This window comes from Sorex araneus, chromosome X, assembly GCF_027595985.1.
Source record: "Sorex araneus isolate mSorAra2 chromosome X, mSorAra2.pri, whole genome shotgun sequence".
In the NCBI taxonomy this organism is placed as follows: Eukaryota; Metazoa; Chordata; class Mammalia; order Eulipotyphla; family Soricidae; genus Sorex; species Sorex araneus.
Window position 1 is genome coordinate 93,994,137 of NC_073313.1, and position 144,179 is coordinate 94,138,315.

The 144,179-nt window shown below is 41.3% G+C and overlaps 1 protein-coding gene and 1 pseudogene across 6 annotated transcripts; both read right to left on the bottom strand.

Moving 5' to 3' along the window:
- Positions 1-18,283: 18,283 nt before the first annotated feature.
- Positions 18,284-67,234, bottom strand: XIAP (X-linked inhibitor of apoptosis). Of its 6 annotated transcripts, none has more exons than XM_055121815.1 (8): positions 67,109-67,202; positions 66,740-66,859; positions 42,725-43,629; positions 41,384-41,483; positions 37,751-37,829; positions 36,843-36,885; positions 29,014-29,214; positions 18,284-22,900 (listed from the first exon to the last, which is right to left on the bottom strand). In XM_055121815.1, the coding sequence occupies exons 3-8, from the start codon at positions 43,599-43,601 to the stop codon at positions 22,707-22,709; spliced, it is 1,494 nt and encodes a 497-aa protein (XP_054977790.1). In that variant the 5' UTR covers positions 43,602-43,629; positions 66,740-66,859; positions 67,109-67,202; the 3' UTR covers positions 18,284-22,706. The 6 variants fall into 6 exon arrangements, with proteins under 6 accessions (XP_054977790.1, XP_054977785.1, XP_054977788.1 ...); XM_055121810.1 differs by having other exon boundaries at positions 42,725-43,634; positions 67,109-67,127; XM_055121813.1 differs by lacking the exon at positions 67,109-67,202 and adding an exon at positions 52,090-52,188 and having other exon boundaries at positions 42,725-43,634; positions 66,740-66,858.
- Positions 67,235-131,810: 64,576 nt separating this feature from the next.
- Positions 131,811-132,160, bottom strand: LOC101553512 (60S ribosomal protein L34-like; annotated as a pseudogene).
- Positions 132,161-144,179: the final 12,019 nt, after the last annotated feature.

Genomic DNA, 144,179 nt, shown 5'->3' on the forward strand with positions numbered 1-144,179 from the left:
CCTGAGTGCAGAGCCAGGAGTAACCCCTGAGTATCCCCCTGAGTATCGCCTAATGTGGTCCACACTCTCCCCTCCAAAAAAACCCAAAGCAATATTAGGACCAATATTATATTAGGACCAATATCTATATCTTATACATTTTTTCTGATTATGTATTTTTCAGACAGTTTAAAACCAATTGCTAATACTGTGCTAATACTTGTAGTATTGGGATCTGGATCTCTTCTTAAGTTTTTTCTCTGCAATGCTGGGGGTTGGGTTCAAACCCATGCTAGGCATGAGGTTTACTGCTTCTATTCCCTAATGGCTTCTGACCCGGCCCCACACCCTGCTATGCTCGGGATTTACTATGGGCTCTGAACTGAGAGATCATTCTTGATGGTGTTCACGGAGCTATAGGCAGTGCTGGGGGTCAGGGTTGGCCCATGAAAAGCAAGTACCTTAACCCCTGTACTATCTCTCTGTTCTCTCTTTTCACATTTTTAGTGAAAAAAAATTATTTAATTCTGTTATATGATTTATTTAAAAAATAAGCAAGAAATTGGCAGACACTACATTGCCATACCTCGACCCTAAAGTTAGCTTCATGTCAATAGAGAAATCCTAGTGCTTTGTTCTATAGTCAAGACTAAGGTGTAAATGCTCACATGATACAATCATTACTTAATATCCAACTGGCTAAAAAACTTTGGTACATCTACACAATGGAATACTATGCAGCTCTTAGAAAGCAGGAAGTCATGAAATTTGCATATAAGTGGACAACATGGAAAGTATCATGTTGAGTGAAATGAGTCAGAAAGAAAGAAAAAGACACAGAAAGATTGCTCTCTTTTCACATTTTTGCTTTCAATAAAATTACTTTTTTCAGGGACCAGAATGATAGTACAGGATTAAGACACTTGCCTTGCATGGACCTAACACTGGTTCAATCTTTTGCACCACAAATGGTCCCCCAGCACCATCAGGGGTCACTTCTGGGTACAGAACCTGGAACAGTCCTTGAACACTGCAGGGTGTGGCCCTAACAGGCCAACCCTAAAAGTTTTCTTTAATTCCCTCTACTCAATATTGCCCTACTAATACTTGTTCTCAGGATCTAGATCCTAAGAGTGTTTACAAAAATACAAAAAGAAGGTAGATTTTGGTGTATGTGTGTGGGGAAGCACTGAGTGATTTATGTTGTTGTTATTTTGGGGCCACACCCAGCAGTACTCAGAAGTTACTGCTGATTCTACACGCAGGAAATCTTTCCTGGTAGTACTTGGGGGACCATATGGGATGCCAGGGAATGAACCCAGATAGACATGAAAGGTATGCTCCTGACCCACTGTATTCTGGCCCCAACTAGTGTTTTTTTTTTACAGTAAAGGAGGAGATACGCAGATAAATTCGGGAAACTTTGATAGTTCTACTTTGTCCACATGTCTGTGAAAACCTTTAGGAAACCAGTCCTCTTTTTTCTCACATGTTTTGCCCAATGTGGTTCTCTTGATCTCTTGTTAAATTATGGCTCTCTGCTAGTCCCTGCTGGTGCTGAGACCTCTAACACTGCCTCCAGAAAATTATTTTCCTTCTTGCCTAGATCATACCCTTCAAGTATTTATAGAGGTGAAAAATATTCCATTGAGCCTGCAGTATAGTGATTTTTTTTGTTTGTTTGTTTTGGTTTGTCTTGGGGTCACACCCAGCGATGCTCAGGGCCTATTCCTGGTTCTGCTCTCGGGGATCACTTTTTTTTTTTTGCTTTTTGAGTCACACCTGGCGTTGTACAGGGGTTACTCATGGCTCATGCACTCAGGAATTACTCCTGGCGGTGCTCAGGGGACCATATGGGATGCTGGGAATCAAACCCAGGTCGGCCGCGTGCAAGGCAAACGTGCTACCCACTGTGCTATCGCTCCAGTCGCACAGGGATCACTTTTAGTGGGGCTCAAGAGGACCATATAGGGTTCTGGGGAATGAACTCTGGTAATCTACATGCAAGCCCTACCCACTGACTATCTCTCCAGCCCCCAGGATGTTGTTTGAAATAGTTCTGTTATTTGCCCGGAAGACATGCATAGTAGTTGGACTTTAGGCATCTGCATTAATCACTATTGTTTAATCACGCCCATTCTTGTATATTATCCTAATCAGACACTAGAGATTTGACTTTGACCCGGAACTTATTTCACTTCTAAATCAAGGTGGTTGTTGGTTTGATTCTATCTGAATTACCTCATTATTGACTCACACAGAATACTTTAATTGGAGAAGGTTTTAATGCTTAATCAGATGTGAAGAACTGGTTCTTCCACTTCTATTCTCTTAGAGTAGTAGACATCTAACAGGGATTATCAATAACTGTAACTAAACTCTGTTTCATCTCACTTTGGTTCTATACTTCTACTTTTTTGTGCAAATCTATAGTCAGGGCCTAGACTACGAATTCATTTCCACAAAAAGTCTTATCTACAGCATTTGCTATCTGTGTAAGGATTTAATAGTCTGATGTTTCTTTTTATTGGGGGGTAACTCCCAACAATGCTCAGGGTGCCATATGTGGTTCTGGGAGTGAACTGCTGTTGGTCACATGGAAGACAGGCATCTTAACCTCTCTACTATTTCTCTAATCCAAAATTTATCTTTTATTATTAAATATGAATGGGGCTATAATGATAGGACAGCAAACAGGTTGCTTGCCTTTACAACGACCGATTTGGGGTTGATACTGACATCCAATATAGTCCCCTGAGCCTTACCAGGACTGATTCAGGAATAAATCCTGAGCACTGCTAGGTGTGGCCCAACACAAAACAAAAAGAAATAAATATGAGCAAATATGAACCAGACATTTTGCAGTAATGGTACCTTGGATTAGGCAAATTTCTGTCCAAATATCACAATTTCCCCACTCATCTTCATTAAAATGCATCTCTATAATAAACAGTTACATAGGCATTAGGGAGGAGTTAGTCCTGACAGTGCTCAGGAATTGCTTCTTCAGGGTGTTCAGGGAGGACTATGCACTGACAGGGATCAAACTCAGGCCTCCCGTATGCAAAGCATGGCTCCAACCTGTTAAGCTTCTAGCCCTTATTGATTGATTGGTTTGGGAGCCACACTGAGCAGTGCTTAGGGTTTACTCCTGACTTTGCACTCAGGAATCATAGGGCTTAGGGGGTCATCTGTGATGACTACGTGCTAGGATTGAACATGGATGAGCAGTATGCAAGACAAATGCCTTACACACTGTATTGACACTTCAGTCCCTCAGTTATTTATTTTTGAAGTTACTATCTTAGGACAAATTTTTAAATAAATTTTTCACACTTTATCATTTTTTCTTATTTGGTTTTTGGGTCATATCTGGCTTGCTCAGGGCTTACTCCTGGCACTATAATGTTATGCAATACTCAGGAATTACTCCTGGTGAGTTTGCAGGGCCTATATTGGGGGGGGGGGTTTCCAGGAACGGAATCTCAGTAGACTGTGTGCTTGGCAAGTACCCTACCTGCTGTATTTAGGCCACCTCATACTTCAGCATTTAAAAAAACAATTTTATAAACCTAAATACTTCACATGGAAGGTTTAAATCAAGACTTTTATTTCTTTTCTAATTTTAAGTTATCAAGTTGGGTTTTTCTTTCTTTTTTTTTGTTGTGCGGGCACACCCAATGATGCTCAGGGGTTACTTACTCCTGGCTCTGCACTCAGGAATTACTCCTGGCTGTGCTTGGGGGACCATATAGGATGCCAGGATCAAATCCATGTTGTGCGAGACAGGTGACCTACCTGCTGTACTAACACTTTGGCTGTAATTTCTCAAATTTTTATTCTAGGTCACTCAGTTCTCAGATACCAGCTCATCTGTCAGGGTGCAGCTTTTTGTTCTTTTGTCTGCCACGGACAGTCTATATCTTCTAGGAAAATCCGGTTAACTTATTTTTATTGATATTACTATTGATTTTTTTTTTTTTGCTTTTTGGGTCACACCTGGCTCTGCACAGGGGTTACTCCTGGCTCTGCACTCAGGAATTATCCCTGGCGGTGCTCAGGGGACCATATGGGATGCTGGGAATCGAACCCGGGTCGGTCGCGTGCAAGGCAAACGCCCTACCCGCTGTGCTATCGCTCCAGCCCCTGATATTACTATTGAAATAATTATATACTTGTGTACAGTTGTAAGAAATATATGATACAGACATGCCTGGTACATTTTGTCTAGTCTCTGCCAATAGTAACATTCTGCATCTAAGTATAATTTTATATCACAATCAGATTATTGACTTATAATTCATTAGTATTTGTGGGGGAAGGGAGTTTGACCACACATGGTAGTCCTCCGCTGTTACTCCTGTCTCTGGGCTGACGGGTCATTCCTGGTGGTATTTAAGAGACAGTATATGTGGTCAGTGCTGGGGATTTGAGCCAGGGTTGGCTGCATAGCAAGTCAGGTGTCTTACTTCCTGTAATATTGCTCCAGCCACAATCCATTGGTCTTATTTAGAGTTCCCCAGTTTTTTTTGTTTTTGATTTTTGGATCACATCAGATGGTGTGTCAAGAATCGCTCCTGGCAGTGTTCAGGAGACCATAATAGTGATTGAACCAAGGTTGGCCACGTGGAAATTAAATGGCTTAATCTCCATATTATCTCTTGTGCTTCAGAGTCCCACAGTTATAATTATACTAATTCTCGAGTATGTGTGCATGTGTTAATTTGTATAATATTTAATCATCTGGGTTGAATTATATATCCATCACCACAGTAAAGGTACAGAGGAGTTGTCACACCCCCAAAGAGTCTGGAATTGCCCTTTTATGGTTCTCCCTCTGCCCTTCCAATGCTTGTTAACCACTAATCTATCCTCCATTTCTTATAGTGTCATTTCTAAAGTGTTATATAAATAGACACTATTCAAAAGTTTTCTGCACTTAGAGTGAGAAATATATGCAGTGCTACCGTATTTCAAGAAGGATAAAGCCCTCTTTTCTTTATTCCAATTGATGGTAAATATTTCACAGTATAAAAGAACAAAATGAACCTATGCTCTAGATATTCCCCTAAAGTTCAGCTTTGAGATGGTAACTGAATTCCTTCTGCAATGGACACTACTTCAAAGCATGATTTCTATGAGGGAAAATCATAGATGCTGGGGGAGATGACTCAGTGACTCAATTGGCTTGCCTTACAAGCATATGATTGTCAGTTTGATCCCCAGCACTGCTCTATGCACAGTGTGAGATCGGGGCAGCCCTGATGTTTGTGTCTGCTCTGAGATTTCCAGCAGCAGTCAAGCTCCAGAGAACATTGTGTGTGAGTATTTCAATGAGCCCTGTGGAGAACTAGAACCAGGATGTGGTCAAACTCTACAACCAAAAGGGCAACTCTCCTGTGAGCATTAGTGCAAGCACTGTAACTTGCTGTGCAACCCCCAGCAAGCACCACAGCCAAGAAAGAATGTGGGATCTCCAGTCACCATAACAATGCCAACAGAAGGAAGTGAAGAAAGAGGGATAAAAAGACACCCTCCTGCATCACCCAGGTAGTACTCTGGAGTTGGGGTAGAGAGTGTAAAAGAGCTTTTGATCAAGATTAATATACTTTGGGGCTGGAGCAATAGTACAGCAGGTAGGGCATTTGCCTTGCATGTGGATGATCTGGGTTCGGTGTACCGCATCCCATATGGTCCCCTGAGCACTGCCAGAGTGATTCTTGAGTGAAGAGCCACATGTAACCCCTGAGCATGTTCAGATTTGACCTCAAAAGCCAACAAACTAACAAACAAGATTCACATATTACATTTGTCACACACATAGAAAAATGACAGATTTTTGGTTTGTTTGGGGGCCACACCTGGCAGTGCTCAGGACTTATTCTTGGCTCTGCACACAGGGATCACTCCTGGTGAGCCTGGGAGACTGTCTGGGGCACCAAGAATTAAACCTAGGTGAGCTAGTGAAAGGCAAGCACTCTACCTGTTGTACTATCACTCCAGCCCCAGTAAGTAGCAGCTTTAAAACATAGTTCTAAACAAGTTTTATTGAGCTGGAGAGATTGTACAGAGGTTAAGGTACTTGACTTGCATGTGATCAACCCTGGCCAGGTCCATTGAGTAGTGCCAGGAGTGATCTCTGAGCACAGAACCAAGAGTAAGCACACAGCCAGGAGTAATCCCTGTGCACTCCCAGGTGTGACTCACTGCCCCAGAAAAAATAAAGTGGTTTTTTTTTAATACTCATATTCCATTTCATAGTCCATCATGGACTCACATGTTCAGAAAAGATGCACTTTTCTTTGAACATAAAGATATCACTATGGAGTCAAGGTGTAACAATTGTGTAATCTCGACAATGTTTTTTTTTTTCAGTGACGAGAAAGACAATGACACTCTCTTGCTTCTCTCAAATGGCCAAATGGCAAAAGAAGTTTGTGGTAAGACTTGTGGTTTAGGGGATCATCCTATTCTTGTTTTCTCTATTGGTTTTGTTGCCCTAAATTTCCTCATAGTACTTAGATTTGGATGTTGTTATAACATCTTGCTGACCTCTCCCCTCTTGTTTTCTGCTTGGCCAATCCCAGCTCCCTTTACAAGTGGTGATGGAGTTGGGGTGGGGGTTCCATCAACTCAACATTTGTTCTTTCCTCTCTTTTCCTGCCATGTAATCATTTTAAAAAATTAGATACTGTGTGTTTTCAACTGACCAATAAAAATGAGGGGTGTTTTCCCCTTGGATCTCCCACTCCCTGCAGTTGTGGGACTGTCTTTTCTACCTTCTTCTACCTTATATTAAAAAAACTGAAATTTTTTGCCAGCTAGGTGCTAGCTTCGTTTGCTCACCTCTTCCATCTCTTAAATAGATGATTGTTTTAAATATAAAAATTACTAAATATGGACTGGAACAATAGTATAGCCAATGGGTCGGGTGTTCACCTTGTACATGACTGACCTGGGTTCAATTCAGGCACCCCTTTTGTTTCCTGAACCATGCCAGAATGATCCCTAAGTGAAAAGTCATGAGGAAGCCCAAAACATCACCGGTTATGGCCCTCCAAAGAAAACATATAAATACATAAATACATAAATAACCAAATAAATGAAAATAAAATGATTGAAGAAAGAAGCAGGTAAGAAGTGTAACTACAGCAAAGAAGAAATTACCAAGTATTGGGCAAAGCAGGACCTCCTGTTAGATTTCAGTGAAATCATTTAGATGAACTTTTTACAATATTTTGAGAATCTTATATAAAAAAGGACTCAGCTGAAGAAGAATCATTGAGAAATAGAAGTAAATTGCTCTGGAAAACTAAGCTCTCCCAAAGGAAAGACTTGAAGAATCCTAAAGCCAAAAGATTAGTGGTCTTTACTACCACTGTGGGCTGCATATTATTTCAAAGGCAACTGGTATCCGTGGCTAAATAATGTAGTAGTAACTCGAGAACAAGGAAAAACTATTTGAGCTGTCATTTTGAATACCTATTAAAGAGGGAGTAAGGGAAGCCAGTCTGAGAGACTCGCTGCAGTATGTAATTACACACTTTGAAAGCATGGTTCATCCATGAATCTCAAAGCATATTACCAACTTTAATTATTTTTCATGACACTTTGGTGAGACCATTATTCCCTGCAGATAGATGAAGAAACTGAGACAGAAAGATTACTATGAGTCACCAGCAGAGTTGCTGCTTTTGCAGATTTGTCATTTGAACTCAATGGCCATTTTCAATGAAGAGTGAACACTTGAGTAGTACTTTGAAATTTGGTTTCTATTTTTTATTTGTTTGGAAGCATGAGTATCTGGATTCCTTTTAAGATGGAATGCTGTCCTGAGAGTTATAACTCAATGGAATGTGTATGGATATATATTAAAATATTATTCAAGACACATGCCAGAATATACTTCACAATATACAGCACAAAACACAGCACAATAGCCCAAATAGATCTATTTGTCTTCCATCATTAACTTTGGATAGAAAATAAAACAATTGCCCCATAGCTGGAAGTCTGCTTCATGAGCGAAGGGGAGAAGGCTGATGGAATAGAGAAGAGATCACTAAGAAAATGATGGCTGGAGAAATCAGTCGGGATGGGAGATGCGTGCCGAAAGTAAATAATGGACCAAACATGATGACCTCTCAGTGTCTGTGTTGCAAGCCATAATTCCCAAAATGAGAGAGAGAGAGTATAGGGTATATTGTCTGCCATGCAGACAGGGGGAGGGTGGGAAAGGGGGGGTATACCTGGGATATTGGTGGTGAGGAATGTGCACTGGTGGAGGGATGGGTGATTGTAACACAAACATGAAAGCTATTAACTATCTCACAATGATTCAATAAGTTTTTTTAAAAAAGAAAAGAAAACAAAACAATAGCAAATGTGTACGATCATAAAGACTAAATCTTTAATCTCTGGAATGGCCTTCAACAATTTCAGATCCTCTGGTCACAGAACTTTCAGGAAACCTACTGCAGTTATTGTTTACACCCTCATTTGTCCTTCTCTGTTCCTATAATAATGACAGTTGATACCATAAATCTAGCACCGTATCACATTATATTTATACTCTTTAGTTCTTTTGAATTTTGAGTTAACACAGTGACCCTTATATTATGTTTGGAATGGGGAGTACTTTGTGAATGATGAATGTAAAGCTTTTTCTGCTAAAAAGGCACTACAGGAGGGCCCAGCCTGAGTCTTATTATATCACTACTTCCCTGAATTTCTGAGTACACTGCAAGCACTGAATACACACTGTTGGTTTGAATTAATAGGATTAAGAGACATTGATGGAGGCCAACAATGAAGTGAAACAAGGGTTCATTAAGTTCACTAAACAAGGTGGCATAATATGAATATATATTTCAAATAAAAAGGAACCTTTGTGAGATTTGTATATTCCACTCAGCCATGGCAGAAACTTAGAACAGGTGATTGTTGCCTAGTGAATTAACATCCTTTCCTTACTCCCAACATATTTCACAAAACCTACTTTAAAATAATCACTCACTAGTTACTGCTCAGAAATTCAGACATAGTGTATAAGCTTAACTTTTCTAATCTGTAGGAGGAATGACCAAATTTATCCTATGTACCAAAAGGAGAAGAGTATACATAAAGAGCCCTTGAGGAGTCTCAAAAACATCTTTTCACCTCTCATTCAAGACCTTGGTTTTTATTTATTTATTTATTTTATTAACTTTTTTATTGAATCACTGTGAGATAGACCCTTACAAAGCTGTTCATGATTGCGTTTCAGTCATATAGTATTCCAACACCCATCCCTCCACCAGTGTACATTTCTCGGCACCAGTGTCCCCAGGTTCCCTCCCATCACGCCCCTGCCTGCCCCCAACACCCCCCTCCCGCCTGCCTGCCTTTACGGCAGGCACTTTTCTTCTTCTCTCTGTCTCTGTCTGTCTTTCTCTGTCTTTCACGACCTAGTTTTTGTTTTTCAGATGTGCCTTACTTTCTTGAGTTTGATTAAGAAATCAAACTCAAATATACATGATTTCCTAGCCAGAACTCCCTTCTACTTCTTTGACTACTTCAAGGGCTTCCATTTTAATAAAACGTTCTCTAAGGGTTATAGTACAGCATAAGGTCATAGTACAGCACGTAGGACACCTGCCTTGCTTGTGGCCCACCAGGTTTGACTCCTCAATTCCATCTGGTCCCCCAAGGCCCTCCAGGACTGATCCCTGTGTGCAGAGACAGTATTTCCTAAGCATTGCCGGGTGTGGTACCAAAACCAAACAAAAATCAACCAAACAAAAATCCCTCCCCTAAACAGATCAAATACATCTAGTTCCTGTTACTCTTCAGCATTGTGATGATAGTATTCCCTAACATATAGCACAGAGCAAGGCACATAGTAGGTATTTAATGGTCATTCATAAGAACATTAATGAGGTTTGCTCCTTTAAGCCTGTCTTCTCCCTTTAGCACATCTTTCCGTGTCTCTCTTTGCTTGCTTACTTTCTTGTTTGTTCTTCATGCCATGTTCTCTCTTGACCACACATTTCTTCTCTTTCTCTCCCCCTCACATCTTTCTAAGTAAGTTTTTATTTAATAAAGACTATCTTGATTGATTTTTTATTTTATTTTATTTTTTGCTTTTTGGGTCACACCCAGCGATGCTCAGGGGTTACTCCTGGCTTTGCACTCAGGAATTACTCCTGGCGGTGCTTGGGGGACCATATGGGATGCCGGGGATTGAACCCCGGTCGGCCGCATGCAAGGCAAATGCCCTACCCGCTGTGCTATCACTCCGGCCCCTTGATTGATTTTTTAAAAAGAATGAAATTTGTAGCATCCATACTACCACTGGGTATAGCACTGATGGCCCTGAGCACTGCCTGGGGATGCTTCTACAAAAAGTAAAAAACAAGAGCCTGAGAGATAAATCAATAGTCTGAACACATGCTTTGTTTGCATTGAGGAGCCTGGGTTCTATCCCCAGTTCTGCATGGTTTCCTGAGCACTTCCAGGAGCTATCCCGGAGCACAGAGCACTGCTCAGTAGGGCCTAAAAGAATCAAACCAAAGTAAAACCAAAGCAAACCAAAACAAAATGATGAAACTTGTAGCAGATCAGTATCTTTTTCCAAATCATATTTGTTAATTAACAACTTTTTGGGGTGGAGAGTAATAACACCAGGTGGTGCTCAGCAAGCCATTCTCTGCCGTGCTCAGGGGGCCGTGGATCTCCCTAGCCCTCAATACATAACTTTTTGGATGATATTTTTCTATCTTGTTAATTAATTAGTGCCTGCCTGCCTGTCTTTCTTTCTTCCTTCACTTACACATCCAAAATGTAACTCAGTGCTTATTAATGGACAAGATAGCTGGTGAATCCCTGGGAATACAATGATTAGGGTTCTTATTCTTCCAAGGTGTGGGCTGGAAATATAGGATTTGCATTCCTGGATTGGTTTTTATTTTGCTTTGGGACCACAGTTGGCAGTGTTTGGGGACTACTTCCAGCACTGGGCTCCAGAACTGTGTTGATGCCAGCTGTGTTCTGGGGCCCGATGCAGTGCTGCACCTTCCGCATGCCAAGCATGCACTCAGCTCATTGAGCTCCCTCTCTGACCACTCTAGTTTCAAAATTCTTGAGATTAGAAACATGGCTTGGCGCTTCAGTTTGTCAGACTTACTGTTTCAATTCTAGTTTAGTAGACATGCTAAGGACCATATATGCCTATTACTTCTGTATGGTTTTGTAGTTTAGTATCATTTGGCTAGCCAGGTCTTGTCATCTGAAGAGCGAGCCTGGATTTTGACATACATACACTTAAGTTCAGACAGTGAGGCAGCCAATTTAGCTAATTCATGACAAAAATTAGCTAGAAACATTTTCATTGCCTATAAGAATAGCTTTAGTGGTGATTCACCACGTGATATAGGTGAGTCACATAACCTCTACGTCTGGGGTTCCTCAGCTGTAAATTACAGAGATGTTAGGACTATAATGAATGAGAAACATAAAGGCATACTGAAAGCGTTTCATACCAATTATTTTATTGTGCTTAAATTGATCTGTTTAATATATTCTTATTTTCACTTGTCAGAAAATAGAGCTGACCTAACTGCCCAAGAAAATCTATTTGATAGCAACTTGAATGACAGGGTTTATGAACACAATTTTCACAACTGTGTATAGCAAAGATTTTGCCAATTATCTCGCACCATTGTCCTTTTTTTGATCCCTTTTTATACTTCCAATTTAAACACAATGAGTAATCTTGCTGATAGTGGAAGGCAGATAGACAATATGTGTAAACCTTTTTGTTTGTTTTGGGGCCAAAACCTGTGGTGTTCAAGGGCTATTCCTGGCTCTGTGGTATGAGGTATTCAAACTGGCGTGAGGAAGGATGCAAGGCAAGCACTTAAACCCCGGTACTAATTCTCTGGCCCCCTAGGTAATGGTTTTTAGTAATCCTGGAAATGCAGAGAAACTGTATAAACGAGTTTCATCATTTGCATCACTCATTAATCAGATACTCATCCACAATTGCTTTGTTTTGAATGAAAATAACCCTTAATTTGACTAGTAAACTCAAATTAGAGAAATATTTTTTTTGGTTTTATATTGGGTTTATCCTTTTTGAAGCTCTACTACTTATTCATATGATTCTTATAACAATCCTCTGTAGTAGATTCCTCCGTCCCTCTCGGAGAGCCCGGCAAGTTACCGAGGGTATCCCACCCGCACGGCAGAGCCTGGCAAGCTACCCGTGGCATATTCGATATGCCAAAAACAGTAACAACGAGTCTCACAATGGAGACGTTACTGGTGCGCGCTCGAGCAAATAGATGAACAACGGGATGACAGTGATACAGTGACAGTGATACATCTAAAAATAGAACATAATTGAAGTTTGCAGTAGAAAATCAAGAGGGCCAGAGTGATAGTACAGGAGATAGGGCATGTGCCTACCATAAGGTTAACCCCGGGATCAGTTCCCGGCATCCCATATAATCCCCTGAGCACCACCAGTGATAATTCCTAAGTCCAGAGCCAGGAGTAATCCCTGAGCATTGCAGGGTGTGACCCCTCCAAAAAATAGAAAACCAAGAAAGGTTTAAGTGCAGCAGAGTACATTCTTTATAATCAAATAACAAACAAAAATGTAGTTGAAAGAAAAACAGGTTTTTCCAGATGAGTTAGGTCATTCTCTTATTTATTAACACCAGCTTTTGTTAAACTTTTACTAAGAAATTCTCATACAATGTTTGTTTAATGAAAAACATATTTTTGGTACAAGGATTGAAACAGGCCTTTATTGGTGGGGGAGACTCAGAGGGGTTGGGTCACATGTACCAGTTATCAGGGTTTAATCCTTGCTCTGTGCTCAGAGATCACTCTTGGTTGTGCTTGGGCAACCATATGCTGTATTGGGGATCCAATTGGTGTCAGCTGTGGGCAAGGCAAGTGCCCTAACCCCTGTACTAACTCTCTGACATATGAACCCAGCTCTTCTATGCTTTTACTACTGAGCTAGATCCATAGACCCTTGAAAAAATAAGGTTTTTGTTTTGTTTTGTTTTGTTTTGGGGCCACACTCAGCATTGCTTAGGGGTTACTACTAGCTCTGCACACCAAAACTATTCCTAGAGGTGTTCAGGGGACCAATTGGGATGCCAGATTTCAAGACTGGGTCGGGTGTGTGCAAGGCAAGTGCTCTACCCACTGTACTATCTCTCCAGACCCCCAAAAATAGATTTTTAAGTTTTGTATGACTTCAGTTTAATTTTATGGGGGAGAGAATTAAGGTTCCTCTGAAACAGCAGTAAGGACCCTTGAACATGCTCATGTACTCTCTCTTTCCTCTCTTTCCTCAATACTATTGCCAGCAATCTGGCAAAAGCAGAGCTTAATACTGCCAAAGAAAATTCCAGTATTTAATGAGAAAATACATTTTATGCCATAGCCAAAAATTAAAGCCCTTTATAAATTAATGGAATTGAAAAGACCTCCTTAATACCTAGTAACAGAATAAAGGTAAAGAAACAACACATACTTAATGAAAAAATAGCCCTTAAAACTAGTTTATGTAACAAACATATATAATTCTGCATGTAAATTCTATTTTTGAATAGCAAAATTTATTGCAACAAGAATTAAGTTTCTAAACAAGATCAGTACTTAAATATTATTGCCTTAATTATATAATATTGTTATTACTTGATCTGGGGGGTTACACCCAGCAGTGTATAGAGCTTACTCCTCGTCCTGTGCTCAGAGATCACTTTTGGGTGTGCTCAGGAGACCTTATGCATTTTTTTGGGCGACCATACATGGTACTAGGGACTAAACTTGGTTGGCTGCACACATGCTTGCATGGTAAGCACCTTAACCCTTATGCAATCTCTCTAGTCCCAGTTGTTGTTGTTACTATGTAGTGCTGGGAATTGAAACCAGGCTTTCATATATGCAAAGCAAATGCTCTATCACAATTACATCTCTGAGTCTCATAGTCCTTTCATTGTTGTTGTTGCAAATTTATTTTGTTTGGCTCTTTGTTATTTGGGTGGGCCATACATGTCAGTGCTCAGAAGCTGCTTCTGGCTCCACATCGGGAGGTTACTCCTGGTAGTGCTTGGGGGAACCATGCAGTGCCAAGAATCTAACCTGGGCCTCCGACATGCAAAACTTGTACATTGGCTCTTCATCTCCCTGGCTCTTTGGTTGAAAATTTAAATCTGGGAGTTTTCAAAGAGGGAAATGACAACGTTTAGTTACTTGTGGATTATTTTTTCTTGTTCATTTCAACGACTATTTTTCTAGTATTCATAAACCTAAAGGTAACCAGTAGAGACCCATGTTAAATATGTCTCAAGTTGTTGCCATTAATTCTGGTGCACATATAAGCTTGGAAAGCTCAAATTAAATGGAATAAAATTGGAATAAATCAGCGCAGAATAAATCTATATAACTGAAAATGCTAAGTTATTTGAGTTTCACAAACAAATTAGTGGTTTAGGTAAAATAAAACTATATCCAGTGACATTCATCTAGCTTTAACTTTCTCAAGATTCTTTTTATTTGGGGTAGGAGACCAATACACACCTGTTAGTGTAGACTTACAGAAAGCTGAGGGTCTTCAGATACATCCATTTTTTTTGCCCACGTCTGGCTGTGATCAGGGATCACTCCTAATGTGCTAGGTGAAACATATGCAGTGCTGGAGATCAAACCCGGGTTGACCGAGTGCAAGGCAAGTGTCCTACCCACTATATTCTATAGCATTATACAATTCCATTTCTGAGCACCAGAGGAGACCCTCTCAGCCCCTAGCACTGCTGGGCCTGATCAATGGTGAACCAAGTTACGCCAAGTCGCCCTTAAGGCATCCTGAGTATGATATGAGATTAAAAAATAATTTAGAACTGCTAGAGATGCTGTCCCCTTGCAACTCAAATTTTTATCAATGTAGAGTAACTACTTACATTTCGCTGAAGCTTAAGCTCTTTCTTGCAGGTCTGTCCTATGCAATTTCAACTAGTTGCTATTGGCACTAGGACTTAGTGCCAAGCGTCTCCAAACACTTAACTCTTTGATTTCTTGATTGTGAATGGCAATGAGCAATGTAATGCTAAAGGGAACTTAGAAGTGAAAGGACTGAAAATTGAGCCTTACACATAGTTCATAGTGCTATATGCAAAAAAGTTTGTTGAAAGCAGAATCAGGAAAGGATAAAAGTGTGGGGTTGGCCTTTCGGCAGCATGGCGACTGCCACTGTTTAGAGCCAATTGAACAGGAGCTTGCAGTGATGGGTTGCATGGGGAATCTCGAGATGGGGCTGGGGGGCAGAACCGGCCCTCCTTCCTACCCAGAGACCCAAGCGGCCGCCCACGAACAGCTCCCCCGCTCCTGAACAGTCATGATCCCAGCGCCACACAAATCAGTCTCGGAATGCAGCGGCTGTTGGCAGAAATACCTCTGGACTTAATACCAGAATCCCAAAACTGGGAGGCCGCCTTCACAACCGTGCAACATCATATGCTCTTTGTTATCAACAATAGAAAACATATGATCTAATGATGCCATTCCGACAGGTCTGACTGCTGGGGGGAAAACTCCAAATAATGATAGTGAGTTTTCTGTCAAAAACTGAATGATATCAAAGTAATGAGAGAGAAAAGTGAAAATCATCTGCCACACAGGCAGAGGGGGAGAGGGAGGGGGGGTCTGCTGTTGTTCTTGGTGGTGGATCATGTGCACTAGTGAAGGGATGGGTGTTTGATCATTGTATGACTGAGACTTGACCCTGAAAGCCCTGTAACTGTTCTCACGGTGACTCAATTAAAAAGCATAAAATAAAATAATAATAATGAAAAAAATAAAATTAAAAAATTAAAAAAAAATTTTAAACATTTATAAAAAATCCCCACAAACCCTTCAAAGAGCAATAGTCTAAGGGGGACAGAGAGGTCCTAAGCGCCGTGCCTGCAATTTGCTTCCACCACTGATAGAGCACGTCCTGCATGCGTGAGGAACTGAGTTAAATCCCAATACCACCAAACTACAAACCACAAATAAAGGAAAAGCACTGTTAAAAAATGGGGTTGGAGCGATAGTATAGCAGGTAGGGCATTTGCCTTGCATGCAGTTGACCCTGGTTCAATCCCTAGCATCCTTATGTTCCCCTGAGCACCCTGAGTGTAGAGCCAGGTGTAAACCCTGAGCACTTCTGGGTGTGACCCGAAGGGAATTATAAAAATGGGCAAGTTTACTGAAACTGTGATTGTAGGTAATATAGAATTACTATCATACTCCTAAAAAGACAAAACAGGGCTGAGGAGCTGGAGAGAGAACAAAGTGGTAGAGTGTTTGTCATGCACAAAGCTGACCCAAGTTCCATCCTCTGCACCCCATATATAGTTCCCTGAGCCCCAACAGCAGTGATCCCTGAGAGCGGAGCCAGGAGTAAGCTCTGAGCACTGCTGGGTGTGGCCCCAACTAAAATAGAAACAAAATAATGTTGCATGTTCTACTTTGTACAGATTTTGTACTTTGTAGCAGAAAATGCAAAACACAGCTTTTGCACAAAGCTACATTAAATCAATTTACAGGTTTTAGTCATTTAGATTTTTGGTGTTTTTTTGTTTTGCTCCATACCCAGCAGCGCCCAGGGCTTACTTCTTGTTCTGTACAATGCAAGACAAGACACTTTATCCTTAGAAATATTGCTCCATCCATTAAAAAATGCAATTTAGGAAATATGTTTACAGTAGTGTTAGATTTTAAAGTACTGATGTACAAAGTTACTTAACACCATTATCACCACCACCACCAAAGTACATATAACCCTCCACCACTGTTTAGTTTGGTTTCGGTTTCCATCACACCTGTTGATGCTCAGAACCCAAGTCTCCTCCATGCAAAGCATGTGGTCCCGTGCACTGAGCTGTCTCCCTAGCCCCAGTCATTTAGTTTTCTGAATTTAGAGCCCATTACCATTTTCTAGAGATTTTCAATTTTCTACCCGTGTCAGAACCACCTCGAGGGTCTTGTTGAAACACAGATCTTGGGGTCTGTTATACATATTCCTTATTCAGTAGGCTTGAGGTCAGCTCGCTGACTTTTCATTTCTACCAAGTTCCCAGGGGATACAGATGCTAATGTTCTGGGACATTGTTTTGAAATCCTCTGGGTATTCATATCCCATGCAGTTATTACCGCATTTATTCTAAAATCTACAAGCAAATTGCAAACAAAATCGTGAGGATAATTTAAAGGTTTCATTGTGGGGCCACTACCAGTGGTGCTCAGGCAGGGGCAACTCTGAGAGTTGCAGGGCGGATCACTCTTAAGAGGTACTTGGGGGGACCATGTGGTGTCAGGAACAAAATAAACAGTTCTGAATGGAAACATGTGCTCCAGCCATTTGACCCATCTCTTCAGCCTACAGGTACTTTTAAATGATAAAATCAGTTTTGAGAGTGTTTTTTGTTATAATCTTCAGATAAGGAGAAATAATGATTTTATTATTCAAATTTGGGTTTTAGGTTTACTCGGTGGTGCTCAGGGGTTACTCATGGCTCTGCGCTCAGGAATCAGTCCTGGTGGAGATCAGAGAACTATATATGGTACCATGCATCAAAACTGGTCAGCCATATCTAAGGCAAGCTGTACTACGGCTCTGGTCCTTGGAAAAATTGGTAATTCTTTACCTTCCCTTTGAAAATCAGTAACAGTGGTGCATTACAAGGAGGAAGTGATGGGGCCGGGTAAAAGGACAGAGTGTAGGGTGCTTGCCTTGCACTGAGGCCAGCTATGCAGGTTCTATACCCAGTGCGATATGGTCCTATAAACCTGCAGGAGTGATTCATGAGTGCAGAACTAGGAGTAAGCCCTGAGTACCACCAGGAGAGGGCCCCCAAACACCTGATATTTTTAAGAGGTATGGAAGAGAGCTATATTTAGGAAACTATATACCAGAGGAGGGAGGTTTGGGGCCACACCTGGTAGTGCCCAGGGGACCATGTGGTGCTGAGGATTCTATCTGGGCCACCTGCATTTAAAGCATGTGCCCACCCTGTCTCTCTGCAGCTCCCCAGAGTTTAGTAATTTTAAGAAGACAGTATATATTTTTTGGCTTTTTTTGGGTAACACTCAGTGTTCTGCACTCAGGAATTACTCTTGGTGGTGCTCAGGGGACCATATGGGATGCTGAGTATCGAACCCAGGTTGGCTGTGTGCAAAGCAAACACTTTACCCGCTGCACTATTGCTCCTGCCCCAACAGTATTAAATTTTTGAGAAAGTAAAATAAATACAAACCAATAATATCATTTTAAAGAATAGTACTTTATTGAATATGCTTTATTCACAGAAAAATAAGTTTTAATCTATGAGAGCCAGATTATACAATGAAAGCAATTTCTTAGTTTTCCATACTGATAGGCGGTTTCTATTAAATGAAATGCTGTAAAGTTGTATTCATAAATACAGTACACTACCTCAAAACATTTCACATGATAATTCACAACACTAAATACAATGACACAAAAATGTCATTCTGTCAGGTTAGATAAAAAATAATGAAAAATGAACAATCTAACAGAAATCACAAGCTTTTGTTAGAGTAAATAAAAATGCAAATTTGTTACCAAGTATAGACAAAATATACTGACAGTAACTTTAAATGTTATAATATACAAGAATGTAGTAAATGCCAAAAATCTATATGCATTATCTGTAAATTCTAGACTTCAAAATAGAATCTTACCACCCAAACATTGTCATATTGTATAATTCGAAGATATATATGTTTAAGATTGTCCTACTGTATTATTAGCTATAAAGTGTCATTTACTATGTGAAAGTTATGATATAGAACAGCTGACAAAATTAACACTGGAGGCTTCCTTGGAGAGGTAGCTTCAAGTTTTTCATCTTCAAACTATATCACAAATTAGCTAAACAGCTTTCAACAAATCACCTTCTGAGCCTCCACTGCTCTGTAAAATGAGGGGGAGAAATTAGATACTCTCTAAGGTCACTTCCAGGTCTCATATTCTATTATGTTGCAAATGAAACCCACATTGTGCTAATATAATAAGCAGATGAATTGAAATGACACTGATTATGAAGGTGAAAATAAGCCACCTTCTATTAGGAAAAGTTCAACTAAAATTTTTAAGAATAGGTTTTTCAACTTAAAAAGAATTTCAGGTGCTTATCATGTGACTCAATGGTAGTGCACATGCCTCCTAATGTATGATTCCCATTCAGTTCAATTCCCAGCACCACAAACACAAGAAGGATTTACACATTTTAAGGATTTGACCTATTTATCATCATTAACATCACAATTATGAAAAATACCCAAAAAATGAGTAACAGTCACTGAAAGAACTCTTATCTAAATTTTAGTCCAAATCCCTAGGGTAAAGACAACCCTATTGAGAATATGTTTGTCAGGAAGAGAATTAACATTTATAGTAGGTATTTTACATACATGGTCTCCCTGAACTCTCACACCTTTGTAAAATAACTATAAAACCAAATTTCACAAAGAAATGGCTACCTCCTTCTTTAAAACACATGGCTAGGAAGAACTATACCTGTTAAAAATTCCTTTTATTCCTCTCCCTCCTTTTCTTATTTCTCTAACAGAAAGGATACATGATATATACCATGTCTACCACCCCTCGAGTCCTCTCCCATTCAACACACTCAAGAAATGATTTGGAGCTAGAGTATAGTATATCCAACTAATCCTGTACTTGTAGTCTCTACTCAGAGCGTTCAAAAGTAAAAAAAAAATTATCCACTAGAATAAGAGTAGAAGAATAAACTACCATAATTTAAATAATGTAACAACAAAAGGTTATAAACAGTACCAAATCACATTATATACATTCCCACCCCACTCTACCACAGCCCTTAATTGGGTGAGGAAAATCTAGCAGGAAAGGTAATTCAAGCTATTAAAAGACTGAAATTCATAAACACTATAGTCACTTCTCAAAAATTAAGACAGATTTTTACAAACACTATCAATAAAGGTAAATACATACGTATTACAAAACAACTGTATTATTAACATGACTAGCAAAACAGGTGGTAACTTCCAAATCTTAAGAGAGAATTTTATACAGAAAAAGAATATCTACATGTAGATACTGAGAACGATTTTGGAAAGGGGGAGGAGGCATAGGTTTGGATCTGGTTTTATTTTTGATCTAAGTGATTGGTTTTTGCACAATTACATGGGAAGGATCCAGTGATTTTTATAGTGAACAAAACATTGGTAAGTCTTTAAAATTTTGATTGGTAGAATTTGGAATGCTGAGTGATTTAAGAACCCAAAAGCAACAACGTTTTAAAACATTCTTAAAATAAACTTGTTAGCCACATCAGCTTTATGCATTAAATTTCACAACTTACAAGGGAGATAAAAAAGGTCTTGCTTAACTCAAAATCTTTGAGTTTTAAAAGTTTTTCAAAATAATTTTTTCTAGGGGCTACATCTGGTGGTGCTTAGGGGACTATGTGGTGTCTAGGGATCAAACCTAGGCCTACTGCATGCAGTTAGCTCGATGAGCTCTCTCTGCTACCTTAAAAGTTTTAATGAACTGAGACTCCCAAAATAGGAGAAGCTTTATGTTAAAACAGTTAAGTCTTTTGCCACCAACTACAGTGAACTATCTATCTGCTTTGGATCTGAGGTGTCCTGGAAAACACATGTTCAACTTTAGCACTTCTTCCCCTTGCATTTTTAAGGTTAGTCTATACACATAAAGTTTAACTTAATGAATATATAATTAAACCTAAGTGGGATAGAGTGCAAAGGTAAAGAACTGGGAATTTACTAGTGAAACAAAAACAGGGTGGTCAGTAATTATTTTTTAAAAAAGCATTTAAATACACAATGCTTTAAACAAACATCACGTAGTGATCAACAACAGTTAGGAAAACATGCTCTAAGAACCAGTATTCTTTTTCATAGAAACTTTCTGCAATAAAATGCCTCACTCACCTCTACAACAGGTATTGTGAGAATCTTGCGAGGTTCTATGAAGCAGTCTTAATTTCTAATTTTTATCTATATCAAGTCTTATTCGTTTTGTTTTCTTTATAATATCTATAAAATTCTTATCACTATTTTATAATTTCCATGAGGTTTTTCTTTTGTTTGGGGAGAACCACACCTGGTGGTGCAAGGGCCCAGATGGTGCTAGGAATTGAACCAGAAGTGCAAGCACTGTACTCTAGCCTGCTGAGTTCTCTCAGGCCCAATTTCTATGAGATTTGAGAACATTATTTCGGAAGTACCTACTCTCACTAGTCAAAAATCAAAAGAACTTAGGTAGAGAATCGATAGTTTGCCCTATATACATCTTAATCATCTAATTACAATAAACTAAGACAAAAGGATAGGAGAATCTCAACATGGAACGCTGTCACTATAACTACAAGCAGTATACAAACATGCTTCTATTTTTACCTACATAAGCTGACAGATGTTTAAAATACTGGGTTAACAAAGATCTTTTAGTAAAGTGACTTAGGCAGGCTTAAACTAGCAAGGATTAAAGATGAATCCTCACTAATTAATTGGAAGATCTGAGACATATTTTATATTTCATTTTACAAAATCAGGAATATTTATTTTGAAACAAGAGAAGAAGACATGGTCTACCTGTCAGAAAACTACCACTCAGAAATGTTTTTCATCCACAAAACAGGAAAAACATAAAAATACTTAAATTTCACATTGGCACCAAAAAGGTTAACTGCCCTGTCTTCCTGGACTAGAAAAACTAAAGCTGAGCAATAAGTAGTTTTGCAGGCGTCTGAACATGCCTAAGCCTTGAAATCAGTAAAACACTTTCTAAAAATTCGGATTACAAAATACATACTTATATAAAAATTAAACAGCAAAATTTAAAAAGTAGAAAGTGAAAGGTCCCTTGAGTCCCTCTCTGGGACCCATTGCCCCACCCCTGCCCCCAAGAAAAACCATATTTAACCATTTATTGCATTTTTTCTAAATATTTTGCTTTACACATTTACAAAACACACACATACCTCCTCACGTGGCTCATACTACACAAATTTTTGCCACTTGCATTTCCTACTTAATATATCCTTGATTTCACTCCATATCAGTACATATAGACTAGATGGCATTCTATCATTTAAAAATCCTTTAAACAGCAAAATCATATTAAAAATCACCCATATAAGTATATATGTATAATTATAAAAGAAAATGTAGAGACTCATGAAACGAAAGAACATCTAAAAATAATTTCTCTTTCCACCAGTGTGGAACAGTTCATTCTTCTTTTATACAAAGCAAATTATGTGATTGGGGAGATTAACTCTAATCTCCACATTTATATAGAATGGTCCATTTGTTAACTCTATCTAAAAAGAATGAAAAATTCAGTTGATTAATTCAGTTACACTAAGAAGCTATGTTAAGTCAGTGTACTACAAATACACATTGTGATCAGCTACAATATACTTCTTAGTTTAGTATTTCAATTAAATGACAGTAAAAAAAGATAATACAGCTGCTATTCTGAAAAATCCAGAAATTAAAAATTTAAATTATCAACTCTTAACACTGAAGTTTACATTTTTCCTACTTGCTACCAAATGCTAATGGAATTCAATGCTGATTACTTTAAGTGGGTTCCCATTACACATTCAAACAGTGTAATAAGAACATTAACACGCCTACTGTAAAGTTACATTTTAAGACATAAAAATTTTCTGCTTGAAAGTAATGACTGTGTAGCACATAGGACATTTGTCAACTGCTTCAGCACATTGTTTACAAGTGACCAGATGTCCACAAGGAATAAAAGCTATAGAAATATTTCTATCCATACATATTTTACAAAGTTTCTCTTCTTGCAGGAGTCTTAGCTGCTCTTCAGTACTAATATCTGCACAAAGAAGATAAAAGAAACAGGTTACTTTTAGACCCATTTGAACTTGTTTATATTCACTGAAACATTTGAACTCTATGTCCCAGCATCAAGTCAACTGCTGCTGATAGGATGACTCACATATGCTTATAGTTGGAGCTGACAATATGGAGGTGAGCATAAAGAACAAAGGGAAAAACGCCATATTAAAGTCATGTACAATGTGCTCTGAAATAAGATTTGAGAGAACTAGTTCTGTTCAGAGAGGCTAAGAAGACTTCACAGCTTGGTGACAGCAAGGTGCAGGGATAGGAGAGAAATGAAAGAGTGACATTTAAACATGGCCAACAATTTGTAGGCCAAAAAGCAAGGGTAAGGTCATGGCTTCTTCTAGAAATAGAGGGTTGAGCGTGAGGGACACTTCTGAAGTGGGACAAGTAGAAACTGGATGGGAGAGATGAGGAAATAAAACTGATTTTAAGATTTCTAGTGTCACTGCTGACAAGATGACAGGAGGCAACATAAAAAAGGTGCTGGTTTGAGATTTTTCAAGATATTCTTGAGGTGTTTTAGTGGATCTATACAAAATATGTTCATGAGACAACTGGAGAGTCAAGTCTTGAGGCTAGAGGGTTTGAATGACACCAGCACCTAGGTGGTACTGGAGTGCCTGCCTAAACCAGCCTTCCCCAAGTAGGAAGATTTAGTGAATGTTAATGTTTATGTCACAAAAAACAACAACGGTAACAGTGGTTAAGAGTACATTAATGCTTATTATAATGTGTAATTCTGTATTGTGGTGCCTGGGATGGAACGCAAGGACTCACATATGCAAGGTAATTGCTCTACCTCTGAGCTCATCCCAGAATTATAATACACATAGCACTGAGCTATGTATTACTTTTGCTTCAGTGAATAAAAAAGAACACTGCACCAGATAACTAAAGTGGTCACATTTATAGAAACAGCAGAATAGTGGCTGGCAAAGGCTAATGGAAGGATGGAAAGGAATCAGTTATTTAAAGGGTACAAGTGTCAGTTTTGTGAATGTTCTGTGATTGGATGCAAAATAGCATAACACTATGGAACCATACAATTAAAATGTTTAAGGCAGGGCTGGAAAGTGGCTCCAAGAGAGAGAGCACGCTTTTCATGAAAGAGGCACAGCATGGCATGTTTACCAAGTAACATCAGGAACAACCTGAAACAACTCTCCTAAATACTTAATTCTACGTCCTTCCCTATATGCTGTTTCCCCCTTTACTTCCTATACAGCCCTCCCCTAGATTACAATGTTCCTGGTACATGAGGAATGAAGATAAATAACATTTTTTGTGGTTTTGGGGACACACCTGGTGGTACTGAGGGTTGACTCTTGGTTCTTGTGCTCAGAGGTCACTCTGGGTGGCCTTAAGGAACCATAAGGGATGCTGGGGATCATACCACGTCAGCTGTGTGGGAAGGCACACTTATCCACTGTACTATCGCTCTGTCCAGCAATAGAGAACTTTTGATGTCATTTATTTACATTAGCTTAAACCAATTCTAAAATAAACCACTGTTATTTAGTTTTGGGCTTGGGGCCACACCCAGGGTGCACAGCAGTCACTCCTGGTAGGCTTGGGGTACCATATGGGGTGCCGGAGATCGAACCTGGGTCAGCCACGTGCAAGGCAAATGCCCTTCCCACTGTACTATTGCTCCAGCCCCTGATTAATTACTTTATTAGAGATGATTCATGTAGAAAGATAGACTGATAAGGAATATATATGTTGAGTCAGAGAGATAGCTCAAAGACTAGTGTGCATGCTTTACATGTGGGAGGATGGTCCAGCTTCTATCCCCAGCACCACATGGTATACTGAGGAATGATGGAAGCTAATTACCCAGCACCCAGCTGTGAGCAGTCCCTAAATACAGCAAGGTATGGTCCAACAACCAAAGTCCCAAAATGAAATATATTTTAAAAGGTGTTTTTTTCCTGTTTTTTTTTTTGGACTACATCTGCCAGTGCTTACGGCTACTCTTGGTGCTGTGCTCAGGGATCTCCTGGTGGGGCTTCAGGGGACCATATATGGTGCCAGATTACCAAACCTGCGTAAGGCAAGAATCTTATCCACTGTACTCTTGCTCTGGCCCCTAGATAAATGAATTATACATATATACACATAAACACACACATATACACAAATTATTTAGTTTTCAGTGTATTATATATGTGAATATGCACAAAGGTATTAAAATACTTTAATCATATATACAAGAAATAAGGCGTTTTATATTACAATGTCAAATTATAATCTTATTTCTTGGTGCTGGGGATCAAACCCCAGGCCTTATATATGCAAGGCATGAGCTCTACTGCTAAACCATATTCTCAGCACACACTATATAATTTTTACAAAAGAAAGAAGCACTGATTTGGCACTATTTTTAGAAGAACAATTACTGAGGCATGCTTTGTCAAATAGCCAGTTGGAGAAAAAGCTAGCATTGAATCTAAGAATCAGTAAACAACAATAACGTGCTTTTCCTAATAACTTCTACCTACTTTACTTCAATTAGGCCTATCCTCTATCTTATGTAGATTGTAAAAACTCAGTGTTTAGGAGGAGAAACATAAAGAAGTTCTAATAGGCAAAAACAGTCTATATCAATCTGTGCATCAATTTACTGAGACGATGGAGAGGTGGACTGATGGAATTCCACTTCTGCTCCTGAATGCTGCCACTTGAGTAAGCCCTCATTCCTATAGCATCTTAGCTTGTAGCTAAGCAGTTCTTTTTTTTTTTTTTTTTTTTTTTTTGCTTTTTGGGTCACACCTGGCGATGCACAGGGGTTACTCCTGGCTTTGCACTCAGGAATTACCCCTGGCCGTGCTCAGGGGACCATATGGGATGCTGGGATTTGAACCCGGGTCGGCCGCGTGCAAGGCAAACGCCCTACCCGCTGTGCTATCTCTCCAGCCCCAGCAGTTCTTAATAATAAGAACCCCATGGACATCTGCTGGGTGAAGAACAGAAATTCCACATGTGTTCCCCTCGTCTCTTCCAACAGCAACCTAAGAAATCCTTCCATTGTAGAGAGCAGCATTAGGTATAAAAGCTAGCACCTTTTTGTCAAATAAGCTTGAGTTATAATTAGTATACAGGGAAAAGTTCTACCATAGTAGAAAGATGACCAAGACAAATGGTTAACATTAGTATCACCAACAAAAACAGAGATATTATAGGTTTGAAATAAATATATCATTAAGAAAAGTCATCTGTGAATCTTTTATAACAAATGATATCATTTTGAAAGTTATTAACCATGTCCAGGTAGCAAAAACTGCATGTAGTTTGAAATCTTTTAATTTAAACATCAGTGTTGCTGACAAGAACCAGAATACATGTAATCCCGTTTTTTGTCTTGGTGCCACACAAGAGGTGTTTAGGGGCTACTCTTGGCTCTGTGCTCAGGGATCACTCCTGGTGGTGCTCAGGATACCTTGTGTGGTACCAGGCACTGAACTGGGATTGGCTGCATGCAAGGCAAGCACTTTACACTCTACTATCTCTCTGGTCATAACATCCATAAAGAAGGAAGTTGCTTTACTTACTTACTTATTTACTTATTGGTACTAGGGATTGAACCCAAGTCTCAGGCCTGCAAGGCATGCATTTTTCCACTGAGCCATATCCCAGCCAAGGGGATCATATTTTTACATATTTATTTTTCCTTATGAATTTACAGGCTTATTCTCTGGATTATAACCTATTCCTATAAATGAATTATAGTATTATGCTGCTACTCAAGATTTAACTTACTAATATGACCTTTTTATATGTTCACATCATATGAAAAATCATGTAAACCCTACATCTGAACTAATTTAGCTACAAAACTGGTTTTTGTTTTGTAGTTTTACCTGGCAGTGATCAGGAATCACTCCTGGCTCAGGACTCAGTGAGCACTCCTGGCAGGCTCAAGGGACCACATGAAGTGCTGGGGAGTGAACCTAGGTTGGTCACGTGCAAGGCAAAAGTCTTACCGCTGCATTATCACTCCGGTCCCACTAATTACAAAACTTAAGGAGTCTACAAATATGATAGAAGGTAGTTCTGATGTCCTTTTTTTGTCTGGGGGGTGGTGGTGGTTTGGGGTCAAACCTTGGGCAATTCCCAGTAAGTTGCTGGGTGGAGAGCATGAGTTCCAGTGCTGCTCAGGGCAACGTGCAGTACCAGAGATTGAACCCAGGCTTTCCACATGCAAAGCATGTAAACTAGCCTTTTGATCTCTCTCCCTGGCTTACTTTTGTTGTTGTTCTTATTTTGTTGCTCTTTATCTAAAATAGAGCATAAGTTCACACTTTTAATATTAATGCATGAGTGGACCGTATTATATCATGATTAGAATACATCAACTGTAAAAAAAATACTTTTTAGAGGCTGGAGTGACACCCAGTGGTGCTCAGGGCTTACTCCTGATTTTGAGCCCAGGGATCACTCCTGGTGGTGCACGGGGCCTGACAGTTTTGAACCCTGAGCAGTGCCCGCCCTACTCTATCTGCTCCCTCAACCCCCCAACTTTTTACTCTGTTCTACTCAAACATTTGAAAATCACAGGGTAAATTCAAATCAACTGACCTTTGGGGGGATCCACACTTGCTGATGCTCAGGGTTCATTCCTAGCTCTGCACTCTGCAACTGCTGCTAGTAGTGCTTAAAGGACCATATGGGCTGCCAGGAATTGAACCCAGATTGGCTGCATGCAAGGCAAAAGAAGTACCTGCTATACACTCTCCAGCCCCTCAACTGAATTTTAAATACTATGACAAATGGTTCCTCTGGTTTTGGGCCACAACTGGCAATACTCAGAGGCTAATCCTTGTTCTCCACCAAGGAATTACTCCTGGTGATACTTGTGGGTCCATTTGGGATGCCAGGGATTGAACCTGGGGGGGGTCAGCCACAGGCAGGGTAAATGCCCTATCTGCTATACTATCACTCTGACGCTACAATGGTTACTTTGTTAAGTGTAATATGCTGTGTATTAAATGTCCACACCTCCCCAAGGTTCTTATGTTGAAACCCTCACACATAAGGAGATGGAGCCTTTGAGAGGTAATTAGGTTTAAATGGGGTCATGGAGATAAAAGCCCAAGGATGGGTCACTGTCCTTATAAGAAGATGAAAGTTGGGAGTGGAAAGACAGATAAATTGCTTAGTGCATGCTTTATACATGGAGAGCCCTGCGTTCAATCCTGATCCACCATATGGTGCCCAATCACGGTCAGAAATGACCCCTAAGAAGTGCTTGAAGTAGCCTCCCAAACCCACTACCCCAAGAAAGAGGAAGAGAAACCTGTGAGTATGTGTGTGCGCGCGTGCATGTGCACTGCATTTTCTCTTGGTCATATGAAGTCAGTAATGTCTATAAGCCTACAAAAGAGTCCTTATCAGGAACGAAATCAGCTTGCATCTTGATCTTAATACTTCCCAGTCCCCCAAATTGCAATAAATAAATGGCTGTTCTTTACTTAGCGCAGTATACTGTGTTATAGCTGTCCTAGAAGCCTGACATAAGGTTATAACTAAGGCTATTTTTAAAGTATTGTCAAACATGGGTTTTCAAATTTAAAAAAAATAAAGGAAAAAATGAGGAGAATATGAAAGACTAGAAAATATATTGATTATTGAAGATGACTGACAGACATGGGATAATTCCTTATACCATTCCAACTAGATTTAAATATTTTTTTAGTTTTTCATAATACAAGTAAAAAAATAAGCAGTATACAAGGGGGCTATAAAAGGGAAATGAAAAGTGCTAGTAGGTATTTACTGTGTTTTTTGGCTTTTGCTTTCGTGCCACATGGTGATGCCACAGCATACTCCTGGCTCTGTGCTCAGGGATCACTCCTGGTGGGGCCTGCCTTGCTGTACCATCTCTGTGGTCTCAGTTTCTTGCTTATTAAAAATAGACAAATGTGGGCCGAGAATGATAGTATAGCAGGTAGGGCTCTTGCCTAGTATCTGGCTGATCCAGACTTCATCTCCAGCGCCACATGTGGTCCCCAGAGCCCACCATGAATGATGCCTGACCACTGCTGATATGTTCCAGAAACTTAAAAAAATATCCATCTATACCTTTTTGCAAGGAAGTCTGACTTGATTCCTCCTGGACACATTCTTTCTGAGCACTCACGAGATCTGCAACCAATACTGCAAGTGATTTATAGTTGTTCCCAGATGTTTGAATTTTTTTCTCCATTATTTTCTTAATGTCACTGAAATGGAATCCCATTCGTATGGCTTCCTGTACCATAGGATTTTGGAAGATGGTATCATCTGAAATGAAAATTGGTAATGCAAAAGAATACAGAACTTAGACAAGTATTTTTGGTAACATCTCAACAGCAACCTATTTAAACAGTAAACAAAACCAAACAAACAAAAAAAACAGGCCAGAGCTAACCTGGGAAGATTTTTTGAAATATTTAGGCATTAAGAGATAATTTTGAGGGAAATATATATGCAAATATATACATGCTACATATTTTTTCAGATATATATAAGAAAGCTCACGTCACTCAACTCTTAACAACATGTTAGTGATATCCTAAAGAAGATCATAATGGCCCCTGCCAAAATAGAATAATCTTCACACTGTATTCTCTATGGATATTTTTTGTATCATTTTCAGCAGTTTTTCGTAACAAACAATACTGTCACTGTCACTGTCACCCCGTTGCTCATTGATTTGCTCAATTGGGCACCAGTAACGTCTCCATTGTGAGACTTGTTGTTACAATACAAAATATATTATTTCGGTTGTGCTTTGGAACTGGGCTTGGGGCTTGGGATGGGAACATCCCAAATATCATGGTGGGAAGGTGTAATGGTGGTGGGATGGGTGTTTGAATATTAAATGTAATCAAATATGTGAAATACCTTATAAAATTAAAAAAAATTTAAAAAGGTAACTTTGAAAAGCTTACAATTAATTGAAAATACAACATGTACTTTATAGCACTATGAATTATGTTTAGCACTTAAAAATGACCTAGAGGGGCTGGAGCGATAGCACAGTGAGTAGGGCCTTCCACATGGCCAACCCGGGTTCGATTCCCAGCATCCCATATGATCCCCTGAGCAGTGCCAGGAGTAATTCCTGAGTGCATGAGCCAGGAGTGACCCCTGTGCACTGCCGGGTGTGACCCAAAAAGAAAAAAAATAGAAAAATACCCATATTTATAAAAAAAAAATCAACCTTTTACTAAAAGTTGGATTCATTAGCAATCAATTCAAGGTACTTAAAGAGTGAATAGCTTTACTAACTCAGTAGCAGTAATTCTGAAAAAACCCTGGGAAATATGGAGAGTTTCCACTCTGTAACTTTGAATGTAATAACTTCATATTTCTTGGACTCAGAGGGCAGAATTAGATCAGGCAAGAAAGCAACTAAGAGGACCTGAAGATAGCTCATTGGACTAGTCTGTGACACTGCACTGCCACCCACAGAGATCCCTGAGCATCAACACGTCACCCCCAAATTGAAAAAAAGAAAGCAAATGGAAAATCATATTTAACGATAAATCAAGAATATGTGTTATATAAGAAGCACTGAAGCACTGTCGTCCCGTTGTTCATCGATTTGCTTGCACAGGCACCAGTGACATCTCCTTTGTAGACTTGTCACTGTTCTTGGCATATTGAATATGCCACGGGGAGCTTGCCAGGCTCTGCCGTGCGGGCGGGATACTCCCAGTAGCTTGCCAGGCTCTCCAACAGGGATGGAGGAATCAAACCTGGGTCGGCTGCATGAGAGGCAAACACCCTACCCATTGTGCTATCACTCCAGTCCATGTTATGAGGAAGTGTAAAAAGAAAGACTTAAACTTTTTCCTTTTTGGGGGTGGGACCACATCATTGGTGATCAGGCTTACATCTGGGTCTGTACTAAGAGTTCATTTCTGGCAAGGCTCAAGGAACAAAACGCAGTGCTGGGGATAAAACCTGGGTCAGTCATGTGCAAGGCAAGTGCCCCACCCACTGTATTACCACTTTGGTTCCCAGATTTAAACTTTCTTACTCATCCATTTAACTCCTGTTAATTAAAAATTTATGCATAAATTCAAGTACAAAATAAAAATTTAATACATAGGGGTTGGAATGATAGCACAGCGGGCAGGGCGTTTGCCTTGTATGAGGCCTACCCGGGTTTGATTCCCAGCATCCCATATGGTTCCCCAAGCACTGTCAGGAGTAATTCCTGAGTGCATGAGCCAGGAGTAACCTCTGTGCATTGCTGGGTGTGACCCAAAAAAAGCAAAAAAAAAAAAAGAAAAAAAATTGAATACATATACTTTAGATACCAGAATTGAAAACTTAGTTATGTAAATGAGAATAGGCACTGTATTGTATGGAAATAAACTTGTTATATGACTGCCAAAGGGGCAGGCTTGGAGTTGGCAGGGAACCTGGGGACACTGGTAATGGGACTGGTGTTGAACACTGTATGCCTCAAACAACTCCTTTATAAAAAACTTTGTAAATCATAGTGTCATAATAAATTTTTAAATTCATGCATAAGGGATAGAGAGATAGCTCAATAGGCTGAACATATATGTTGGATGCGAGAATCCCAGGTTTGCATCTCTGGTACCACATAGTCCCCTGTGCACCACTAAAAGCACCCAGAGCACTAATCCCAGAATAGTTCCCAATACTAGTGTGTGGCCCCTCAAAAAGCACTGAATGTAATAAAATAGGAATAGTCACAACATTATTTATGAGTCCCAAGCTGAAAAAAACTTACATTCATCAGATGAGTAAGTAAATGATATTGACTAAAACATACAGCAAGGGAAAAAAGACTGCCACAATCAAAAGAAAATTCTCATAGCTATGATAATCAAAAATGTCAAGGTAATGGGGAAGATGTACATATCTAATTTATGGTAATAGAGTCAATATAACTTGAGATGGATATTAGGAAGGGGTTGATCAACACTTGGATGGTGGAACTGTTCGCTTTTTATGTGGTGCCAGGGATCAAATCTGGGGTTTCACAAATACCAGGCATGGGCTCTACTGCTCTACTGCTGAGCCACATCCCTTGCCCTGGGGATGTTCTATACTGTGATATGGGCGATAGCTACACCTCTGACAGCACTGTTTCATTCAAAATTGTTTTATTATAACACTGATGATCCAGCCAGAACTGTGTACGGAGAGTTTGCGTGTTCTCATGACTGAGGGTTTTTTCTGTTTGTTTTTGGACTACACCCATTGGTGTTCAGGGCTTACTCCTGAGTCTGTGTTCAAGGATAACTCCTAGCAGGCTCGGGAGACCAGATGGAGCCAAAGATTGAAACTAGATCAGCTACCTGCAAGGCAAGCACCCTACCCACTGTGTGCTTTTATTAGGGCACTCCAGTTTCTTCCCATATCAAAAAGATAAGCACAAGAAGCTTGTAAGCATGTCTATATTGTCCCACTTTCAGAAAGAGCAAGACAGAAATGGGGAGAGGAAAAGGAGAGAAAAAGGAGGTCAGGAGTCACAAGAGAAAGAGTGGGGTGAGAAGGAGGGGGAAGAAAGGGAAAGGGGAAGAGAGAAGATGGAAAGAGAGAATGGAACGAATGGAGAAGGGAGGAGAGGGGAGCTCTTGCATATGTCCTGAGAAGCTCTGACCACCCAGATATCTGAATTAGAATACAGCTGGAAAACAGGTGAATGAATACAATGTTCAATATTAGAAGTGCTTTGGGTCTTTAGAAAGATGGTAATGTGGGCCCAGAGAGATAGCACAACAGGTAGGGCACTTGCCATGCATGCAGCAAGCACCAACAGATGCAATTCTTTAGTGAAGAACCAGTCACCCCTGAGCATTGCCGACTGTGGACCAAAAACATACATACAAAAAATGTGGTGATGTGTTTGTGATCAGAAATATGCCATAGGAACTTAACTTCTGTTTGTCTAATTAACCTTTTGTAATACTGGTTTTGTAATATTTGCTTAAAGTCACAGTTCTCAAGAACCTGTAAAAGTTTTTTTTTTGCTTTTTGGGTCACACCTAGTGATGCACAGGGGTTACTCCTGGCTCTGCACTCAGGAATTTCTCCTGGTGGCGCTCAGGGGACCATATGGGATGCTGGGAATCAAACCCGGGTCGGCACCGTGAAAGGCAAACGCCCTACCCGCTGTGCTATCACTCCAGCCCAAAAACCTGTAAAAGTTTAATGAGAATATAATGTGTGAAAAGAATACATATATTTAATATACTTTATTGTATGTGCATTACACCTTAAAAAGTTATTTTCTTTATTATAGTTTAAGTCATTTATTTACAATAGTAGTAAATGGTCATGGGTTATTTGGTCACAATCAGTGATGCTCAGAGCATATTCTCTGCTCACGGATTACTCCTGGTGGGCTTGGGGGATCAGAGGGGATGCAGGGATTGAACCTGGGCCAGCTGCGTGGAAATCAAGTGCCTTACCCACTGTACTATCACTCTGGCCCGGATTTATGGTTTTGATGTACAGTTACCTTGTGTCTCACCAGCACCAAAGTGCCCAAGATCCTCCAATCCATTACACCATCCTATAAAAGTTTTGGGGATTAGATAAGGGCCTGTAAATGTTTGGGATCACACCTGCTGGTGCTTAGGGCTTACTCATGGCTTTGTGCTCAGGGATCACTGCTGGAGGTATTTGGGAAACTGTATGTGGTACAAGGGAGCAAACCCAGGTCGGCCGCATGCAAGGCTTTATCCCCTGTACTCTCTCATACCCTATAAATGATTTTTAAGAGATTGGCAGAGGTAGGTACAGATCCACAAAGAGAAAGGAAGGTGAGGAGAGTGAAAAATAAGGGCCTGAGAGATAGCACAATGGATTGGAGCACATGCTTTACATGCAGAAGGCTCGGTTTGTTTCCTGGCATGTGGTTCCCTGAGCACTGCCAGCAATGACCCTTGAGCACTGAGCTGAGAGTAGATCCTGAGCACTGCTAGGTAGCCCACCTAAAAACTAAAGTAAAAGCTAAGTAAAACAGGATGTTGAAAAGTATAATGTAGGAATTTTACTATAAGAAACAAAATGCAGGAAAGTACATAAAATATACATAAGAATTATGTCGGTATTAATATTTATGTCTTACATAGCTTATAAGTATGTAAGATATAGGTAAGTAATGAGACATGATCTAAATAGAAAGTATACTAAAACTTGTATTTGGCAAAAAACACAAAGATTTGGGGCTGGAGCGATAGCACAGCGGGTAGGGTGTTTGCCTTGCACGTGGCCGACCTGGGTTCGATCTCCAGCATCCCATATGGTCCCCTGAGCACTACCAGGAGTAACTCCTGAGTGCAAAGCCAGGAGTAACCCCTGTGCATCACCAGGTGAGACCAAAAAAGCAAAAAAAAAACCAACACCACAAAGATTTGTATTTGAGGGCCAGAGAGTTCAATGGGATAGAGTTCTACATGTGCTAGGCTGGGTTTGTTCTTTGGAACCACATGGTCCCCCAAAGCAAATTAGAACAAAACAACAAAAAAGAAAGAAATATTTGCGTTTGACTGGATTGAGAATATAGCTTAGTAGGAAAGCACTTGCCTTACATATATTTATGAAGCCCTAAACTTAATCCCCAGCACCGAAAGGAAAAAAAATAAATTTGTTTGGTGAAAAAAAATCTGGGGGCTTGAAAGATAGTACAGTGGGTAGGGTGTTTGCCTTGCACATGGCTGACCCAGATTCTATCCTTAGCACCCCATATGGTTACTTGAGCCTATTAGTAGTGATCCCTGAGCTCAGAGCCAGGAGTGAACTCTCAGTACCAGCAGGTATGGCCCAAAAACAAATGAAAAAAAAAGAGAAGGCGGGAAGAAGGTAAGCAGCAGCTGCCGCTGTCAAAAGACCAGTTACGAAACTACTACAATAGTTCAAATGAGAAATAAGAGTCTAATCAGTATATTTCAGACAGTATTTTAAAAGGTGGAATTAGGGTCAGAGAGTGCTGTGGGTAGGGTCCTTGCATTCTGTGTAGCCGACCTGGGTTCAACCTGCTACACATTTGGCCGACTAAGCACTACCACGAATGATTCCTGTGCAGAGCTAGGAGTTAAGTCTTAAGTACTATGGGTGTGCTCAACTTCACTAAAAATACTTAAAAGGAGGAACTGATCACCAAATCTGACAACAAATTACATGTACTGGGATTACGGAGTGCAAAAAGTTTAGCATGACTCAAAATTACCAGGTGATCTGACAGTATGACTGGATGAAGTATAAGTAGTCTGTTCTTATTTATTTGCTTATTGGGCCACATCTGGAGATGCGCAGGGGTTTCTTCAGGCTCTGCACTCAGGAATTACTCCTGGTAGTGCTTGGAGAACCATACAGGATGCCAGGGATCAAACCCAGGTTGGCTACATGTAAGGCATGTGCCTTACCTGCTGTAATATCTCCCTGGCCTAAATCTGAGTGGGTTTTGAGCTGTTTGTGAGATTTGTAGGTGAAAATGTCTAGGGAGTAACTTTTTCCTTGTTCTACTGGAGATTTTTTTTTTGTAGTTTTTATGGCTCCTGCCTATCTAATTAGACACTGATGGTTTCCTTTCATTCCCTCATTGAACATTTATTTAACGATCTCTTTAGACACTTTACACAATTTTATTCTCATTTAATGAGTTCAGGTTGTAATATCTATCTTGGATATCCTGCAGCTATCTCAAATTTGCCATAAACCAAAAGCAGAGACAAGGCGTTCTCATAAAAAAAAGACTTAATGGGCTGGGGAGATAGCTCCAAGAATAATGCATACATTTTGCACGTAGAAGGCCCTGGTTGGATCTCTGGCACTGCAAGGTTCCTGAGAATCAAGCTGGGGGCAGCTCTCAAGAACTGCTGGCTTCTGGTTTCCCCAAAAGAATTGTCATAAAACAAGTTTTTGTAATTTTTAAAATATGTGCCATAATAAATGATATGTAAGTTCAAGCACATGTTCTCTGTTGAACATGTATCACTTGCTTATTTACTTGCCTTTATACTTCTTTCCTTATTTCCATGCTGGAGAAGGTTGTGTTCTCTCTTGAACACACTTGCCCTCTTTCTCTCCTCTCACTTCTTTCTAAGCAAGTTTCATTCAATAAAAGCTATCTTGCTTCACTAAAAGAAATATCAAAATGGCTCTCTTCAAACCGAGAAGGAACTTGAAATATATATATATATATATATATATACAAATATATGTACACATATATAGTATTCAATTTCCTTGTAATCTTTAAAAATACTAAATAGAAGATGCTAAGTATAGGGAAATAAACAGATTTATTACAAATTAACTTTCTACTGTTTTTGAAATATACAATGTTTAAGTAAAGAATGAGATCTATAGTGTGATAAAGGGTTCAGAGGACCTGCCTTACATTCCTACTTAGACAAATGATTTATAGTTTAACTACAGACATGTCATGTAATCTCCTTGATGGTTTTGTCACCTGAAAAGTGGTGATGCCAATATATTTGTTATTATCTTTCTGTCCATTTTCTGGTACCTCAAGATTTCCCCCCAAAGCAAATAACCTTTGTGATAAAAAAAATATCTCAACCTCTCTACGAGGTGATAGTATCCAACTTGAATGTATAAATACTTCCTGAAATTCTTAAATTTATAGCAAATATAAATTGACCTTCAAAGAGTACATATACTGGGACCAGCGGAATACTACAGCAGGCAGGGTGCTTGCTTTGCACATGGCTGACCTGAGTTTGATTCCTGGCATTCCATATGGTCCCCCGAGCACTGCCAGGAGTAATTCCTGAGTGCAGAGCCAATAGTAACCTGAGCACAGCCAGTTGTGGCCCAAAAACCAAAAAGAATAAAGCAAGTTTACTTTTGCATCCTATGAATTACTTTAATACATTGTTAGTAATTGTATTAATTTTAATAAGAGTATTTACCAATTCTTTTAGTTTGTGAAGGACTGTTTTCAGCAGTTCTTGCCTAAAATAGAAATATAAATTACCAGTTAGAATTCTTTTTTGGTAGAAGGCAATTACCTCCATCTGAAAATTGATATTCATCATGAATTTATAAATTGACTTTATTCCAATTCAACATATGAATATATATAAAAGGCAGAGTCTAATTAAGCTAGAAGGAAGTTCAAAGATCATCCAACCTAAATCTATTTACTTTGCATACAGGAGCTGAAGTTCAAAGATATTAAATTACTTGATAGAAACAGTAGTTCATTGCTATGACAGTAATGCTGGGCTCCCATTCTCTATCCACCTGAAAACTATGCCTTGATCAACCCAGTTCACACGAATCACTTAGGCAGAGTAAGATTTATACTATTACCTGTGAAAAGTCTAAAACTACTGTAACAATACAAAAATAATTATAAAAAGTATCATTGCAGAAGGCAAGAGATTACGAAGTTTAGCTCTTCAAGACAAATTTGGTCCACAGTGATGCTCATGTCAGTTCTGTTTCCCCTTTCACAAATTTGCTTCAGGTTGATAACAGGTCTTCACCCTTTACAGCTCAATACACATTATAAATTTCAAATACGATGGCACCAGCAGACAGTTAAAAGGACTGGAGCATATACTTTGCATATAGGAGCCCTTGGTTGTAATCCTTGTTACGGGATGGCCCACCCAAACATGCTGGGAGTGACCACTAAGCACCAAGGAGGTAGTATCCCCCCAGTTACCACCAAGTATGCCCAAAATAAATAATACTGTGGACACAAGCTCACAAACCACACTCACTCACATACACACACACCAATCTAAAAAACAACATACTATACTATGAAAAAATAACATTTGAAAATGCATGTCGACAATACAAGACTTACCAGAGACTCCCCAAGAGAATGGGTTAAATGAATATTGTTTATATACTCCTGTCCCTTCTCCTCCAACAGATATTTACACCTAAAGACAAAACGTTAAGTTTATTAGCTGATAAAATATATCAAAGTTAAAGATGTAATCTTCCCTCTCAGTGTCTGTGTTGCAAGCCATAATGCCCCAAAGTAGAGAGTATGGGGAATATTGTCTGCCATGGAGGCAGGGGGAGGGTGGGAAAGTGGGGGTTACACCGGGGATATTGGTGGTGGGGAATGTGCACTGGTGGAGGTATGAGTGTTTGATCATTGTGAGATTGTAACCCAGACATGAAAGCTTGTAACTATCTCACAGTTATTCAATAAAATTTTTTTAAAAAAGAGATAAAATCTTCAAGAAATCCTGCTTATGAAAACTGCTCAATTTAGTCCTATACTAAGTTCCTCCCCACTTGGGGAGCTCCTTTTCTTTTTTCTTCTACTTTCTAATAAACTTTTCTACTTTCAAAAAAACCCAAAACAAAACCAAAAAACCTCTCTCACAATCTGGGAGTTTTCCTGACTTTCCTCCTCTTCCTCCCCCTACCCTCTCTCTAGATACTCAGAAATTACTCCTTGCAGTACTTGATGCACCATATGGGACGTCAAGAATCAAACCTGTAGGTGCCTCTGTTTTATCTCTCCAGTCCCTCTTTCTAGTCTCCTAAATAAAATAGTCTGCATACAGAGAAAAAAAGATACAATCTTCATTGCCTAATTCCATTAACTTTTTGCTATTTCTAAGGTTTATATACTAAAATGCCACCCAATTCCCTATCCAATTGTTATAACCAAAGTTAAAAAATATTAGGAATCCTTGGCCTGAAAGAGAGTAAAGGACATAAGGTGCTTAAAGAAGTAAGGTAATTGCATGTGGCTTCAGCAGCCGCAACCCTATTTCAAATTCCCCAGAACCATATTTAGTCCCTGGAGTATTGCCAGGGCTCAGTCCTGAATGCAGAGCCAGAAATAGCCAGTGAGCACTGGCAGGTATATTCCAAATGTTTCCCAAAAGATTAAGTTTCCTTCATGATTCTACTTATGCTAGTATTAGAATAAAAACATCAATGAGGGATTGGAGTGATGACAGTACAGAGCGGGTAGGGAGTTTGCCTTGCAGGCAGTTGATCTGAGCTCAATCCCCAGCATGACATATGGTCTCCCAAGGAATGCCAGGAGTAATTCCTGAGAGCAGAGGCAGGAATAACCCCTGAGCACCTCTGGGTGTAACCCTAAAAGCCAAAAAAAAAATCAATGAGAATTTTCAAATTTTTGTTTTTGAGCCACACTAGGCAGTGCTCAGGCCTTACACCTGGCTCTGCACTCAGGGATAACTACTGGAAGGGTCAGGGGACCATATGGCATTCTGCTGATCGAACCCAGATCAGCCATGTGCAAGACAAGAGCCCTGATGTACTACTGCTCCAGCCCTGAGAATCTTCAACTTCTTATATTATATTATCACCTTGACATTTAAAGCCATTTAAAATAGTAACTTTCCCAAGTTTTAAATGATTAATAAGTTGAACATTTATTATTATATTTTGTTTAGGGGCCACATCTGGCTGTGCACAGAGGGCTATATATGGTGGCAAAATCAAACCTGAGTTGGCTGCATGCAAGCCAAGGGCCTTATTCACTGTATTAACTCTCCAGGCCCCAAATTGTACATTTCATTAAAAAATATTTTATTGACGGGGCTGGAGTAATAGCACAGTGGGTAGGGCGTTTGCCTTGCACGCAGCCGACCCAGGTTTGATTCCCAGCATCCCATATGGTCCCCTGAGCACCACCAGGGGTAATTCCTGAGTGCAGAGCCAGGAGTAACCCCTGTGCATTGTCAGGTGTGACCCAAAAAGCAAAAAAAAAAATATTTTATTGACTGAGATTCTGTGATGAATATTTTTTTGTTTTTGGGCCATACTTGGCTATGCTCAGGACTGATGCCTGGCAGGCTCCAGGAATCATAAGGGGTGCCAAGATATCGCACCTGGGTTGGCTGCATGCAAGGCAAGTGTCTTCCCTGCTGAACTATCTCTCTGGCCCCACAAACTGTACATTTTGGAGGAATACTTAGGTATTTAAACAAGTTTTTTATTCTTATTATTTTTTCTTTCTCGGTCACACCTGGAGATGCACAGAAATCACTCCTGGCTCTGCACTCAGGAATTACCCCTGGCGGTGCTCAGGGGACCATATGCGATGCTGGGAATCGAACCCGGGTCAGCCCCGTGTAAGGCAAACTCCCTACCCACTGTGCTATCGCTCCAGCCCCTTAAACAAGTCTTTTAAAGGTCATTTAAAGTTACATTTTGTTTTCCAATGACTTACATTATTTTAAGCTATATTATTTTGTAACCCAAACATCAATACCACTTGCATATATTACATTATATAACATGCAGACGAAATCAATATTACGTATATTCTATCTTTTTGGAAGGTTGTACACACCCAGCTGTGCTCAGGGATTACTCTTAGAAGTGCACAGGGAAGCTGTATGTGGTGCCAGGTATCAAATCAGGGTCAGCTGAATGCAAAGTAAAGATCTTACCCCTGTGCCATCTCTCTGAACCCTGTATACTTTATTTTAAGGATGTTGACAAAGACATATTTAGAATACTGTCATCACCCAAAGATACCATTGATTATAAGAAGCTTGAATATTTTCTATCAACAATACCAATTATGACCCTCTGCCAGATGTGTCCTGATTTCAGGAACTGGAAAACATGAACAACTGTGTGTCTTCTAAATAATAATATACAGTGCTATTTGGCAAAGGGTACAATGAATTCTTATAAGAAATTCCTAGGCAACATCGTTTCTCTTGTGTCCATTATGAAAGAACCTTTCTTCTTTTTTTTTTGGTTTTGGGCCATACCTGGTGGTGCTTAGGGGTTACTCCTTGGTTCTGCACCCAGGAATTACTCCTGGCAGGGCTCAGAGGACCATATGGGATGCTGGGAATAGAACCACGGTCAGCTGCACACAATGCAAGCACCCGAACTGCTGTACTATCTCTCCAACCCTGAAAGAATGTACTTCTAACAAAAGTATGGGTTCCTACTTTGGCATTCAAAAATGGAATGATCTGGGCTAAGAATATAGCTCATGTGTATGTAGATCATTTACCTTGCATATGTGAGGGAGGCCCTCGGTTCTATCCCTGATACCAACAAAAACAGTTTCAAATAAATGGAATAATCTGGGAGTTTGAGAGATAGTGTAGGAATTAAGGGGCCTGTCTTGCATGCAGCCTACCCTGGTTTGATTCTCAGCACCATACAAGGTCCTCTAGCAATACCAGGAGTGACTTCTGAGTATAGATCCAGCACCACTCAGTGTGGTCTCAAAAGCAAAAAAAGAAAAAAGAAATGGAATAATGTGAATGTTACAGATGTGATAAACAATGAATGTTTTGGTCACCAGAGATGGCTTAGATGTTTTTTCCCCTATAAAGTAGGTGACCCCATTTTTATAGACCTGGTGCGAACTTCCAGCCATGGTAAAAGCAAAAATAGTTGAAGTGAAAAGTTATTCAGGTCTTTTCACTGCAAACTGTCCAACTTGCCTTTTCCTGATTAAAATTAAATACCTTACCCTGGATACCACTTTGCATGTTGTTCCCAAGGGTCTTCACTAGGCTTCCACTCAGTTAGCCCTCCTCCACAGTGAAAACACTGTACTTTATCACCTTCACCTAAGAAAATATATACACAAGGAAAAACACAAAGTATTTGTTCAATTGGAAGCTAATACCCATCATAAAATCAAAGATAATCCCAAATGACATGAAAATGACTTTATAAGAAAACATTAAATTTCTCATAAAAATAATACACTTGATCATTTTGGTAGAAAATACATAATAAAATCATGAAATGAATTTGAGGTATTTTACAAAAGACAAAATTATCATAATTTTCATGTGGAAAAATGACAACTGTCCTTTTCCTTTTTAAACTTGTTATTTAGGGCCATCATCACACTTGATCTTTTTCATATTGTGAAGCTTTAACAATAAAGTTCAGCATGCTAAAATTATAAGCTAAGTCTCTAAGGTTATAACTACACAACATTAAACCAACCAACCTTCATGACTTCTGTGTGATAACCACATATTGAAATAACCAATATTTTATATTTTTGTAGTTTAGAACTACTCCATCTAATGGATCAGATACATAATGGCAAGTTTTTCTGACTAACCCTAGAAACCATCACACGACTATCCCTTTCTACTGTAGTTCATTTGAAAAGCACGCATTTCAAACGAGATATAATACAGGGCAAATTTCAAATATATGGTCTGTGTGCAAAAGTTGCACACCAATTAAAATTGGTCTGTTATCAATTTTAATATCTGCCAAACTCTCTGATATTAAGTGCACATGGTTGTTATGAGGTGTAGAGAAGGCACATAGTAGCTTAAATTAATATTACTATCAAAGCTATTCTTCAGGGATATCTTTCATCATTTGCATGCCACCTGTCTTCAAAAGTCAATTACATTAAGATGCTCATTACTCAAACTATGGTAGTCTTTTTCACATGAATTCAGTGGTTACAGTAGAGATTAAACATAAAAGTCCATAGAATAATAATGGTGCAATCATGCTGGTTTTTATCTAAATATCTACTAGTACAGGAGGCTAAAGGTATCTATTTACTTTTTAAGCACTGTGGAAAGTTAATTTAAGAGTGAAACTTTTTAAAAGCTGTTGGAAAGTTAGCTTGTTTTTGCTTTGTAATTTTTGGGCCACACCTGGCAGTGGTCAGGGTTTACTCCTGGATCTGTGTTCAGGGATCATTCCTCGTAGGACTCAAGGGACCATGTGTGTGTGAGGGATTGATCCCGGGTCTGCTCTGCAAAAGGCAAGCATCCTACCCACTGTACTACCACTCTTGCCATAATTAGCCTATTTTTATAATGAAGTTTACCTAAAGCATAAAATCCAGCTCTTGCAAGTTGCTCCTTGTTAACAGAGTACATCCACGTCCCAAAAGTAATGATTCGTGCTTCATAGTCTGCCATAGCTGGACTTCTTGGAGAATTCGTTGAATTTGAGAAATTCCTATCAGAACTTGCAACATCAGATTCATTTCGACTGTTAACATTCCGGCCCAAAACAAAGAAGCAATTAGGGAAATGCCGCTTGTGTTCTGACCATGCACGATCACAAGGTTCCCAATTTTTCAGTTTTCCACCACAGCAAAAGCACTGCACTTGATCACCAATACCTGTGTAGTAGAGTCCAGCACTAGCTAACTCTCTTGGAGTTAAGTGGACATATTCTGGCCAGTTCTGAAATGACTTTAATCTAGCTTCTTCACTACGCATGGCAGGATTCCTTGGGTACATGGCATCTGAGAGATCGACAACTTGCCCAGTTCTCAGAAGGTATTCTGCATGTGTCTCAGACGGCCTGTCTGAGGATAGATGATTTCTGTTTCCCATACAGTTTTCAGCTTTGTACTGACCACTTTGGACACCAGAATTTGTAGGTTGTGCAGCATTATTTTCAAAATAAAAGCCATTAATAAATCTGCAACTTGGGGATACTTTCCGGTGCCTTCCAACTGCCGAGTCTCCATACTGCCATCTATCTACTGCTGTATGACAGCTAAAGCACCGCACACAGTCTCCCTCACCAGTATAGAGAAAACCAGCTCGTGCTAATGTTGATGCTGAAACAGGACTACTACTTGGAAAATTAGCAAAAGTTTTTAATCTATTAAACTCTTCTATAAATTCTTCATCCTTATTGATGTCTGCAGGCACACAAGTTTTAGGTCCTTCAAAACTGTTCAAAGTCATCTTCTCTTGAATAATAGAACTTGTCCACCTTTACTAAAAAGAGAACATTACATTAGGAAATTCAAACTGTAAAACATAAGCAATATATTTTTGATACTAGGAACCAGCAAGTTACCCACAGACGATATAAAACTTACATAATACCTAAAAAAATCTAAGTATTAGAGTTCTACATTGTCATGACTTTTTGTTTTCCCTTTTAGAATATTTAATCACATGAAACAGAAATAATAATTATCCAGGCCTGGAGACTAATAATCTAATAGTATGGCAGGTAGGTCGCTTGCCTTGCACACAGCTGACCCAGGGTTTAATCCTAGGACCCCGTATGGTCCCTCAAGCCCGCCAGGAGTGATCCCTGAGTGCAGAGCCAGGAAAGACAGGAATAAGTCCTGAGCATTGCCGGGTGTGTTCCCTCCCCCACAATAAAACAAAACAGAAAGACTGATTTTCCTTTGGCGATGACTGCTTAGTCACACTCAGCAGTGCTCAGTGCTAACTGCTCCAGGATTAAGGGTCATTCCTGAAGGTGTCCAGGGAACTATGTGGTATCAGGTAATGAATCCAGGCCTCCTGCGTGCAAAGCATGGAGCCTGGCCAGTTGAGCTACCTCATCCAGAAATATTAATTTTCATGTCACAAATAGTAGCTGTGAGCCCCTCCTGGCTATTCCTGGCCAACTAGTCTGAATTCAACACAAGGGCTTAGGAAGTGCTTCTGCTAAGACCTGCAGTGCTGGAGACTACTCAGGCCACCCAGGCCGTGCTTGTTGTCTCTAGGCCACATCAGGTGACACTCAGAAGCCTCCAAGGCTAAACCCCATGAGGCTCAGGATTTTATGTACGTGGGATAAAACACAGTGAGCAAGATGCGAGGCACGTGCTTTAATCCTTGAATTATCTGCCCACCCTGCCATGTAAAGTTATTAGGAAAAACGGTAAAATATGAATAACTTATAATAGAACTATTGCATATACAGGATATCAAAGTCCAAGTTTTGCAATAAAAAAGAGTGTTTTGGAGCTCAGCGATAGTATAGGAGGTAGAGTGCTTGCCTTGTATGCGGCTGACTTAAGTTTTTATCCTGGCTCCACAATTGGTCTTCCGAGCCCTCTTAGGAGTGATCCCTGAGTGCAGAGCCAGAAACAGAACTTAAGCACCGCTGGGTTTGGCCCCCAAACAAAAGCCAATACTCTATTCATGAATTTTTAATATTTTTCTTTTTTTCCCTGCTGTATTTCTGGTCCTGGTCTGTTTTTGCTTAGTAAAAGGTAACTTTTACTCATAATATTGGTTCCAACATGTTAATAACATCAGATGTTTATGATTTTCAGACATAAACAAGTCCCTTTTTGTTAGAATTGGATCATTTTAGATGTACATACTACTGCCCTCTAGAGGGTGGTTGAGGGAAATATTAAATATATGTAAAACTTAATTGCAGTTATTTTTGTTGTCAATTTCCCATAGCCAAAGAACAATCTATTCAAATTATAGTACTTTTGAAGTCTCATTAGCGACACCAAGTAATAGCTATGTAATATTTAATCTAGGTAAAGTACTGAAAGTAAATGAGTGGCAGATTATCCTCTAAACTGTGTAATTCTGACAGTAAGGGGGGAAAATGACACTAGGATGGAATTCTGTACAGTGCCTAATAATGAGCTGAGTATATGCTTGACAAATGCAAAATATCAGAATATTACTACTTATTTAATTGATGTAAAATGACTTAGAAGCTCTTTTGGCATTATAGTGACACAATCCTTGGAACATTCTGTCTTATGTCTAGCAGTTAATTTCAGTTTCTCCCGGCCTTGTCAATTCAAAATAGTACTAATTCAATACCTCAAAAGCAGAGTTATATCTGCTCTATACTAGTTTTTAGAAGATCATTTTCACAACTTCTAATTAATTTTTCTTAAGTGAGTGAAAACACGCCACTAGCTTTGTGGCCCTTTGTTGAATTAAAATAAGCTGATAAAGGAAAGTAATGGGGGAGCAGGGGTCATGGGACCTGGGTATGCCCGTGGCGTGGGAGAGCAGTATTGCTATCTATCCAAAGCACAGACTCAACAACACTGTAATCAAGAGACCAAAAGAACAACTACTGAACTTTGAAACATGCCTGACACGGTGGCAAGTGGGGGTGGAGGAGCATGAGAACTCTGGTGGAGGTAAACTGACACAGGTGGTGGTGGGATTGGTTGTGTAACACAGTATGTCTAAGACCGATCTATCAATAACTTTATTAATAACGGCACATCAATTTCAAAATAAATAAAAATTAAGATTCATGACTGTCGAGACAGTACTAGACACTCGCCTTAGATGCAGCTGATCAGTAGCATTCTATATAATCCCCAGGCACTACAATTCCTGAGTGCAGAGCCAGGAATAAACCCCGGAGCATCATCAGGTGTGGCCCCCCCAAACAATCAAAAATTATTAGGATTCAGAAAAACCAAGGTTTTTAGGATATTGAGGTAAAATTTGGTGGGATTATATGTATGAGCTTATATTCTGACTTTTAAAAAATTTGTCTCACAAGTAAATGTAGGCAGAAGCTTGGTTGTAAGGAAGTCATATGAAAGACTGGGGAGACAGCACATGGTTTAGGGGGTCCATGTGACCCTGGCTTGGTCTTTGAGAGTTCAGACCCCCTGAGCGCTGCTGAATGTAGCGCTACAGACCTCCCAAATACCTCTGGGTGTAGCCCTAGTATTCATGAACACTACTGTGGTGGCTTCAGTGATGCCTGGCACCAAAGGGCCTGAGTAGCACTGCATCCTTGAGCCCTAGCACTGAACTAGTGGCCCAGTTGGCCAAGAATCTCCAGAGGTGGTCCTTTGGCCCCCTGAGTATTACATGGGAGGCACCCCCCAAAGAAAAAGAAAATCCAAATTAGAATGTTAGTTTAGTTAATAAAAATTTCATTATGAGCCAACACTACACAGCTGATAAAACATCAATCTGTATTAATGTCCTGCCTGATGTGTAATATCCACAACCAATGGAGCTACATATTGAATTTTTAGTCGAGAACACATTTTAGAAGGGACATCGATATCCAACGAGAAAAATCAGGATGATAAAAATGATGTTCTAAACGTGACAACTGTATTAAGAAGAATTTGTTAGTGGGACAGCACTAAAGAACAAGATTCAAACCATTTTTGTTGTTTTTATTTTTTAGTTTTATGCTCAGGGGATCCAAGATCAGAAGAGATCAGGCGCGTTCAGGGTGGGACTAGCGCTATAGCACAGTGGGTAGGGCGTTTGCCTTGCATGTGGCTGACCTGGGTTCGATTCCTCTGTCCCTCTCGGAGAGCCTGGCAAGCTACTGAGAGTATCCCGCCCACACGGCAGAGCCTGGCAAGCTACCCGTGGCATATTCGATCTGTCCAAAACAGTAACAAGTCTGACAATGGAGACGTTACTGGTGCCTGCTCGAGCAAATCAATGAACAACGGATGACAGTGCTACAGTGCTATGCTCAGGGGATCATAATCAAATCTGGTGCCAGGAATCCAATCTGGGTTGGCCACATGCAAGGCACAAGCATTAACCTCTATACTGCCTCTCTGGCCTGAAGTCTGAATTCTCATTTCAGAGGAGGTAAAGTGATAGACATGGTAAAGGAACCACAACATGAAAATATTTAAAATACAATTTTATTATGGTTATTGTTTCTGGGCAACAATGACGATGCTTAGGGGTTAAACCCTGAGCACAGCTGAGTATGGTGTCTCAAAAAAAAAAAAACCACAAAAGCTTACAAAATGAATTGGACTGCCTTGTAGATTGTTAGTTCGATGCTCAGGGGTTACTCCTGGTTTTGCACTCAGGAATTACTCTTGCTGGGGATCAAGGAATCACATGGGGAGTGAGGGATTGAACCCAGGTTGGCCATGTGCAAGGCAAGCACCCTATCAGCTCTACTACTCTCCAGCCCCAGGACTGAACATTTCTAATTATTGCAAAGAATTAACGTTCAATATAATCTAAACCACAAAAATTACCTTCTCTGAGGTAATACATTTAATTTCTCAGCTCAATCAAAACAGAAGTACAAAATCAATGAACAATCTCATCTCATTTCACACTAGAGGATATTTTGTGTGGTACAAGTGGTCACCCCACTTCAGATAATAGTAAGTAAAACTCCATCAATCAACACTAACAGAGAATTTCTACTTGAGCCTTTTAAGTTGAGATCTCATCTTTGCAGGGACTATTTCCATGCTAATAATTTAGATTGCATCATATTTATTCAAGAAGCACTCAACTGAACACTACATATACATATCAGGGCATAGGCTTTTGGATGAGGTTAAGAACAAAGGGTCAGGGAAGGGAACGATAGCACAGAGGGTAGGGCATGTGCCTTGTACACGGCCTAGCCGCGTTCAATTCCCAGCATCCCATATGGTCCCCCGAGCACCGCCAGAAGTAATTCCTGAGCACCGCCGGGTGTGACCAAAAAAGCAAAAAAAAAAAAAAAGAACAAAGGGACAATGACTTCAATCAGTATAAAATACAATACCTCAATAAAAATAATTTTAAAGAGAATGAATGGGAGAAAGATGACTGGCAAAATATAGAGTCCTTGGTATTAGAGAAAGGCACTAAAATAAAGATGAGAGAGATTTCTAAAGAGGATTTAAGCTAATGAAGGTGGGGAAGATATTTATAAAATAAGTATATATGAAACACAGGAATTGTGACTACAGAAGAAAATGGGATATGAATATTGAAGAAGTGCAGTAAAACAGCTCTGTACATGAAAAGATATGAGAGCAATGAAGTATGTGAGATAATCTAAGGTTTCTTTGTGAAAGTACATTCAAGCTTTGCTCTGGGTAAGGAGAAAGGTAAGAATGTACAGAGTGAAAGATGCCAAAGAAAGCCCCGACATGAAGGTGCTGGGCAGTGAATCATGAGGGGAATAAAAAGGTTAGAAAAATGGCACTATGGAAACCAACACTGGCACAAAAAGAATAAGTGAGCAGTACCACATCTGCACAAGCATAAAGACAATAGAATATTTTAAGGTGTTAAGGTGGTGAGAATAAAACAGGCTGAAAAGCTCGTGCAAGGACTAAGGTGTTTGCCTTGCATGTGGCCAATCACAGTTCAATCCCAGAACCATATGGTCCCTTGAGCACTGCCAGTAGTGACCCCTGAGCACTTCCAGCTGTGGTTCTCCAAACACAAAAAATAAAATTAAGTGCTGGAGTGATAATACAGTGGGTAGGGTTCTTGCCTTGCAAGTGGCCAACTTGGTTTCCATTATAAGCACCACAGACAGCCCCCCAACCCCCACGAGGAGTAATCCCTTCTGAAATGAGAGCTGTGAACATGTCCCAAAACAAAGAAAAAATTAAAAGAAAAACAAAAATATACATACATACGATGTGTGTGTATGTGATGCCAAATCATTTGGGTAAAAAGAACCATGGGCAAGTGTCAAGGAGAAAAGTATGCTGGCTGACCTGGTGATGGTGGAGGGCTGGGGAGCTGGAGGAGAGGGGGAAATACAGAGAACACACTCTGCCTGACATCTGATACACAATACTAGAAGCGAGGAGGTAGACAAGCTAGTTGTGCGCTCACAGTCCTCCACTGCAGCCCTGCAGCACCCAGAGTAGAGCCCTTCCCTGACACACAGAGGAGGGAGGGCGTTAAATCTCCATGTGCTGTACGGCCCGGCCATCCCCAGTCACCCTCTGGAGCTCAGCTTTGAAAACTAAGCTGCCTCTGCAGGTGTATTTAGTGAGTTCCAGGTGCGCCTCAGTCCATATCCAGGGGTGCTCACACATACACATGGTGCACTAGAGGGGGAACCCCTGCACTCAGCATGACCAAGGCCACTGGGACCTCCTAAAACTGTTGTGACATCGACTTTCACTGGTTTACATTTGCAAAGGCAAAATTTTGGACATTTTGGGGACCTTGAAGATTCTGCAATGTATTGGTGAGATACCTAATCTTGCTATTTTAGTATGCTATGCAGAACTCCAGGTAGACATACTCTGTGAATAGAAATGATAATTATATTACAGGAAGTTTCAAAGGCCAACTCAGTGCTTACAAGGTGTTTTTGTTTGGGGACCACACTTGTTGTGGTCCAACAAGTGGGACTGCTCCTCTGTGCTCAGGATCAAACTGGGACCTCCACATGCCTTGTGCTCTGCCAGTTGAGCTATCTCTCCAGCCCCAAACTTGTAAACGTTTGTAGGAACTTGTACAAGGAGGTCTGGCTCATAACACAGGACTACCGACTGTTAAGTGACAAAATTTTATTTTACTTTTTTGTTTTGTTGCCAGGGCCACACCTGGCAATTCTCAGGAGTTACTCCTGGCTCTGTGCTCAAGAATTCCTCCTGAGGTGCTTGGGGGAGCATACGTAATACCAAGGATCAAGCCTGGGTCACCTGCCCACAAGGCGAACACCCTACACATTGTACTATCTTTCCAGCCCCCAAGTAATGAAATTTTAGAAGTTAATGGTATAGGAGTTTTAAGAGAGAATTTACACAGTAACAGAAATAATTAAAAATAGCTGCAATCTCTCCCTTGAACACGTATCTCGCTTGTTTGTCTTTGTTCCTTTGCTTGCCTATTTCCACTTCTGAGAAGTCTGTGTTCGCTCTTGAATACAGACTTTCTCTCTTTTCTTCCTTTCTCTCTCCTCTTGTATCTTTCTAAATAAGTTTCAAAAAAAAATCTTGATTTATAATAAACAAGTTGAAACTTCATCATAATGCTGACAAAACTTAACCAGGAAAATAATGTTAGCAGCAGCAGGGCTTCTGGTAGCTCCCCCGGTGCAGGAAGAATAGTTTAGGCTATGCACATAAAGAACGAATCACTGAGCCAAAAGAAGACAGTAAAGTAGATGACACCATTACTGAAGATAATAGCATGCCATAGACGATCCCCACAGCTGTTCCTATGACTGAACGCCTAGAATGCTTGACACAAATAGGACTCAGTTTTGAGTCTGGACAGAATGCTCTTATTCCTTCTAATTAAATGAGCTTAGCAATCCTAGTAAATGGCACAAACAGAGAATTTGAAACACATGGTTTAGATCAAAACTCTGAGAAGACAGAACAATCATATCAAGAATGAATTGCCTGATTGTTTTTTAGTGAGACTGTCACAGGACTTGCAAATCTGATTAGTTTAAGAGCTCTTAAAACTTGAGTCAATGTTAGATAACATTGGGTTGTCCTTGCTCCTCCCACAGGGAGCTTAAGGTTTATTGAGCTACTCCTACAACAGTGCCCCTGGGGCACACCCAATTCCATCAAGCACTAATAATCTTATATTGTTTTTTTCTTTCCTTTATGTTATTTGTATGCTTTATTTAGCAATGTCATTTTTGTATAGACACAGGAAGACAGTTGATGCTATGCCATGTATCATGGAAGTTAACTGACTCCAAAATAGTATTTACTCCTGGACATCCATAAGCTTCAGTTGTCCTTAGTTCCTAGCACTCTAGTTCCTAGCACTCTAAGAGCAGGGTCCCGACAAGGGACTAGATGGACCCAGGTCAAGCTGTGAGCTACCCTGGCATCAAAATGGGCCAGGCCAAGCACCATAATACTTAACTATAAGTTATGAGCATGGTCATGGACAAACTCTGTCATGACCCAAAAAGAAGTAATTGAATAAGGACCCTGCTGGGGTTAGGAAAGACTAACCTGGTCTGAGGACTATCGTCTGGAATATATAGCGAGATGTCCCCAGGAAGAGCCAAACTTTAAACTTAATATATCTCTTACTGTGTTCATACAAAATGACTAGAAATATTGTAAGAAGTAAAATTACTATGATTGCTTAAATGGACTATTAGTTGAGGAAAGGAGAAAACAATACACCATGGATGGAATCCTGCCCTTCTGCGATCTCCTAGTAATCTGGAGTGCTGGATCCTCAGATGAGGTTTTGTCCTTGAGTTAATCTCCTGAAGGGGAGGCTTTATGTATGTTGTTATGATAATGTTCAACCCCACCTTTGTATCCGCACCCTTTATGATTTCTACATAACTATGATCTAAGGGTAGACGGGAAAGAGATGCTGAAGACCTTAAAGACTGGATGTTGGGGATGAGAAAGTCAGGGTGAGACAAAATGAAGACTAGACGTTGGGGGACGAGAAAGTTGGGACGAGATGCTGAAGACTAGATGTTGAAGACCTGAGGAGAACTGAGACTGTGGAACTAGAAGGAGAACCAGATGATGACAATGACTGGAAGTAGAGGACTACGAGACTACGTTGAGACAAGGAAGAAGATATAATGAAGAAGAGGACTTTGAGGTCCATGAGGAGACTAGGATGATGGAACTCTGGTGACTGGGACTACTACCAAAACTTACGACTGCGCCATGAGGGAGAGATCGAACTACGCTGGAGAGGAGAGAGAAGTAAACTGTATACCAGCCTAGGGCCCGGTTCCTGTTCCTCAGTTCCTCACCTGTCGATCTGCTGCTGCCGTGGACTGGCCTGGGGAGGTGGCTGTTGGCCACTGAAAGCTCAGTCCCACACCTGCAAGGGCCCACGCATGTGCTTCTTTCTGAAAGTTACAAACTTACAAGTCAGTAACTTGGAAACAGGCATAAGAACAGTAACAATGCAAGTTTCAAATGTTATCAAAATAAATAGAAACAAAGTGAACTATGGAAGTCTATGGCTCAGGTAGGAGGGGCTTAGGGAGTAACTGCACAAAAAGTTAATGCATTTACTTTTGGAGTGATGAAAATATTCTAAAATAAGATTTTTGAGGGGCCAAGGAGATAGCTCAAAGGGATGGAGTGCATGCTTTGAATGCAGGAGTCCTGGTTCCATCTCAGCCATGGTCACCTGAGCTCCACTGGGAATGACCTCCAAGCTCAAAGGATCCCCCTATTTACTACGTTAGGAGTAGGCCCCAAATACTAACAATTATGGCCCAAAGGCCTAAAACAAATCTATAATGAGTTTCAGTTATCACAGCATCTTAGAAAAATACGTAGTTTCATATGTGTACCAGACACTAAAGAAAGTGATTTTGACTGTGAAGATTAATAAAACTTTAAGTTGGTTAAGAAACTATCCCTAATGATAGAAAATTAACTGTTTTATTTACATATTCAAATTTTAAGTAAAATATGTCAGCATAATAAAGTGTCCTGTTTATTATATTGACCTGGTTTATCGGTAGGGTGTTTGCCTTGCATGCGGCCGACCCAGGTTTAATTCCTCTGTTCCTCTTGGAGAGCCCGGCAAGCTACTGAGAGTATCCCGCCCACACGGCAGAGCATGGCAAGCTACCCGTGGCATATTCGATATGCCAAAAACAGTAACAAGTCTCACAATGGAGATGTTACTGGTGCCCGCTTGAGCAAATTGATGAGCAATGGGATGACAGTGATATCAGCACCACAGCCAAGTGTGTGCACAACTTCCAGTTATTACAACATTACCAACAACCATGAATGGAGGGAGGAAAACAAAAAGTTAAATGAGCACTCGAATATAGAGAACTGTTAACATGGAGCACTACCTCCAGTCTTTTTTTCTATCTAGCTCATAGGTCTCTAAAATTTATACCTCACCCTTCCGGTTTCTACAAGAAATTAATCTAATGACTAGAAATTTACCTAACTACAAAAAAATAATATTCCTGAAACCAAGAGTTCCGTCACCCACTTACTGCAAAAACAGCACATTTTCCATTAACAATATTTATGCTGTTTAGTACAAAGGGAATTAACTGATTGTTACTGACTAACTTTTCTCACCACAAAAGATAATCTACAGTTCTAATACTGGTTAGGAAAGTGACCTTACTTGGAAATAGGGTCATTGCAGAAGAGGTGAAGATGAGATTATTAGAGTGGACCTTCATCTAGTAGGATTGCCATCCTTGAAAAAAAAAAGAAGTTGGCACAGGGACAAAGAAGAAAGGAGGCCATGTGAAGATGAAGGCAGAAAATGGAGTTAAGGATATATCTGAGCCAAAGAACACCACAGATCAATGGCAAAACCAGAAGAAAAGGGAAAGTAATGAACAGCTTCTCACTCAGAGACTTCAGAGATCAAGGATGGCTTTGCCAACATCTTGATTTTGGATTTCTATCTCCAGAACTATTGAGAATACATTCTTATTGTTTTAAACCACTCAGTTTATGGTATTTTGTTAAGACATTCTTTATTTTTTTATTTTTTGCTTTTTGGGTCACACCTGGCGATGCACACGGGTCACTCCTGGCTCTGCACTCAGGAATTACCCCTGGCGGTGCTCAGGGGACCATATGGAATGCTGGGAATCGAACCCAGGTCGGCCGCATGCAAGGCAAGCGCCCTACCCGCTGTGCTATCACTCCAGCCCAAGACATTCTTTAAAAATTAAAAAATCAACAGGATCAGAGAGATAGCCCAGGAATACATGCTTTTTAAGGGAGTTCCAGGTTTGATACCCAGATCTCCAGCACCACTGTCCCCCTTTCCTCAAGCACTACACTGGGAATGGCCTCCAAGCACCACTGGGTGTGAACCAAGAAACAAAGAAATGATAGGATTCACAAAAGTTTTGACAGGATTCACAAGTTTTCATAGCAACATAAAAACTCTGTGTTTTTAACAGAAAACACCACCATAATTTATCTTAAGATTTTCTTCAGGGTCGAAGAGGTATGAGAGCAGGTAGGGTGCTTGTTTTGCATACCCACAGCCAATCCCCATTCTATCCCCAGCACTACATATGGTCCCCAGAGCCCTGCAAGGAGTGACACTGAGTAGAGTCAGGAATAGATCTTGAGCACAGCTGGATGTGGAGCCCCCTCCCCCAAAAAAGATTCTATTTGTTCATGACATGCAGAAATATAAGATGTTATTAATGGCTATTTCCCTATGGAGGATGCAACACAGAGATCTCATCAAATAATGAGATTTCATTCACCCTAGTTCAATGGCGGTCAATCCCTCTTAATTATCTTAAAGTATTATGCAGTTTGTTCCCAATTTAGAAAAAGGATTTAGATTTATGAAGTCGCTGCTATCTAGAAAATTTATCATAAAAATCCTAAAGTTAAAAGGCCTGATTTTTAAAAATGACATACTCAGAAAAAAAAAGGGCTCATCATTTCAAAAACTGATGTTTATTGCCAGAGATAACTCAAAAGGGCTGAGTGCAGGCTTTGTATGGAGGTGACCTGGTTCAATTCTTGGCACGGTATGGTACCCCCAACACTGCCAGGAGTGACTCCCAAGTACAGAGTATAGGGAGTACCCTACCAAATATGTCCCAAACCTCCGCCAATTATTTCACTGTTATTCTGTGATATATTTATATAAAATTCTACCTTTTAGGCAAGTTGTTCACTTATACTACTGAGTTTCTTCAAAACACTGAAACCAATAAGTATATTTTCTTTTAATTTTAGGTTAAATAGTCAATAAACATTTTAAGTATTAATGACATTCAAAAGTTCTTACCCTATTAAATACTATAGCCACTCAAATAACAATGACATTAATAAGTTTAGCCCACTTATTAGTACTGCCGTATACAATATGCACTTGATCATAAAATGTACTTCTGTAAACACCAGAAATGACGTGCAGAGAATCAAGAGAGAGAATATCAATTATATGTTCTACATTTAATTTAGGACATTATAGTAATACATTTTAGCACAGACCTCCAATCTTACTCCACGGGCAAAATTTCCTCAAAATAGACACATAGTAAAGTATTCCCTCATGTTTCCTTCACCAATTATGGAACTTTGTTCCCCCAAAGAATGTCTCGCACGAGAATAAACAGATTTCAAAGTCAGTAATTCACACAAAGGACCAGAGAGATAATATTGGGGTTAAAGGGCTTGTCTGGCATGCAGCAGATACCTTAAAATCCTGGTAATGCATGGTTCCCCCAAGCACCTCTTGGGAGTGATCCCTGAACACAGTTAGGAGTAGCCTCCAAACACTACCAGGTGTAGCCTGACAACTCCCCCCTGCTGCCAAGGAATTCACTCAAGACCATTAAGGGGCTTAGAATCACTATTATCACCTCTTCCATTTCACTTAAAAAAGAAATACACACACAGGCACTCACGAAACAGGAAAAAAAACAACCAAGCAATGAATGAACAAATGATCTGAATAGACACTTTTCCAGTGACAACATAGGAATGGCCTACAGACATAACTACAAACAATTGCTGAGCAGCATTCCCTGAGAAGAGAAACACAAATCAAAACCACAATGAGATATTATCACCTCACTTCAGTTAGAATGGCCTATATGAAAAGATTGGAAACAACATGTGTTGGAGAGGATATGGAGAAAATGGAACTTTAGTATACTGTTGGTGGGAATGTAAATACGTGCCTCTATGGAAAATTCTTAGGATTCACATATCCTTGAAAAACTGAAATGAAAATACCATATGATCCAGATACAATTCTCCCGGGCGTTTATCTAAAATATACAGAAATACCAACTTGGGGTCAGAGAGATAGATCAAAGGGACTGAGTGTATCCCCTAAGCACCACTGGTTACTGACTCCTGAACATTGCCAGATATGTCCCAAAACAAAACAAACCCTGAAATAAAAGACAGGAGTTAAGTGCTTGCCTGCACATGGCAGACCCCAATTCTATCCCCAACACTGCACAAGAACCCCCAAGCACCATCAGGAACAATTCCTGAGCACAGAGTCAGGAGTAGGCCCTGAACATCACTAGGTGTGCCCCCCCTGCAAAAAATCCCTAATTCAAAAAAATATTACACACCTCTGTTCATAGCAGCATTATTAAAACAGCCAAAATATGGAATCAACTTAAATGTCACTGAGAGATGATTAAATAAGTTATAGAATAGTACACTCTACACTCAATAGAATACTACTCTATAGTTATAAAAATGAAATTGCACCATTTATACAAACTGGATACAACTTGAGGTGATCATGAATTGCTAAAGCAAACAAATTGGTAGAACAACAAAACTGGAATAATAGCAACAGGCTGAACCCATATGTTCTGCATATAGAAGACGGGTTCAATCCCTAGTACTGCATGGTTCCCTGACCAATAAGCCCATAGTAACTCCTGAACATATTTACATGTGATCCAAAACCAAAAAAACACAAAATAGTACAGTCTGACAGTGGAAGGTTATGGCTTTTCATCATTTACTCTCTCTCTCTCTCTCTCTCTCTCTCTCTCTCTATATATATATATATATATATATATATATATATATATGGTTTTGGGTCACAACTGGTGATGCTCAGGAGTGAATCTTAGTCAGCCACTAGCAAGGCAACTGCCTTACCTACTGTACTATCTCTCTGGCCTGACTGCAAGCTATCACTGAGTTCAACATTAAAAAAAAAACCTTTGCTAAAAATTGTTTTTGAGAAGCGACAGCTCAAATTTGAGCCAAAGCCAGGTTGGATTCCCAGTATTGAATGGCTCCCTGAGCATCATCAAGAGCAACCCTCCCACCCCCAGCAAAAAGTTGGGAGTAGCCCTCACGCACTGCCTGGTGTGTCCCCCCCCCAAAAAAAAAACAAGCAAAAAAACATTTCTGGGGCTGGAGCACAGCGGGTAAGGCCTTGCATGTGGCTGATCCCATCCCCAGCATCCCATATGGTCTCCTGAGCCCTGCCAGAAGTGATTTCTGTGAGCAAAGCCAGGAGTAAGCCCTGAGAACCATCAGGTATGACCCAAAATTTAAAAGAAAAGTTTCTGAATGGTATCTATCACTAGAGTTTTGACTTATAAAAATATTCCCTGGTAAAAATACTCAATCCTAGTCTGATTAGAAGAAAGGTATTGCTACCTGGACACCAGAAATTTCACTGAAATATTTTTACAGAAGGGCAGCTCAGCACCACAGAAACAGGTCATCAGGATGAGTGCAAGCTCTGTATACGGGAGGTCTGGGTTTGAACCCCAACACATGGTCCCCCAAGCATCACTGGAGTGACTCCTGAGTACTGAAGATGAGTTGCCTCTAAGCACTCACTGCTGGACATGTTGCAGAAACCCACCCTTCGCCCCAATAAAGGGCAGCTCAGAATCAAGCAAAATGAAAAGTATATCACTGTATTTTGTAGTAATCCTATACAGTCAAAACTTGCTCATCTATGACCATGAGGAATTGGAGAATAAATATCACTATTTTGTTTTAAAGATAAGGAAACTAAAGCATAAGGAAGTTAAATGATTTGACAAAGTCACAAAACTTATCAATGGGTTTGATCCCATATATCACATGGTACCCTGAGCACCACCAGGAAAATCTCCCAAGCACTAAGTGGGCAGTAGAGACTGAGTACTGCCAGTTGTAGTTACTCCCCCTCAAATCAGATAGCTCCACAAATCATAAGCTGAGGTTTTTTTTTTGTTTTTAAAGGGGGAGGGGTAGGTCACATCCAATAGTGATCAATAGTTACTCCTGGCTTTGTGCTTAGGGATTGAGCATCCTTGGTGGTGCCTGGGGGACCTTATGCAGTGCCAAGCATTGAGGAAGGGTTGGCCACATGCAAAACAACCACCTTCACCTCTGTACCCTGCTAAGGGGTGAGTTGGTGGTTCAAAGAGATAGTACAGGGGTATAATTTCTTGCATATAGCTGATCCCCATTAGATCACTGGCACCACTTATGGTCCCCCAAACACCACCAGGAATGACTTCTGAGCACACAGATAGAATTAAGTCCTAAACATCAGCAGGTGTGGCTGCAAAATCCATAGAAAAAAATAAAAATGATACAGACAGAGAGATAGTACAGTGGGTAGGGCACTTGCTTTGCATGAGGCCTACATGGGCTCAATCCCCGGCATCCCATAAGTCCCCTGAGCCTGCCAGGAGTGATTTCCGAGTGTAGAGCCAAGAATAATCCCTGAGTGTCACCCAGTGTGGCCCACAAAGCAAAATAAATAAAGATGAGGGGCCAGAGGGAATATAGCAAGTACAGTACTTGCCATGCATATATTCCATCCCCAGCATGCTATATGGTCCCCTGAGCACTGCTAGGTATGACCCAAAAACCAAAAAAAAAAGAGGCCATTTTAAAAAATAAAGATGAGCCGGTGTCATATTTCCCAGAATTAAGTATTTTCCTCCATCATTGAGACTTCAAGCAAGTGCTGACAAAAGTTTTCGGGGGGGATGGGAGAACACTTAGTAATGCTCAGGGCACAGTGCTTATGGTCATTTGCTGTGGTGCTCAGAGAAGCAGTGAATGTCAGGAAGTGAATCCAACCCTCTACTATGTAAAGCATGCACGCTAGCCCTTTGAGCTATCTCCCCAGTCCTAAAATAAGTTTTTTTTCTTTGACCTTCAGTTTTTGGGTCATAGCAGCTGCGCTAGGGGTTTGCTACTACTGGCTGAGCTCAGGAATCACTCCTATCAGGGCTCAGGAGGACCATGTGGGGTGCCGGGGATCAAGCCCAGGCCAGCCGTGTGGAAGTGCCAACCTGCTGTACTAACTTTCCAGCCCCAGAAATAAGTTCTAATAAAGCCAACATCCTTGTTTACCTCTCAGTAAAAATATTTTATTCTATTTGAAAGCCACTCTGCTGAATATACACAAATATTTGGCAGATTTGTCTACTGTCTGCTTTGAATTTTTTAAATAACACAAAGGAGGGGCTGCGGAGATAGCTCAAAATCTCTTTGAAAAACATTTCTAATCCTATTTGTTACATGTAAGGCCAAAACCTAAGCCTGAGCTCCTGTAATCCCAATTAATTCTCTTTATTTTTATCATGCTAGTTGAAAAAAATTAAACTAAATAATGTACTTTATAAGTCAAGAATATTTTCATATGTGATGCCTAGAAGCCTCTGAACACTGCCAGGTATGGCCCTAAAAAAACATTTAAAAAGTATTTTAATCGGCTGGGAGAGGGAGAGAATAAGTGAGACAGAGGAGGGAGAGAGCATGAGAAAGAAAAAAAAGATTAGAGAGAGAAAGAACACCAGGGTACTCCACAAAGAGCACCCTTGTTCTAACAAACCTTACGTTAAAAGGGGAATGAATGGGATGAGGTTTTGTTCCTAGGCATAAGGAATTTACTGTGGCACCCCATGACAAGGTGCTCTGCAGAAAAGGCTTTTATAATACAGATAATCAAAATACTCTTTTTAATTTTTTTGAGCCACACCACACCTGGCTGTGTTCCAGGCTTACTCCTGGCTCGCTCGGGGGACCATATGGGTTGCTGAGGATCTAATCCGGGTCAGAGGCATGCCAAGGCAAGAGCATCTTATGCACCGTACTATTCCTCTGACCCTTAACTTTTTAATTAAATGTAATATATATTTAAAATATAAAGGCACCGGAGAGGCTTAGTCACTTGCCTGCTATCCCATGACTTCTAAGGCACAAAAGTTAACTTCTGTTTAATTCAATATCAATTATTTTATTACTAGTATTTTCTGTCTCTTCAAAGCTATGACCTTTTACAGTGTTAGAAGATTAGATTTTACAATACGATAAGACCACAGCGATAAAATTTAGGAATTGGATAGCTCATGGTATCTCCGAATCTTAAAAGAACAAGAATATATATTTTGTGATAGTTAATTTTTGGAATTCTGTCACACAGTATAATGCTTGGCATATAGCAGGTGCTCACTAAACATTTATTTTGTAAAAGATGGGTTATTTCCTATCTACCTAAGCTAGCTACCAGACTTATTAAGCCCAGTGAGAAAGTGGAATACCATTATTTCACACTTGAGGTCTCTAAACATTTACAAAATAAGCAAATAATTTATTAAGCATGCTAATGTTTACAACCAAATATAAGTACTTACATGCAAACATTATATAAAATAACCCATAGATTAAGTATGATCATATTATCTATTGAAATGAGCCTGACTAAACTTTAGTCAACATTACTCTTTCAGCCTAGTAAGCCATTGAAAGCACTAGAACACAATAAAAGTATAGGTGTAGTACAAAGGCTACTGAACTAAGACCTTTACTCTAGTTCGAGGTCTGCTAATATAAGTTCTATAATATTGGACATTTTTTTCCTCCAAGTCTTTAAAAAAGTTCTTTAGCTATTTTTAATTCAAGACACCATGATTTAGAAAGTTGCACAAGACAGTTTAGGCATAAGGTGCTCCAGCACCAATCCCACCATCAATGTGATCTTCCCTCCACCAATGTCTCAGGTTCCCTCTTACAATCCTCTTCTTTGAGTCTTAACCTATTCCTAAAAAGAAAAGAACTGAATTTTTCCCCTTCCTTTAGGTTTTATTATTTTTTAAATTTTTAAAATTTTATTGAATCACCGTGAGAGTTACAAGCTTTCATGTTTGGGTTACAATCTCACAATGATCAAACACCCATCTCTCCACCAGTGCACTTTCCCCACCACCAATATCCCGGGTATATCCCCATTTCCCTCCCTCCCCCTGCCTCTAAGGCAGACAATATTCCCCATATTCTCCCTCTACTTTTGGGCATTATGGCTTGCAACACAGACACTGAGAAGTCATCATGTTTGGTCCATTATCTACTTTCAGCACGCATCTACCATCTCAGCTGGTTCCTCCAGCCATCATTTTCTTAGTGATCCCTTCTCTATTCCATCTGTCTTCTCCCCTCTGCTCATGAAGCAGTCTTCCAGCTATGGGGCAATCCCCCTGGCCCTTGTATCTACCATCCTTGGGTGTCAGCTCATGTGATGCTACCCCAAATGAGTGCAGTCCCTCTATGTCTGTCCCTCTCTTTCTGACTCATTTCACTTAGCATAATACTCTCCATGTTTATCCATTTATAAGCAAATTTCATGACTTCATCTCCCCTAACAGCTGCATAGTATTCCATTGTGTAGATGTTCCAAAGTTTCTTTAATCAGTCATCTGTCTTAGGGCACTTGGGTTGTTTCCATATTTTGGCTATTGTGAACAGTGCTGCAATGAATATATAGGTACAGATATCATCATTTCTACTGTGCTCTAGAAAAGAACTGAGTTACCAATTCACCTTTTTGGTTTTAATTTTGTAGTGCTGGGGAATCAAACCTAGGTTCTTACAATATTAAGCACACAGTCTACCACTGAGCTGTATCTCCAGCTTCTCAATTTAAGTTTTTTTATGACCCTTTTGTTTTGTGTAGGCAAGCATATTCAGTGGTGCTCAGGAACCAAGGAGGACAGGGATTATTGAACTAGGTCTCTGATATGCAAAATATGCACTCTAGTCTTTTGAGATCTCCTCAGCTATCTATTTTGAAGTCTTGTATACTTTTTTTGTTTGGGGGCCACATCTGGCAATGCTCAGGGGACCATGAGGTGCCAAGGGCTGAACCTGGGTGGCTACATGCAAGGTAATACCTTACCTACTGTAAATCTCTCTGGTCTCCGCAAATTTGTTCCTTTTTTTTTTTTTTTTGCTTTTTGGGTCACACTCAGCGATGCTCAGGGGTTACTCCTGGCTCTGCACTCAGGAATTACTCCTGGCGGTGCTTGGGGGACCATATGGGATGCCGGGGATCGAACCTGGGTCGGACGCGTGCAAGGCAAACGCCCTACCCGCTGTGCTATCGCTCCGGCCCCTGTTCCTTTTTTTGAAGCATAACAGATTTTATTTGGAAGTTCTCAGAAAGGAGGAGGGGGAAGGAGGAAGAAGGGAAAGAAGTAGAAGGGAGGAAAGGAAGGAGGGAGGGAGGGAGGGAGGGAGGGAAGGAGGGAGAGAAAATAACACAATCAAGATAGAACATGACCTTCAAGAGTGGAGAGGGGGCCCCAGTGCATATTTAAGCATTACATATGAAAGGATGAAAATACAAGCTCAAGAGAGGGGGATGCGGGCGACACATATACTCAGGTACTACATGCGCTCAGCAGGAGCACATGGACTTAGGCAGCACATGTGCCCTTAAGATCTTTTTCTGTGTCAACTGTGACCGCCAGAATGCTGCTGAAGAGAGAATAACTTTGTTACTTAAAGTAATGTGACTCTGGAGGCCAGAGAGATAACTACAAAGTCCTAAAAATTCCTGAGTGGCTGAAGATATAGCTCAAGGGCTGAGGGCATGCTTTGCCTTCCTAAGGCTCAGGTCTGATCAAGACAACTCAAGGTCACCAGAGCACTTGCAAGAGCGACCTTCAAGCACAGAGCTAGAAATAGCTCTCCATCAAAGCACTACTGGGTGTGGCCATGCCCAGAATATAGGATTTCTCTGAGAACCAGGAAAATGGTCCAAAAAGCAGAGCATGCTTTACATGCGGGCCCCAGGTGTGAAGGCAGGATCATATGTCCTGTGTCCAGAGATGCAGCTCATAGTATAGCACTTGTGTCACATGTGTGAGTTTCTGTGTTCAATCCCTGGAACCACACTCACACAATTCCTGTGAAGTCAGGGAAGAGAGCTTTGCACACAGGAGCCCTAGGTTAAAATCCCTCGCACCAGGGCCAGAGCAACAGTACAGAGGGTAGGGCACTGGCTTTGCATATGGGTCACTCAGGTTCAATTCCCAGCACCTCATATGGTCAGCCAAGCATGCCCAGGAGTAAGCCCTGAGCACTGCTTGTGTGTGGTCCCCAACACAAAATAAACAAAATACCTAGCAGCACTGAAGTGACTCCTAAGAACTCATCTGGGAGTAGTTCCTGCTGCACACCTTAAGGTGTGGTCCCAAAGCAAAGAACAACAACAAAAAATTTTCCTGTCTCTGTGTGGCCCACCAAACATTTGCTATATTTATCTTCTTGTAAATTGTCTTCCCCTTTCTGAAATTCCATGCCTTTAACCCACAACATTCTTCTTCTGTCTTTAACTGTAAATGGAATTAAGGAGACAGACTTTAAAGGGATAGCCCGCATGAATTCAGAGTTATTCACTTTTCCTGGGACTCTCACATGTAAATAGGAGATATACATGTTTTTAAACTTTCAGTTGTTATTTCTCCTGTTACTGTTTTATTACAGCGTGTGTCTGCTAAGAACTAAGTCAGGGAGATAGCTCAAAAGGTCCTGAAAGTATGCTTACCATGCAGGAGATCTGAGTTTTAGCCGGGGCACATCTTCCCCAGAGCAGCAAAAACAGAAATCCCACAAATAATACTACCAAGGGGACTGGTGTGATTAAATACAGAAGGTAAGGCCCTTGCCTTGCATGCAGCTATCCTGGTTCAATCTCTAGTACTGTATGAAGTCCCCCAGCACTGCCAATAGTGGCTTTTGAGCACATAGCCAATATTAGTCCATGAGCACTACCAGGTATGGCCCAAACACTCCCTTTCCCGCCACCTAAAAAAAAAAACCATCAATGGCAGGGGCCTAGAAAAGTCACATCAAGGTAGTGTAGTGTTTGCCCCACAAGGTATGACCCTAGTTTCAATCACCAGCACTGCCAAAAAAAATTTAGGAGGGTAGAGGGAAATTATTTTTCTTCCCATGTACTACACTATATTTATTATGCAATAATAAAAAACTTAGCAAATTTTCTAAAATAAATTACAGGTAACATATTTTTATTCTTATATTACAAGCAATAGGGGAAAAAGAAACATGAAGATTTATTAAGTAATCAAGCTTACTTTGCCAGTGGGGCCGAAATGAACCACAATGGATTTACAAATCACAAATACACAAATTCTGATGTTTATTGAACTCTGAACATTTTAATTCTGTTTTGACCACATCCTGTAGTGCTCAAGGACTATTCCCAGCTTGATGATTGGGGGTTGGGGAGCTGTTTCCTCTCAGGGGTACTAGGGGATCATGCAGTGCCAGAATCATACTTGGGTCTCCAGAACGCAAAGTATGTGCTCTAGCCCTTGAGTCATCTCTGGGGCCCTGAACTTTGAGCCTTTTAATTAAAAATCAATACCTGCTGGGACTGGAGAGATAGCATAAAGATTAAGATGCTTGGCTAGCATGTAGCTGTGAACAAGCCACTGGATTGAACAGAGGCAGGTACAGCCTTTGAAACACTGCTGGGTGAGGCTACCAATACCGTCTCCCAATTAATACTTGCCTGGGACAGGAAATTCCCCAACAGTAGACTACCTGTGGACTGGGGCCTCATATTACTACCCCACATTACTACCAAAAGTCATAAGGGGGCAGGGAAGATATCCTAAGAGCATAGCTGGAACTCAGAGTATCCTCCACCTTTGGTGTGCCCCCCCCACCAAAGGAGCTCAGAATATCCCTCACCTTCAATAGAAGTTACCTGAGAATATACAAGCATACACGAGTGTATGTATAAATTTTGTGAATCTAAACTCTTGCCACTTCTTCAATAATAGGGAATACATCAAGCACTGATTTCATAAGCACGTTTAACTGTTGAAAAGTATTTAGAAGCATTCTCTATCTTGGAGATTAGCCTGGATCTCCACCTGAAATATGTACTGTCAACTTGCTAGCACTTTTGTGGGCTCTGTCTCCTTTTGGGGGTATTTTGGGCCACACCTGGGGGTTCTCAGGGCTTGTTGGTGGTTGTGCTTGGGGAGCCATATATGGTGTCTAGGATTGAAATTGTCTACAATATATTTGACCACATGCAAGGCAAATGATTTAATCCTTATACTAATTCTCCAGCCATAAATATAACGTTTTTGTATATGTAAAAATATTTAAAATGTGGGACCCTAGAAATAATACAGCAGGTAAGGTGCTTGCCTTGCATGCGGTTGTCCCAGGTTTGATTCCTAGCACCCAATATGAACCCTCGAGCTTGCCAGGCATGGTCCCTGAGTACACAGGAATAAGCCCTAAGCACTGCTGGGTGTGGCCCAACCTCCCCCCCCAGTTTTAAATGCACAGTTGTATTTGACACAAAGTCATACGTCAGAAATGTGTAGTGGCTTGAACACTTTTTTTTTGCTTTTTGGGTCACATCTGGCAAGGCACAGGGGTTACTTCTGGCTCATGCACTCAGGAATTACCCCTGGCGGTGCTTTGGGGGCCATATGGAATGCTGGGAATCGAACCCAGGTTGGCTGCATGCAAGGCAAATGCCCTACCTTCTGCGCTATCACTCCAGCCCTGAACCCATTTAATTTCTTGCTTGGAAGCTATGCAGAGGTTATCTGTAGAGAGAGTGGGCAGCAAGACAGCCTAGTCTCTCCTAGGGGGCCTTAGGGCCATGCCAGGCGGTAGGAAGGGGCTACTCCACTACAGAAGGGCTTTCCCGAGAGTGCTCAGAAGAGGAGGCAGTGTCCATTGTCCCGGGCTCCACATGCGTGTAGAGGGTGGGGGGGGGGGCGATCTGAGTTCTAATTTAAGTAGTGAAGTAGCTTTAGGCAAGCTATGAAATCTACGGCGCCTTAGTTCCTGGTTTTGTAAATGGATAGGGTGGGACTATGATTCCTTCCAACTCTAAAATGTTATCATCCTAAAATGGCCGTCTGTAACAATATCCTCTTAAAGTGGTCATTTATACAAACAAACAAAAAAGTGTTATAGTAACCTCTAGACTTAAACCAGACACAATGACCGTTGAAAGCAGCTGATTATTGATACTGGATAGTTTGTGACAAAGCTCCCGTTGACCTTTTGCTCTCCTAAGAAGTGGAGAGGGCTGTTAGCAGTTTCAGCAAGCACCAGCCCCTGCCCACCAAGGGAAGCAGTTAAAAGTATTAAAAGAATGAAACTAAAAGTTAGACTGAATTTTGCTTTACAGTCAGAACAGGCTGAGGAGGTGAACAAGGCAGAAAAGGTTGGAAAGAATTAGCAGCCAATTTCCTCTTCTGGAAGCTCTTTGCCTCCTTTCGGTTTCACACGCCCTCCCCCGACAGACTCCACCCCGCGCCATAAATGCCACAGGAACCAGATCGGGGGGGGGGGGGGGGGGGTGGGAGTGTGCGTGCTGGGGGGGGGAGGGCGGGCGGTCCCTTTGATCACTTTTCCTTTGGAGGAAAAAAAAGTTCTTAGACTCGATTTACCTTAGTCATCACGAGATCTGGGGAGGCAGCCAGGCCCGCCTGAGGCCACCCACCCACCCAGCACGCCTCCCCCCCACGCCCCGCGGCGCCCCGGAGGAACCACCCCCAACCCCACCCCGGCCCGCAGGAGCGGCCTTCCCGCCCTTCCCGCCCTTCCCGCAGCGCGCGGCCCGAGGAGGCCGAGAGAACCCGGCCGGGCTGTACCCACCGCGCCAGGAGAAGCGGCCTCGATCGCCCGCGGCGCCCGGCGACGTCCCGAGGGGAGGGTCCGGGAGGCTGGCGGCCCGGCCTGGAAACGCCGGGCGCGCTCGGCCGTCGGGGCCTGAGCCTAGGAGGAAGCGGAAGTGCCTTCACCGCCCGCGCACGCACCCTCCGGCCGGCCGGGGCAGCCCCGAGCTGCGGGACGCGAGGCGCGTCCACGTCAGGGACTCGCCGAGACTCCAGGCTCGGCCGCCCTCGCCGCCCAGGCCGCGTCACTGGCCACCCCAGGAGCCTCCGTCCCGCCGTTCCCACCCGGGGCCGGCCCCCCGCCCCGCGCGGCCCCTCCTTCCTCCCCCGCCGCCATTTTCCACCTTACCCCGCACGCCGGTGTCCTTCGATGGGCGCCGGGCCCGCCTGGGACACCGCCAGGGTCCCGGGGCCGGAAGGGGGGCAGTTAGGCCGACAGGCGCCCACCCCCCCACCCCCACCCCGCCCCCCTTCCCCCCGTCCTGGAAGCCAGAAAGCGTTGGAGCGGGTGCGCATGCGTAGAGGGCACCTCGCAGGCCCCGCCCCCAGCGCGGGCGTTTCCTGTTGTAGCCTTTAGGTGCCTTTTCCCACGACGTTTACTGGCCGTCCTGAGGGCTGGAGGCGAGGATTGTAGGTAAAAGCACGGAAAGCCCGGAGAGGGCAGCGGCAACGTTGCCTTCTGACTGCAAGTCACGTACTGCTCGAGGGATCGGACGTGCCTTTGTGGCGGTGCTGACAAACCTAGTCAAGCTGCGCGCTCCTGTTCAGTTGGCCCGACGGGGCAAACCGGGGCCTGGAGACAGCAGCCGCCCCACTAGGCACGCAGTTCAGGCCGTTCCTCCGGCCAGGGACTGGGCTGGACTAGGACCTGTGGGCAGGGAGGAAGCCCGCAGGCAGGCAGGCAGGCTCTCCGTGAGGCCGAGCGCTAGACTAGGCGATAAAATGAAGACGAGAGCCGGGAAGCAGGTGGAAGGGAGCACAGGAAATACGAGTACGCAAAACGCTGTTCATATCCGGGTATTTTTTTTTCTCAGCTGGGTTGTAGGAGTGTCAGAGCGACAGATGACAGATGAATTTCCCTTGCGAAGCTTCGGTTCCCCGATAGGCGAATGTAGTGAGATGAGATGAGGCGAAAGGGTCAAACCTTGGAGCCCGGAAGATAAGCTCAATGGCTGACTTGGGTAGCAGCCCTGCACATGGTCCCCCAGCACCGCCAGAAGCGAGAGCGCGTATTTCATAAAGTAAAAGTTCTTAACTATTACCTGCAGCCTCAAAGGAGGTTGCCTTTCAGGAAAAGGGAAACTGCTGGGGCCCGAGAGGTAGTACAGCGGCAGGAACTCTTGCCTTGTATGCAGAAGTCCAGGTTCGATCACACACAGTTAGATCCTACATGGTCGCCCGAGCCCCGTCAGGAGTGACCCCTGAGCACAGAGCCAGGAATAAGATCTGAGCACCTCCGGGTGTAAACACCACCCCCAAAGGGGAGTGGACATGCAAGAAGGAGGACTTATGTTTCTTAGACATTTGCTGTTATTCCCATTATGACAGATAAGGGAATCTCACATGTGATGTATGGCCAAACTGCAAACAAATATTTACCTCACTTAATTCTTAGTTTATAAAATACGTCACGGTTATTCCTGGTTCCCAGGTGAAGAAGCATTGAGGTTTAGAGAGGTTAGGGAGTTTGCCCAGAGTTATACTTGCTAGCATGTGTGGAAACTGCAGTAGTGATTCAAACCTAGATCTTAATGATAACAGGTGTGTGTGTATGTGTCTGTGAGACCATTACTCAGTCTTCCAACTGGCTTCTCTGTCCCTTGGCTGGTTCCCTGCCAAATCCAGCCCTCACAAAAATACTTTTGTTAAATGGACTACTATGTGCCTAGTGCTTGGGGGTCACTCTGAACTGTGCTTAGGCATTGCTCTAAGTTGTCCTCAGGGGACCATGTGGTACAGAGGAACCCAACCGTGCCTCCTGCAGGCAAAGGCTGCACACAATCCTTTGGGTTTATATTCCCTGGTCCCTACGCTCTTCATTACTGCCTCTAGAATATAGTAAAAACTCTTTAATTTCGTTTTGCCCCTGCGCTTTGACACTCTATCCTCTATCAAAATAGAATTATTCTCTGTGCCCCTGCTCATTCTGTTTTTCTGCTTTCCATTATTCCCTCTGCCTATGTGAAAGGGCTATATTCTGACTCCTTTAACTGGGGGTCATCTTTCTTCTTCCTCTGAAGTCTCATACCACTTGAAGTTTTGTTTATGGTTTTCTTAGCAACCTTTGGGGATTGTTGTCTGGTTTAGAGCTACACCGAATGGTGCTCAGGGCTTTCTCCTGGATCTGCGCTCAGGTATCACTCCTGGTGGGCTCGGGAGACCATATGGGGTGTCAAAGCGAACCCGGGTCTGCCGCATGCAAGGTAAACTCCCTACCAGCTATACTATCACTCTGGTCCCTGCTAGTACCTTTAAAATGGTTTTGTTACTGCCTTTAAAATGGTGCCTTTAAGGACTGTACTCATTTGTGGAGTATAGAATAACATCACATGAGGCTGACACCGACGACAGTAGATACAAGGGTCAGGAGGATTGCCCCATAGCTGGAAGACTGCTTCATGAGCGGAGGGGAGAAGGCAGATGGAATAGAGAAGGGATCACTAAGAAAATGATGGCTGGAAGAATCAGTCAGGATGAGAGATGTGTGCCGAAAGTAGATAATGGACCAAACATGATGACTTCTCAGTGTCTGTGTTGCAAGCCATAATGCCCAAAAGTAGAGAGAGAGTATGGGGGATATTGTCTGCCATGGAGGCAGGGGGAGGGTGGGAAAGGGGGGTATACCCGGGATATTGGTGGTGGGGAAAGTGCACTGGTGGAGGGATGGGTGTTTGATCATTGTGAGATTGTAACCCAAACATGAAAGCTTGTAACTATCTCACAGTGATTCAATGATTTTTTTTAAATTAAAAAAATAAAATGGTGCCTTAAAATTTTTAAATGGTGGTTGGGCCAGAGAGAGAGAGTGCAAGAGTTAAGGCACCTGTCTCATGTAGCTTATGCTGTTTTGACCCTGGCCCCACATATTTAGCACTACCAGGAGTAATCCCTGAGCACTGTCAGGTATGGCCCCCAAACAAAACAAAAATGGCAGCTCTTCACACACCTTCTTGGAGCTACCTACACCCCTTTGGGTAAGCAACTTCTTTATGGGTGCATTTCATCTGGGGGAAAGTCACCCATATACCAATGTGGGGTTGTGTAATTCTTTCCTTTTATTTTAGGGGGGTTGATACTTTTTGCTAGTCTCATATATTCTAGAAAAAAATATTTTTACTTTAAAATAGTGTCTAAGGGGCCAGATTGATAGTACAGCAGGTAGATTGTTTACCTTGCATGCTGACAGCCAGGATTTGATCCCTGGCACAGTGGTTGATGGTCTTCATCAATTGTCACATGTTAAGAAAATGGTGTGCTTATGATGCTTCGTGGAGGATGTTTTGTGGCTGACCTTTACTAAGTTTGGGATAGCTCGGTTCAGAATAATTCAGTTCTGTTATGCAGTTTTGAATATATAAGTCTGGCTGGAACCAGTTTTTTGTTTTTGGTTTTTTTTTTCTTTTTGGGTCACATCCAGCGATGCACAGGGGTTAGTTCTGGCTCTGCACTCAGGAATTACTCCTGGAGGTGCTCAGGGGACCATATGGGATGCTGGGATTCGAACCCAGGTTGGCCGCGTGCAAGGCAAACACCCTACTTGCTATGCTATCGGTTCAGCCCCTGGAACCAGTTTTGTTTTGAACAAACTGGGGCATCTTCAAGGATTTGGCCTTGCTCAAGATTTTGATAAATGAAAACCCAAAATAAACAGTGTTTTATCTATTTCATTAAAATTTCCCACTAGGTAGTTCAAAAGTCTGGAGCACATGTTTTGCATTCCAGGTTCAGGTTCAATTCGTGAAACCATGTGTTCCCACATAACTGCAGCAAGTGAATTCTAAGTACCATACCAAGAGTAGCCCCAGAACACACCTCATATGGCCGCAAAGACAGAAAAAATGTTTTATTAAATGTATTTCCTTCCCCTGTATTTTTGTGTTGGTAGCAGTAACAGAAAGTTACGGACTCTTGGTTACAGGACTTGCTTACTTGGTGCTGATCTGGGGTCCTACTCAGCAAAACGTCACTCATACACATGGGGTAGTGACAGTGATGAAACTCAGAACCTCATGCATGGCACTCTACCACTAAGCTACATGCCTGGGCCCCCAGTATGTACACTTCTTTTTGAGGGGCACACCCAGCTGTGCTTAGGGCTTACTCCTGGCCCTGTTCTCAGGGATCCCTACTGATAGTGCTCAGGAGGATAACACATTGTAAAGGATAAAATCAGGGATAGCTGCATGCAAGGCAAGCACCTTCATAACCTAACCATGTACAATTTAAATACCAATGTTTTGATTGTTCCCTGGTTTGGCACACTAGAGGTTTTGTGCTTGGAGCAATGAACAAAACTAAGTTTAAATGGATAAAAGGGATTTAGGTACTTGTAGAAGGAAAGATGCCAAAGAAGATGCAGCATGAGGACATCACAAGATATTCTGAAATATTTTAGCTTAGGAAGAAATTAATATGGACACTGAAAACCTAGACATTGGGGCTGGAGCGATAGCACAGCGGGTAAGGCGTTTGCCTTGCATGCGGCCGACCCGGGTTCGATTCCCAGCATCCCATATGGTCCCCCAGCACCGCCAGGAGTAATTCCTCAGTGTATGAGCCAGGATTAACCCCTGTGCTTCGCCGGTGTGACCCAAAAAGCAAAAAAAAAAAAAAAAAAAAAAAAAAACCTAGACATTGGCTCATTCAAAGCTACCCATTTTGGGGGGCTAAAGCGATAGTACAGTGGGCAGGGTGTTTGTCTTGCATCTGACCTGGGTTTGATTCTCAGCATTCCATATGGTCCCCCGAGTACTGCCAGGAGTAATTCCAGAGTACAAGGCCAGGAGTAACACGTGTGCATCACCGGGTGTGACTCAAAAAACAAACAAACAAACAAAAACCAAAAGACAAAGCTATCCATATGCTTTATCTATTTAATTTTTTAGTTTTGGGTGCCACATCCGGCTGTACTCAGAGGTTACTTCTGACTCTGCATTCAGGAAGTACTTTTGGCAGTGCTCTGGTGACCATATGGGATCCCAGGGATCAAACCTAGGTCGACCTTGTGCAAGGCAAATGCCCTACTTGCTGTACTATTACCCCAACCCTTATTCTTAAACACTTTATAAAATATTTTTAATTTATTTTTGGCAGTATTCAGGAATTGAAGACAGAATGTCACACAAGCAAGGAAAGTGCTCTATAGCTAAGCCACATCTCTGGCCCCACTAGAAAATCTTTCATATCCCAGAAAATACAAACCCTATGCTGAAGATAATTGACCAGACAGGATACAAACTTGGGGGTGGAGAGATGGTATAGTGGGTAAGGTACCAAACAGATTCAACCCCTGGCATTTTTTATGATCCCCCAAGTGCCACCAACAGTGATCCCTGAATAAGAGCCAGGAGTAAACCCTGAGCACTGCCAGGTATAGCCCCCAAACAAACATATGTATGATATATATATATATGTATATATATGTATGTATGTATACAAACCCTAAAGGAAAATGAGCAAATTTAAGAATATTAACCATTAAAACTTCTGCACAAGAATAAACAACATAAATAAAATGAAGAGACAAGTTATTTACAACATGTAAGAGATACATGATTAGAGTCAGAGATATAGTACTGGGATTAAGGCACTTGCCTTGCATTCCTGGTGGAATACTTAGCATACCATCTGGTTCCCCAAGTACTTTCAGGACCACTTGTGAGCACCACTGGCCCACACTGCCTTGCCTCAAAAAAGAGAGTTACATGATCAGTATCCAAATAAAGAGCTCAAAAACAACCAAATAAAGTGTTTCATAAAATAAGAAGATCACTGGCAAACAACACAGTGGAAAAATAGAAAAAAGAAACAAGTATGACAAGGAGATAGTACAGAAATGATGCAGAAGATCCCAGTTTGAGCCCTAGTATCACATAGGGTTTCCTAAGCACAGTCAGTAGTGACCTTTGAGACAGAATCAGCAGAAGCTCCTGAGCATGAAGAGGTGTGGCCTCCAAAACAAAACCTTGGGAAAAAGCCAAAATGAGATAATATCTCAAACCTTTTGAATTAGTAGAAACTACAACTGACAGAGGCCAGAATGGTAGTACAGTGAGTAGGGCATTTACTTGCATTGTATGCAACTGCACTGGGTTCAATCCTCAGCACCATATATGGTCCTCAAAGTACTGCCAGGTGTGATCGCTGAGCACAGAGTTATAGAAGTAAGCCCTGAGAACAGAGCTATGGGAGTAAGCCCTGAGCACTGTTGGGTGTGGCCCCAAATCAGAAAAAAAGACTACAACTGACAGTGTTGTGTAAAAAGTGATGAAAATATAAATTGGCACAACCACTTTGAAAGTAATTGAACAATATGTAGTAAAGAACTAGTACTCTTTCATTAGTATTTTGTTTCTATTCTTTAATTCAGAAATTGTTTATTCTTTGTTGTTTTGTTTTGAGGGGGGCCACACCTGGCAGTGCTCAGGACATACTCCTGGCTTTAAACTCAGGAATCATTCCTGGTGGTGTTCGGGGGACCATGTGGGATGCTGGGGATGGAACTAGCTTCATGTAAAACAAATGCCCAAAAGAACAGAGAGAGAGAGAGAAAGAGAGAGAGAGAAGAAAAGTATCTGCCATAGAGGCAGTTCGGGGTGAGGTGGCATGAGGGAAACTGGGGATATTGGTGGTGGGAAATGTACATTGGTGAAGCGATGGCTGTAGGAGCATTATATGACTGAACCAATCATGAACAACTTTGTGACTGTTTATCTCACAGTGATTCAATTTAAAAAAAGACAAGTTCCCTACCCTCTATACTATCCCTTGGGGCCCCAGATTCAGAAATTCTTTTAATTATGCAATGGTTTCGTGTGCTCAAGGAGATATATTCAAGAATGTTCATTGCAACATTTTATTTGGAAACATTTCAAATACTAAGATGTTAGGATAGGACCCCAGGAGACTCAGAATCTCAGAAACTCAGAACTCTTGCCTTGTAAGCATCAAATTGCAAGTTTGATCCTGGTGTTGCCATATGTGCCAAACACTATCCTGGCAGTCCCCCTGTTTGAACCTGACAACTTTGTCTGTGATCTTTGGTACTGTAAACAATTTCCAGCTGCACTACAGCTAGATGTATGTGATCACCACAACTAAAGGAGCATACCTCTCTGGTGAGCACTATTACCAAGTGTGTGAGCACCCCAATCTGCTGTGTGACACCTGGTGAGAACACAGTTAAATGTGTGAGCATCACCTGGCAAGTGTGCAACCCCTGGTGTTTCCAATATCAATGGGAAGTGAAGTGGGGGGCAAATTTTGGAGAATGTTGGAGGCCACGCGGGACAATGCACAGGGGCTACTTTCAGCTCAGTGCTAAGGAGTGACTCCCAGTGATATTTGAGGGATGGTGCAATGTGGGGATTGAAACCAGGCCTCTTGCATGTGAACCATGCTTTCTAGTCCTTTAAGCTATATTTGAGCTACCCCAATATTTTTTTGGTGCCAGGGATACAAAGCAGGCGGAGCAGTGGGCTATATCCAGCGGTGCTCTGAGGATATGCCTGGCTTGGTGCCTAGAGGACTACTCAGTGCTGGATATCAAACCCAGGATTCCTGCACACAAAGCCTGCACTTTAGCTCCTCCCCACCCATTTTTAAAAGAGGTATGAACTCTTTATCATGAATAACTCTATTATGTTTATCAATTGTTAGTAGTTATCTTATTCCCACATTAGCTGCTATATCTATGTCTAAATACACATTATTTTTCCCTGAATCATTTGAGAGAAAAATGCACATAATCCCCAAATACTTCAGCATATATTTCCCAATGTAAAGGCATTCTTCCATTAGCATAATCAATCATCGCACTCAATACATTTTTGGCAGGGGGTGGTGGGGGGAGGTGTGAGGGAGGGTTGTTGGGCCACACCTAGTAGCCTTCAGAGACTATTCCTGGCTCTGTGCTTAGGAAACCTTATATGGCTCCAGAGTTGGTGGGCTGCAAGGCAAACACCTTAATCTCTGCACTATCTCTCTAACCCCACCTCAAGACATTTTAACAGGAGCCAGTAAAGTGGCTCAAAGGGGCCAGGGTGATGGTTCAAAGAATAGGACCACATACTTTATGTGCAAGAGCCCTAGATTCAGTCCTTTGTCCCCTGATTACTGCCATGAGAGACCCCTGAGCATTTCCTGGTGTGCTTCTGTCCTAAAAAAAGACATTTTAACAATTATGCATTTTGCAATCCATATTCGCATGTCTTTGCTTTCTTTTAGAGTGGGGGAGTGGCACACCCAATGCTGATTAGAGCTTACTCTTGGCTCTGCACTCAGGAATCACTTTTGACAGGTCTTGGGGAACCATTTGGGATGTTAGATATCAAACCCCAGTCGGCCTCATGAAAGACAAATGCCCAATCCTCTATACTATTGCTCTGGCCCTGCATGTCTCTGCTTTTGTTTCATTTTGTTTTGGGGTCACGTTCAGCAGTGCTCAGGGGCTTCTCCTGGAGGTGTTCAGGGGATCATATGCAGTGCTGGGGATCATACCAGGGTTCGCTATATGCAGGGCAAGTGCTTTGATCCCTGTACCATCTCTTCGTCCCTTGATTTTTTTTTTAAATAACACCCCTTAGAGATATTTGAAACACTATCTAAGATCTACTCAGATGTCACACATTATATTTAGTTGCTATTTCATTTAGTTTCTAACCTAGTAAAGTTCAACAGCCTTTTTGTGTGCATGTGTGCTTCATGGCATTCACTATTTCCCCCTTTTTTCCTTAAAACTATTATTTTTGTGGTGGTCACACCTAGCAGTTATGGGAGGGATAGATGGCTGTGGTGCCATGGAACTCAGGGAGGACCTCACACATGCAAAGCATATGCTTGACCACTTAAGCCACATTTCTGTTAGCATTCATATTTTTGTTTGGTGGCCACTCTGGGTGGTGCTTAGGGACTCCTTCTAGCTTGGTGCTCAGAAGACTTATAATTGTGCTGAGAGTCTACTTGTGGCTCCCATATGCAAAACATGTTCATCAGCTCTCTGATCTGTCTCCCTTCCATTTATTTAATGTTCTTTAGTGTTCCAAGATTCTATCCAGGTTATACACTACATTTATGTGTCCAGTCAGCCCTTTTATGTTCTCTTTTACTATAATTTTTTCCTGAAATTTCTGTTCTTTTGATACCTAGGGCAGTTTTGAGTCCTTATTAATGGATATTTATATGCTATTTTCCTAGTATGTACTAGGGTTATGTACTTTGAGGAGGAGGAAGTAAAGTCATTCTACCATATCAAAGGTACGCGGTATGAACATAACTCATCTATTTTGTTTTGTTTTGCTTGTGGGCCATACCCAGAGATACTTGGTGACTGCTTCCAGATATCTATTCAGGGATGGGATGGTTTCCAGGAGTCCCTCTTACACTCAGTTTATTAAGCTATGACTTCAGCTTAGTCCATCAGTCTTAATGTTGACCTTGATCACCTGACTGATGTTTTGTTAAATCTCTCCGTTGTGCTAGGTACTTTCTTTTCCCTTTTCTTCTGTTTTTGGGCCACACTTGGCAGTGTTCAGGGCTGACTCTTGGCTCTATGCTTAGATATCAACTGCTGGTGGGTTCTTTTGAACATATGGGGTGCCTGGGATCAGACCCAGGTTGTTGCTTGCAAGGCAAGTGCCCTATCTGCTGTACTATTGCTTTGACCCTAGGTACTCTTTCTTGACCCTTTGTACACTGTGCTCTTTATTTTTTTGCTTTTGGGGTCACACTTGGTGATTCTCAGGGATTACTCCTGCCTCTGGACGCAGGAATTACTCCTCACATTGCTTGGGGGATGATATGGGATATCAGGGAGCGAACCTGGGTTGGCCATGTGTAAGGCTAATGCCCTACCCGCTGTACTATCCCTACATCCCCCCGTGCTCTTTTTTGAGGTTGGGTAAATTTGAGCCACACCTGGTAGTACTCAGGGACTACCCTTAGCTCTGTGCTTAGGAGTGAATCCTGATAGTGCTGGGAGGACTATGTGCTGTACTGGGGATCGAAGTGGCATCAGTGGCATGCAAGGCAAACACCTTACCTCGTGAGCTATTTGTTCAGCCCTCATACTGTGCTCTTTGAATGAATGTCACTATGCTGAGACCTTACTAAGAGGTAGGTAGTCATATATCACTTCCATGAGGTAAAATATATATTTAGATAACTTGGAATTTTTATGTATGAAATATTTATCCCTTCTCTCTCATTTACCTGTTAGATAATTTACATGAATATAAATTTGTGGATAAAATACTTACATTTTTGGCTTAAATTGTTCCAATTTGGGCTAATGGGAATTCTTTCAGTTAACTTCTATGTCTTTTTAACATTACCTTTTTGAACTTCTTTATTTACTGGTAGTACAAATAGTCCATATTCATTTTGTATATTCCTTGGTCCATTCTTAGATTTAGCTATTTTTCCAGAAGCCCTTGTTCCTTTTATGAGACTATGGTATTAGATGCCTAGATATGGAGGGGCCAGTCCAGCAGGTAGGGTACTTGCCTTACATGCAACAGACACAGGGTCAATCCCTGGAACCTCATGTAGTCTCCTGAGTCCTGCCAGGAATGATCTCTGAACACAGATCCAGGAGTAAGCCCTGAGCACTGCCAGTTGTGGCCCCCAAACAGAATTAAAACAGCAAACAGTTCTGGGAGCTAAATGTGTTATCATTTTATCTAGGGTCTCTCAGCTGACAGAGCACATAGATACATGTATATAAACTAATCCACATATATTCATAAGTATTTGTATATGAATCTATGAATGTCTATAGTCAGAGATAATGACAAGTTCATATAGTTTCCAGTTCTAACCTATCATAACAATGGTTACTCTGGCACCTACCGCTCGAGTATCTGTAACCTTCCAGTCCCAACTGTGAAAAACTTGTCTCTCATATGCTATATGTACCTATTAATTTCCCTTATTGTTCAATCCCAGTTGACATGTATGGCAGTTTCAGAAGGTTAATCCTATTTTCATGGGAAACAATTTTACTAACAGATTTCACTTTTTCATGTACAGTTGTTTGCCTCTAGTCTTATAGACTCCTCTAATTTTCAAAGATAATTAGGTGCACATCTCTGATTCACATAACAATCTGTAATAATAACTCTTTTTTGAAAATCTTAAAAACATAAAATTGAGCAAAAGGAGCCATATGTAGTTCTGTATTATAAGAATTAGAATAGTGGCTACCCTTCATGCCGAAGGTGTAGTTATTTAATGCAAAGAAACAGGTTGGGTCTTCAAAAAATAAAACTGAGATAGCCTGAGAGATAGTACAATGAGGAAGGCACTTAGTTTGCATGCAGCCCATACCAAACTTTATATCTGCATTCAATTTTATTTAAGTTATATCTCAGTTGTTTTCAAATTTTGGGCCATACATGCCCAGCTGTGCTCAGGATTACTCCTGGCTTTGTGTTTAAGTAATACTCCTGGCAGTGCTCAGGGAACCATATGGGATGTCACAGATTGAACCCAGGTTGTTCGTGTGCAAGGCAAACACCCTACCAACTGTGTTACTGCTCTGGCCCTTTTTATATCTTTTTTTATGTTTTAGAGAGACAGTATAGGAGATAAGATACTTTGTATGCTGCCACTCCTGTTTCAAATCCTTGGCACCACATATGGACCCCCAGGCACTGCCAGGGGTCACTTCTTAGCACAGAGCCAGGAAAAGTCACCAAGTACCACTGGGTGTCCCCCCTCATCCCATGGCAAAAAATTATGAAAGAGATATCTAAATGAACTTGAATATGCTTTATAGGAAACCCGGATTCCCCACACCCATGTTCTCCTGAACATTGCTGGGAGTTAGCCCCAAGCAGTGAGCTGGGAATAGCCTCTGAGCACCACCAGATGTGGCCCCGAAACAAAAACACACAAATTATGAAACATGCTGGAAATATTTCTCTGTCTCAGAGGAAATCTCACCAGAAGTGTACAATAGGGGAAAAATGTGCTTCTTGGCCTCTCACTTACTTTTGGAAATAGCAACAGCCACACTGGATAGGAAGCCCAGATCTTGTCAGGAAAACTAATGTAGTCTCAACCCTCATGCAATTTGCTTTTGTGGAATGTCTTAAGACAAGTGAAGCTCACACACAAGGCAAGGAAACTAAAGGTCTGAATGATGGTCAGTAAAGATAAAATGAGTAGCTTTTAGGTGTGGGAGAGATAGTACAGAGGTAAGGCACTTGTCTTGCATGTAGCTGACCTGGGTTCAATCCGCAGCATCCCACATGGTCCCCCGAGTACCATTAGGCGTAATTCCTGAGTGCAGAGCCAAGAGTAACCCCTGAGCATTGCCAGGTGTGCTCCCCCCACCCCAAAATTGAGTGACTTTTAGGTTTAGGTTTTTATTAAGTAGCAAAAAGCCAAATAAACCCAAGTTGTCAGTCTCTCTACAACCCCTGTTCTATAAACTACAATAAAAATGAAAACAGCAATACTGAAATTACTGGTTGCCCCATACCTCATCAGACACTCTGCTTCTGAGAAGTCTAATCTAGGCTATTGCTAGGGGGTTTTATTCTCCATAGTAGCTCTCTTTTGAGAGACTAGGACAGAGACTCCACTATAATCTGTAGTGATGAGAATCTCATCAGAGCCTCCCAGGGGAAATAGGTAAGTGTGAGATGACTTCTTACAAGCTTCTTACAGACTTCCCATCCTCGCATGTTCAAAGAGGATCACAGGACATTTTTCCATGACTAAATTCAAACCTTTGCCTCTGAAAACCAGTGCAGTGTGGCCATGGCAGTACCATTTCCCTATCATTTGTATTTATATATTTATATTTATAAGGCTATTTCTCTACTGATAACAGATAGAAACAGTCACCATAATCTTGGGTAAGTGGAAAGAGCAGGTCTCTCTTGAGTGATCTGGAACTGATTGAACTGATCATGATTTGGAGGAAATCCATGTTCAGATTTTTCAGGCAACTAGGTAGTTCTCAGAATCTTTATGTTTATCTAGAAATTGGTTCACTTCCCTTTGCCACACCTGACTGTGGAAAAATGGTGGTTAACAAGCTTAAGTTTTATATTAATTACAGCATGCTTTACTTTTTTTAACGTTGTTTTGATTCTTTTATTCTCTCAATTTTTTTTTACTTTTTTTATTTTTATTTTTTATTGAATCACCATGTGGAAAGTTGTATTGTTCTCTTTAGTGCCTTGGTTCCATTTTTTCAATTAATTTATTTTGACAAATGCCTTTAGAAATAAAATGCCTTTATTTCTTTAGAAGTGCCTGAGCAAAGATCTTTAGGTGTTAAGGAAGAGCTCTTACCTGGTGGTTTATGACAACTAACAGTTTCAGTCAGGTTTCTATCCAGAGAGAGGAGACTATGTCAATAGTTCTGCTTCAGGATGGTGTCTGAACAAAGACTATTCCTGTTTGGATGTGCCACATGTTATAAGACTTTAAGAAAAAATTAAGACTAAAGTTAAGAAAGTTAATAACCCACAGGAAACCTGTGAACTATTTAAAAAATACTGTATTGGAAGTCTGAGAAAATATATGTCAATGATAAAGAAAGTGCTAGGCACTTGGAAATAAAATAAGTAGCTTGGTTAACTGGACCGTCAAAGAGGTGATTATAAAGGGAGGAAAGGAGTTTTAAAAAGCGGGAATGTAGTTTCTAGTGGGGTAGTCTACAAAATATGAATATAAAGCTCAGATACAAAGTAGAAATTACATGGGCTAAAAAAGTGATGAGTTCTTTACCAGGTACTCTAAAGCTCCTTTCTGATATATATACAATGGGGAAAGCCAGCTAGAGAGTCTGTGGGATTACAAGGATTAAAAGGGGATTTGATTTGTGCCAGGAGTATGGGAGGTAGGGGTTTTAAATTGTTGGGGGCTTAAGTTAGAGGGCTTAGGAAAAGCTCTGGGTGAGGCCCTGGAGAGGTGACTTGAGTAAGAAGTTTTATCTTTCTCTCTAATTTTCTCCTTTTTCCATCTGACTTTATTCGCTCTGGCCTTTTCCTGAATTGGCTTGACTTTGCTCCTTTTTACTTGAATGTCCTTTATCTGCTTCTCTTTGACCTGATTTTATTTATTTTCAAGTTGTAGTGCCTAGGGAGACTGCAGAGCGCTTTTAATTGGGCTCGCTCTGGAGGGGGACATATTTTTATCTGAAATTCGTACTAACGAATTTCAGGACCCAAGTATCTTTGATCATGAGTGGGGGGAGGGGGTGCAAATAGTCACTTGAAGGTCCTTTGTGTTTTTCAGTGGAAGGTAGAGAACCTGGTCACCCTTAGTGGAGGAGGGTTTAGCTAGGAGAGGCTGACACCTGGTGGTTATACTTGGAAGGTACATTAAGGGTTGTAAGAGCCTCATGTATTTACTTACCATTTACTGAGCTAGGAGTAACTCCTGAGCATCATTATGTGCGGCCCCCAAACCAAAACCAAAACCAAAAATTCAACTTGAGGGTCCAGAGCTATAGTACAGCACATGAGGCATTTTCTCTATACATGGACAACCCAGGTTCAGTCTCTGGCACCACATACGGTCCCCCAAACCCTACCCAGAGTGATCTATAGCACAGATAAAGGAGGAATCCCTGAGTATTAATGGATGTAGCCCCCAAGCAAATGAAAACTCCCCCAAAATGCAAATTGAACTCAAAGGAAATTCCTTTTATAATACAGTTCATTTGAATACTGTGCTACCAGCCTTATAAGTCTGAATGCAGTCTGTTACAACTCTTTTTTTTTTAGGGGGCTACACTTGCCAGTGCTCATGGCTTACCTCTGGTTCTGCCATTGAATATGGTATATGCTAATGAGAATGGCATACATCAAAAAGTTTGGGAACAATCCTTTCTGGCGGGGATGTGGTGAAAAAGGAACTCTCATTCACTGCCAAGGGGACTGTTGTCTGGTTCAACCCCTGTGAAAAACTATAGGAGAGCCCTAAATAGAGCTTCTGAATCAGCGATTCTACTTCTTAGTATCTCCCCCAGGACATAAAAATATTCATTAGAAAAGAGTGCTGAGAGATAGTACAGTAGGTAAGATGCTTGTCTTACATGTGCCTGACTGGGTTTTGATCCTCAGCACCACATACTGTGCCGTGATACCACAGGGAGTGATCTCTGAGTATAGAACCTGGAGTAAGCCCTGAGTATAGCTTGGTGGGTCTACAAAACCAAAAAAAGATATGGGAAGCACTTATACTTATCATAGCACTAAATACAGTAGTTAGAATATGGAAACAAACCCAGGTGTCCAACAATAGATAAGTAGTTATTGAAGTTGTGGTGTATATACACAGTAGAATACGATACACTCATAATGAATGATGAAATCTTGCAATTTGCTACAACCTGGAGGATCTTTATGTGAAATCAGTCTGAAGGACAGTAATAAATACTGCATATACTCCCTAGTTTGTGGTATATAGAATTCCATTTTTAGGGAATGAAATATATCAAAAGAGGACAAACCATTGTTTCTAGATTATAGAAACAAAACTGCCATGGAAGGAGAAAATATGTGGGGATGAAAAGAGGTTGTCTGGAGTAACAGAGAGGCAAGGCTCAGGGGTTCTGGAGTCTCCTGTGGACTATCTGTACACAGATATTCCTGTTCACTTCTACCTGTAGAAGTGAACTATCTGTACACATCTAAACTACTAGACCCAATAGTACTGTAAGCTTGGGACTCAAACTATAATAAATAAACTTTAAAATGTCTCTGTTGTGTCTAGCAAGTTAGTGCAGAATGTAGGGTGCTTGCCTTGCGCATGGCCTACCCGATTTCAGTCCAAAACATCCCATATGTTTCTCTGAGGACCATGAGGCGTACTTGTTGAGTGCAGAGCCCAAGTAACCCCTGAGCATCACCAAGTATGGTGCCAAAACCAAAATATTGCCTTACCCACTGTAATCTGGCCCCAGAGTATTGTCTGTGTTTGAATGTGTTTCCCGAGGCCAAGTTGAAAAGTCTGGAAGTGAGAGGTTTGGTTGAAATTTGTGTGGATGAGGAACCATGGAGCATTGTAAAGATGAAAGGAAGTGAGGTATATGCTCAGAGTGTCTTCACCTTGAATGAAAGCCAAACATGACAGGATGTAAAGAGGAATGGCATTAAGATTATATCAAATCTACAGCAGGACGAGGCCTTTTTATTTCCAGTAGTATTTAATTTTATTTTAAAAAATTTTATTAGTGAATCATTGTGAGGTACAGTTACAGAACTTACAGACTTTCGTGCTTGCATTTCAGTCACACAATGATCAAGTACCCATCCCTCCGCCAGTGCCGATTCTCCACCACCAATGATCCCAGTCTCCCTTCCACAACCGTCACCACATTCCTTCCCCCACAACACCCAAAAGGAGAGAGAGGACAAGCCTTTGAGGATAGTAGAGAACTGGAACAAGGTTTAAGGGTAGCTGACATTTTAGGCTTATTTTCCTTGGTTGTCTTTCTAAAGTAATGAAAAACCTAAATCTAAAAGTAACACTATGTCTTTACTAATCAAATTAGTCAGGGCTTAACACTGCCCTGCATTTTTTTGTCTTATGTATGAGTGTACAAGCCGTTTTTGGTTTGGTTTTTGGGACCACACACAGCAATGCTTGAAAAATACTCCCTGCATGATCAAGGAATCCTGTGGTGCTGGTAATTGAACCCAGGGCTTCACATACACAAGGCTGGGATAGGCCTTGAGGCATTCCATGCAACCAAGTTATGAAAGCATCCAAAGCATGATAGGTTGAAACTACATTTGATTTCATTGACAACATTAATGTCACCCCAGGTGAAAAGAAGGATGTTTTCAGAAATCAGTGAGCTGCCCCACAATAAACACTGTAATTTATACCACTTCTTTCCCCCACCCTACCTCCATCTTACTGGGATCCTTGTCTTCTGCATTTCAGTACATGCCAGCTTTCTGCCCTTTGTTGATAGTCCCTTGGTACTTATTTTTTGACCTCTTGTATTGATCTCCATGTTCTCTGTTAAGGTATGTGCTCCTTGGAGCCATGAAATGATTATATGTCTTTCTCAAATAGACAGCTATAAATTGGGACGGAGCAATATTACAGCAGGTAGGGTGTTTGCCCTGCATGCTGCTGACCTAGGTTCCATCCCTGGCATCCCATATGGTCACCCAAGCACCGCCAGGAGTGATTCCTGAGTGTAAAGCCAGGAGTAACCCCTCAGCATTGCTTGATGTGACCCAAAAATCCAAAAAAAAGAAGGCTATAAAATAGTCCCTGCCCAATTGACTTATTTTCATAGTCTGAATAAAGAAAGTGAAGTGATTAAAGATATTGAGTGATGTTGTGTGGAGAAGTGGAAAATTTGGGATCTTATACATTGTATCCTTTGCCCCCATTTAAATGGAAGTCATGGTTATTGACTGAAGATAAGGAAGGTAATTCATTCCTCAGAGGCTTAGTTGTTGTGAGAATTTATTTTATTTATTTATTTATTTATTTTTGCTTTTTGGGTCACACCCAGCGATGCTCAGGGGTCACTCCTGGCTCTGCACTCAGGAATTACCCCTGGCCGTGCTGAGGGGACCATATGGGATGCTGGGAATTGAACCCGGGTCGGCTGTGTGCAAGGCAAACGGCCTACCTGCTGTGTTATCACTCCAGCTCCCTGTTGTGAGAATTTAAAAGAGTCTTTGGACCAAAGAGGTAGCTCAAAGGGCTAGGGCATATGCTTTGCATGCAAGGGACCCAACCTTTATCCCTAATACTGTATGGTTCATTGAGTACAATCTGGATCAGCCCCTGAGCACTGATATAGGAGTATCTCCCAAGCATCACTGGATGTGGTCCAAGGAGATAAAAATAATGATTTTGAAGCAGTTATCTTAGCATCAAGCTCAATAAATCAAAGTTTTACAAAAGCTGCCATAGGGATATGGCGCAGTGGTAGAGCATGATTCCTTAAGCACTGTGGGGAGTAGAGTCTGAAGTAGCTCCTGAACACTGCTAAGTCACTACTACTAAGTGTCCCCCAAACTGAAAGAAAAATGTCCATTGAAGGAATCAGAGTCATAAATGGGTAAGACATTAGCCAATGAAACAAGAGTTATTGAAGTTTCAATAACTGAAAAAGTGTTATAGAATAGGCAAGCTTATTGTTATGTTTGGGTGGCAGTCAGAAGTAGATGAGTGAATTGACTGTAGTTGGGAACTAAACAAGAAGAGACTGTTATGCTACTAAAGTGCAAAGAAGAAATTTAGGTTCTGTTACATTATATAATCTTAAGCATTGGGCTTTTAGTAGAGTGTAGATTCTGATAAACCATTTGCTCACCAAGTGGGCAGGGAGTGGGTGCTGCCGTAGATCCAAGATTATATCTTTTCTGACTTGGATTTGACTTGTTGTGGATGCTGGAAAGCCTTTGTAGTGAGTTTAGATTCAGAAAGTTTCTACTGCAGTGAGGGTGGGAGGCAAGTGGTGCTCAGGAGGACCCTGTGCCACTCTTGGTGATACTGGACCCAGTGGTGGGAACTTGATGGTTCTGTGCTTGAGTCAGAGATGCAGTGCTGCTTAGTGTAGATTCTCTTTAATTATGCTTATTAGGTTTGATGAGACTTGTTGTTATGTTTTTGGCATATTGAATATGCCACAAGTAGCTTGCCAAGCTCTGCCGTGCAGGCGGGATACTCTCAGTAGCTTGCCAGGCTCTCCGAGAGGGATGGAGGAATCGAACCCAGGTTGGCTGCGTGCAAGGCAAACTCCCTACCCGCTGTGTTATCATTCCAGTCCATGGCCTATCGGATATGCCCAAAACAGTAACAGTCTCACAATGGAAAAGTTACTGGTGCCCGCTCGAGCAAATCGATGAACAACAGTGCTACAGTACTACAGTGCAGGTTTGATGAAGGGCTAGAAAAATTGGGATGGGCCTGGCAAAAAGAAAAATGAATGGAAGAGTTTAGGAAAGAACACGTATTATTGAAGTTTGATAATGGGATAGAGCAAAATGAGGGAGAGTGTTTTATAGGGTTGTAGCTAAGTCAAAAAAGAGGGTATCTACAACCCTATAAAACACTCCCTCAGCACGCATCTCTCTTTCGGTGCGTGCTCACCAACCACATTTTACTTGGTGTTCCCTTTTCTATCTGAGCTGCCTTTTCCCCCAGCATGTGAGGCCAGCTTCCAAGCCATGGAACCAACCTCCTGGTACTTATTTCTACTTACTGTTCTTGGGTGTTAGTCTCCTAGAGACTGAACACAATAGCCACTCAATACCCCTATTGCAAACCACAACACCCAATTGGAGAGAGAGAACAAAAGGGAATGCCCTGTCACAGAGGCAGGATGGGGTGGGGGAGATGGATTTGGGGGGTGGGAGAGAATGGGCACTGGTGGAGGGATGGGTTCTCGAACATTGTATGAGGGAAACATAAGCACAAAAATGTGTAAATTTGTAACTGTACCCTCACGGTGATTCACTAATTAAAAAATAAAAAAATAAAAAACACTCCCTCATTTGGGGATATAGCTCAGTGGTAAGCTCTTACCTTGCATGTGTGAGGCCCTGGGTTCAAATTTCGGTACGACCAAAAATAAAATGGAGGTGAAGGACAGGGAATGATATATATTTGGTTTACCGCCATCAAATTTAGTCTCTGGCATCCAAACATGTAACTGATGATTATTTTATTTGAAGATCACAGCAAACCTCTAAAATATGAAGTTAATTTGTTTTCTTAAATGGACTAAAATTATACTCACAAAATTATTAAGATGGAAAACAATAAACAGGATTGATGCAAGACATTTCCCTAAGAATCTTTTGGGGGCCATACCTGGTGATATTCAAGGACTATTCCTAACTCAATGCTCAGGAGTTACTCCTGGCAGTGCTCAGAGGATCTTGTGATTCTGGTGATTGAACCTGGGATTACTGTGTACAAAGCATGCATTTCAGTCCACTGAACTCCTGAGGAGGTTTTTTCATGGGAACCACTTCTGGTGGTAGTTACTAGGGCGGGGACTTGCAGTACTACAGATGAAACACAGGGACTTGCACATGCAGTGTATGTGCTGTACCACTTGAAGTATCTTCTTGGTCCTCCCTTGGAATTTGTGTAAGAGGGTATGAATGTGTATATTTATTTTGCTTTTTTTGTCAGTACTCAGAACTCTGAGCTCAAAGATATGTTCTGATGATGCTCTAGGGACTATATGTGATGCTGGGGATCTAACCCTGGAAATTAAAAAAAATTGGGTCACAGGGTCACATCCAACTCGACTCCGGGCTTACTCCTAGCCCTGTGCTCAGGGATTACTTCTTGTGGTGTTGAAGGTGGAACCCAGTTTGACCACATGCAAGGCAAGTGCCTTATCCACTGTATTATCTCACTGACCTGGAATTTGTACTTACTTTATTAGTTGTTTCTTCCCTTTCTTTTATTATTGTTGCAATGTTTGGGGTTCACATACCTGTTGCCATGCTCACGAACACATGGCTTTGTATGCTACTGGCGGGGGGCATTCCCAGTGGCCCTCAGAGCCTGCTCTTAGTTTGGCTCTTGAGTCACTGCCCCTACAGAGGCTATCTCTCTAGCCCTGTATATCCATACTTATTGTGGTGCTGGGGATTATAAGTGCAGTGCTGAAAATAGCATTTTGAGATATGGGGTGATATCAGGGATAAAACTTAAAATCTTTGGGGCTGGATCAATAGTATGGCAGATAGTGCATTTACCTTGCATGTGGCCGACCCGGTTTTGATTCCTAGCATCCCATATGGTCCCCCGAGTACCGCCAGAAGTAATTCCTCAGTGCAGAGCCAGGAGTAACCTCTGTGCATTGCCAGGTATGACCCAAAAAGCAAAAATAAATAAATAAATATTTTAAAAAAACTAAAAACCTCAAACATACAAGGAAGGCACTTTAGCTACAGCCCTTCCCCTCACTGGAAATTTCTTTAAAAATTTGGGTCACATTCATTTATGCTCAGGGCTTACTCCTTGTGAGACCCAGGTTGGCTGCATACAATGCAAGCGCCTTACCTGTTGTACTATCTCTCTGGTCCCTTGAAAAAAATGAGGGTCTTGGTGTTACTTCCTCCCATTTCTTATACGTCACTCTTCATGGTGCTCAGAAGATCACGCAGGATTGAACTTCGGCCTCCACAAGCAAAGATGTGCTTAGCCTTTTGAGTTATCTTCTTTGGTCCTCCTCCTCAGAATTGTAAAAGACATTTTTCTCAGATTAAAATCTCTTTCTATGATTTAAGCTAGTGGGAAATTTTGCTATTTTTCATTAAGGTAGCATTGGTTTACAAGAGCATGTTTGTTTTAGGGGTACAATGTTATCCCACTACACCATTACCAGAGTGCCAATATCCACCCCCACTCCCACCATAGAGTATTCTGATTTTGTTTTCATTTGTGGGCACACTTAGTGTTGCTCAGGACTTATACATGACTATTTGCTCAGGGATAACTCCTGGCAGGGCTTTGGGAACCATATGTGGTGCCCAATTTTGAACCCAGGGCATCTGTATGCAAGACAAAAACCCTACCTGCTGTACTATCATTCCTGCCCAGGTAGAGTATTCATGTTTGCTTTACCATAGAGCATGTTTGTTTTTCCATTCAATATATTGCATTCAGTCCTGTATTTTCAGTACAGAAATCTGTCTTAGGGGAATTTCATACAAGATTTCATATATGTTACTGTTTGCATTTCACTTGATGTTTTTAGAATACTACCTCTGTTTTTTACATTCTCTATTTTACAGTGCACCTTGGTGTGCATTGGTTATGTTAATTTTCTTTGTTACTCTTTGAGCCTCTGTTGTTTGTTTTTGGGTCACACCTGCCTATGCTCCGGGATCACTCCTGGCAGTGCCAAAGGGCCATGTATTGTGTGGGCATCGAACCTGGGTTGACTATGTACAAAGCAAGCACCTACCCACTGTACTAAGTCTCTAATCCCTATTTGACTTTCTGGATTTTTCTCAAGATAAGAAAACATCTAATCTTGGGGAAAATTCTCAGCTATTGTTTCTTCTACTAAAAATGTTTCTCCTTATTCTCTTTCTTCTGGAACCACTGTGATAAAAATGTATTTCCCTGTGATGCTCATAAATTTGTTATCTGTATCTTAATTTTCTATTTATTTTCAGTTTTTGGGCCACAGCCAGTTGGTCTCAGGGCTTACTCCTGGTTCTGCACTCAGGGATCGCTCCTGGTGGAGACCAAGTGACCTTATGTAGTGCTGGGGTTCAAACCTGAGTCGACTGTACGAAAGACAACGGCCCTGACCACTGTACTATCTATCCAGCTTTGTCCTAACTATATTTAAAAAAATTCTTTATAACTTTTCTCTTTTTGGAATATTTTCCTCTAATTAGATTTTCTCTGATTTTCTCAACTCATTGATTGACTTTCACATTCAGTCATTTTGCTACTGCCTTCTTATTGCATTGTTGGTTCAGCTATTGTATTCTTTAGCTCAGTGATTTATGTTTGGATTTTCCCTGTACTTCTTTGTTCTTGTCGAAGTTTTCTTCAATTGATTTACTCATTTCAGCAGGCTTCATTATGTCTGTTGCTTTGAATTCATCAGGGAGTTTAGACAGTTCTTTTTTCTATTGAATCATTGTGGGATACAGTTACAAAGCTTTCATGATTTTCAGTATTAAAATGACCAAATGCCTATCCCTACACGGGTGTACATTTTCCACACCAATGTCCCAAGTATCCCTCCTACCCCCTGACTCTGTGGCAGACAATTTCCTTCTTACTCTCTCAGTTTAGACAGTTCTTATATAGTTGGAGTACTTCCCAATCTCATCCATCAGTACAGACAAATTCCATCAGTTTAGATAATTTTTTTCACTTCTTCATTATGCCAATTGTTACATCAGGACTCAGAAAAAGGTCTGTATTTGAGTAGATGTGGGTGGTGATTGAGGGTTTATTATCACAAATTTCAGGCTGTGACTGTGGCTCTGATTCATATGGGCCGGGATGACTGCTGGGAATTTGTAGTCATAATTGCCGTGCACCAGTGACAGAACCAAGGCTGAGTGGGTCTAAACTATAACACAGGTCTCACAGTTGCTAGGGCCTGTCAGCAATTTTGGTGTCCAGGCCAAGTATACCTGAGCACTGACTGGTGGTTCATGGTTATAAGTACCCATTAATAGAATAATAGCTGTAGCACTGAGCAGACTTGTATAGCTATGGGACATGTGTGTGCTTTTTAGGGGTTTGAGCCACACCCAGTGATGCACAGGGGCTATTCCTGGCTCTGTGCTCAGGGATGCCCCTCGATATGCTTGGGGTCCTCTAAGAACTGCCTTTGATTCAAATCAGGAGTTAGAGCATGTGAGTGCTGGGGGTACCTATGCATCAATTTTGAGCAGACCTGGAGGGCAATGACAGGTTCAAGATGATAAGTATCTGGTAGTCTGCCTGCACTGCCATGGTCACATAGAACTGGTTACACAGGAAAACCTGTATGGCAGTGACTTAAGAGGATGCTGGGGCCTCACCCAGAGAGCATGTCTGCTAGGGCTGAATGAGAGAGGCAATGAGGGCCCCTTCTAATTGGCATTGCTTTGAATGGGCTACAGATTACTTTGTGACTCTATATGTGCAGTCTGCTTTCTAGCAGTAGAAGTGGATTGGGAAGGGCTGGTATGTTTGTTTGCAAGTATCTCTTAGGCCTCAGCTCAACTATTAGCTTGTCTGGCTTGTTCTCAAGATGTTATTGGGGCTGGAGCGATAGTACAGTGGGTAAGGTGTTTGCCTGGCATGCTGCCCACTCAGGTTGATCCTCAGTATTCCATATGGTCCCCTGAGCTCCACCAGGAGTAATCTCTGAGTGGATAGCCAGGAATAAGTCCTGAGCATCACCAGGTCAGCCCTTCCACCCCCCCCCAAAAAAAAAGAAAGATCTGTTACTAAGGGCCTTGAGGAAGGTTTACCTTGTACATGCCCAGCCCGGCAGCCATATGGTCCCCTGAGAACTTCCAGGAGTAATCCCTGAGAGAGAAACCAGGAGTAAGCCCTGAGCACTGCCTGGTGTGACCCAAAAACAAACAAACATAAATTATGTCACTAAGAAGAGAGCATTTGGTGTCAACCGCAAGGTTAAGAGAGATTATAAAAAATGATTAAAATGAAAGATTATAAAAGTGAGATATTATAAAATGGTGACTGGGGGCCAGAGCAATAGTATAGTGAGTAGGTCATTTGCCCTGCATACTGCTAACCTGAGTTTGATCTCTCAGCATCCCATATGTTTCCCCGAGCCATACCAGGAGTAAGTGCAGAGCCAGGAGTAAGTTGAGCATCACTGGGTGTTACCTCAAAGCAAAAAAAAAAGGTGCCTCTTGAGCCAGGGATATGACTCAAGTGGTAAAGCTCATGCCTTGCATGTGTGAGGTCCTGGGTTTGATCTTTATAATCCCATGAGAACCTGTTTTCAGCCCCCCTGCATACTACCAGGGATGGTTCTCACAAACATTTTGAAAACAAGCAAGATAAAATAGTTCAAAAGACTGGAGCACATACTTTGAATGATGGAGTCCCAGATTTGATATCTAGCATGCAGTCATCCAGGCACCACCAGGGGAAAAAATCTATAAGCACCCGTGCAGAGAATAGCCCCCAGTACCACTGGTTATGAACAAAAAACAAATAAAACACTGAAAACAAAATGTAACTTGCTGGTGACTGACTCCATTTATATGACGACTAGAAATTCAATATGGTGTTCTCAGTAAGATTGTGAAAGTTCATCTAGATGAGGCATATTCATGACTCTGCCCCTGTTTAGAGACTGTAGTTTCTTTTCTCCCATTCCAGTGTAGATATATGATTGTAGGACTGGATTTCTGGGTATTTAGTGTACCCCATATCTTCCCTCACCCCCATTCCCTGTAGCAGCGTTCTGCACCTTCATAAACTCTTCCTTATTGAAGCATGTTGTTCCATGTGGGATTTTTCCCTTGATGAACATGTCCCTATTTCTCTACTCCCGCTGGAAGATCCCGTAAGTCACTTAGACATTGGGGTTTCAGGTATGTTTCTGTTACTCATCCAAATTTTGGCATAGATTTCATATTGATCACTGGAAAATGCAAACACAGTGTCTCACCATTTCACACTTTCAGTGTGAATTTTTTAAAATTAAAATTATTTTATAAAGTTGCTCAGGGGACCATATGGGATGCTGGGAATTGAACCCGGGTTGATCACGTGCAAGGTCCCACTGTGCTATCACTCCAGCCCCATTTGGTAAAATTTTAGCAGTCACAGTTGTTTGACAATCGTGGATATTTGACGAAGTAGGTTGGGTAAATCATACTCACTTGCCCAAAGAGGATCATTTCTAAACTGCTATAAATAAGTAATAATACTGTAAATCATAGTGCAAAAGCTTATATATGTATATATTAAAAGAATCCCGGAGGCTGTAGTGATAGCACAGCGGGTAGGGCGTTTGCCTTGCATTTGGCCAACCTGGGTTCGATTCCCAGCATCCCATATGGTCCCCTGAGCACTGCCAGGAGTAAATCCTGAGTGCAGAGCCAGGAGTAACCTCTGTGCATCGCTGGGTATGACCCAAAAAGCAAAAAAAAAAAAACCCAAAAAACAAAAACCTCTCATAGAAGCATACTAGTGGGAAGGAGGCAAATGGGGTGGGTGCATTGGTGGAGGAAAATGGACATGATGAAGTGATCAGATTAGCATTATAAAATTGTGTATCTGAAGCCTAAGTATAAAGAACTTTGTAATTTTGCAATGACTAAAAATAAAATAGAGTGTCTCCATTTCTCTGCTCTACTGATCTTGGCCATCCAAGGAAATGCCTGGCTTAGAGCAGGACTGGTAAAGTCTCTTATAAGCACCTACATGGCACAGATGCTCAAGTTGCAAGCTGAAGTCTACTTTTTCTGGAAAGTGTGGGAGTTGATCTGTACCATACAGTTACTCAGGGAGCCATGTACTCAGGCTGGAGTGAGGAATTGCTGTTTGCAAGAAAGGACAAATCAGTCCTAACCTCAGCATAGGTGTTCCAGGACAATTACTTTTCCCTCACAAAAGAATTTCAGGAGTAGGCAAAATAGTGAAGCAACATAGTTTTATTGGATGAAACTTTCTTAGAAAGATGTTCAAGTGAAAACACATGTTCAAGAGAGAACATATTCAGGAGAGAACCTGGGCTTCAAGAGAGAAATAGGTATTCAAGAAAGAAATGGATTTCTGCAGCATGGAAAAAAGCAAGCAAAAAGACATAGAAACAACAAGCAAAATATGTGTTCAAAGAAGAACATGGACTTGCAGAGCATGCAAGCAAACAAAGAGACATAGGTGCATATTCAAGGGAGAACATGGGCTTGAAGGAGCAAGCCCTGAATGGCTTTCAGGAGGAGGTTTTATATAATTCCTTCACATGGTGTTTTCCTAACGGTGTGTGGGGGACAATGTAATGCTGGTGATCAAAGCAGGGCGTCCTGGAATCAAACCATGCAATCAGCCCTTTGAGTGTCTCCCTGGCTATCCTTGATAACATTTTGCAGTTGCACCAGGGCTAGACAAAGTCCCCAGAATCAGACACCAAGACACCTGTACCCTTACTCAACTTATATGGAGTATCTGTATTGCAAATCATAATGCTCAAAAAGAATGAGAAAGAAAAAAAGCCTGGAATAAAAGTGGGGAAGGGGCAGGAGGGAAACTGGGGACATTGGTGGTGGGAAGTGTGCATTGGAGAAAAGAGGGTTGTTGGAACATGATATGATTGAAATCCAATCATGGACAACTTTGTAACTGTGTATCTCACTGTGATTCAATTAATATGTATATAAAATTAAAAAAAAGAAAATTAACCCAGTAAAAAAACTTATGTGGAGAACTTCACTCCTCATCTATGACAGATCCAAGGGCACATACCCTCACCTCCTCTTGACATCCTCAGTGCTTAATTCTTTGTAGACAAAGATCATTGTTTTATCATTGTAAATTCTTTGCTGGTGGTTGGGGGTATATGATATGGTGCTCAAGTTGTACATCTGGCTCTATATTGGTAGGTCACTCCCAGAGGTGCTTAGGGGCCATAATATACTGGGAATTTAACCTGGGTCTCTGGGATGCAAAGCATGCACTTAGCCTTTTGAGCTCTCTGTGGTCCATCACTGCCCTTTCTAAGAGGAAATGGAGTATTCACTCAGGAAAGAGGCGAAACCAAACCGGGGCCTTTACCTCCACCATTTTATGAACCAACAAGACAGCGCCAGCCAACAGAGCCTGTGAAAATATATTTGCTCTGTAAGGCACTGGACACTTGGGGTGATCAAACAAGTCATCAGCATACTGACCATGATCACTTGCTTAGTGTGGGAGCTGGATGGTGACTGCTCAGAACAGACATAGCAACCTCAGACAGTGTATAGCCAAGTTCACACACTCCTATTTGGTACACCAGGAACCATGAAAGCACAAGTTGTACCTGAGCCATTTCTCAGGATGCTATGAGAGCTTTCTAAATCAGACCTTGATATTTATTCCTGCTCAATAAGCCATTAGACTGCTCTGAGCCATACCACCTGCCGCCACTTGCTCAGGAGAACAAAACTTGGTGCAGTCCCAGCACCTGCTAAAACAGTAGAGAGGACAATGCCCTTACTGTCCCAGTATCCAATAAAGCCAAGCATAATTCTGTACACAGGCCAACCATCAGAAAAAGGCGTCAATATTCTCAGCTGGTCATGATTATGAATGAGAAACTTGGATTATCCTCAGAAATTTTAGCACCATGAACCATTTCTGACCACTACCATAACTATTTATTCTGTCTTCATTTGTTTCCTTTTCTTTTTTTCTACTGTGTCCTTCCGAACATCCCATTAAACTGCTATAGTACTTCCATTCTAAACAACAATCCAAGACCATTGTTATTTTGTGTTATTTTGTGTGTGATTTTGCTTCAAACCTGGTTAAGCTTAGGGCCCATTCTGGCTCTGGAGTCAGGAGTGATCCCTGCAGTGCTTGAGGGAACATATGTGGGCCTACAGATTTGAATTTCGTTTGACTATATGCAAGGGAAGTTTCTTACTGCCATTATTATCTGTCCAGCTTCAATTTCTGTCACTGTCCAGCTTCAATTTCTGTCACTGTCACTGTCATCCCGTTGCTTGTTAGAGCTGGTACCAGTAACGTCTCTCATTGTGAGACTTATTGTTACTGTTTTTGGCATATCCAATATGCCACGGGTAGCTTGCCAGGCTCTCCGAGAGGGACGGAAGAATCGAACAAGGGTTGGCTGCGTGAAAGGCAGACACCCTACCGCTGTGCTATCACTCCAGCCCAGCTTCAATTTCTAATTCGATTACTTTTTTTGGTTTTGTTTTCCTTTAGGACCACACCAGGCAATGCTCAGAGCTTATGTCTGGCTCTATACTCAAGGATCATTCCTGATGGTGCTTGGAAGATCATATGTGGTTCCAGGAATTGAACCCAAGTGGTCCATGTACAAGGTAAGCACCATGCTGACTGCACTATCACTCTGGCCCCTGACTCCAATTAAGGTTTGAGTAAAGATTTTAGAAAAGTACTGGATAGCCCAATCTCTACCATCACATTTCCATTCTTAATTGGCCTCCGCATTCATGTATCAGTTGTGTAAGTCTGGAAATTCAGTTACCAAATCCAAAGGTTGTTTTTGCATTCCTCCCCTACTGGACCTGTTTAGGGTACTGGATAATGGGTGTAACTTCCTTTGTGAGACTGTTGTCCATAGAGCCCCAGATTCTGCTCCTGCCTCTTCCCATCTTCTCCCACATTCCTCATTCTGACTTGTGCCACTCATCCACAAACTTGAATCAATGATGCTATTCTCTGGGCCCTGGAAGATGTCCTCCAACATACCCTTCTTCCCACATTTTCCAGCTGGATCTCTGCTCAGGCTTCCCCTTCCCAAGGAAGCCTGGGCTGTCCTACCCACAGCACTTAGAGTGGCCTCTTAGGTAAAACCTGTAATATCAAGGTGCACATCTCTCCCCATCAAGCATTGAATTCCTCTGGGCAGGAACCCACTGTTGTTTACTTTGGGGGCCCCAGTCAGAGCACCTGAACTAGGACTCCCTCAAGCTTGTGTCAGTCAGGCTGGAGATATTTGTGTTCAGAAGCCTGAGAAGCAGCTGGGACCTGTAGAGGGGATCCCTCAGTTTCCAAGAAAAGGCAGGAAAGGAGACATGGGCACTGAGGGGAAAGCTTGGAAGAGGAGGTGGGGGGTTATGAATCAGGCCTGCTCTGAGCAAGTGGTAGCAAGGGCCACCTCTATTAACCACGGTGAGGGCTCATAGATGTGTGTTGCTAGGCTGAGAGGCATCACAGGAAGCATGAAGGGTCCTTGAATTCTCACTGTTAGGAGAGATCTTTTGGCAAGCAGAAGTGAGGCTCACCAGTGGGGGAAGATGTGCCCAGTTGCAGCATACTAGCAGGTACAATGGAAAGTTCCAGGTCAAGTGCAGGATTTCCATGTTCCTGAGCCCAAATGGAACTGGGGCCCTCTGCAAGTGGAGCCAAAGTTCTCTCTGCAGAAGACAGGAGCACACATTCCATCAGAGGGCTGAGGGCTGTTAGGCTCACAAGTAGCCCAGCTTGCTGGAACGTGGGTTTACCAAGAAACCCAACTTTCTGCTTTGAACTAGGACAGAGCCCTGGGCAAACTAGGGTACTTGGGCACCCTGGGTGGCTTTGGACAGCCTGCCAGGTCAGTGCCAAACAGGGCACCTTTTCCCTCTGCTGTTCAGAGCAGAGGAAATTAAGGGGTTCTTTATCTGAATTTTGGGTCCATTGGGAGGTGCCTTGTGGGACTACGGGCCCGTATCCAGAGTCTGGGGGTGCTGACAGGGTTGCCTGGATGTGACTTGTGTCGGGTCCTTCTCTGGAACCTTTCCAAACAGGAACTGGCTTTCAGTTCTAGTTGGGGTTGCTGTGCTTCACAAGTGTACTTAAGTCCTTTAGCAAGACCAGTCTTGTCCACAGGGTCTTGAGACTGACTTGAATATCAGGGCACAGCCTGAGTCCGTCAGAACCATCTCCGATCTTGCACTAAAGTCTAGGTTACTCATGATTGTGTGTCCAGGCCTGCTTTAGCAGGTGCCATGGTGTGCAAAGGGGCAGGCTTCCTACAAGGTGTACCCCTCAGTGGACACAGGAGCAGGCATCTGAAGGGAAGCACTCTCACAGTGTGTGCTGAGTGGGGTTGGGCCGTGCACCCTGGACAGACTCAAACTGCTCTGGGGGGTATTGTCTGCAGATACATGTGTGAGTCCTGCCCTTGACTGTGATGTGCCACAATGTAGTGCTGCTTTGTGGTAGCTGCTGAGGTATGTTCTAGAGATCTTGTATGGAGCATGACTGTCACCTGGCACCCTGGGAAGTGGTAGTTTTCTAATTGTTCCTTTATAAGGCTATGGTCTTCGCAATGTGTCTTTGGCCCCTACTTAAGTCATGTCTCACTCATGCTATCTTCTGCCAATAGAATTTGTGTGGTTTGTGTATCCCAAATTCTCAGCAGGGTTTGAGTATTCCTTTAGAGGTTTCCTGTGTTTCCTCAATAGGATGGTGAATTTTCTCCAGTAGCAACTTATGACTAAAGAGAGACTGTCCTGAGACCCAGTTTCTTCCTATGCTAGAGGTGGAATCCAGGTGCCCACATATGCAATGCATGTGCTCTACTACTGAGCCACATTCTAGACTCCCAACTCCTTAGTCTTAAGGTAATCCAGCTACTGGGTCACACACATTATCCACTTCAGAAGGCAGAGATGTGGGGGCTGGAGAGAGTTCAGGGCTCTTGTCCTGACTGTGGCTGTTCCTAGTTTGATCCGTGGCACTGTATATTGACCCCTGTGCACTGCCAGAAGTGATCTCTGAACAAGGGCCAGGAGTAAACCCTGAGCACAGCTGAGTTTGGCCCTACTTGTCCCACTGTTCAAAATAAGAAGTCAGAAGTATGGCTCAACATATGAATGTAATCATTTCTTTGTCTTGAAGGAATGCACAATACAAGTTTGGTAAAATTGCAACCAGAGTTGAGGAGCCATTTTTAACCCTGGGTGTATACCTCACTGCTTTATTTAGTTTCTTATGGGGCCATACCTGTTAATTCTCAGGGCTTACTGAATCTGTACTCAGGGATCATTCTTGTTGGGCTTGAGGGACAATATGTGGTGCTGAGGATGGAACCCTTGTTGGCTGTGTGCAAGGTAACCTTTCCTGCTGTACTAGCATTCTGTACACATAAAACCCCCTAAATACATTTTACTTAGATTTCTATTTTTTAGTGCTTAGTTTATTCCCAGGCCATACAATTTTGCTTCTCACTTGGATTTCCACATATGTTATGCTTACTTTACCATATTTTAAATATTTCATTCTAAAACAACAAAAATATATTGAAATTTGAACCAGACAACTCATCTCAGATTAATCATTTGTATATGTCAGCTATTTCCTGTCAGGTCCCTCTTTCATCCAAAGATGTAAGGAGGTGTTTTGTAAGTGGCAGCATGAAGGTGCCATTTTCATCCTTTCTAACAAGTTATGGTATTTGTCTTCGGGGTATCAAGTTACAGTGATTTTCTTCAGGGCAATGGGCTTGGGTCTAGAAAAATAGCCACATACATGGGCCAGAGCAATAGTTCATGTAGTGCACTTATCATGTACATGGCTGGTCCAGGTTTGATATGGATCCCACATGGTCATCTGAGCCTTCCCGGGAGTGATACCCGAGCACAGGACCTGGAGTAAGCCCTGAGAACCACCATGTATGCCCCCCCTCAAAAAAAGAATAAAGAAAAGCAGGAACATGCAAATTGAATAGGGATGTAAATGACATTTATTTTTCTTACAAAGCTCTCTGACTCTTTGTTAAAAAAAAGTGGGGACTGTAGTGATAGTACAGTGGGTAGTGAGTTTGCCTTGCATGAGGATGACCCAAGTTCAATTGCCAGCATCCCATTTACTCCTCTGAGCACACCATGAATAATCCCTTTGTAGAGCTACCAGATGGTAAACAAGAAGAGTTATATGGAATCACTATCCACTCTTGCCCCAGACTCACTGATTTGCGTCAGGGGTGCTCTCAAATCCAACTTTATGGGAAAGAACAATATCATGTGAATCATGGATAATAGTAAACCAAGAGATCAATATAAGTAGTGAGTGTTGCCTTTGTCTGCATTTTTCCTACACCAGCTTTAGGGCATTCTCCATGGCCTACTGGAATCCATGAAGATAACAATTATGGGTTCCCTGGCTTCTGTTCATTTTTCTCGTGGGTCTAATTCAGCCATGTCTGGGCATGTCTCATAACATGGAAGGGCAGACAACACAAAGGTATTTATTTGCATTAGGATCAAATTGCACAGGGTAATTGTGAAAAGGAAGTTTGCATGGGTACCTGGGGAGATATGGAAATAAACAGGGTAGTACCTTATTTTTCTTGGGTGTTGATTTTCTTGCCTGATTTCAGAGACACATTCAAGCCCTAAAGACAGAAAAGATAATGGCCCTAGCTGATGGATCTGATTCCCTGCTTAAGTATGATAATGTGTATGTGTGTGGTGGAGGGGCAGGCTGAAACAGTCATTTGTGATTTCAACAATACCAGGAGGTTATACTCAACACAGAAATTCTTATGGAGTGATAAGAAAAATTATACCCAACTTAGAAATTAGGCAAAAGGATATGTTGTACATATTATACTGGAGCATTGGAATAAGCCTGACCAAACATTATGTAATTCTTTAGAGAAAGGGATTGTATTTGACTTGCTGTCTACTATTGGTTAAGATCTATGATGTTACCTTTATTTGTTTGCTTGTTTTTTGGCCACACCCAGCAATGTTCGGGATTCCTCCTGGCTCTGCAGTCAGGAATCACTGCTGATGGTGCTCAGGGGACCATATGGGATGCTAAGTATTGAACCATGGCTACATGCAAGGCAAACTTCCTACCCACTGTTCTTTCTCTCCATTCCCTGAAGTTACTTTCTAACTTAAAACCTTTTGTTTGTATAGATGCAACTGATTCTTCCCAGTAAGAAAAAATGTCCCTAAGGGGCTGGAGAGATAGTTGAATGAACAGGGTGCTTGCCTTGCATACAGAAGTTGTGCCCTCCCCCCCAAAAAAAAAATCTCCAAACCAAAAAGAAAAATGCCCCCAAATGTAACATTTTCGTACGGAACATAAATCATTATAGTATCTAATAGAAGTCTTTTTTCTAGAATTATTTCTTTCCCTTTTGGGTTTTGGGCCACATCTGGTTGTACTCAGGGATTACTTCTAAATCTGTGCTCCTGCAGGAGATAGTATTTATTTTTGTGGAGGTGGGGATTTGGACCACACTTAGCAGTACTCAGGGGCTACTTCTAGCTTTGTGCTCATGGATAACTCTGGCAGTGCTCAGTGGACTGTATGCTGTGCCAGGGGTCAAACCAGGTTGATCACATGCAAGAGAACTCCTTTACAATCCTGTAATCTCTGGTCCCCCATACTTGTTTTTCATCATTAGAGAGTTAAATAAAAATTTATAGAGGCCCACTTTATATTTCTTATAAATCTTTTTGCTTGTGTGTTTTGTGGCTGAACCAGTGATGCTTGGAGTCTACTCTTAGCTTGGTGCTTGCAGGATCATTCTAGGTGGTGTTTAAGGGACCATAAAGTTCTAGGCATTGGAACTTCATGGGGCTCCTACATGTAAATCATGCAAACCATCTCTTTGAGTTATTTCCCTAGCATATTAGTCATATATTTTCACTTTCTACAAATTATACTTTGACAGAGGACACTAGTAGTTGTGACTTCCAAGAGTGAGGCACTCAAGGGTTTTTATGGAACAGTTAACATCACTGCGAGAGCTGTAGCAAGGAGAAAGAGAATGAGAAGTGACATATGTTAAGTATATCTGACAGCTGGGTTCAAGAGGAACTCTGGGGAACTCCTAGATATAAGTTGATGAAAAAAATATTTTAACTTCTCACTGGGTTTCATCTTGATTTGTGAAGGCAAAAGAAAATATGAAGAGGAAGGCTGCCCATTTCATTAAGATATTATTTCAAAAGCTTTTCATGGGAACTTCTAGTTGGCTACCATTTGCCAACTCTAAGTTTGAAACAGAAAAAATGATCTTTCCCCCTATTCGACCATTTCCCATCCTTTACTGCTTGGAAATTCTTCTCACCAAGCCAGAAACTGAAGACTCACCCTGTGCTCTTTTCACTTTTCTGTCATCTACATATAATCAGTACCCCAAACTTCCATGTCATCAAAATTCATTCCTCCTTGTTAAGTCTTCCTGTTCCAGATTTTCTCAGTTCAGTTCTATGTCACTTTTTATTTGGTGTGCCTCCTCCCCTGTTTCAGGTTCCATCTTTCTTATAACTTCTCTTCGTCAAGTTTGCACAATGTGGAAACTTTCATTATAGCAAGTTTTATTATATTAAATGAAAGCTGTAAGGATCAGGGAAAAGCTAAGTAGTAGAGCCATTGCCTTACACATTTGATGTAATGTGTCTGATGAAACAAAGAAAGAAAGAAAAGAAAGAGAGAAAGAAAGAAGGGGGAGAGGGAGAGAAAGAAAGAAATATCAAGGATAAGAAATGCAACTCATTGGTAAAAAGTATTTATTTTATAATAAGGCTTTGTGTTTGAGGCCCTCCACTAAAATAAAGAAAATTTGGGTCACATAGGTAGTATACATGATAAGGCACTTGCCTTGCATGCAGCCGACCTGAGATCCATCCTCTATACTGCATATGGTTCCCCCAAGCACCATTAGTTGTCACTCCTGAGCCTTGAGCTAGAAAGAGCCTCTTAGCACTGTAGGGTGTGGCTTCAAAGCCAAAACAGAAAGAAAGAAAATTATAATCATGTTACACCTCTGGTTAAAACCCTTCATGGGGTGGGGCTGGGGCGATAGCACAGCGCGGAGGGCGTTTGCCTTGCATGCGGCCGACCCGGGTTCGATTCCCAGCATCCCATATGGTCCCCTAGCACCACCAGGAATAATTCCTGAGTGCAGAGCCAGGAGTAACCCCTGTGCAATGTTGGGTGTGACCCAAAAAGCAACAAAGCAAAACAAACAAACAAACAAACAAACAAAAAACCCTTCATGGGGGCTGGAGTGATAGCACAGCAGGTAGGGCATTTGCCTTGCACACGGCAGACCCAGGTTCAATTCCCAGCATCCCATATGGATGGTCCCCTTGGCACCACCAGGAATAACTCTTGAGTGCAGAGCCAAGAGTAACCCTGTGCATTGCCAGGTGTGACCCAAAGAGCAAAAAAACAAAACAAAACAAAACAAAACCCTTCATGGTAAGCCATTAGAAGTGGAGTTGGTGGAAATTGATGACTGAGCTGAACAAACAAATAAGCAACCAAGGATGTGAAATAAAATAAAGAGAAAGGGAGGAGAGGGAGAGAAAGAAATAAATATTAAGGATAAGGAATGCAGCTCAGTAGTAAAGTACTTGTTTTATAATAGGGCCTTGTGTTTGAGGCCCCCTGAGTTGGCTGTGCATAAGACAAGTACTATCACTCTGCCTCCACTTCAGATCATTTCTAACAAGCATCCTTCACTTTAGTCTTTCTGCACTTCACCCCATGCTCTCTTGGGTATCCTTGATGATGAATTTGTTTTTCTCTTTGTCCCAAATGACTCTATCTCTCTTCTCTGCTAGGCGCACTTCTGTTTACCTGTGAGATTCGTTCAAGTGGAACTCACTGGTGACTCCTTAAATAGTGTACTCTACGCTTCTTGCTCACTTCACCCTACTGTTGACTCTGGTAACCTCTGCAAAACACTTGTACTCGACTGTGATGAATGAAAGACACAAAGGAAAAAGTATATAATAATTTCACATCAGTTCAAGAAGGAAGGAAAATGAGAACATATTCATTCACATAACTGCTTTTTGTTTGTTTTAGCCCATATCCACTGGTGCTCAGGGCTTACTCCTGGCTCTGTGCTCAGGGATCACTCCTGGCAGTGCTCAAGGGGCCTATGAGATGCCAGATATAGAACAAACATCTTACCCCCATACTATCTTTCTGGCCTTTAGGACTTCTTATCTTTAAAATGAAGAGAACACAGGCATACACCAAGGCCAAGAATGTGGCTCAGAGATAAAGTACATGTCTTGCTTGCCTGGTGTTTGCTCCTTAGAAGCACAAAGAAAATACTTAAAAATAATAAACTAAGAAAGGAAAATAAACACAGGCTTGGGAAGTAGGTTATAAGGCCTAGTTCATTCTTTACATGCAAGATTTCATGGTTCAATCCTCATTGCTTACTCCTCATAATACCACCAAAATTCAACCCTGGGGCACAGAGCAGGCAGTAGGCCCTAAATACCTCTAGGTGTGTTTCTCCCCCTCAAAGAAAGATATTACAAGCAAATGAGAAAACATGGTTGCTTAACTATGAGAGGTTGTGTCAGAAAGGAGAGTTTTTTTTTCTTCAAAGAAGATATGAAGAGGGGGCTGGAGGGGGCTGCAGCAATAGCACAGTGGTAACCCCTGTGCATTTCTTTTTTTTTAGATTTTTTGGGTCACACCTGGCAATGCACAGGGGCCACTCCTGGCTCTGCACTCAGGAATTACTCCTGGCGGTGCTCAGGGGACCATATGGGATGCTGGGAATCGAACCCGGGTCGGCCGCGTGCAAGGTAAACGCCCTACCCGCTGTGCTATCTCTCCAGCCCCAACCCTTGTGCATTTCTGGGTGTGACCCCAAAAAAAGCCAAAAAAAAAGAAAAGATATGGGGAACAAGTAAAGGGTGCTTGGAGGGCCCGCTCGGGGTGGGAGATGCGTGCTGAAAGTAGACTACAGACCAAATGATGGCCACTCAATACCTCTATTGCAAACCACAACACTCAAAAGGAGAGAGGGAGAGAAAAAGGTAATGCCCTGCTACAGAGGTGGGGTGGGTGGGGGGGGAAGTGATGGGGGTGGTGGGAGGGATACTGGAATCATTGGTGGTAGAGAATGGGCACTGGTGGAGGGATGGGAACTCGAACATTATATGACTGAAGTGTAAGCACAAAAGTTTGCAAATTCGTAACTGTACCTCACAGTGATTCATTAAAAAATAAAATGAAATTTAAAAAAGATATGGGGAGGAGCAAGGGGGCTGGATAGATAATAGAGAAAGTAGGGTGCTTGACTCACATATAGTCGACCTGTGTTCAATCTACAGCACCCCATATGGTTCCCCAAGCACCACCAGGAGTCATTTCTGAGTGCAGAGCCAGTAGTAAGCTCTGAGCTCAGCTGTGTATGGCCCCCACAAAAAGAAAATATATATATATGTGAGAAGGAATGAGTATACGTTACTGTATACATTTGAAATGGGGAATTGGGCCATTCCTGGTGATGGTCAGAGGTTAGTTCTGGCTCTGTACCCAGGAATTACTCCTGGTGGTGCTTAGGGGACCATATGGGAAGCCAGGGATCGACCCTGGGTCAGCCACAAGCAAAGCATCACTGTAACTTCTGTACTATCCCAATATTATTGCATAACTTTGGGGTTTATAAGCATATTGATATTCTGTGTAATAAAAATGAATCAGTATGATGAAATGGGTAATATTCCATTGAAAGCAAATTGAGAGAAATTAACTACTTTGTATTTCTTTCTTAAAATTTTTAAAATTTTATTGAATTACTGTGAGATAGTTACAAGCTTTCATGTTTGGGTTACAATCTCACAATGATCAAACACCCATCCCTCCACCAGTGCACATTCCCCACCACCAATATCCCGAGTATACCCTCCCTTTCCCACCCTCCCCCTGCCTCTATGGCAGACAATATTCCCCATACTCTCCTTGTACTTTTGGGCATTATAGCTTGCAACACAGACACTGAGAAGTCATCATGTTTGGTCCACTATCTACTTTCGGCATGCATCTCCCATCCCAACTGGTTCCTCCAGCCATCATTTACTTAGTGATCCCTTCTCTATTCCATCTGCCTTCTCCCCTCTGCTTATAAAGCTGGCTTCCAGCTATGGGGAAATCCCCCTGGCCCTTGTATATACTGTCCTTGGGTGTCAGCCTCATGTGATGCTACCTTACACTTCAGAAATGAGTGCAGTCCCTCTATGTATATCCCTCTTTTTCTGACTCATTTCACTTAGCATGATACTCTCCATGTTTATCCATTTATAAGCAAATTTCATGACTTCATTTCTCCTAACAGCTGCATAGTATTCCATTGTGTAGATGTACCAAAGTTTCTTTAACCATTCATCTGTTTTAGGACACTCGGGTTATTTCCATATTTTGACTATTGTGAACAGTGCTGCAATGAATATATAGGTACAGATGTCATTTCTACTGTGCTCTTTTGCATCCTCAGGATATATTCCCAGAAGTGGTATTGCAGGGTCATATGGAAGCTCAATTTCTAGTTTTTGATGGACTGTCCATATTGTTTTCCAGAAAGGCTAGACCAGTCGGCATTCCCACCATAAGTGAAGGAGCATCCCTTTTTTCCCACATCCACACCAGCACTGGTTGCTTCTTTTGTTCTTTTGAATGTGTGCCATTCTCTGTGGTGTGACTACTTTGTATTTCAAATAACTGCACTTAAAGCAGACATGAGGGAAAAAGGAAAAAAAGCACGAATTTAAGTAGCTTATGAATTCCCAATTTAGGAGCAGTGAGTTGATATTGCTGTAAACCAGGTTCTCCTTGTGAGGTAAAGGATATACATGGGGAGGGACCCTTTGGACACTGGTGGAGAAAGAAGTAAGCTCTCTGTTTGATGAATGTGGTGTTGATAATGATGCATACATGAAAAGTGTGATTAAAGGCATTGTGAATCCTGATACCTCTATAAAAAAACTTAAGAAAGAAAAAAAGAAGGAAAGGTATAAAATACGAAAAGGGGAAAGGAAAGAAATAATGCTGTGAGGATGGATTGAAAGTAAAATTTATTGCTCTCAAATATGTATATACATGTATTTGTGATTGCTTATAGACTCATTTATATACATAGTATATATGATGGATTTGCATATGTACACATGTGGGTGCATTTTAGGGGGAGTCTAGTTTGTATAACACCCATACACATGGGTGGTACTCAGAGACTACTGGTTCAGTGTTGTAGGGTTGCTCCCAGTGAAAATCAGTACCATTCAATGCTGAGGATTAAACCTGGGCCTCGTGCATGCAATGCATGCATAGTAACCATTTGAACTCTCTACCCAGTTCCTCCAGATACAATTTTTAATCAAAAAGTAATGCATACAGCCGGGGAAATAACTCAAATGCTTATATTCAAGTTCTATCACTGACACTGCATGGTTCCATGAACACTGCCAGGTGTGATCCTGATCATAGGTAGATTGAATATTGCCAGGAATGATGAATGATACCTGTTTCCCCTGATCACTGCTTGGGTGGATGAAAAAAAATACAAAAACTCAATTTAGCCATTAAAAAATTAGATAAGTGCTAAAATGAGAAACATTTTACTGTATTGTATTTTTATTTATTTTAAATTTTATTTATTTATTTTATTTTTTTCTTTTTTGGTCACACCCAGAAATGCATAGGGGTTACTCCTGGCTCTGCACTCAGGAACTACTCCCGGCGGTGCTTAGGTATCCATATGGGATGCTGGGGATTGAACCCGGGTTGGCCGTGTACAAGCCAAATACCCTACCTGCTGTACTATAGCTCCAGCCCTCTGTATTGTATTTTTAAATTTTCATTTAAGTTATTTTTTGTTTTGGGGCCACACCGAGGGCTTACTCCTGACTCTGTGATTAGTGGTCACTCCTGTGGTGCTCAGGGAAACCATATGGGGTGCTGGGGATTGAACTTGGGTTGGCTGCATGTTAGGCAAGCACCTATCTCACTGTACTATCTCTCTGTGACCCACCACCCAAAAGTATTTTTTTAACATGTAGAAATGTTACTGATTTAATAATGATAAAGAAACAACAACTAAAGGCAGTATCTGACCCTTTGATTAGATCTGGTACTGGTTATGTGAAATGTTCTAAAAGATATTCCAAGTACAAAAATTGGAATATGAGGGAATAAAGTAAAGCATTGTAAAAATGTAAATTTTTGAAATTAATAACTGGGTTGTGGTTATATAAGTGAATATTACCATAATTTTGGAGCATAGGCATTGTAGTACTTAGAGTAAAGGACAATGATATATATGCGTATATATATATATGTATAAAATACTCTCAAACAGTTCAGGGGAAAATATATGTAGATCTGTGGATCAATTCACAGATGATAGAGATTGCAAATAATACGTGGGGTAAAAAATGAACAATTAATGAATCTCAATAAATGGTATACAGATAATCCTTACTATTATTCTCTCACTCTATCTATAAGCTTTAAATGATCTCCAAGTAAAACATAAAGCAATAATATCTGTATTAGAGTAACTTCTATTTTGGTTGTGGTTTCACTAATCTGTGAGAAATCAGACATGCACTACTCTTATTCAGCGTTGCTAGGCACTGAGGGTGGGAGAATGCTTTCACAGGACAACATGAATAGTAGATGTGCTATGAAAGTTTGTTGATTAACCTTAAGTATCCACAAATGAATATCTTGCAAAGGATTACTGATAAGGTTATGTCCTCGGTTATATGTTAGAGATGGTTTTAAGCAAGTTAAAAAATTACTGTTGGTAATTTTTTATTACCAAAATTACTGATGGTTTTAAGCAAGTTAAAAAATTACTGTTGATGCTCTTATCAAAAACATTTGTGGCTAGGGATATCTGTATAGCTTGGTGGCAGAGTACGTGCCTTGCATATGTGAGGCACTGAGTTTAGTTCTCTGGCATTTCTGTACTCTCTCTGAAGCCTGGACTCTAGTTTTTTGTTTTGCTTTAATTTGGTTGGGTTTTGGGCCACACCCAGCAGTGCATAGGACTTGCTCCTAGTTTTTCACTCTGGGATCACTCCTGGGGTTGGGAGAGCTTGGTGGACCATATAGGGTTCTGGGGATTGAACCCCACCCAGCTGCTTGCAAGGGAAGCACCTACCTACTGCACTATTTTTCTGGCCCTCCTTAGTTTTTAATATGTTAAGGCTTTCCTAAAGTAAGTTCTAAACAATTTTGTGCAGGCAGTGTTAAAACACACCATTTCTTGTTAGCTCTTGCAATGGAGCAAATATGCACCAAAATTTATGAACATATGGGCAAGAGGAATAGTACAGTGTGTAGGGTACTTGCCTTGCACACGACAGCCTGAGTTCAATCACAGGCACCCCATATAGTCCCCTAAGTGCCACCAGGAATGATTCCTAAGCACAGAGCCAGGAGTAATCCCTGAGTACCACTGGGTGTGACTCAAGAAAACAAAAATAAAATGTTTGCGAACACTCCCACACCACTTTCACAAGAAGACTATTGTAAGCCACAGCGGTCATATGACTCACTAGGGAAACTATCCAAACAGATGACTGTCTCATTTTATCTGTCTCTAGTTAAGAGAATGAGTCATTTATTAGTATTCATGATGGCTAACTGCTTTTACTACAGCTTTTGACATTTTTAAGGAACCATTGTTTACCAGTTCATTACTTTAAAACATTTTTATATCTACTCTTTGAAGGGTCCTATTCTGGTTATTAAGGATATAGCAGTGAACAAAACAGCTATATCCCCGATGTCATAGAATTTACACTCTTTTAAGAAAGCTATTAGATTAGCAAATGTATCACAAGTTACCTTCATAAAAGTCAACACATCAACAAAGTTATAATAGATTCCTGGGCTTAAGACATGACATTATTTATGTATGGAGGTTAGGTTAGGTGGATACATGTTGTGTTTCACAACATTATCAGTTATAGTCTTTCTATGGATCTTCTTAAATTGTAAGATAATGCTGTCAAGTTGGAGAGATATAAAAGTGAGTAATCCTCTTGTCTTCCATGCTGCGAACCCTTGTTCAATCCCTGGCACCTCTTATGGTCCGCTGAGAGCCATCAGGAGAGATTATTTAATACAGAGCTAGGAATAACCACTGAGAACCACTGGGCGTGGTCCTAAAACCAAAAAAATGAAAGATAACTGTTGGACTAGAAGATAGCTCAACAAGCTGGAGCACGTACTTTGCATGTCGGAGACCTGGTTTTCATCCCTGGACCACATGGCCCACCCCAGAACCAACAGCAATAACCTCTGAGTACCCAGGAAGTCATAGACCATGAACACTGCCCACTGTGGAAGGAAAAGAGATAAAAGAAAGGATAAAAGAAGAGAAGATAAAAGAGAGGGAAGGAATAGGAAGAGAAGGGGAGAGGAAGGGAGAAGGGGCTAGATTATGGGATAGTATGGGAGGTAAGGCATTTACCTTGTATGTGGCCAACCCATTTCGAATCCCTAGCACCACATATAGTCTCTTGAGCACCAAAAGTGGTTATTCCTGACCAGGAAGCCAAGATTATACCAGATCACTGCCCGCTATGGTCCCTTGACTGAAAGAAAAAAATTAAAGTAAAAGAGAAAAGAATGCAAGAAGAAAATGTTCTTGACTTGTAATCAATAAAAATAATAGAATTAACGTGTCCAGATTTTTCTCAGTAACTGGCTGGAGAGTTGGTACAGGGGTTAAGGGGTACAAGAAGTTAAGGCACTTGCTTTGCAAATGTTTGATCCCTGTACCGCACGATCCTCTGAGCACTGCTGGAGAATGACCACTGAGTATAGCCAGGAATGCCCCTGACCACTGCTAGCTGAGACCCACATCTCCCACTTACAAGAGAGTTTTCTTAAATGCTATAAGTCCTATTCAGCTTATGTCCAATAGGAACAGATATCACAGTCAAATGTTTTGCTGAAAGTATTTAGTAATGCAACTATTTACAGAGATCTCAGGAAAATGGCATAGGAATTAGCCTTCAATTTCATTCTCCATGCTTGTACTCTCTTGCCAAGTCCTCCCCAGTTGGAACCCAGGATCAATGGATCTCCCTAATGTCTATATATGAATCAGTAGAGAGCAGAGTGTGGATATAGAGATGCAGATCAATAAAGGTTATGCAACATAGACGGGAGCAATAGTACAGCAGTTAGGGTGCTTGCTTTGCATGTGGCTGACCTGGATTCACTCTTCAGCACCACTTATGTTCCCCCAAGCCCTGCCAGTAATGATCCCTAAGCGCAGAGCCAGAAGTAGGTCCTGAACACCACAGGGTGTAACCTAAACCTAAAATAAATAAATAAATAAATAAATAAATAAATAATCAAATATATTAAAGGATAAGCAAAGTCCCTAGTTTTTTTTATTGAATCCTTGCTCTTGCTCTGTTCACCTCTGCCTATTTTACATTTTATTTTATTAACAGTTACTTTATTTTAAATTGAAACTTATTTTACATATTGTGCTGGAGCGATAGCACAGTGGGTAGGGCATTTGCCTTGCACACGGCTGACCCCCGAGTTCGATTCCTCTGCCCCTCTCGGAGAGTCTGGCAAGCTACCAAGAGTATCTTGCCCACACGGCAGAGCCTGGCAAGCTACCCGTGGCGTATTTGATATGCCAAAAACAGTAACAACAAGTCTTACAATGGAAACATTACTGGTGCCCACTCGAGCAAATTGATGAGCAATGGGATGACAGTGATACAGTGATTTTATGTATTATATGAGTTTCAAGTATATATTAGTGATCCAGTATTTGTATATATATTACAAAATAATCACCGCAATAAGTCTAGTTAACATCTGTCACAACATAGCTATATTTTTCCTTAAGATAAGATCTTTTAATATCTGGGCTGAGGGCCAGATATGTGGCTCAGTGGTAGAGCACTTGCTTCACATGAATTCAATCCATGACACCACATGATGCACAGCACCACCAGAAGTAAGTCCTGAGCACTGCTGGATATACGCCCCCCCCCAAAAAAAAAGTTATAGACTGGGGAGGTGGCTCAGAGGGCTGGAGTACATGCTTCACATTTAGGAGAGCCAGGTTCAATCTCTAGCATCAAATGCTCTCCTAAGCACCACTGGGGAGCAACCCCTGAGTACTGAGTCAGGAGTAGCCCTTGAACACTACTTTGTATAGCCCCAAACCAAGAAAGAACAGCAGGACTTTTGCTTTGTTGTCCTGACCACACCCAGTATGTTAGGGACTACTCCCAGCTCAGTGCTCAGAGGTTTCTCCTGGCAGTGCTTGGGAGAACCATGTAATGCCTACAATCAAACCCAGGGGTGCAGCATGCAAAGCATGCACTCTAATCCTTTGAGTCATCTCCCTAGCTCAACAAAATAATTAAGTTATATTTTCTCAGCTTTCAAATATGCTTTTTTGGGGGGTAAGCACACCTGGCCGTGCTCAGGGTTTACTCATGGCTCTGTGCTCATGGATCACTTCTGGTGGGGATTGGGAGACCATATGGGGTACTGGAGAATGAAGCTAGGTCCAGGCATGTGCAAGCATGCACCTTGACCACTGTGCTTTATCTTTCCAGCCCCTAAATGTGTACATCTGACTTTACTATCCCCCAACACCCTTTTCTAATGTAAAAATGATTGTTTGGAATCCAATGCTTGTTACTGCTCCTGATTTTTTTATTTCTTGTTTCCTGCATTGCTCAATCCTTTGTAATCCAAACAAGAAGTTTACATCTACTCTGTATAACCCTGTGTAGTTCAGCACACACTCTAGAAAACTATCTGAGCAAAGACTCTCTTAGCAAGTGTATGTGCTTTTGTTGTTTGGCCCTGTGTGCAATACTTGGATGTGACAGAATGAAATGGGAACTGCTTATTTGTGTCAAAGTAACAACTCAGTTATCACACCACTTCTGCTTCTCTCCAACCTCTCTTGCATGCAAACCACACTGTGGTAGATTAAGATCACCAGGAACAGAGACAGTAAACAAAATTAGAGCATACCTCATCAGAGGAGGAATGAAAATGATTAGGGAGGCTAAATGAACCTGAGGAACCAGTATTTCTCGCCCTTGCTGGATGATGAAATTTTAAAAAGGGAAAAAAAGACTGTAAAAAGTCCTGGCATGCATGGGAAGGATAAGCTCTGATTGCAATACAATGCCTACCTTTGCCTAGGGAAAGAAAAGAGGTCCAAGTGAAGTACTGACGGATCCTTAACTGATGATCTACTTTATTTCTTCTTTTAGTTTCTTTTTTGTTTGGGATCAACATCCAGTAAAGCCAGGGATCGAACCTAGGACTCGCTCATGCAAAGAATACATTCCATCTTCTTGAACCATCTCCCCAGTAATGATATATTTTATTCCTTATCTTAATAGCTAAAATTATGTACTGGAGGAATACTTGATTAGACTGAGTGCATACATACTTTGCATGCATGGGGCGTGGGTTACATCCCTGGAACCACATATCCCCCCCAAACAGTGCCAGGAACAAACCCGAGGCACTGGAAACAGAGCCAAGAGGAACCCCTGAATACCATGTGGCCTAAAATCCTTCTAAGAAAAATTGCTAAAATTCTAGGACCATAAAGATGACTCAGAGGACTGGAGCACATGCTTTGCATGCAGGAACTCTGGAACAGCATGGTGCCTCAAAGAACCTTGAAGAATAGACCCCCAAGTACCACATCTGTGCCAGGAGTAGTCCCCAAACTGCTGGGTATAACACCCCCCAAATATATATGTAGCACTGTAGCACTGTCGTCCCATGGTTCATCAATTTGCTTGAGCAGGCACCAGTAACCTCTCCATTGTGAGACTTGTTGTTACTGTTTTTGGCATATCAAATATGCCAAAGGTAGCTTGCCAGGCTCTGCCGTGTGGGCGGGATACTTTAGGTAGCTTGCTGGGCTCTGCGAGAGAGACAGAGGAATCGAACCCAGGTTGGCTACATGCAAGGCAAACGCCCTACCTGCTGTGCTATTGCTCCCGTCCAAATATATCTGTATATGGCTGAAATTCTGAAGCATACAGAATATGTTAAATTTGGGGGGAGGTGTTAATTAGGGATCAAAACCAAGACCTCATACAAGCAAAGCTCTATCTTTGAGCTATATCCCCAGCCCAGAACTTTTGAACTGTAATAGTGAATGGGTGATGCTACTTAAGAAATTCTTTGTACTTTTCTAGGTGCAAAACAGTTGAGGCAAGCCAGGAGGGATAGGCTATAGGACAGATGTGCCCAAGAACAGTCAGAATATAATGAAGAATACAACTATTTGTTTGCTAGGTCCAAATGGTATTCTGGGACAACAGGTTGCTTCAGTCTAGCTAAAGGTTGAGATCTGCTAAACTCTGCATTCCTGTTCTGTTCTGAAAAGGGGATAGTTCCCCCATCCATAGTTAGGAACCATTGAGTAGAACCAGCCTGACTGAGACCAAATCTTGGTTTTGGCTTAACAGTGTCACTCAGCCTCTGGGTGACTCAGTTTTCTCATCTGTAAATTTTTTTTGAGGATGCCAGTCTGAGAAAAGGTTGTTGTAAGGAGTTTTTTCACAGACTGAATTTTATGCTATTATTCACAAAGTCAAGGTGAACCAATGGGAACAATACTCTAGCAAAAGGCTCATTAAACTTTTTCCACTGGCAATCACCCCCTTTAACCAGAGAGATGTGACATGGGCAATCACTGCTAGATTTATCTCAGATTCATTATATAGCTGACTATTGGTCTTTGTGCCCTCAGAAGTCTCTTACTCTTGCCAAAATTTTCATGGCCCATATGTAACCCCTGTGAAGTCAGGACCCTTAGACCCTTTAAAATATTCAGATTTGAAGGTGTTTTTGAAGGAGAGAAGGAAGAGAATGTGGGAGAGAGGGAGAGAGTGGAGAGTAATGTACTCAAGAGAGAACCCAGGCTTCTCCAAGGATGGAGAGATCCCCTACACACATCCCAGCATTAGACATGAAAGCATGAAAGTACACATCTCAAGAGGGGTGATATGGGCAACACATGTGCTCTGATCTCTGTCTAGTGCTAGGCACAAAAGTCAGATAAAAGTGGATTAAATACCTCAGTATCAGACCTGAATGCATAAGGTACATGGAAGAAAATGTAAGCATAACCTCTCATGACATTGAAGCTAAAAGCATCTTTAAGTGTGAAACTCCACTGACCAAGCAAGTGGAAACAAACATAAGCAAAAGGAACTACATTAAACTAAGAAGCTTCTGCACCTCATAAGAAACAATGACCAAAATACAGAGAGAGCCCATGGAATGGGAAAGAATGTTTGCCATTATTTTTGATAAGGGATTAATATCCAAGGTATACAAGACACTAGTAGAATTGTGTGAGAAAAAATCTTCCAACCCCATCAAAAATGGGGAGAAGAAATGAACAGAAGCTTCTTCAAAAAAGAAATACAAATGGCCAAAAGGCACGTGAAAAATGCTCTACATTGCTAATCATTAGGGAGATGCAAATCAAAAGAACAATTAGATATCATCTCACACCACAGAGACTGGCACACATTCAAAAGAACAAAAGCAGCCAGTGTTGGCATGGGATGTGGGGAGAAAGGGACTCTCCTTCACTGTTGGTGGGAATGTCAACTGGTCCAGCCTTTTGGGAAAACAATATGGCATTTCTACAAAAATTAGAAATTGAGCTTCCATGTGACCCTGCAATACCACTTCTGAGAATATATCCTGAGTGTGCAAAAAAGCACAGTAGAAATGACATCTGCACCTGTATGTTCATTGCAGCACTGTTCACAATAGCCAGAATCTGGAAACAACCCAAGTGCCCGAGAACAGATTACTGGTTAAAGAAACTTTGGTACGTCTACACAATGGGATACTATGCAACTGTTAGGAGAGATGAAGTCATGAAATTTGCTTATATGTGGATGGTCATTGAGAGTATCATGCTAAGTGAAATGAGTCAGAAACAGTGGGACAGACATAGAATGACTGCACTCATTTGTGGAATATAAAATAACGTAATATGAGACTGACACCCACGGACAGTAGACAGACACAAAGGCCAGGAATATTGCTCTATAGTTGGAAGGCTGCTTCATGAGCAGAAGGGAAAAGGCAGCTGGATTAGAGAAGGGACACTAAATCAATGATGGTTGAATGCATCATTTGGGATGGGAGATACATGTTGAAGGTAGAAAAAGGACCAAACATGATAGCCTCTCAGTATCTATATTTCAAACAATAATGCCCCAAAGTAGAGAGAGAATATGGGGGAATTGTCTGCCATAGAGGCAGGGGGAGTGTTGGAAAGGGGGGATACTAGGGACATTGGTGGTGGAAAATGTGCAGTGGTGGAGAGATGTGTGTTTGATCATTGTATGACTGAAACTCAAACATGAAAGCTTTGTAACTGTATCTCATGATGATTCAATAAAAACAAAATTTAAATTTTTATTTATTCAATTTTTTGGGTTTTGGGCCACACCCAATGGACTGGAGCAATAACACAGCGGGTAGGGCGTTTGCCTTGCATGTGGCCAACTCGGGTTTGATTCCTCCGTCCCTCTTGGAGAGCCCGGGAAGCTACCAAGAGTATCCCGCCCGCATGGCAGAGCTTGGCAAGCTATCCGTGGCATATTCGATATGCCAAAAACAATAACAGCAAGTCTCACAATGGAGATGTTACTGGTGCCCGCTTGAGCAAATCGATGAATAATGGGATGACAGTGCTACAGTGCTTCTTGGGTTTCACCCAGGTGTGCTTAGGGATAACTATTAGCGGCTCTTCTCTCAGTACTGGCAGGCTCAGGGTACCATATGGGGTGCAAGGGATTGAACCTAGGTTGGCTGCGTGCAAGGCAAGTATCATGCCCACTCTATTATCTCTCTGGCTCCCTACAGAGACATTTTGAATTTTGACTTTGTAGTTTGGATGTAGTGCTTACAGTGTTGTTAGCTTTGTGGTTTAGTTCTACACATATACCACTCATCTACACTACCAATATATATGAGACCTTTTACCCCTACCCCTGTTAACTCCCATCCACCACTTACTCCCCTTTTGATTTCTTTCCTTCCATGTCCTTCTAGTTTCTGTTATCTGTGCTCGAGTAATCTAAGTAACCCCTTAATTTGACACTTGCATTCCCTTGTCCTGTTATTTTATATAGTATAGATAAGTGAGATTGTCCAGTATTTGTCCTTCATCTGACTTACTTAACAGAATGTCCTCTAGTTCCAATCAAGTTACAGCAAATTAGATAATTTCATCTTCTTTGTAGCTGCATTGTATTCCATGTATATGTATACCACACCTTTACTATCCACTCATCTGTCACTGGAATCCTAGGTTGATTCCATATGCTGGCTCTTGTGGTATGTTCTGCAATGAATAATAGTATGCATATGTCCTTCTCAATGAATATTTTTGTATCCTGGAAGAAGAGACCAAGAAGTAAAATTTCTGGGACATATGTGAACTCTATTCTTATTTTTCTGGGAAACCTTGCACAAGTCAAGGATGTCCAATGTCTATATTTTATTGCATAATATAAATTTGGGGTATTGAGGAATGCTATCCCTTTCAAAACCAGGGCTGGTCAGGAAGGGGAAAAAAGAATAAATACCCTCAGTGCTCTTCCCCTCTCCATTTTCATGTCAGTGTCTGCCACTGGAAAAACACAACCAAAAGTCAGAGGGTAAGGGAAACATATGGTACAGACTATGGACATCCTAGGGATATAGGGAAACAAGAATGGAGAATAGATTTGTGAGTCAAGGTGTCATGGAAAATACCCAATACTTACCTATCATGGGCAGATTTCTTATTTTTCCCTTTCACCCTTTTGTCACATACTTGTAAGGTAGACTAGGGAGTTCTCTCTATGCCCTTCCAGCAATGTTCTGGCAGAAACCTAAAATGAACTTTAGGGTGAACTTGTAAAAGCATATCATAAAGCAGTGAGGTACATACCCATGGCTGCAAGATGATTCCTCGCCCTGGTTAATTTCCTCTGCTCTGAACAGCACAGGGAAAAAGTGGCCTCTTTGGCACTGACATGGTGAGTTGTCCAAAGCCACCCAGGGTGCCCAAGTGCCTTAGTTTGGCCAGGGCTCTGTCCTGGTTGGAAGCAGAAAGTTGGACTTCTCAGGAAATCCATGTCCCATCAAGCTGGGCAACTTGTGAGCCTGACAAGAGCCCTTAGCCCTTTGATGGAATGTGTGTTCCTGTCTCCTGCAGAGAGGGCTTTGGCTCCACTCACAGAGGGTCTTAGTTCCATTTGGGCTCAGGAACATGGAAATCCTGCACTTGACCTGGAACTTTCCATTGTACCTGCCAATATGCTGCAACTGAGCACATCTCCTTCCCCCGCTGGTGAGTGCCTCACTTCTGCTTGCCAAACGATCTCTCCTAACAGTGAGAATTCAAGGACCCTTCATGCTTCCTGTGATGCCTCCTAGCCTAGCAACAGACATCTATGAGCCCTCACTATGGTTACTAGAGTTGGCCCTTGCTACCATTTGCTCACAGCAGGCCTGATTCATAGCCCTCCCTCTACCTCCTCTTTCAAGATTTCCCCTCAGTGCCATACAGGCCCATATCTCCTCTCCTGCCATTTCCTGAAAACTGAGGGATCCCCTCCACAAGTCCCAGCTGCTTCTTAGGCTTCTGAACACAAATCTCTCCAGTCTGACTGACACGGGCTTGAGGGAGTCCTGGTTCAGGTGCTCTGACTGGGGCTCCCAAAGTAAACAACAGTGTGTTCCTGCCCAGGAGGACCTCATTGTTTGAAGGGGAGAGATGTGCACCTGGAGATCATAGGTTTTACCCAAGAGGCCACTCCAGGTGCTGTAGGCAGGCCAGCCCATGCTTCCTTGGGGAGGGGAAGCCTAAGCAAAGTCCCATCTGGGAACTGTGGGAAGATGGGTGTTGGGAGATGTCTTTGTGGATCCAGAGAACAGCATTGTTGACTCATGTCGGTGGGTGTGTGGCACAAGTCAGAATGAGGAATACTGGGGAAGGTGTGGGGAGGCAGGAGCAGAATCTGGGGATCTGAGAAGGGGAGTTTCATAGAGAAGATTTTTATCTACTCTCCAGTATCCTAAACTGGTACAATAGTGGATGGCTGCAAAAAGTACATTTCCTTCTGAATGGTGTGTACAGATCCATGTGAGGATTTATTTTCATATGACGGGGACTGCATGATGATTTTATCTGGGGCATATTATTCACTTTCTGTTCTTGTTCTTAGCCTGTATGCAGTTCCTCTGGGTAACAGTAACCTCCTTTGAATGTTCTTGACATTCAACATGCCTGGTTAGTGTTTAGTGGAAACCATAATTTGTTTTATCACATAAATATTATGTGCTCAGGGGGGCTTGTGAAATAGGAGTTAATACACTCATCTTGTACACATTCCCTGATCACTGCTGGGAATGATCAATGACCATGAGCACGAGCCAGTTGTAAGCTCTGACCACTGTCAGGTGTGGCCCTATCCCCTACTGTCAATGTAGAGCATGTGTTTAGCTCAAACCTGGATTTCTCCTGGTCTGCTTGATATTTACCAAAGATATAGGCCCAGTCTTGATGGAAGCATCTCTCCTAGTGCTGCCTACATTGACTCTGATGAAAAGAGATGACTCATTCCTGATTGTTGAGACATTGGGATAGGTGTAAGTATTTGCCTGGGCATGCAGTGTCTTCGTTTTCAGGGCCATTTTGTTGCCATACAATGAGGTTTGCTTGGGGTTTATTTTCTAGTTCACTGTGTAATCTCAACATACATACAAATCCTTGCAGAGGTGGTCACTTTTCTGCTCTCTCTATATACTTGTAGATATAAAGCCTCATCTGAAAGATCTTGATTCTTTTTTTTATTTTTTAATTAGTGAATCACCGTGAGGGTACAGTTATAGATTTACACATTTTTGTGCTTGTGTTTCCCTCATACAATGTTTGAGCACCCATCCCTCCACCAGTGTCCATTCTCCGTCACCAATGAACCCAGTATCCCTCCCACACCCCAGTCCCATCCCCCCCTACCCCACTCTGTGGCAGGGTATTTCTTTCGTTCTATCTCTCCTTTTGGGTGCTGTGGTTTGCAATAGGGGTATTGAGTGGCCATAGTGTTCAGTCTCTAGTCTACTTTCAGCACGCATCTCCCTTCCTGAGTGGGATCTCCATCCACATTTTACCTGGTGTTCCCTTCTCCATCTGAGCTACCTTTCCCCCCAGTATGTGAGGCCAGCTTCCAAGCCATGAAGCCAACCTCCTGGTATTTATTTCTACTATTCTTGGGTGGTAGTCTCATACTCTATTATTTTATATTCCACAGATGACTGCAATCTTTCTATGTCTATCTCTCTCTTTCTGACTCATTTCACTTAGCATGATGCTTTCCATGTTGATCCACTTATATGTAAAATTCATGACTTCATCTTTTCTAACAGATAAAAACCATATGATCATATAAATAGATGCAGAGAAAGCATTTGACAAGATCCAACATCCGTTTATGATGAAAACTATCACCAAAATGGGTTTTGGTGGAACTTTCTTCAAGATAGTTAAAGCCATCTACCACAAACCTATGGCAAGCATTATCCTCAATGGGGAAAAACTAATGGCCTTTCCTCTAAGATCAGGGACAAGACAAGGATGCCCACTCACCACTTCTGTTCAATATAGTACTAGAAGTACTTGCAATAGCAGTTGGGCAAGAAAAAGATATTAAGGGCATCAAGATAGGAAAGGAAGAAATCAAACTTTCACTATTTCCAGATGATATGATACTATATCTAGAGAAGCCTAAAGCCTCTACTAAGAAACTCTTAGAAACAATAGACTTGTACAGTAAAGTCTCAGGCTATAAAATCAATACCCAAAAATCCATGGCCTTCCTATATGCAAACAATGAGGCAGAGGAAAGGGACATGAGAAAAGCAATCCCATTCACTCTTGTGCCCTAGAAAATCAAGTACCTCTGAATCAGCTTAACAAAGGAAGTAAAGGACCTCTACAAAGAAAACTATAAAACGCTACTCCATGAAATAAAAGAGGACATGAGGAAATGGAAACATATCCCTTGCTCATTGATAGGGAGAATCAACATTGCCAAAATGGCAGTACTCCCCAAAGCATTATACAGATTCAATGCGATCCCTATAAGGATACCCATGACATTCTTCAAAGAAATGAATCAAGCAATCCTGAAATTCCTATGGAACAACAAATGCCCACGGATATCTAAAACAATTCTTGGGAAAAAGACGATTGGAGGCATCACCCTCCCTAACCTTAACTACACTCCCTAACCTAAACTAACCACTTTACTACAAAGTGGTAACCATTAAAACAGCATGGTACTGGAACAAAGGCAGACTCACAGACCAATGGAACAGGGTGGAATATCCCTACACACAACCCCAAATGCATGACCATCTAATCTTTGATAAGGGAAGAAGAAATGTGAAATGGAGCAAGGAAAGCCTCTTTAACAATTGGTGCTGGCATAACTGGACAACCACATGCAAAAGAATGGGCTTAGACCTAGACTTGACACCATGCACAAAAGTCAGATCAAAATGGATTAAAGACCTCAACATCAGACCACAATCCATAAAGTACATTGAATACAAGTTTGGCAAAACCCTCCACGATATTGAAGCTAAAGATCTTGATTCTTAATGTCTAAAATTTTCTCTACTCTGATACTCTGTGAAGTGGAGAAGAAGCCTTTTTGATTTTAGATTTTAAGGAAAGAAAATCTTTTTCTTTCTGTTCTTTCTTTTGTCCTTCCTTCCTTCCTTCCTTCCTTCCTTCCTTCCTTCCTTCCTTCCTTCCTTCCTTCCTTCCTTCCTTCCTTCCTTCCTTCCTTCCTTCCTTCCTTCCTTCCTCTTCTTCCGAAGCAAAATAGAGAAAAAGAGAGAGATATGTTTAAAAAGTTCTCCGTAAGGGGAAAAAGCCAGAAATCACAGCATTAAGACAGGTATATAGCGTATTTCATCTCTGTATCAATGGGACAAAACTCACCCTTATATCCTGAGCACCACTGAGTATTGTCTACAAAGTAAACAAAAATATTAATAAATTTATGTGAATGCCATTACAAGAAAAACATTACAACACACCATTTTGGACAATAAGGAGTGCCCAAGACACCACTCTGAAGCTTCCCACCATTCTGACTTTGTACTACATAAAAGTAAATGCCTAAGATATTGTCAAGAACGAATGGGCTGGAATTCTAGTACAGTAGGTTAGGCACTTGCCTTGCATGTGGCTGAACCAGGTCTGATCCCTTGCACCACATATGTATGGTCCTCCAATCCCACCAGGAGACATCCCTGAGCACGTGCTGGAAGTAAGTTCTGAATATCCCAAGATGTGGCCAAAAATCCCAAAATAGAAACTGCTTCAGATTTTCAGGTAAGGGAATCCCAGGTAGTTCACATCAACCGTACTAAACAAAGGTAAAAACAGTGAACCAAGCCCAACCATACCAAAAAAGATGTGACACCCTGTAAGCTCTACTACTGGCCTTGCTTCAGAGACCCATAAATAAATCTTAAAAGAGATTATAAGCCACAATTAAGCTCAGACCCGCACATGGCTGAACAGACTGGGGGAAATTGGAGGGGGACAAGTTGTCCTGTGCCCACGCAAGCACAACCCCTGGCAGCCTCTTGCTTTCACAATTAAAATCACTGCCATACTCTTGGCCTGACACCACCGTCTTAGGACGGACCTCACCAAGATAGGATCTGTTGAAACTTCTGGTATGTGGGTTTTGTGACTGAAATTTCCAGGCTTTCTTGGAGTTGGGATGGGGTATCCCACACCTCCCTGTACTTCTGGATGCCTCAGCAGTCACATCTACACCCCAAAGCTTTCACTCAATTGAAAAACTACTCTAGCTTTACTGTCCTGATAAAAATACCAAATGCCCTGAACAAACACCATGACCTCTTAGTACTTGTATTGCAAACCATTATGCATAAAAGGAAAAGGAGAGAGAGAGTGAGTGCAAGAATGAAAGTGCCTCCATCTATGGTGGTGGATGGTGGTGGGGAAATGGGGGACATTGGTGGTGGGAAATATACACTCGTGGAGCGATGGGTGCTGGATCATTGTATGACTGAAACCCAATTATGAATAGCTTTGTCTACCTCATGGATATCCAATTAAATTTTTTTTAAAAAAAAGTAATGTGGAGTTTATGCCCAGTTCTTTCAGTTTAATCAATGGCTGAGTAAATAGCAGTACTCCTATATATTTTTTTAAAAAATCAGATAAAAACCAAAAATATGTGTTTAAAACCGCCAAAGAGGGGCCAGAGAGATAATACAGAGGATGTGACACTTGGCTTTGCATGCAGCTGACCTGGATTTGACCTCCGACACCACATATGATCGCTCCCCTGAGTACTGCCAGGAGTAATAGCAGAGCCAGGAATTAGCACTGAGCACCACTGAATCTGAACCCAAAACAAACACCATCAAAAAGCTATAAATATCAGCAAAAGACCAAAGGAAACTCTAGGAGAGAAAACTGGTTCACAAAATTGAGTAAGTGGGATGGGGAAAGGGTATTAGGCACTTTAGGGGAGAAGGAGGTGGGTACACTGGTGATGGATATGGTATTGAAATTATGTACTCAGGAAACCATCATTACTAATACTGTAAATCACAGTATCTCAATCAATTGCAAATTTAAAAATAATTAAAAGTTTAAAATAAAAAATAAACAGCAAAATAAAAAAACCCACCAAAAAATCCCCAAACCCAAATAGTTACAAATGTAATAAGCAACACTGGTGGTGTTGGAACACTAAATGCTTGAAACAACTGTATAATGAAAAGCTTTGTAAGCACGGTGTTTTTAATAAAAATCAATTTTAAAAATGAATAGAGTGCGTAATGCTTTTCAAAGTTTCCCTGACAACTAGCTAGACTTTTGTTCTTTTAGAGGTGAGTGGAAATTTAAATATTACATGCACAATTCAATCACTAAAATAAAGCATTGCAATTTGTGTGAAAAAAATGTAGTGAGAAATTATTGATTCAGGACCTTGGAGATAGTTAATAATTAAAGGGTATCATGACTTGCTTTATAATACACATTTTAACATTAAATGATTCTAAAAACACAACTTATCAAAGTTGATACAAAAATAGAAAATTCAAATAATATTAAAGCTTCAAAACTCATAATCATGTAAATACACATTAAAAACACAACCCAAGCTATTACATACCTATTTATTTAGTGAGAATTAATTAAGGTAGCTACTAAAATTAATTAAAATAACTACCTACTCTAACAATAGCAGCAAAAACAAGGAACAGCAGCAATACTGTACCACTTTCTAACATTGTAGCTACTTTATTTTTAAAAGTATTCTTTTTGGTTTTGGGGCCATACCAGGTGATGCTCAGGGCTCACTCCTGGTGGGTTCAGGGGACCATATCTGATGTCAGAGATCTAACCTGGATAGGCTACATACAAGTTCCCTATCCACTGTGTTACTGCTCTGGCCCCACTCATTTTTTTTTGTGAAGCTAGAATTTTTTATTGAAACGTACTTAGAAATATGTGAGGTGAGAAAAAGAAAGAAGGAAATAAGTGTGTGCTCAAGAGAGAAGACAGGCTTCTCCAGAGTGGAAATAGTCAAGAAAAGAAACAGAGGTAAGCAAGCAAGCAAGATCTGTGTTCAAGGCTTGAAAAGCAAGCAGGCATCACTCCTGGCAGTGTGCGGGAGACCGTATGGGATGCTGGAGATTGAACCTGGGTCGACTGTGTGCATGACAAGCTCCCTGCCTGCTGTACTATCACTGTGGCCCCCCAAATTTATCGACTTTTGATAATTGTGTTTTATTATTTACTAAATTTGAGGATAGACATATTTTATAATTGAACATTTCCACATAGATATATATCTGACAGATACATCCCAAACTACTCCACGGTATTGTGTAAGTATGTTTTTAGCATCTGTACCTCAGAGAAGAGTTAACTACACCATTCTGTATTCATTCCATGAAGTATTATATTGCAAAAAATCAAGTAAACTGTAGATATAAACAAAAATTTTGGTGTCAAGAATTGAGTTACTGGTTCTTGCTTGGATAATTATATGACTGAGATGTGTATCATGTCTTTCAGGCACCAAGATAAACATAAGGGCACCAAAGTGATAGCACAGCAGGTAGTGTGCTTGCCTTGTGTACAGCTGTCCTGAGTAGATCCCAAGCACCCCCCATAAAGCCCCCCCAAGCAACACCAAGAATAATTCCTGAGTGCAGAGCCAGGAATTATGCCAACTCTTAAACCAACTCTTGAATAATTCCCCCTCCAATTTTTTTTTTAAAAATAAAGATAAAGTCATGGCTTTAGGAGGCTTTCTAACTAAGCCTCATGACTGTCTGGGCCCAAACTGTGGTTTATATTGACATATGTATTAGCCAAGTGCTTAAAACAGAGTATCCCATAATTTGCTGAAGAGCGGTATGGATTTAGACTCTGTTTTGGTCTAGGGCTGGTGCCTAGTTTCCTAAGCCCTTGTACGCACATGGGTATTGACACTGCCCCCAAACTAGGTAAAGATTCTCTCCTCCTTTAGGAAGAGGTGTGGTTCCACCATTTTATGGGACTTTTAAGCAGGTATGAACTTGGTGGTGCGGGGAAAAAAATGTGCTTTGAACTTGAAACAGCGGGATGCCTGGGCAGTCTCGGGCCAGGGCCGGTGCCAGCTCGAGCTCCGCCGAGATTCAACCCGGGTGGCCATGCCTTGCTGCTGAATGAGCAGGATCCAGAGCCAGCTATATGACTTGGGGTTCCAGCGAGTGCTTGCAGCCATGTCTCCAGACTGTGAACTAAGCTTTTGCTACATGCTGCCCCAGGAAGGGAAATGATTCAATTTCCAACTTAAATCTCCCTGGACTTAATTACTAAATTACAGAAATCCTAAAACCGCTCAGCCGCTATAGCGGCCGCGCGACTTTATATCTGTTCATTCTCATCAGTAGAAAACTAATTATCAAATATTTCCCTGTCAATAGGACCGTATTCTTGGGGGATAAATTCCAACAAGAATAATGAGCTCTGTGTTGAAACTCCAACAACAATAGTGAGTATTGTGTTGAAATATGGAATGTAATCAAGGTAAAGAGAAAAGGAAGTGAAATTTTTCAGTTATGTAGGGGAGTTTGGGGGGTGGGGAGTGGGATGTATACTGGGTTTTTTTTTTTTGGTGGTGGAATATGGGCACTGGTGAAAGGACGGGTGTTTGAGCATTGTATAACTGAGACATAAGCCTGAGAACTTTGTAACTTTCCACGTGGTGATTCAATAAAATAAATTTTTAAAAAAAGACTCTCTCCTCCTTTAAGGCTACAGTATGGATTTAAGCTTACAGCTAAGAAAGTTCTTAAGGCATTCTAATATGTTGAGACATTGTATGATTCTAGTCCTGGTTTTAGCTGAGACTGAAATTTCACAATACAATTAGGGAGACTATCTCTCAGAGTGCTATGGGGCTTACTGTAGTGTAGTACCTTACATATGGTAGATGTTAAATTTTGATTTACCAAATAAAAGAATAAAAGAATGGTTCATGGAGTATACTTGCATGAACCCTCTTCTTGGCACACATTATTTCAGTTTGATGAGTGGTTGGATAATTCTTTATGTTTTTATTCTAATATGATTAACTGTGGTTTTGGAATGACTAATATGAGGGAAATTGTGGCACAGATGTCAACTTTCCAGTGCTGACTCCTGAGTAAGTCTTATGGGGTTTGGTAGGAATTGTCTTTTGTGGTATCTTTATAGACCTTGATCTGAACAGGAGAAATTCTACTGATCTGGTAAGTGTTGGAAGATTGTTTGTTCAGTGCTTTTTGGAACAGAAATCTGCATAAGGATCCTGAAGTAGTGGATATCCATTTTCCAGCTCACTGGCTACTATGGTTGAAGATTATAGGTTCCATGAGGGGTCTGTTTTGTAGAACTAAACACAGTTTATAAAGGAATTGTGGCCTAAATATGGATTATGCATGGTTACATGGAATGTAATATATATGTAAGCTGTTATATATATTTGAACTCTGCTCTTTATAGAGATGATTTAGTAGGAAAAGGGGGCATTGTTATAAAATAAATTTGACTAAATAGCACTTTATTATTGAAAAAACTCATAAGATCCTAACAAAGAATACTGTCATGCAGTAATCATTATCAAGTGGAATTAATTCTTGAATGTAAAGATGCATCAGTATGTATGAATAAATATATTTAAATTATAATGATTATTATATTTATAGGCTAAAAAGGGAAACATGATACTCTATAACATTTCCTCAGAAAACATAAAAATTAATTCAATTTATTTATAATGTGTTGTTTTGGAGGCCATATCCAGCTGTGTTCAGTTTTCTTCTGACTCTGTGCTCATGGATAATTCTTTTTTCTTAATTTAATCACCATGAAATGTAGTTACAAAGCTGTTCAAAGTCAGGTTTCAGTCACACAATATTCCGGCACCCATCTCTCCACCCATCTCTCCATGTGGCCGTTCATCTTTCCTATTGTGCATTAAATGTTGCCTAAGTCTTTGTAAAGTTTTCTTTTTTAGGTGGGAGCGAGCATGGCAGAGCCTGGAAAGCTCCCCGTGGGGTATTTGATATGCCAAAAACAGTAACAATAACAGGTCTCATTCCCCTGACCCTGAAAGAAGCCTCCAATCTTTGGGAAAGACAAGTAAGGAGAGGCTGCTAAAATCTCAGTGCTGGGATGAATGGAGATGCTACTGGTGCCTGCTCGAGTAAATCGATGAACAACGGGATGACAGTTATACAGTGATCTCTCCACCAGCGTACATTTCCCACCACCAATGTCTCCAGCTTCCCTTCCACCCACCCCCACCCCAGCCTGCCTCTATGGCAGGCACTTTTCTTCTTTCTCTCTCTCCTTCTGGGCATTATAGTTTGCAGTACAGGTACTGGGAGGTTATCATATTTGTCTCTTTATCTACTTTTAGCATGCAGTTCTTATCCAGTGTGATCATTTCCAACTCTCATTGTCATAATGGTTCCTTCTCTATTCTAACTGCCTTCTCCCACAGCACCTGAGGCAGGCTTCCAACTGTGGGCCAATCCTCCTGGTCCATGTTTCTACAGTCCTCGGGTATTAGTCTCATACTATGTTTTTTATATCCCACAAGTGAATGTAATCATTCTATTTCTGTCCCCCTCCTTCTGACTAATTACACTAAGCATGATATTCTCGAAGTCCATCCATTTATAAGTGAACTTTATGACTTCATTTTTCCCTAACAGCTCCATAGTATTTCATTGTGTAGATCTACCACAATTTTTTTAACTTTCTGTCCTGGGGCACTTGGGTTGTTTCCAGATTCTGGCTACTGTGTAAAGTGCTGCAATGAACATTGGAGTTCAGATGGTATTTCTACTGTGTGTTTTTGTGCCCCTAGGGTATATTCCCAGATGTGGTATTGTTGGGTCACATGGAAGCTCAGTTTCTAGTCTTTTGAATAATGCCCATATTTTTTCCCAAAAGGGTGGGCCAGTTGGCATTCCCACCAATAATAAGTGAGAGTCCCTTTCTCCCCAGTTCTGCACCAACACTGGTTGTTCTTTTTCTTTTTGATGTGTACTAGTCTCTGTGGTGTGAAGTGATATCACATTGTTTTGATTCGCATCTCCCTGATGATTATTGATGACTAGTGATGTAGAGTATTTTTTCACGTGCCTTTTGACCATTTGTATTTCTTCTTTGAGGAAGTTTCTGTTCATATCTTCTCCTTATTTTTTGATGGGGTTGGAGTTTTTTCTTGTAAAGTTCTACCAGTGACATATATCTTGGATATTAATCCCTTATCTGCTGGTTATTGAGTAAATAATTTTTCCTATTCCATGGGCTGTTTCTGTATCTTAGTCAGTGTTTCTTTGGAGGTGCAGAAATGTCTTAGTTTAATGTAGTTCCATTTGTTTATCTTTGCTTCCACTTGATTGGTCAGTAGAATTTCATCCTTGAAGATGCCTTTAGCTTCAGTGTCATGGAGGGTCCTGCCTGCGTTTTCCTCCATGTGTTTGTAGGTCTGATTTTGAGGTCTTTAATCCTTTTTGATCTGACTTTTGTGCCTGGCATTAGAGATAGATCAGAGTTCATTTTTGCATGTGACTGTTCATTTTTCCCAGAACCACTTGTTAACGAGGCTTTCCTTATTCCATTCACCTTTCTTGCTATTTTATCAAAGATTAAGTGATCATATATTTGAGGGTCTGTGTCAAGATATTCAACTCTATTCCATTAGTCTGCAGGTCTATATTTTTCCAATACCATGATGTTTTAATAACTACCACTTTATAGTACAGTTTGAAGTTGGGGAAGGGGATGCCTCCCATCTTTTTCCTAAGAATTGTGTTAGCAGTTTGTGAGGGTTTATTGTTCCATATGAATTTCAGGAGTGTTTTATCTATTTCTTTGAAAAATATCACAGGTATCCTTATAGGGACCACACTGAATTTGTATAATGCTTTGTCAAGTATTGCCATTTTGACAATGTTAATGCTCCTGATCCATGAGTAGGTGATATGTCTCTATTTCCTCATGTCCTCTTTTATTTTCCGAAGGAGTTTTGCAGGTTTTTTGGTACAGGTCCTTTACCTCTTTAGTTAAGCTAATTCCAAGGTACTTGATTTTCTGATGCACAATTATAAACTGCATTGTTTTAATACCTCTTTCTTCTCTTTCATTATTTGTATAAGACAGGGATCATTATTTTTTAAATTTTTAATTTTTTATAATTTTATTTATTTATTTATTTTTTAATTAGTGAGTCACTGTGAGGGTACAATTACAGATTTACACATTTTCGTGCTTGTGTTTCCCTCATACAATGTTTGAGATCCCATCCCACAATCAGTGTCCATTCTCCACCACCAATGAACCCAGTATCCCTCCCACCTCCCAGTCCCATCCCCCCTACCCCACCCCGCCTCTGTGGCAGGGCATTCCAATTTGTTCTCTCTCTCTCCTTTTGGGTGTTATGGTTTGCAATAGGGGTATTGAGTGGCCATCATGTTCAGTCTCTAGTCTATGTTCAGCACGCATCTCTCTTCCTGCACGGGATCTCCAATCACATTTTACTTGGTGTTAAGACAAGGATCATTCTTAACAATGCTTAGGAGACCATATGCCTTACCTGGGATCCAACCCAGGTGCATCGCATGCAAAGCTAGCACCATGCCCTCTATATTCTCCAGACCCTATGATAATATTTTATAAAACTTTAAAGAAGCGAGAATATATATTGCCTTAACATGAGAAAAAATTGACCTCAAATAAAAAAGCCAGCATCATCTTTCATAATTAAAATAAATACCTGCTTTCTGTGTGTTATGGCTGAATAGCAAGCAGTGGAGTAAATTGTAAAGCAAGCTGTTACGGCTAAGATTTAAAAAAAACAAAAACAACAAAACTCCTAAATTTCACTGATATCTTAGAGTAAGGAATAACTTTTTTATCGGATTCTGACAAATCAGGGATTCTGCCACTACAGAAAAATGTGCTGTTTAAATAAAATTGCCCTGCAAGCCTTAAGAAGACTGAATTACAGCCAAATTCCCTGGCAATAAGGTGAAAAATTCCTATTTTGTGGAGTGAGTCTGTGTGTGTATGTGTGTGTGTGTGTGTGTGGTTGAGTGAGGATACTAAAAGTATTTAAAAGGGTATAACTACCCACAAGGATCAAAACTAAAGTAGCTTAGGTGAAACTACCCCTTTAATATAGAAATTAGGATCTCATATTTGTTTTTGTTATTTATTTGGTCCATTCCTGGCAGTATTCAGGACTTAGTCTTGGCTCTGTTCTCAGTGATTTCTCCTAGAATGCCCAGGGAATCTACAGGTTCCAGGGATTCAACTGGATTCGCGTTGTGCAAGGCAAGCGCCCTACCCACTGTACTACCTCTCTACCCCAGAATTTCTGTTTTCTTCTCCTCCTCAGTTTATTTTACCTTCTTATTTTTATTTTCCTAGCTCTTTTTCACTATTTTTGGGGGGCTTGGCGCCACACCCGACATTTCTCAAGGCTCATTCCTGGCTCTGTGCTCAGGGGTCTCTCCTGACAGACTCAGAGGACCATATGTAGTTCTTGGGATCCAACCCAGATCAGCCATGTACAAGGCAAACACCGTACCTGATGTACTATTGCTCCAGCCCCTTTCTTTCTTGTTCTTTTGCTTACTGTGCTTTTTTTAAATTGAATCACCATGAGAAAAGTTACAAAGCTTTCAGGTTTCAGTCTCAGTCATACAATGATCAAACAGCCATCCATCCACCAGTGCACATGTTCCACCTCCAAGAACCCCACTATACCTCCCATCCCACCCATCCCCCGCCTGTGCAGCTGATGATTTTCACTTTAATCTCTCTTTACTTTGATTCCATTCAATATTTCAACAGAAAACTCGCTATTATTATTTGGAATTTTCCCCCAACAACCAGACCTGTCGAAAAGACATCTTTCATGTTTTCCATTGCTGAGAATGAAGAGCATATGAGGTCGCACAGCCGTGACAGTGGCCGCACGGTTTTGGATTTCTGGTATTTTAGTAATTAAGTCCAGAGAAATTTCTGCCAGAAGTTGCATCACTGCAAGCTCGTACCTCTGTTTAGTGGGTTCTAAAAGATGGCAGTCACTATGCCGCCGCCACAAGGAAAGGCCGAGAGAGAAAAACCTTTCTCCTCCCGGGGTGGCATGGGGCTGTAGCTTAGCTCACAGTATACAGGCATTTCTGCAAGAAGCCACTTGGTGCTGAAAGTAGTTAGTGGGCCTTTGGGATCATGGTCGCTCAGGAACGGAGGAGCCATTCGTGTGTGGCCGCTCGGAATTCTTACTGTGCTTTTTAATCATACCCCTTTTCTTTCAGGTACTTTGAAATTTTGCCCTCTGAGACAATTCCATCAGTTTCTTCATTTTTTCATGCACTTTGTTCACATTTTCCAGATATTTCAAATCTCTATTTGTGAGGTGGTTTGTTATTATTGTTTTTGTTTGCTTTGGAGACACACCCAGCAGTTCTCAGGGCTGGTTCCTACTCTGTGCTCAGAGGTCACTCTTGGCAGTGCTTAGGGGACCACATGCAGTGCTGGGGATAGAACCTGGGTTAGTCACCTACAAGACAAGCACCCTACTCACTGTACTATCTCTCTGCCCCTCAATTCTATGTTTAACATTTTCTGATGTATGCATAGTATTCTTTCATATCATATTCTTTCATTGCTTGGGGATATTTTGTTTTTTTTTCTTTTTTGGGGGGCAGGGATCACTCCCCATTGTGCTCAGGATTTACTCCTGCCTCTGAACTCAGGGAACACTCCTGGCAGTGATAAGGTGACCATATGCGGTGCTGGGGATTGAACCCAGGTCGGCTACATGCAAGGTAAACATATTACCCACTGTACTATTGCTTCAGCCCTATGATTGATTCTTTAATACCTTTACTTAATGCTTTGTAGTTTTTAATTGGGAGGTGAATATTCTTGGGAAGGGTAGTTTGTGCACACCTGACTATGTTCAGGAGTTACTCTTAGCTCTGTGCTCAGGGATCACTCCTGGTGACAATTTGCAGTGCCAGACACCGAACTGGGGTCTGCTATGTGCAAAGGAAGTTCCTTAACCCCTACACTATCTCTTTGGCTTAGGGTGAGGTTTTTTTTTAAATTTTTATCATTATCACTGTTATCACTGTCATCTTGTTGCTCATTGATTTGCTCGAGCGAGCACCAGTAAAGGCTCCATTGTGAGACTTGTTGTTACTGTTTCTGGCATACCAAATATGCCACAAGATCAAATGTTTTTAAATAAAATTTTGTTTTCTGACTGTGCTTGTGATTCAAACACTTAAACAATGATTTTCTGCTCCATAGTAAGGAAAGCACCTTTGATCTTGTCTTGACACACTTTGTATACATGGAACTACCATAACCTCTGCTGACATGGTTTTTTGTTTTGTTTTATTTTAGAAGGCCTCTTAAGAACTTTAGGTATTATGGCAGAAACTCCTAAACACTGTCCCAGGAACACACCACATGCAGAATTTGGAGCCTTCCCAACTTTTTTGGGACAATTCTATTTCCAGGAGTTTGGAAGAGCTATTTCATTTTGTTGGAGGCTATATTGTAGGAACGTCTGTGATGATGGTATGTCAAACCCTGGACCATTCTGAATGTCTCTAGACACTGTCCTGGAAGAGGTGGTGTGGGTGGTGTGGGTCTTATTATATTTTTTATTATCTTAAAATTTTGTTTTTAGTTTTTTTTCTTTTTACCATTTTTACTGAGGTACTGTGGTTTAAAATATTGTTAGTTACCGCGCGGCGCGGCTGGCGGGGGATCGAGGGCGGGGAAGTATCGGTCTCCGCCCACATTGGACACTTAAAGAGAGTGCAGCCACGTGGGCTTTCCCATTTCTCCGCGCCCACACCCCCAGAATGACTGACGAAGAGGAAGGAGCTGCTTGGGACACCAGCAGCCCACCAGCAACCTGCAGTATGTGACTTGAGAGTTTCCGCCAGGTCCCCCGTGCGGAAATCTCTCTCTCTCTCCTTCAACTTTTTCCCTGGACTTTAGACAGAAACCCAAAACCTACTGTCCTAATGTCATCTTAGTATCAGCAATATGTAATGGTTCCTTCTTAATGGGTCGGACTTTTGTGGGTGATCCTAACAAGAATAGTAAGTATTTTGTTGAAATATTGAAGGCAATCAAAATGGTAGCCATCTCTCTAGACTGAACTAAGCTATATCCCCACGCCGGCTGAGAAGAAATATCCTTCTTTCTCGGGAAGAAACGTGGTGTGGTGTCAAACATAGTGTGATGTCCATTAAGCAAACAGACCTGGTGGCGTGGGAATGGGAAATAAGGGGAAAAATTAGGTACATGGACCAGCGGGACGCTGGTGGTATCTCGAGCCGGAGCCGATATCAGCACAAGACCTTTGGTTCCAGAAACTGCTTGCAGACACTCTACTAGACTATCAACTAAGCCAGAGCCCCACGCCGGCTGATGACGGGAAATAATCATCCTCTTCGGTTTTTTTCCCTTTGTCAGACAGCGTGGCGATTACTAAACAGGCGTGAACTCGGTGGCGCGGGGCAAGGGGGAAAAAGAAAAGTTATGTAACAAACAGCAGGACTTAATATCTCTATATTCTTAGCAATGGAGAACTATCAAATGCCTCATTGGCAATAAGACTGTCTTTTTCTTTTTGGGGGGAAACCCCAGCAACGGTAGTGAGTTGTGTGTTGAAACATGGAATGTAATCGAGATAAGAGTAAATGAAGTGAAACTTATCACGTACAAGGGTGGGGACTAGGGAGGTGGGAGGGGGCGGCAGATATACTGGGGGGGTTGGTGATGGAAGATGGGCACTGGTGAAGGGAAGGGTGTTTGAATATTGTATAACTGACATAATCCTGAGAACTTTGTAACCCTCCACTTGGTGATTCAATAAAAAAAATATTGTTAGTTACATCTTTTATGCATACATCATCCCAACCCCATATCTATCACCTAATTTCTTTCTCATAACTTTGTGCAGATGCTGGTTTCTACTTTTTGCTTTCTTTTTTTGAGTGCCCACACCCAGCAGTGATCAGGTGCTATTCCCAGGTCAGTGCTCATATGTTGCCTTTGATGGTGTTTGGAGGACCATCTAGTGCTGTGTGTTAAACCCAGGCCTCTTGCATGGAGAATGTGTACTCCAGCCTGTTGATCTTTCTTTTTGTTCCATGGGTGTATTATTCTTTTTGAGTTCTGGGGGGAGGAAGGCACAGCTGCCAATGTTCAGGGGCTACTACTGGCTCTGCACAGAAGGAATCACTTCTGCTGGTACTCATGGGACCATATGTGATGCCAGGGATGGAACCCGGGTTGGCCTCACACAAAGCAAGCACCTTACCTGCTGTACAATCACTCCAGCCAATAATGTCTTTTTCTAATCAAAATATTCTGGGAGTTTCTGGGTTAACAGTAGCAATTAATGCTACATGGAAGAAGTTTGGATGTCTAATTTTATTAAGAGCTTCCTCTTCTGTTGATACAGTACAGTAATAATTCTTTATTAAATGATCCTTTTTGTAGGAGGGGATCTTTGGACTTCTGACTCTGTGATGCTATTCCTCTAATGAATACTTCCCTCCAAATTGCAGCCTTCTTCCTTCTCAAATCATTGTCTTGTATGATTTCCAAACCCTCTTTTTTGCTTTTTGGGCCACACCCAGGGGTGCTCAGGGGTTACTCCTGGCTCTGTACTCAGGAATTTCTCCTGTCAGTGCTTGGAGGACCATATGGAATGCCAAAGATTGAACCTGGGTTGGCTGCAAGGCAAACAGCCTACCCGTTGTACTATTGCTCCAGCTTGCAGCAGTATGTATTTTAATGTAGCAGTATGTATTTTAAGCAGTATGTATTTTAATGTAGCATTCCCTTTTTTCTGGGTGAATAATTTTTGATTGTGTCAAGCATTTTGTTTACCCATTCATCAGTAGATTGATATGTAGGTCATTCCCACTTTTTGGCTACTATAAATGGTGCAATAAACATTTGTGTACAAGTTTTTGTTTGAACATGTTTTCATTCCTCCTGTTACAATGCCCAGGAGTAGAATTACTGGTTCTTATGGGAACTCTAGAGTGGAAAGAGTCAGTAAAAGAAACATTGAGACAACAATTGAAATAACATTTTTTTTTGTTTTTTTTGTTTGTGGGGGAAGGGCTTTTTGGGTCACACCCGGCGATGCACAGGGGTTACTCCTGGCTTATGCACTCAGGAATTACTCCTGGCAGTGCTCGGGGGACCACATGGGATGCTGGGAATTGAACCTGGATTGGCTGTGTGCAAGGCAAATGCTCTACCCACTGTGCTATCACTTCAGCCCCGAGATAACTTTTAAAAATATTTTTTTAATTTTATTGAATCGCCGTGAGAACATGGACTTGAAGAGCAAGCCAAGAAGAAAACTTTCATTATGTCTCCTTTAATTCTGATGCTTACAGATAATTTTTAAGATTACGGAAGTCCCATTCTATTACAAGATTAAAGGAGGTTATTATTTGTTTGCAGTTATTTTTTCCTTATATTTATTAAAATTTTAATTAAGGCATTGGAAGCAGTTTAATTATTCGCCTTCCTCCAAATTACACTGAAAATTATATTGATAGAATTTTTCCCATCAGGTTGTTGTTTGGGAGCCACTCCCAAAAGTCCATGGAGGACAAAGAAGTTCCAGGGATAGAGCACTGCAGCTCTTGCATGCAAAGCTTGAACTCTAGCCCTTTGAGCTGTATCCCTGGACCCCCTTATTGATTTTTCTTTTGACAGTGCCAGAAATAGAACCCAAGTCCTCATCCTTGCCTTGCTCTACTGCTTAGCCAAATCTCTGGCCCCTTCTGATTGTTATTTAAATGTTAAATGAAGCTCACATTCTTGTGGTAAATTCGATTTACTCATTATTCTTTCCATGTATTTCAGGATATTGTTTTCTAAGATTTTCCCCAGGATTTAGCAGTCGAGTTTATAATATGGTTTAACTGTAGCTTTTCTTTCTTGAGCTATCCTTTTTCAGATTTGGTATCAAGATTATGTTAGACTAGAGGTGCCCAAACTAATTTTACTTATAACTTTCCTTTGTTCAGCACCTGCTTTGAAATCTACCTTTTTAACATAAACAGGAAGCATTCCCCCTCCCCTCAGTTGTACTGAAAGTCATTACCACCCCCATCCACATCAATTTAGTACCACCCCCCCACAATGTGGTGGGTGGTATTGCTCACTTTTGACTCATAAAATGAATTGGGAAGACATCCACCTTACCTAGTCTCTGGAAGACTTTGCACACATAAATTGCAATGTTTTCTTCATAGAATATGGAGTAGAAATAACTTGTGCTGCCACTTAGACCTACAGTTTATGTGATATAGTTTTTAATTTCTTATATTATTTTCTTTCAAAGTTACCCATCCATTACTTATCCATTTTTTCTTTTCTTTATTTCATAATTCTTTATTTTTAATCACTGAATTACAGAGTTACAAAGTTATTCATTAGTAAATTTCAGGCATACAATATTCCAACACCAATCCCTTCACCACTGTCCACTTCTCTTCTCCAATGTCCCCAGCTATTTTTTCTTTTCTATAAATTATTATTGAAGTCACTTTTTTGTTTTGTTTTTGTTTTTCACTTTTTTTATTGAATCACATGAGGTAGAAAAAAAGCTGTTCATGATTAGATCTCAGTCATACAGTATTCCAAAACCCATGCCTCCACCAGTGTACATTTCCTAGCACCAGTGTCCCATCACTCCCCACCCCCCACCCCTTGCCTGTCTCTATGGAAGGCACTTTTCTTCTCTCTTTCTCTCTCTCTCTCTCCCATTTGGGCATTTTTCTTTGCGATATTGATACTGAAAGGTTATTAAGAATATCCACTTGCCTACTTTTAACACTCAGATCCTGTCCAGAATGATCATTCCCTGCTATTATTGTCATACTGGTCTCTTCTCTGTCTTACCTACCCTCAGCTCCACACACACTTGTGGTTAGATCCAATATTGACCAGTCCTCCTAGCCCCTGTTTGCCCTGGTCGTGGATATTAGTATTCTACTGTATATTTTTTGTATACCACAGATGAATGGTCATTCTATATCTGTCCCTCTCTTTACTCATTTCACTCAGCATGTTACTCTCCATGTCCATCTATTTATAGGCAAATTTCATGACTTCATTTTCCTGACAGCTACATAGTATTCCATTGTTTAGATGTGCCATGGTTTCTTTATCCATTCATCTTGGGCACTTAGGTTGTTTCCAGATTCTTGCTATGGTGAATAGTGCTGCAGTGAACATAGGAGTAAAGATGGTTTTCCTGTTGTCTGTGTTTAGACCCCCAGAGTATATTCCCAGTAGTGGTATTGCTGGGTCAAATGGGAGCTCAATTTCTAGTTTTTTGAAAAATGTCCATATTGTTTTTCAAAAAGGCTGGACCAGTTGGCATTGCCACCAACAATGAAGGAGAGTACCTTTCTCCCCACGTCCATGCCAGCACTGGTTGCTCTTGTTCTTTTGGATGTGTGCCAGTCTTGGTGGCATGAGATGATATCTCATTGTTGTTTTGATCTGCATCTCTCTGTTGATTAGTGGTGAAGAGCATTTTTTCATCTGCCTTTTGGCCATTTGAATTTCTTTCAAAGTAACCCTAAAAAATTCTTTTTTGGGTCACACCCAGCAATTCTCATGGGTTACACATGAGTGGCTCTGAACTCAGGAATTGCTCCTGGTGGTGCTCGGGAGACCATATGAGATGCTGGGGATTGAACCTGGGTCAGTCGTATTCAAGGAAAATGCCCTACCTGCTGTACTGTCGCTCCAACCCCTGTTGAAATAGCTTTGGTTTATAACATATTTTCCAGGTGTACATGCTGTACAACTGAACATCTGTTTTTGTTTTGTTGTTTTTGTTGTTTGTTTTATAGTTTTGTTTTGTCTGGAGGCCACAACTGGCTGTACTCAGAGCTTACTCCTAGCAGTGCTTAGGGAATCATATAACGTGACATCTGTACACACTAAATCATAATCACCACCCAAAGTCAAAAGTCTAGTTCCTTTTTTTCATTTTTTTTTGCAGGGAGCACACCTCACTGTGCTCAGAGATCACTCCTGTTCTAGCTCAGAGGATCATATGGGATTCCGGGACTTGAACTTGGACTGGCCAAATGCAATACAAGTACCTTATCCTCTCTACTTTCTCTCCTGCTACAAGTTTAATTGGTTTATTAAACTTTCTTGGATAAGTCTGGCAATTTATTTTTCTAGATTTTTAAAATTTCATCCACATATTCAAATTAATTGATGAAAATTATAATACTTTCTTATGTTTTAATATCTGAAACACATTAATACCTTCTTTTACATATATAGTAGTGTTTAATTTTGTCCTTTTTTGTTGATCACTCTCACTGATGGTAAGGTCTTCATAACATTTTTATGGTTTTCTTTCTCTTCTTTTTTGGGTCATATCCAGTGGTGCTCAGGGGTTACTCCTGGCTCTGCACTCAGAAATTACTCCTGGCGGTGTTTGGGGGATGATATGGGATGCTGGAGATTGAACTTGGGTCAGCCACATGCAAGGCAAACACCCTACCCACTGTGCTATTGTTCTGGCCCCCACATTTTTATGTTTTTAAAATTTAGTGGGGGGCATGGTAGTTTGGGCTATGCCCAACAATGCTCGGGGTTTACTCAGGAACCACTCATGACAGTGCTTGGGAGACCGTGTGGGATGCCAGGGATGGAACTGCAAGGCAAGCACCTTATTGGCTGAGCTATCTCTCCAGCCCCATAATATTTTTATTGGTATTAAAAAACATGTTAGCTTTGTTGATCTTCTGTAAGTATAATTGTTTTGTAATTTATTTTCTTCCTTTTCTTTCTCCCTTTTATTTTTTCACTTTTTGGGGGCAATACTCAGCTTATGTTTACTCCTGGGTCTGTGTTCAAGAATCACTCCAGGTAGTGTGGGACACCATATGTGGTGAAGGGGATTGAACCCAGGTGAGTCTTACCTGCTCTCTCTGGCCTTGCATTTCTTTTATGAAAACTCCTTCCTTCCTTGTTATTGATGTGGTTGTGATGATGGAAAGTTGTACACATCCCTGGCTGTGGTTCTTGCACACCTTTTTTTGTTTTGAAGGGCAACACCCAGCTGTGCTCAGAGCTTATTCCTGGCTCTCTGCAAAGGGATCACTCCTGGCAGGCTTGGGGGACCCTGTGGTGCATTGGAGTTTGAACCCGAGTCAACCACAAACAAGGCAAATGCCTACCTGCTGTACGATCCTTTCAGCCCTCTGATTCTTGCACATTTTTAGTTGTAGTGCTTGGTAGAGTCTAAAAATCAGGTTGTGTTGTGCAAACGCATCATGGCCAGTGTTCACACTTAGTTGAAGCCACACAAGTAATGGGTGTGATGCTCACTGAGGGTTACCATAGTGTTCATACATTTACCAGAGGTCACAGTTCTTAACCTTGGTGCTCACACATTTATTTTATTTTAAAAACATTTTGGGAACTGGAGTGACATCACAATTGGTAGGGAGTTTCCCTTGCATGCAGCAGACCCAGGTTTTATTCCTGGCATCCCATATGAGTCCCCTGAGCATTGCCAGGAGTAATTCAGGGTGCAGAGCTAGGAGTAACCCCTGAGCATCACTAGGTATTACCCCCCAAAAAACAAAATAAGTTAGGGTTACACCTAGAAGTGTTCAGGGTGTACTCCTGGCTCTGTGCTCAAGGCTTACTCCTGACAGTGCTCAGGGAACCATATTGGGTACTAGGGATCAAATTCAGATCAGTGGAGTGCAAGGCAAGCACCCTGCCTATTGTCCTGTCTCCATAATGCATCTTTTTAGTTTGGTGCTTACAGAGGGTTATACCACTTTTTGTGACACACATCTACTGTGGTGAGACTGGAAATTGCTTGTGGTGCCTGAGGTTGTGGACAACATAGCCATCAACCTCAAGTATGCTCAGCATACGTGGGATGTCAGGGATTTGAACTCATGGCCACACGTTTGCAAAGCAGTCACTCTTATGTCATTGGGTCATTTCTCCAGGTCCATTCCTAGCTGTCTTATTCAGATTATATTCTAGTCAACAGGTCTGTAATTTCCTCTACATTTAGCAGAGTAACTGTTCAGAACCTTTGAACTCTAGGCAGAGAAGAAATACACTGTTCTGTTTTCTGGCCACTAGCCACATGGTTATTGAGAAGTTGAGACGTGGCTAATTGGAAATGTGCAGGAGTGTAAAATACAAGGTGTCAAAAACCTGGCATATTAAAGATATCATACTTTCCATACTGATATATTTTGGCTATACTAGCATTGACTTGATAAGTTTCTTTTTTTTATGAAATGTAGCTACTAGAGCATTTAAAATTACACAAAGAGCTCTCATTTATGCCCGCCTTTATATTTCTATTGGGCAGTGCTGCACTATTTACTGTAGAATTTCTCAAATGCTTGTTTTTGGATTTATCCTGAGTTCCAACCAGTACAGGAATAATGATAAACCTACCTTTAAGGCTTACCATGACTACCAGTATAAGATCAATGTAAGGCAAAAGTGTATTCATCTTCTAAGCTCCTTAAATCTCTTGATGAATGGGGATGTTTCCCAGAGGTGCTGTGTGTCTATCCATGTTGGAAACTACACACTGAGAGCAGAGTATGCAGTGCTAAGGTCCTGAGCTGAAACAAACTCTGCACTTTTACTGCACCTCCTAAGACTGTGGCTCCAAACAGTGTTTGTGCCCACCAAGCCTGTAGCAGCCAGTCTTGTAGCTGTGCCCTGGGCTGAGCTCCTGCGACTGTACTTCTGTGTACTGATGGATCACAGGAACATCTGATGCAGGTGATCGACCAAGTGGTGGTGGTGGCAGAGGTAACTGTGGATGGGCAGAGAGCCACTGCATCAAGGAGGGGCCTGGAATCGTGCTCTAAAAAGGGAGAAGGAGGGGGAGGAGCCGAGAGGAAGAGGAGGAGCTGGAGGGGGAGGAGGAGGAGGTGAAGAAGGAAGAGGAAGAAGGAGAGGGAGAGGAGGAGGGGAGGAGGAGGGGGAGGAGAAGGGGGTGGAGAAATAGGAGGAGTAAAAGGAGGAGGAGCAGGAGTGGGAGGCGGTGGCCATGACCGTGATAAAGAAGAGAGAGTGTCCGGGGTGGCGCCAGAGGGAGGAACCCATACTTGCTTTCCCAAGCATGGGAAATCCTAGTTAGGGTCAGTTGTTTGTCCTTGGATGGGCTGATTGCACGAAGGTGCCCTCACCGACCCCTGTCCCTCCTTTCAGAGTAAGCCCATTTTCGTGGCTTCCCGCCCATTGTAGCTCCTGCTGACTCGGGGCTGGGCTTACCTGTCAGCCCTCAAAAGCCTTTTTGTTTTTGAAAAGATCAATAAAATAAACTCCTAGCTGGCCAGCATAAGATCAGAAGGAAGAAACGGATGAAGGAGAGGGTTAAATATTAGTAATGAGAAAATAGATGAAGACATTATTTAGAAATATTTTAAGATAATATTTAAGATAATAATTTGCGACATAGAAGAGAATAAATGATTTCCTAATAAATTGAAACTACCAGAAATGATTGACCCTGGAAGAAGGAAATTCAAAGAAGGCAATTGCTATAGAAGACAATGAAAAGTTAGCAGTTGGTTTCAGAACTTAATTCCAGCTAATCCTAAAAAATATTTTTACACACAAAGCAGAAATAATTTCAGTGTTGTTTGGTTCATTTCAGACCAGTAGTTTTCAAAATGTCTGTATTGAAGGACCATTAAAAAAACTGACAATTGTTGTCAATACGTGCTTCTGTAAAATTCAATAAAAATTATTAGAAAATGCAGTAATGAACAAATGCAAATTCAGTTAAAAAATTTAAGATTAGGGTCCTTTTGAAGGGGGAGAGAGGTGGGTATACTGGTGAAGAATTAGTGTTAGAATTATGTGCATGAGAAACCATTATTAACAATGTTGTAAACCACAGACTACCAATCAATTTTTTCAAGATTAATCAGAAACAAATTACACTTTGTTAAATATAATTAAAGCAAATTTAACTTAGGGACAAAATAATTACAAAAACTGGATTCATGACTCATTCTTGAGTCCACTAATCACTGCGTGGATGTCATAACAACAGCTTTCTAAATCCTCTCAATTTCTTTATTTTTCTTATTATGGTAACAAATAGCTCAGGGTCTGGAATTAACTCTTAAACCACAATAAAGGAAGAAAAGATCCTAAATTCATTTTGTAAAGCTAGAATAGCCTTATGTGTAGGAGTATATTAAAATAGGATAATAGTTGTACAAAATATATACATAGAAAACCCTAACTATTAATAAATGGAATCTAGCAATGTGACAAAGCTAACACACATGATCAAATAGGGTTTATTTCAGAAATGTAAAAATAATTTGTAGGAAACTATCATAATTTATGACAAGAAGCAATTAAAGTAGAAAATTGTAGTTTCATATCAGTAAATATGGAAAAACATTAGAAAATCCAGCAGTTGGGCTGGAGAGATAGTACAGGGGTTAAGGCTCTTGCTTTGCATGCAGCTGATGGCAGTTCAATCCCCAGCATTGCATACTGACTCCTGAATACCATCAGGAGTGATCCCTTAAACACACAGCAAGGAACAAACCCTGAACACCTTCGACTATTGCTCAAAAATCAAATAAACAAAATTCAGCAACCATTACTAATATGTTTTAAAAGTACAATAGAAATAGGAAAGAAATTATTTTTTGCAGCTTATTTTAGGAAAGATATTATTTTAAATGTGATAGATTGCTTATCAAAACCCAGCAGCAGTTCAGAGCAATGGTATATCTGGTAGGGTGTTTGCTTTGCACATGGCCGACTTGTTTTTGATTCCCCTGCACCCCATACACACCCCGTATGAGCACAGAGCCAGGAAATAGCCCTGAGCACCACCAGGTTTTCCCCCACAAAAAACCCAGCAAATGTCATGTTAAATAATAGTCATTAATTGATGGATTAAAAAATAGTCATTTTCTGCTGGGGATGTAGCTCAGAGGTAGAACACTTGCCTTGCATGTGTGAGACCTGGGGTTCAATGCCACTAAAATAAGTCATTTGCTGAAACCAGATAAAGGACCAAACGTGATAGCCTCTCAGTATCGGTATTGCAAACCATAAGGCCCAAAAGTAGAGAGAGGGTATGGGTAAATTGTTGGCCATAGAGGCAGGGAAAGGGGTGGGATCGGGTAAGGGGGATACTGGGAACATTGGTGGTGGAAAATGTTCACTGGTGGAGGGATGGGTGTTCGCTCATTGTATGACTGAAACTCAAACATGAAATCTTTGTAACTGTATCTCAGGGTGATTCAATAAAAAATAAAAATAAAATTAAAAAATTAGTCATTTTCAGGCCTAGAAGATGGCTTAAGTGGCTGGAACACTTTATTCCCCACCAGCACCCACATGGTTCCCCGCTCCACCTCCATGTATAGAATAGCCCACCCCCAGCACCCTAAAAAAGGAGGAGATTTGGTAAACTTTTCTTTCACCCTGCTCCCCACAGACTAAAATACGGACATAACAGCCATTTTCCTCAACCATGTGGATGAATATAATGCCCAGTAGGTGGCAGAGCAACAAGATAAAAGAAAACTGGCTCACTAAACCTTTCGGAGCTAGGGCAAACGACAGCCTGGACGCTCAGTGCTTGTCTAGAAAGAAAGCCTCATCTCACTTACACCACCTGTTTCTCTTTCTCACTGTAGATTTTAGCATTCACCAAAACCAAAAATATATTAGAATGCATATTAGAAACAATAAGCAGAGTTATTCCAGTTTGATTATTTTCAGAGGAAATGAATCTAGCTTAACAAAACCCATTGCATACAGGTTTCTGGTAAGAGGTTAGCGATAAGCAAAAATCAATGATGCCTTTTTTCTTCTTTTCCTTTTAGTTTTCCCCTATTTCAAATAATATTTTTCTAGGGGGCACACCCTGAAGAGCTCAGGGAGTTATTTGTGGCTCTGTTATCAGGACTGAGCCCTTGAAGTTGTTGGGGGCCATATGTGGTACCAGAGTCGCCCATGTTCGGGGCAAGTGCCTTACCTTCTGTACCATCTCTCCAATACTACCAATAGTTTTATTTAAGTTATCAACATCAACTGGAAATAGAAATGGGAAAACAATCTATTCACATTGAAAACAATAAAAATTTTCAAACGCGTAGAAATGAGTGGAAGAGGAAATATATGAGATTTATTTGACAAACACTATAGCTTCATTGAACTAGATGGGATAATTTTATATTTTAATTGTATTAAAGTTTCATATGGCTCAAATTCAAAACTTATCAAGAGGCATACATATTAAAGCTCTTTTTCACCCCTTCCTCTACTCGGTTTTCTTACATATGGGCAATTTAAGTCACCAGTTTTTCCTATAGATTTTCAGAAATATTTGCCTTTTTTTTGATGAGGGGATTATAAGGGCCATTCTTGATGGTGCTCAGGGTGACTCCTGGTAGTATTCAGAGGACCATATGTGGTTCCAGAGATGGAATGGGAGTCCACTGCACGTAGGCAAGTGCCTTAACCATTACCCCCCACTATATTTCTGGACCTATTTGAATTTAATCACAAG

Excerpts from the sequence above, each read along its gene's own strand:
- XIAP (XM_055121812.1), bottom strand. The coding sequence starts at position 43,601 with ATGACTTTGAACAGTTTTGAAGGACCTAAAACTTGTGTGCCTGCAGAC. Across the intron at positions 36,886-37,750 it reads ATTCTCTTGGGGAGTCTCTG|GCAAGAACTGCTGAAAACAG; the intron begins GTAAGTCTTGTA and ends TTTCTATTTTAG. Across the intron at positions 22,901-29,013 it reads TCAGACTTCCTTGCAAAAAG|ATATTAGTACTGAAGAGCAG; the intron begins GTATAGATGGAT and ends TTCTTTGTGCAG.